Here is a 144,179-nt window from a genome sequence, read left to right on the forward strand (position 1 = left end):
ATAAAATCTTAAAAGGGGCATAGAAATTCCTGAATCCCATTTGGTCACGAGTAATCACCTTCTTTGGATGCTTTCATGTACATTAATAAATCTGTATGACTTTCCTCCTGTTAATCAGTCTATTGTCAGTTCATTTTAACAAACCTTCAGTGAGCAAAGGGAAAATTTCCTGCATACCTTCACCCCATTTTTTCAAATTTGGTTCACTTCCTTTAATAAGCATCAGGTAGCCAGGGAGATATGGTATATTCTCTTCCTCTCCATTCCTGCTTCCTTTGTCTTCTTGATCTATGCCTTATATATCAAAGTCAAAATGAACTGGTTCCTTTCTCTTTGCTATAATCAACCGCTGTGCTGGAAAGTATCTCCTTAATTCTTTTGTACTCATCATATCCTCTGATTCAAAACTGAGTAGGGAGCAGAATTTACTAAAAGTATATAAAGAGTCACACTGCAGAATAATAGAAAAAAATAACTTGAAAACAAATACTAGAGCTAACTCAAAACATTGGAATTTTTAAGAACAACAAACCCAGTCCCTTTAATAAAGTGAAAGATGCGAAGCAAAAAATGGAAAGAAGGAAGTCTTTTCTACATTAAAAGGACATGAAAGCAGAATATTCTAATATAATGTGTGAACTTTGTTTGTATTACCATTTAATCAACCAAATGTCATAAAGAAAATCTTGAGGCAACTAGGGACATTTTTAAGATGCTAGGCAAGTACTATGGACAGGCCCCAGGACATTTAATATTTAGGAATGAATAGCTGCAAATGACAAAATGATATCAAGGAATTGCTATTAATTTTAACTCACAATGATTTATATTGGGTAATATGAAAAAATCTTTTCTAAACAAACTGAACAATGAAGCATCATTAAAGTCTTGAATCTTCAGATAAAGAGATGGTAATGCAAACTGCTTTCCTTCTGTTCATCAATTGGAGCAAAACAGCATCCTACACAGGTACAGTGCTTCTCAATATTCACAACTTGACTCCTACAGAACACTTTATGTGTCCTCTTGGCTTCCATTAACAACCACAAAATTGTCCTATGAAGCTTTTAATTTCCACATACCTCAAACCATACTCAATTGCTATTAATTTTGGTAGGTATAAAAATGGCATTAAATTATGTTGTTTAAAAAGTTCATATTTTTATAGACACATTTTAAAGTACATAGAAGTAAATTTCAGGATTTCTGAACATTGTTTTTAAATATTTAGAAAAGAAAGAAAAAGAGATTAAGCAAGTGTGGCACAATCTTGGTAACTATCAAATTTTGATGGATATGGGGACTTCATTGTGCTATGTTCCCTCTTTTTGTGCATGTCTAAATTTTTCATTTCATATTATTTTAAAATTAAAAATAAAAAGTACATATTCCTGTTTTAGGACTCTTGATAAATCCCGAGTCTTAGAAAATTGTATTAGAGTCTTCTCCATTCAAGAATTGGCCCATTATATTTTGGATAGACTTGTGTATGTATATATGTATATGTATACACATTTTATGCCTTGTCATACTAAATACAATATTAGCTTCTAAATAGCAGGAATGTATGCAAAGCAGATCCTTGACAGATAAAGTTCTCAAACTCTGAAGAGTAAAACCTGAGACATTTGCTGAAAAATGCTGAATCCTAAGTCAACTATCCTCTTCCAATTCTGATTCAGTAATTAGTAATCTATGTTGTAATAAGGACCATCTTCCCTGCTCCATGATTCTAAGTCAAGTGATCTGGGAACCACACTTTAAGGAAAAACTGCTTCACTTGTATATAGCACACTTTTTTAAAATTTTTTTTGCTTATACTTAGCATAGGCTCAAAAATTTTTTTCTTTTAAATCTGTTTTAATTCTAAGGGATGGGTACACTTGCATTGACAAAGACCTAAAATAGAAAATGACTCATGAGGGATGGGTAACTGTATTAACAAAAACAATACACAGGAGGAAAGAAAATGGGGGGGTGCTTAGAAAATTGAAGAGACTGTATCAGATGCTTCCTGATAGATCAGTTACAAATGTAAAAGATATCAGCTAAAACTCCTACTAAGAAAAGGCCGAATGTTAGAATGAGCTGGTACTTCACAAGGGGCTGTTTAGCTAAGTTCAGAGTGATCCCTGCTCAGTGCAGCTGAAAACAAAGCTTCAGTCTTTAATCCAAAGAAAGCAACCCTGATCAAGAAAACAACAACACATACTGAGGGCAGTTAAAGAAAAAGGAGGAGTGGTAACTTTGAGTGGACTAATTAATATCTCTCTAGCTTTAAAGTCATTCATAGATTTAGGGTTTACTGTCAATAATCTCTGAGGAAATATTTAAAATAAGACAAATAGCAAGAACTGGACAGTGTGACATGTCCTTATTTTGAAAGAATTAAAAGGGTGAACTCTGAAAACTACAGACTTGATCTTGAGCTTTTTCAAGATTTTAGCACAGATTATTAAACATATTGCCAGCATTTAGTGAGGAAGAGATGAAGATTTTGAGTATTTAGGTGTACCAAGGACGATAATGCCAAGTTGCAAGTTTTCATTGACAGATCAGGAGATGATGAAAGAAGTTATTACTAATGATTTTGGCAAGGTGTTTGACAAACTAATGATTTTCTTATGAATAAGATATTTTAGGGGATGGGGCTGTAGCTTAGTGGCAGAGAGCCTGTCTTGCACGTGTGAGGCACTGGGTTAGATCCTCAGCACCACACAAAAAATAAACAAATAAAATAAAGGTATGCTGTCTACCTACAACTACAAAAAAAATTTTTTTAAAGATATTTTAAAAGTATTTCTTTGAGGTCAATTCAGAGTTAGTTGACTAATTTTTCTCAGACATGATTAATCAATGAAGCCTTTGCAGCTTTTTTGGTGATTTACATTCATGTAACAAATACTTATCGGCCAAGCATGGTGGTACCTGCCTTAATTGCAGTGACTTCGGAGGCTGAGACTGGAAGATTACAAGTTTGGGGCCAGCCTCAGGAAATTACCAGAACCCTCAGTAACTTAGTTAGTCTCCATTTAAAAATAAGAGGTAAATATGGCTGGCAATGTAGCTCAGTAGTAAAACACCCCTGGCTCAATCCCCAGTACCCCAAAACCCAAATACTTATTGAACACTTTACTGCTTATCAGGAATTGCCTTAGATAGTGGATATCCAACAGTGAATAAATCAAATTCTGCTCTCAAGGGAATAAGTAAAAGTAAAAGGAGACAGATAATATACAAGTAAGCAAATGTGTTCTATATCAGGTTGTGGTGAAACAAAGAAAAAGTGGAAGGTAAAAAACAGTAACAGGAATGTTTCCTCTAAAGGCTGGTCAGAGAAGCTGATAGGATCTGGGGATAACTGAGCAGAAACCTGAAGGGAGTGATGGAATGAGTTGTGTAATTCTCAAGGGGAAGAATATTAAGATAGCAGGAACCCAAGCATAAGGGCCTGAGATGTAAACCCGCTTGGCCAAGAGGATGCATAAGACACAGAATCATGGTTCCCCAAAGATGTTCATGCCCATATTAGTCCATTCTGCATTACTATAACAAAATACTTGATGCTGAGTAACATTATAAAGTAAATAAGTTTATTTTTCTCATAGTTCTGGAATTTCAAGATTCCACATATAAGGATGGCCTGCTTGCTTGCAGAGTCTAGAAGCAGTGCAGGCCACTACATAGCAAGAAACATGGAGAACACATGTATGTACATATCCTATTCTCTCTCTCCCTCTTCTTATAAAGTCACCAGTATTCAACCATGGGGCTTCACTCCAATAACTTCATCCTCATCTCTACCCAAAGGCCCCATCTATAAACACTACATCTGAACTAAGTTTACACCCTCTTTCCATCTCACTATGGGGATTAATTGAGTGAGGGGACATACTTCAAGCCATATTCAAACATTAGTAATGTCCTAATTCTTGGAACCCATGATTACAATCCAGAACCCATTATTATATCACATGGCAAAAGAACTTTGCAGATGGAATTAATGTTTCAGAATTTTAATTTTAGATAATCCAGATGGATCCCATCTAATCACAAGAACTTAAAAGCAGAGAACAGTCTCTGGATACAGCAGAAAAGTTCAGTGTCAGGAGAAATTAGATATTCCAAATATGAGAAGGATACCGCACAGTTACTGGCTCTGATACACAATGTCCTATAGGAAAGGACCAGAGAGAATCCTCTAATAGGTTAAGAGTATCCCCTAGACACTCTGACAGCCAGCAAGGAAACAGGATTCTCAGTTGTACCAACTCAAGACACTGGATTCTTCCAACAACCAGAGAAAACAGCTGAGCCAATCCCGATATTGTTTTAAGCTGCTAAGTGTGTGGCAATCTATGATCATTTGTTATGCCAGCAACAGCAAACTAATAAAGACCATAAAGATATGAGAGGAATGTGGTAGGAGCTGAGGTGAGAGAGGTAGGAGCATGAGTTGGAAAAAGAGAGCAAATGAGGAAGCAGCTACCATAGGGTCTTGTAGACCATGTAAAGCCTTTGTCTTTACAATGGGTGAAAATGGGGAGTCAACAGGGCTTTGGAGCAGAGGCAAGACAGGATCAGACTTATAGAAGAATAGTTATGAACTACCCTGTATAGAATCCAGCTAAACAGATGCTGGATATAGGTCAAGCAATAGCTAGAGAAACCATAATGAAGATGGGAATGATCAGCTTCAGATTATATTAGGTTGCACTATATAAGATTGCTATTAAAGAGAGTCAAAAGAGTTGAAAACCAAAAGACTAGTCAAGAGATTTGTTCATGGATGGTTTATGGGGTGGTGGGGAAAGAGAGGAGTCACTATTGACTCAAATCTCTAGCCTAAGCCATAGGTAAGAGTCATACTGAGAAGGCAAATAGTGAAGGAGGAGCAAGTTTAGTGGAAGTTGTGGGACAGGGACAAACATGGACTCATCTGGGAACATATAAATATGAAATACCTATCATACAGCCAATAGGAGATGTTCACTAAACTGCTAGGTGCAGTGTGGAGTTCAGAGGATTGTCTGAAGCTGAAACTATTCATGCAGGAGTGCTTTCTCATAGACGGTTTTCAAAGCCATGAGGTAGCATGTGTGGTGGCATACACCTATAATCCCAGCTACTCGGGAAGCTAAGGCAGAAGGATAGCAAGTTTGAGGCCAGCCTGCACACCTTAGCTAGACCCTAGCTCAAAATAAAAAATAAAAAGGCCTGGGGTATAATTCTGTGGTAGAGTTGCCCCTGGGTTCAATCTCTAGTACACCACCCTCCACACATAAAACAAAGCCATGAAATGATTGATTCAAACGTGGAAGAAATGAATATAAAGAGAGAAGATTGGTAACTCTTGGTTTACCTCTTTTTGGAAGTCTTTCCTAGACGATAATTTATTTCTGACTTGTAAATACAAATATATGGAGAATCCCACAAACCAAAACATTTTTAAAACATTTAGCTATGTATCTACTGCCTTAAAAGCAATAAAATTGAATAAAAACCATACCATTACTGACAACAACATAAAGAGTCATCACTTGATTTTAGTTCTTCCAAATTAAACAGATTATATAGTTGAAAAAGCTCAATGAAATTAACAGAAGCTCCACACTCATATTAAACGACAAATGACTCGTATTCCCAAATTGCTGTCACTCTAAGATGATTTGTCTTAGAATTGTGATCCTTTTTATATAACATTTATGCTGAACATCTGGTAAGAAATATTATTCTTTCATTAAAGTTCCCTAGCACCATGAGGATTCAGTGCAGTTAAAAACAAAAGCAAAACAAAATAGCAAATTACCAACCCAACAACTTTGTTCCATTTTCTTCCAAACATGATGTCACCATCGTGTTTCAGTTGTGGCTAAGGATATAGGTCATAGTTAGTAACTTTTCTCCTGAAAAAAAGAAAAAAAAATAAAGATTTTTGAGCACTTCAGATTAATATATATATATATATATATATATATATATATATATATATATATATAAACACTGGAGGCGGGGAGGAGCTCTCTGTTATAAATTCTCTGCCTTTTAATTATCCCCAGGAATAAAGTGTCTCTAACACACACACACACACACACTTTTTTAAAAAGTTAATAAAAACCTTTCTGCAAGGAAAAGAAAAACCTGACCTACCTCAATCATCTTCTAAATCACTCCTATAAGCACCATTATAAAATATTTTGCCAACCATATCACAAACAATTATTAATGTACTAAGTTCAGTCCATGTTTTAAACTACAACTAACTAGATCAGGGTGTGGTAGGATGATGCTCTTTAGAGTGTCATCTTATTGGATCATCTGCTGACAAAGCAGATTTTTAAAGCTTACCCATAATCACTCTAATTAGGCCATCAAGTGTCAGGACTTGCTGTGTAAATTTGATTAATTCTAGCCATCTCTGTGGTGCAAATGATGTTGCCTGCATTAAAGGAATGACTCTGCCTTGGAAGCGATTTTCTTACGTTTATGGCCTCTCCTGGCCTCTCCTCCTCTACCTGTTGCATTGAAAAAGTTGTGAGGAAGGTTTGCAAGGATGCCCTCATAAGTCTATAAAACTTCCTTTCAGTTGGGAGCCCAGTCATATCCACTTACTTACACACTGTTGCTTTTATATCTTTATGTGGTCCATAATTTGTAATAATCTTTAAGACAGATTGTTCCTATGTGTCTTAATCCATTTGTACTGCTTCGACACAATACCAAAAACTGGGTAATTTATAAATAACAGAAATTTATTTCTTACAATTCTGGAGGCTGTGAAGTTCAAGATTAAGGCCAGCGGGATTGTGTCTAGTGAAGGTTGTTCTCTTCCTCCAATCTGGCACTTTACTGCTGCATCCTCTGGAGGGGAAAAATGTTGTACTCACACTTAGAGGAAAATAAAAGGACAAAGGAGACAAACTCCCTCTGTCAAGGCCTTTTTTAATACTAATGCCATTCACAAAGGAGGAGCTCTCCTGTCCTAATGACCTCTAAAGGGCCCACCTCTTAATACTATCACATCAGCAACACTTGAATTTTAGAGGGGACACATTCAAATCATAGCACCATGTATCTATCTTCAAATAGATACCAACATATCTGCTTTTGATCATAATGGATGCACTGTCCTTAATGCTTTAACACCAATAATTGATATGGTTGTTTGATATAGTTCTATAGAAGATAGTCTGAAAACAGGCATCCAATCCTCCCTCTCCCATTCCCCACCTATCCTTACTACCACATGACTGACTGAAAAGAGCAAAGAAAAATAAAATGAGGGAATTTCTTTTTTTTTTTCCTGCTACCTCTTTTTATTTTGAGACAGGGTCTCATTAAGTTGTTTAGGCTGGCCTTGAACTTGTAAATCCTCCTGCCTCAGCCTCCCAAGTCACTGGAATTACAGATGTGTGCTACCATGCTAGGTAGAGTTTATTTTCTTAATGAAAACATGACTTTAAGGAAATACTATGGAATAAATGTTGTTGTGATAGTTGATTTTATGTGTAAACTTGCAAAGCTATAGTGCCCAGTTGTTTGATCAAATACTAGTCTAATGTGTTGGTGTGAAAGATATTTTTGTAGATGTGATTAACATTTATCATCAGTTGACTTTAAGTAAAGAATATTGCCCTCAATGATGTGACTGGACCTCTATCAGTTAAAAGCCTTAAAAGCAGAGAAGATGGAATTCTACCTCTAGACCATAACATAGATATCCTACCTATAGATTTCTGGCTCGGACTATAATTTCAACTCTTGTTTGAGTTTTCAGCCTGCTGTCCTTATGGATTTTAGATTTACCAACTCCCCCCATCACACACGCCAGTTACTTAAAATAAATCCCTCCCGTCTCTCTGTGTGGATATGGGGAGGGGAGAGAGAAAGAAAGGAAGGAAGGAAGAGAGGGAAGGAGGGAGAATACTGTCAAAGGAATCCAACAACTCTGGTATCTCTCCCTGCCAAGCAGTGAAATTTTACATCAGGGGCTTCCAATATAAAGCTCTAACTAAGTCTAGAGTGTCTAGCACATGTAAGTTTTATCTTAACCTAGTTCATACAAAAACTTAACTTTACAAATAAAGAACTGAGAAATTTGCTCCAACTATTCTTTTCTGAAAAAGAGAGGCCATGTTCAGGGTCTGGTTGGGGCAAAAAGGAGAATTTCAAAGTGAACGTAACTCCCAAATAGAAGGTTGGTACGTCCAGTTTGCATCACTTCATTCATAAAGAGTTTGTTCTGTGACTTTCAGAAATTAGCTTTCTGAAATAATGTAATAGAGAAAGTAATGAAGATTACACATTTTCTTTATGCTTATCATTGCCAGCTTATGGATATTTAAGAAGTTAAAAAAATAGAAGTAGTTTAATTCAGGTAAATGGCTAAGTTCTGGAAAGTTTTCAAGAAATTTTGCTACCATTTGGAGGTTGAATATATCTCAAACGTTCTTGTGTTAAAGGCTTGGTCTTGGTGGCATTATTGGAAAGTGGTAGAACCTTTAGGAGGTGGGATCTAGAAGAAAGTCTTTAGTTCACTGGGGGCATGCCCTTGAAGCGGATTGTGGGATCTTGATCTCTTCTTTCTCTTTTGCTTCCTAGCCATGAAGTAAGCAGCACCTCATGGTAGACCCTGCTCTACCACCTGTTCCTCACCACTGCCATCTAGCACATCTAACAGAAGACTAAAGTAATGGGTACACCTGATCTTGGACTGAAATCTTCAAATCTGTTAGCCAAAATAATCCTTTTCTCTTTATAAGTTAATTATTTCAGATATTTCATTATAGTGAGGGATAGCTGACTGTTTTAGTCAGCTTTTTTGCTGCTGTGAGAGGAATTGGTATCGAGAAGTAGGGTCATTGCTAAGCCTAAGCTGACCATGTGATTCAGAAGATTTTTCAGCATTTTGGAATTGTTGGGAAGAATTTTGAGATGCTTTAGATTGTTATACACAGAGCTTAACAGCCGATTCTGGTGGGAGCTCTGTGGACAGTGAAGACAGGACTCAAGAGGGTTCAGAAAAGGAGGAAACTATTGGAATTTGGAGTACAGGCCATTTGTTACGTTCTGGCTGAGAAGTTGTTTGCATTTTGCCAGTGTCCTGAGACTTTCTGTGAAGCTGATATTAAAAGCAATGGACTTCTTAATCTGGCAGAAGAAATGTCTAGCCATCATAGCATTCAGGAGGTTGCATAGATATTGGCTGGTGGCTTTTGGCCAAATTTATTGTGATATTCAAGAGCAGAAAGCAGAGCAGAACTATTTGAAAAAAATGAAAACTTGAAAGGCTGGAATAAAACTGGGCTAAGGAAGTTGTAGTTAAAGACATTACTGCCACTAAAGAAATGCTAAAGACTTTACCCAGAGACAATAAAAAAAATGGCTTGAGGGCATCTCAGGAGCTGGTAAGACCACACCCATCTCAAGCTCAAGGGAGTAAAGATGAAAATTCTCTTTGAGAAGAGACCAGTGGGATACCCTTCTTGTCCAAAGGGGCCTAGGGAGTTTTTTCAATATGCTCAGCCACCCAAACACTCAGAGGCTGCTTCAGCAAGGGTCCCTGGAGGCTGGGCTACTGCTTGAGATGGCAGCCCATCTTGGCATCAACCACGTGATGCTGGTTCTGCAGGAATGCAGGATGCTGGAGTTAGAGGTTCATGGAGCTTTCCACCAAGGCTTCAAAGGAAGACCTGGGAGGCCAGGCAAAGTGCAGCAGGTTAGGAGTCCTTACAGGCACCCCCTGTGAAGCCAAAAATGTGGAGATGTGAGAAGGAAGTCAAAGCAGCAGTGGAGACCCCCAAGATTAAGAAATGCCAGTAACATGGCACATAGTCCCAGAAAAGCTGCAGGAATCGAGCTGAGACAAGCCAACAGAAATACCACTTGGATGTTGATGGCCACAGCCCAGTTGGGATGCTGGCATGGCATTTTGCCAGAAGGGAGTGGTTGAGAGGTGAAGCCAACGAGCCATTGAGATGATGATGGTTATGTTAAGCTGTGTATTCAATTGTATATAGACCTTTACTGTCCAGCAATAGGGTGGCTTTTGCTGCCTCAGGCGTGCCCGCTACTTTGGAGTTCCCGTGGAGTCCGAGAGTTGGGGCTGAGCAGGGTGGAGAGCTGAGAGAGTTCTGGGGAGTGTGTGTGGAATGCTGGGGGAGTTCGGGCAATAAAGTTTCCTGTTTGAACATACAAGTGCTTTGTGGCGGCTCAGTGATTTGTGCCCAGCCAGACTGCAGCACTTGGACTACAACCAACAAGGCTACAGGGGTGGAGCTACAAATGCCCTTTGAGAGAATGTTAAGATGTCAGTGCCCAGATTCTGGATGTGGAGTTACAGGACTTGTTTGCCCAGTTGGATTTTGGTCTTGCTTTAGTCCTATCCCTTCTCTCTATGCCCCTAATTTTGTGAATGGAAACATTTACTCTGTACCATTATATATATATTTTAAAAAGACCTTTTTTTTCTTTTAGTTGTAGATGGACACAATATCTGCCGCAGTCTGGCTAGGCACAAATTACGATCCACTGAAGCAGGAACAAACTTTATTTCTGAACTCCACCATCACACTCCACACACGCTCCCGGGAACTCCCCCGAACGAATGCCACGTGGCTCCTCCAGGAACCAGCAACCGGAAATATCCCCCCTCCGGCACTTCCCCAACCAATGGGAACTCTCCGGGAATCCCCGCAAGAGCTCAAGCGGAACTCAACGGGAACTCCGCCAGAACTCCAAAGTCATCATCTTAATGGCTTGCTAGTGTCACCTCTCAACCACTACTTTTGGCAAAAATGCCATGCGTCATCCCGACTCGGCTGTGGCCCTCAACAAATATCTGTGTTTTATTTATTTTTGTATGTGGTGCTGAGGATCGAACCTAGTGCCTCATGCATGGGAGGCAGGCGCTCATCCATTGAGCCCCAGCCCCAGCCCCATTCTGTACCATTATATATTGAATACTTGTAAGTTGCTTCTACTTTTATAGGAGCTCACAATATGAGATTACCTTGAGCTTCAGAGAAGACTTTGGACTTGAACTTTGAACAATCTCCAAACTGTTGACTATGGATACTCTTAGAAATGGAAAAACTGTTTGAATTGTGATGTGGTTGTGAGCTCTTGGGGGCCAGAGGCGGAATATTATGGTTTGGATGTGAGGTATCCCCCAAAAACTCACATGTGAGACAATGCAAGAAGGTTCAGAGGAGAAACAATTGAGTTGTATGAGTCTTAACCCAATCAGTGATTTAATTCCCTGATAGGGATTAACAATGGTCACTGAAATGGTAGGACATGGCTGGAGGAGGTGGAATTTGAGGTGTGGCTTTGGGTATATATTTATAACAGGCAAATGGAGTCTCTCTTTCTCTGCTTGCTTATCTCATGTGAGCTGTTTCCCTCTACCACACAGTCCACCATGATGTTCAGCCTCACTTCAAGCCCCAAGAAATGGAGCTGGCCTTCTATGGACTAAGACCTCTGCTGAAACTGTGGACCCTCAAATAAACTCTTCCTCCTCTACAATTGTGCTGGTCAGGTCCTTTAGTCACAGCAATGAAAAAGCTTACTAAAACAGCTGACTGATGCAAAATATATTGAAGTGTTTTTAGAATTAAAAGTCTTAGATTCCACTTGCTTGACTTCCAATGACCCCCAATGGCTATACCTTTTCCCCTGATGTTACATACAGTAACAGAACCTTCTATGTCCATTATAAAAGTGACCAGTGGGATACCCTTCTTGTCCAAAGGGGCCTAGGGAGTTTTTTCAATATGCTCAGCCACCCAAACACTCAGAGGCTGCTTCAGCAAGGGTCCCTGGAGGTTGGGCTACTGCTTGAGATGGCAGCCCATCTTGGCATCAACCATGTGATGCTGGTTCTGCAGGAATGCAGGATGCTGGAGTTAGAGTGTTTTTTTTGTATTTTTTTTTTTTTTGGCTTGGTCTTTAAAGTGACAGTTTTGTATTCAGATTCTGTGTATTGAGAATATGATACTTGAGACTTTTTATTTGCAATGCTGAACTTCTCTGAGTTCAAAGGAACAACAGATTTTAAAGTTATACAGTTATTTACTGAAAATAAAATTTTGAAAGTTATTTACAGATGTTGTTGATTATGACTCTGTTCTCTGCAAAACAATCACAGGATGTATGTGATGATAAAGCCTCAGCTCTACCATGGTGGCTCATTTGCAAAAGAAACCACATAGACAGAAGCAAACTATACCTATTAACATAAAACAGTAGTGAACACTTAAAGTTAGCTATTAAAGAGAAACATACCAAAATGTAATTAATTATATTAGCTATTTCTGTCTTAGTCCAGGTTTCTATAACAGAAAACCATAGACTGAGTGGTTTAAAAAATAGAAATGTCTTTCTCACCAGGCATATTTGCACATGCCTGTAATCCTAGCAGCTCAGGAGACTGAGGCAGGAGGATCATAAATTAAAAGCCAGCCTCAGTAAGCAACTCAGTAAGACCCTGTCTCTAAATAAAATAAAAAATAGGGCTGGGGATGGCTCAGTGGTTCAGTGTCCCTGAGTTCAATCTCTGGCATCCCCACCAAAAAAAATAAATAAATTATTTTCTTTCTCACAATTCTGGAGACTGACTTGGAAGTTCAAGATCAAGGTGCCAACAGTTCCCAGTATCTGGTACAGGTATGCTTCCTGGTTTGGAGTCTGCTTCTTGGGTCCTCTGGCAAAGAGCAGAGAAACTGAGCATCTCTCTTGTGTATCTTCTTATAACGGCACTAATTCTATTCATGAGGCTCTACTTTCCTGATCTAATCATTTCCCAAAGACCCCCATCTATATTGAGGATTTTAGTTTTCATGAATTTAGAAGGGACACAAATATTACACCATAGCAGCTCCTCCCTTTCATTCCCTAAAGTAGAGAGTTTGTCTTGCTAGATTTTTATGCTTTTGGCTGAGGAGAAAGATCTGAAGCACACAGATAGGATCAAAGAAGAATTGGGGAAATTCTAAAAGACAGCTACTATTTGGGAGACAAGTGGATGAGAGTGAAAAGAAAGTGTTTGTTATATAATGTTTAGTATGTACCATTATCTGTTTCACAGTGTTCAGCTATGAAAATGTTTTAGAAGTTATTTTGAAGTGAAGCCCAGTAGCACACACCTGTGATCCCAGCTATTAGAGAGGCGGAGACCAATCTGGGCAGTTTAAAACCCTAGGTTCAATTCCCAGTACCAGTCAGAGAAAAAAAAAAAATCTGTATCAGTAAAATAACCTCAATCTGATGAACATGAATTTAAAATGAAAACACCCTCACATCTTCTAGAATAGTCCAAGACATAATTTTAATTGAGAAGTAGGTAACCCTAGCTCTAGAACACTATAAATTTTTTTAAACGAATGAAGTTATTGTACTGATTTGGGGGGTTGTGTATTTATTATTGTTTAAAAAAAAGCTTGAATTGCTAATAAACTATAATCACCAACATCAGCAATAAAAATTTTTAAATATTCATAAAACTGGACTAAACACATGCTCCCAAGCCTAGTGGGCAGTAAAAAACCTGGTCAATATATAAATTTAACAATCAGTTCTTGAGTAACATACATTTATAGCCCTCTTTCAATTTTTTTAAAAGTACTTTTCTGACCCTATTGATATAAAGTGCTTTCACAAAACTAATACCTCGGTGTGATGCCAATTCAATATGAAAAGATGGGGAGATATTCTATCCTTTCTTCACAAAGTTAATGCTCCTTTTTTCCATATTTCCTTTTGTTCAAAAATTAAGCTTTGTTATGTGGCAAGTCCTTGAGTAGAAATGTTTCAGAAATAGAAAGCCTGGACTCAAGGCTTCATTCAGCCAACATCCTTGGAACCTCTATTTTGGACAAAACGCTGATCAGGGCAAGATAGGGACACAATTGTCAACAGGAGGCAGTCCCTGAGCCGAGAGACAGGGCTCTGCCATGGAAGAGTCGGAATAGGAGTTCTAACTACCTCAAATATAGCAGAGGAGCTGCACAGTTAATGCTCCTGAAATTACTTCAGCAAGAAAGATGGGGACCAGTCCATAAACGTGAAGTTGCCATTCCTGTGTTCGGAAAAGCCCTGGGTCCTGAGAACAGAATCTAAAACTGTCACGGGAGAACGCAGAGTAGAAACGAGTAACCAGAGCGGGAAGCAGCATCCCGAGAACCAAGGGATGTGACCCGCACGACCCCCGAAGGCACCTCGGCAGGTATGGAGGCCAGACCGGGGTCCGTTCGGTCCTCGGCGCGGTCTCTGTACACATGTTCAGAAGGGAAGTCCGCGGCGCGGTGAGAATCGCCACCCACACCCAGGTTCTGTGCCCAGCTCCAGGCAGGGTCACAGACCCGCCAAGACCAGCGCGGCACGGTCCAGGACTCGGGGGGCGGGCCCTTACTGAAGCCCCGCCCCTTGCTCCTCCCCCTAGGCGCGCGAGTTGGTCCCGCGCGGCGCCAACCCTTTCCCGGGTCATCGCCCCTCCCCTCTTCCGGGCCTCTAGACCCCCGCGCGCCGCCTCGGGACCGCGCTCGCTCGTGCGCGCGCTCGCCCGCCTGCCCGCCCGCTCGCTAGCCAGCCGGTCCCCTCAGCGCGCGCTCGGCGGCCCGACGACGCGGGAGCCGCACGCGCCGGACGAGGCTCGCAGCGCTCCCTGTCGCCCAGCGCTGGCCGCTGAGCCGGCGCCCTCGGTTTCCGGCCCGGACACGGTCACGGCCGCTAAATCTGCAGCCCCAGAGAAGCGGCGCCGCGGCGGTGAGGAGACCCAAACTGGGGGAGGCGGTGATGGCGGGGCTGAGGGCAACGGGAGAGGGTGGTCCGAGCGCTCCTGCGGCCACGTCGAAGGCTCGCTGGCGGGCGGGGAACGGGGGGAAGGGGAAGGGTGCGGGTTCGAACCCGGGTGCACGGTCTCCGGCTCGGCTCTGGGAAGGGCTGGGGTCCGCGGGGAAGGCTCGCGGGGGTTTCCGCGGGACCCCGGCGGGCCCCAGAGCGAGGAGACGCCGCCTCGAGGCTCGTGCCACGTTTCCACCGCGCGTTACCTTCCGCCTTAGGGTGGGCGACTGCCCTGCGCCTTCCCACCCTCTGCCAGCCTCTTTCGCGTCGGTGGCGTTTCCGCGGCCCGGGGCCCGGCTTGCTGTCGGAGGGTCGCTCCTCAAGGAAGCCGGGTCTTCGAACCCAGGGCCCCGGGTGCTGGCCGCCAACCGGAGACAGCCCGCCCTAGCGAGGATGCTGTGGGGAGGCCAGGAATTGGGGCCCGGGGGCCGTCCCCCTGAACTTGGGGGGAAAACCAGGATTGCAGAAGTCCGACCGGCTTGCAGGTCGTCCTCAAGAGCGGGTGGAGATGTTTGGTGGCTCTCGGCCCAGCCCTCTTAAGTACCCAGCGGGAGTGCTTAGCAGCTGGTTCTGATGGCTTCAGAAAGTCCAACTCTTGTCCCTTGAAGTTTTCCCCCCGCCTCATGGTCGGGATCCCGCCTAGTGACGCCGCCGAGGCCGGTCACGGACTCCGCACCCCCGAGGCCAGCCTTCCGCTCCCTCAACCTTGGGGACGTCTATCTAGAGAAATTTGTTTCTGGAAACGGATGCGATTAGCTCTTCGTTACAAGGGAGGGGAAACTACAAACTTATGAACTCCTCGAAGGCCGGGCTTGGTTTTCCTTTGGTTTTATCCACGCAGCCAGGAGCTGAGGAGACTGGAACAAAAGTAGAACTTGAGGAGCAGCCGCGGCGGTGACGACGTCCCAGGATGACGTCACCGTCCGATATTTAAAATGGGAGCTCTTTGCTCTGACTGTGGTTGGAAGGGTTGTAGCCACTTACTAGAAATGTCTATGGTCTTACTGGCCCTTCTTGCTTCTGTTTGTTCTCTCTCTGACTTTATAACTCTCCCGCTTTTACTCTTTGGGAATCCTAGAATACTGCTGGGGGTGGGTTAGCTTTTTAGCTATTCCAGTCACCATTGCTTCAAACAGAAAAATAAATAAAGTCCATATGACTCATCTTGTGTTACAACCAAAAGCAGCCGCTAAGTGGTTCTTTCCTTTCCTTCTTCCTTTTTATTTTTTATATGAAACTAAGCAAACAAGAGTAATCACCAAATTCTGATATGTATCACATAGTTGGCAAGTTTAATGAATGAGGACAATGATTTAAGGAATTCAGTCCATTTCTTTAGTGTGGTTCCTTGTTTTCTTTGGTGGGATAGAAGTTACTATAGTTCCTTCAGCAAGTTTCTTCCCAAACGGTGTATTAAATTGCAGTAGGTTTCTTTTCCATCATAAAGTGGCAGAGTATAAATGTAGCTTTTTAAAGTGGAAATGGCTTACATTTTTCAGGAGGGAGTTGGATAGCAGTTGCAGTCCACTGAAGTAGTTATGTAAGTAGCTGTGCCCAGGTCCTGGTACCTAGCAATTGAAGCTGAATTGACATTCTAGGGCCCTAGGGAAAAAATTCAGGTGTGTTCCAGGATCAGAAAGCACATAACTGCCACCACACTTCTCAAACTATATAGAATTTACTTCACAGTAAGTTCCCATGTTTGAATTTATACATAGAGCAAAAGAATCCCATTATGAAGAGAGACTTAAAAGAGCAGGTTGAGAAAAGGAAGAAAGCTAACAGAATCAGCTTTGTTTTTTAAATGTGTAGGAACAAACTCTTTGCTAAGTTAGTTGGGTTTTATACTAAACATAGCAGAGTCTCCCAAAAAGGTGGTGTTGCTTAGTAAATGCAGCATCCAAATAACTCTAAGATACTTACAGCAGCCAAAGGAATGAGCTCATCCAGTAAACAGAATATATATTAAACAATCCCAAGACAAGATTTTTGTCTTTATGGATTAATCAGTGATAAATCACATCTGCCATTTTAAAAGAGTCTTTTCTTCAAAATGCAGCTACATCTCTAATTATTTCTTTTAGCTCTTCTATGAGCAACCCTGAATTTCTACTCTTTTAAATACGTTTTGTTGGAGCCACTATTTTTTGTCTTATATTTTAAAGAACTTTATTCCTGAAAGAGTACTTACAGAAAGTCAATGCTGAAATTTTTATGTATAACAGTTTTATTGAGATATAATTTACATACCATACAACTTACCCACTTAAAATACATAGTTCAGGGGTTTTTGTATATTCACAGTTGTATAACCATTATCATACCCAGTTTTGGAATATTCTTATCACCCTAAGTAACTTTAAACTTATTAGCATCACTCCTGTTCCCCTTCTGTCCTGCCCCTAGACCACTGTCTATAGATTTGCCTATTTTGGACATTTCATATGAGTGGAATCATATGATATGTGATCTTCTGTGACTGGCTTATTTCTCTTAGAATAATGTTTTCAAGGTTCATCCATGTTATAGAATGTATTGGCACTTAATTCCTTTTTACTGCTAAATAATATTCTTCTGCATGTATATACATAATTTATACATTCATTAGTTGGTGAACACTTGGGTTGTTTCTACTTTTTGGCTTTTATGAATAATGCTTCTGTAGATATTTTGTACAAGTTTTTGTATACACATGTGTTTTCATTTCTCCTGGGCATATAGCTAAGAAGTGGAATTACTGGATAATATGATAACTATTTATAACAGTTTTAGGAACTATAAACTTCTAAAATATCTCTTCAATACTTAATTTTAAAATGGACTTTCTTGCATGTTTTAAAGCTGAAATAATTACTGACATGTTTAGTGAAATCTGTATAATAATATCATTTTTTATTGTGGTTCTCTTTAATATCTGATATCATTTCAGTCAACCGGAACAATTTGGTGTGCTCTTTTTACTTCTTCGCAAAGCTAAGTGATACAGTTCTGAAATAGTATTTTATAATAAGCTCTCTATTGTATAAACATAAATCAGTGATTGTTCCCTACTTCAGATATGAGCCAATGAAATACAGCATTAAATTGGAAGGAGGAAGAAAAGCTGAAGGAGGATTTTTTGCAGAGCTTTATCTTCCAGTTTTTATATTTTGTTTTATTTGAAAAAAATCTATTTTATCTTTGCAGGGAAAAATGAAGAATGAAATTGCTGCCGTTGTCTTCTTTTTCACAAAGCTAGTTCGAAAACATGATAAGTTGAAAAAAGAGGCAGTTGAGAGATTTGCTGAGAAATTGACTCTAATACTTCAAGAAAAATATAAAAATCACTGGTATCCAGAAAAACCATCAAAAGGACAGGCTTACAGGTAAATGATTACATTGGACAGTTGGATTGAACTAGAGGCAAATCAACTCCTGAAAAGGTGCAAGGCCAGAGGATTGAAGGATGTGCCAAACATCCCTATAAGGATTTTATCTGCAAAATATAGACAATTTCCGAGGTGTCAGTTTAAAATTTAAGTATTTGTTGATGGACTCCTACTGCCTAGACTTGGGCGGCCAATGCTGTAGGCTCTTAGGATTTAGTCTCTTGTGCTTATAGAATGGTTCATGACTGAGTACATTTCTCTATGTATCATAGGTACTTGGGGTTTTTCACAGTTCTAGAGGACTCCTAATCATTCATAATTAAGCATGGTAAGAGTTGAGTCTTCTTATATCCAAAAGTAAATTATATGCTATACAGTTTGGGGGGATTAAACCCAGGGACATTTTGCCACAGAACTACATCCTGGCCCTTTTTATTTTTTTATATTGAGACACAGGATCTCATTAAGTTGCCCAGGCTGACCTTGAACTTACCATCTTCCTGCCTCAGCCTCCCAAGTAGTTTGGGCATACACCACCATGCTTGGCTGCTATGCATAGTTCTTTTTGGTAGAAGCCAGGGTAACAATATTGTAGATGAAATAACTCACCTATGATCCATGGCTAATAATCCTTGAGTTCTAGGATTTAAACTCAAGTCTAACTCACCAGATTCTCATGAGCTTTCTGCCTACCACTTGGCACTGAGAAGGAAGAAAATTCTTCTTTGAGCTATCTTTTATACTCTGGTTGATAAGTTACATTTGAAGTTTGAATTAAAGAAGAGCAGGCGTCTACAGAATGTGTCCTGGCATGTTCACTACCTAATATTTATGTGACCGCTTAGAACTGGGTCTGAGAATCTCTTCCTAAACTTAGCTGTCAAACCTTTCCCCATTTGTACATGTGGCCATATAAAATAAAAGTGGAACAGTTGTGACTACTGTAACACAACAAATTCTTTTATTTGAGCCTATTGCTATCCCTAAAGTTTATTCTGCAAATCAGTCTTCTGTGTTTTTATGTAAAAAGTTCTTTTCTTACTGAGCTTTTGCAAGTATAGGACTAGTCAGGGAATCTAGGAGGGGGTGAAAATATAATTCCTTTATTTCTCATTTGCTGAAAGACAAGAGCTAGTGTCCTATTGACAAGGGAATAAAGATTAGAATATTTCCTCTTTCACATATATCCAAAGAGGTTTCTTAGTAAATTAAAAAATGTAGTGGATTGTTGGATTGAAGTAGAAATGTGGATGTTAACATAGGCTTGGTCATTTTGGGGGGTTCCTTTTTTTCTGCACATGTACTTTTCTTTCTTCTTCCCCTATACTCCCTATGATGGAAATTGAATCCAGGGTACTTAACCTTTGACCTGCATCCTTAACCCCTTTTATTTTTAGACAGTGTCTTGCTAAATTGCTGAGACTGGCCTGGATCCTGTGATCCTCCTGCCTCAGCATCCCCCAGTAGCTGGAATTGCAGGCATGCATCACCACATCTGACTTTTTCACATCTACATTTCTGATAGAACAGCTTTTGAGTTTTTATACCAACCTAATTGATGAAGGCTTTTGGAAGTGCCAAGACACTGTATTATTACAGCAAAAACAACAACAACAACAAAAAGTGACACTGTCAAGTAAAGGTCAAACATTGTATGATTTCATTTCCACTAATTCTGAAAACTAGAGAAAAAAAATTAATTGAACAGGATTAAATTGGCAAATGATCAGAAGTATCATTGGCTCATTTTAAAACTCAGTGAAGTCTTTGAGATAGAATATCATTTGACTTCATGGTGATTTGTTAATGTTATAGATATGAAAATATAGCATTAACCAGAGTTATTAAAATCTCTTCAATTTATAGAGTAGGTTGAAGCATTCTTTTTCTTCCAAATGTTTATACATTAAATATGTTTTCTCTGTAATATATACTAATAAGATACTTACCAAGGGCAATTTGACATTAAGAACTGTAAAAATGTTCATGCCTTTTAAGCATTAAGTCTAAGAATCTATTCTGGAAGCATAATTAGAAATGCAGACAAATATGTATGAATATGGATGTTTCTTACACTTTGTAATTGGAAAAAACTAAACTGACAACATTGAGTGGTAGACTATTTTTATGCAACTTTTAAAATCTTGTTTTTCAAGAGTAGTTAAAGGAGAAGTAGTCACAGTGTGTAAACAAGTATCATAAAAATATATAAGGTACTTTCCAGGTGTAGTGGCATGTGCCTGTAAATCAGGCTTCTCAGGAGGCTAAGGAAAGAGGATTCTTAGTTCAAGGGCAGCCTGGACAACTTAGGAAGACTGTGTCTCAAGGGCAGGGGATATAGCTCAGTGGTAGAACACCTGCATGTGTGAGATACTGGGTTTAATATCCAGTAACAACTACACTCACACACACTTGTGTACATTTGTTGAAGAAAAATCCTGCTTAAGCATCTATATTTATGATTTTTAGGCTTAGAGCCTGTATCACCTTCATTATGGGTAACATCTATTTCCTTATCCTTAACTGCCTTTTTTTTTTTTTTTTTTAAAGAGAGAGAGAGAGAGAGAATACCACATTTATTTTTTAGTTTTCGGTGGACACAGCATCCCCGCTTGTATGTGGTGCTGAGGATCGAACCCGGGCCGCACGCATGCCAGGCGAACACGCTAACGCTTGAGCCACATCCCCAGCCCTCCTTAACTGCTTTTGAATTAACCTTACACAACATTAGAATCTGTCTATAAAGGATTAAGCACCTTCTTACATTCTATTGTTAATGATATTAAGATAAGTACAGACAATCAGAATAGATACCCATATAATTGTATTTTTTGTTATTGTTTTGCAGCACTGGAGCTTGAAACTAGGGCCTTACACATGCTAGGCAAGCATTCTAACGCTGAGTTACGTCCCCAATGCTGGGTATTGTCAGATAACATGAATTTTGGTGTCTGGTTCCTGGATTTGAAATCTAGATCTATTGCTACTAGTTGTATGATGTTGGAAAGTTACTAAAACTCTCTGCCTCCTGTTTCCATATAAGGTTGAAAATAATATTTAACTCATGCGATAATTGTGAGAATTAAGAATTAATATAATCAGTGCATTTAAGAAATTGCCCATTGAATAGTAAACATTCAGACAGTTATTATTAGCTATTACTAATGAGAACTTTTTCATTTTTTGTATCTTGTGACACAATTACTAATTGTTTTTGTGCCATCATATTTATAGTTTAAGGTTTGAGGGAGAGGGTAAATGATTTATCACCCAGTAAATATGGGCTAACACTCAAGTTCTCTTGATTGTAGATGTATTTATTGTTTCTTAGATAAATAAATATTGTTTCTTAGATAAAACCATAACAGGCTTTAGTTGTCACTTATTTTCTTTTTAAAAGAGAAGTTATATGAAATAAACCAATAACATTTTAGTATCATTTTAATCATAAGTATGTAATATGAATGATTCTATGTCCTTGATTAATTCTATATTTTTAGAACAGCTACAGGTAAGGCAAAAGGTCCTCTCAACATTATTATCTGAGATAAAAAAAACAGGTTCGTGACACATTAAAATGTCACAAGAATTTTCAAATATCATTTGAAACACTGGTTGTGGTATTTTGTTAGTTATAGATTTTGTTGTCTTGGTGCTGCCTCCTAGCTTATGAAAATTTTGTTATCTAGGAACTTGACACACAAAAATTTTGCCTTCAGAGTTCTCAGTAATTCCATGCAGCTTTCATACTCCATGCACATGAACTGTACGTGTGCAGTCAAATAGTCTCTGGGTAAACTGAGGTAGAGCCAGTTCTAGTGATTACTCTGGGCTCATATAGGTGCCTTTTCAGCAGTCTGGGGAGTCTAAATGTACCTCATAGTTTGTAGTTCACATATATTATCTATTTAGGGTAAAATATGCTCCTTTGTTCTCCATCAGGGATTTTGTTGTTATTATTATGTACTTTGGCAAATGCTGATTGGTATGATTATGATTAAGATTTAGCTAAACCCTAAACCATTAATATAACTTCACTTTATTGTAGATGCATTCGTGTCAATAAGTTTCAGAGAGTTGATCCTGATGTTCTAAAAGCCTGTGAGAACAGCTGCATCTTATACAGTGACCTGGGTTTGCCAAAGGAGCTCACTCTCTGGGTGGATCCATGTGAGGTGTGCTGTCGGTGAGTTCTAAACTTTGACAACTAAACTGATTTTACCAAATTCTCTCATGAGTGGCCTGCCTACATAGATTTATGATTATAAACTGGTGGTTTGGTCTTCTCAAATATTTATTTTATGAAATACTTTGCATGTGGTAATGGGGATTGAACCCAGGGGTGTTCTACCTGTGTGACATCCCTAGATATTATTTTCTTTTTCTTTCTTTTTCAGTTTTATTTTAGACAGGATCTTGCTAAGGTGCCCTGGCTGTCTTTCATGGCGGTATACTTTCCCTTCAATTTAGGAAAGAAGCTAATTCCACATAATACTGGATAATAACTTTTGGTTGGTCTCTGTTTTTATTTCCCTTCCCTATTTTGGTTTGCAGGTAACTGAGGGATATTTTCAAGGTTTTGTTTTCATAATGGAACTTAACTTATCTCACAGAATTGTAAGAGATGAGTGCTAGGTATGAAATCTGTTTGAACTCTATTCAAAAAAAATTATGGACTAGATGCTTTTAGTTGTGGGATTTTAAAAAATAAAAGCAACATTCACCTTTTAGGTAGTTCATAGTGTAATAAGGAAGAAGAAAGGGTAAGCCCTGACACCATAGTCTGATCTGTGCTGTGTTGGATCTACGTAGCCAAGTACAGTAGCACATGCTACATCACTACTACTCTGGAGGCTGAGGAAGAAGAATCACAAGTTTGAGGGTAGCCTGGACAACTTAATGAGACCCTGTCTTAAAATAAAAGGGGTAGACTACAAGTCCCTGGGTTTAATCTCCAGTACTATAAAACAAATAAACAAAAAAAGTAGAAATTATACATAAGTGCAGTGATAGGTGACACCAAGGAGAAATGTAGAGGCTGTGCTGGGGGCGGGGGGTCAGAAAAGATGAAACTCAAGCTGACAGGGAAATGATGATTTGAGGTTGACTAGATGACAGAGCAGAAATGCTATTCCTCTGGGAGGAACCAGAGGCATGGAATCCCCACAAGAATTTTCCTATGACCAAACCTGAAGGGTTTTTCTCTTTGGTTTTGAGGTACAATTCTATTGGCCTCTGTATTAATTGTAGTAGAGCTTCCTTTGGTTATAAACCTAATTATGCTTCTTGGCTTCAGCAGTGAGCGGGGGAGTAAAGATACGTAGTGCTAAAAATACATGGTTATTCTTCCACTAAATTTTATCAGGAACACCTGGAAATTACTACTTGATTGGCCAGCAGTTGATATAAACTTATTGCTTTGGGAAACCTCATGGAGGAAGTAGAGATTTATAGAGATTTAGATTCTCCAGCACTTCTTTTCAGGTAGAAAAAAGGAAGGGTAAGCCATCACAAGTTTAGGTCTGAGAATGTTAAGATTCTGGGACAAATTAAGGATAGATCATCTTAGGCTGGTGTATGACTTTGGAGACTATGGTCACTGGACTCCTGCAGAAGACTTCAGTTTACAAGAAAAACTGTCATATTGAATTGCTTACTTTCTTGTTTACCATAGTTAACTCTTATTTAACACATAGTTCTAAGTTAGTTGTATAGTTTCTCTGCCCATTAAAAAATATTAATAGCATTTGAAAGAAAATTATTCATGGTAGTCCAAAAACTATAAAAAAAATGTTATCTAGTCTTGACAGAGATAAGAGTTAAAAAACTAAAAAGTTGAGCACAAATATATTATCACATAGTTAAATAGTATGATTCTAAATCATTAGGGAAAATTTTTATATCTAAGGATGTTTAAGAAGTTGGGTAATTGTATGAATATTTTGGACATATTTACTTTGAATGCTTAAAATAAGTCTTGGAACCTGAGGATAAAAGCTTTAGTTATATGGACATTTTACTTCAGTGGATATTTGCCTTATTGACAATACCAGATGATGAAAAACACTACGTATTCATCTTGTTATTTTAAAAAGTCTTCATATTCATTAATCTTCTAATAATTTATACATAATTAAAATTTGCCCCAAAATGGTTATGATGTTTTTTCTTCCCACTGCTAATAGAATTCACCTCCAGTATGTAATATACTTAATCAGAGATACCAGAACACTAAATGCTTTTTTGGGGGTGGGGTACCGAAGATTGAACTCAGGGGCACTTGACCACTGAGCTACATCCCCAGATCTATTTTGTATTTTATTTAGAGACAGGTTCTCACTGAATTCTTTAGTGCCTCACTTTTGCTGAGGCTGGCTTTGAACTCGCCATTCTCTTGCTTCAGCCTCTGGGAGATGCTGGGATTACAGGCATGTGCTAACTAACTCATTGGTATACTAGAAACTGAGATTATAAAAAAGAATTGGTGCACTCAGAACATTCTTCATAGTCCTCAGTTATTCTGTCAGGATGAAAAGGTGAATGAGTACAAAGAATACTATATGGTTAGAAAGGTTATCATTTATTGAAATATTTGAGGAGACAGCATAGATAACAGATTTTTTTAGGATGAGAAAAATCTGAGAATAGCTGGCAGCTTTATTACCTATTCAAAATATTGTATAACTTTTTACACGATATGTGCAGTCTCTTTTTTTCTGATAAAGAACGTTAGATAACTATTGATTTGTTTCATATTGACTAAATTAACCTGTTTTAGCAGTGCATCATTGGAAACTAGAAAGTTTAGAGGTTGTCCAGTACTAATTCTCCTAAGGAATTAACTGGACATTCTAATGTTACAGTAATACAGCCAGCAGCTATCCTTATTGTGAATGAGGCCCTCATACCAAAATACTACAGAGGGAAAGATACAGAACCTAATTTGGTGTCAAAGAAATCTGAATTTATAAAGCTGATTCTTCAGTTGTTATGGCTACCTTTTTCCTACAAAGGATTTTTCACAGATTTCTTGCTTTTCTCTTTCACTTGAAATTTGAGTTCATTAATGGACAAAACAAGATATACTTAACCATTGTTAATATTACTGTTATTAACATGAATTAAGCTTTGATTATGTCAAAATTGAGCCTTTAAAACATGGAGAAGACATAGTGGTGAGTTTCTGTTGTTAAACACTCATGTTAAATAAACTTGGAAATAATATATAATACATGTATTCTGTTTTGTAAGGAACTTACCCAATTGCTTAGGCTTTTTATAAGAAGAACTTCTAGTCGAAGATATCTGAGTTTATCCAGCCAACTCCAGCTTCCTCATTCAGCATATAGGAAAGTTAGGCCTGAAGAAATTAAGTAACTTGTCTCTGAGGGTCATGGAGCTAGTTGGTGGCAGAGCCAGAACAAAAAACTAGTCCAGTGTTCTTTGTACCAACCTATAACCACTCCATTTGTGAGATAAGCAAGAAAAGAAAAAGAAGAGGAAAGAAGTGTTGTACATTACATTTAGGTAGCACTGATATCTTTATTCAACCTATAGAAATGGAACATAGCACGCTTATTTAAAGGAATAGCCATGATTAAAAAATAATTTGAAACAAGCGTTATCTTGTAATTAAATAACAGCAGTAAAACCTTATTTTTCTATTAAAGTCTATCAAGTTTGACATTTCCACTTTTTTCAAGCCTTGAATCACTTTGTGTTTCTAACTTCAAAGTATGTATTAATGTGAACTATTCAAAAAATAATTTTTTTGTCTAACACTGATTAGAAATTGTTTCACAGTATTTACATTGTATAGTCTATTTGAATAGATTCGTGGGTTTTTCCTTTGTCCTTTTTGAGTAAAATTTATGCATTTTTCTCTCATTGCAGAATTTTTCTTTTTAAAAGTAATCAACACCCAACACTTCATATTTTGATAATTAGTTTTCCTATAGCAGGCTTTCAAAAATGTTTGGAAGGATAAAAAGGCATATGTAATTTATTTGTTGTTGTTTTTTTTAAATTAAGAACTGAGTAGTTCTTGAAATATATGAGTAAGCAGTATAATTCAAGCAAAACCCCTTTATTTTCCCAAAGAAGAATTTTTTTCTTCAATATCGATAATTGTCTGAAATCTAATTTTTGTCAGTGTGAACATAGAAACATAGGCCCCTTTTAAGTATAACCATGGTAAAAATAAATGTTTAGTTGATTTGTGACTTAAATTACTAGGATATATTTTACAGTGGTCATTCAGAAGTAAATCGGAAAATTTTACTTTACAAGCAATTTCATTGATGTATACAAAAATGTAGTCAAAACAATGAATCTTTTTGTGATGTTTTAAACATTGTTAAATCAGTAGAGAAAGAAAGAAAATGGAATCACTCCAGAAGTAGAAAATTATGGTATTCTTGCTGGCATGTAGCTGGGTTAGGTTATTAAATATGTCACATTCAGTTCTGGGATGGTTCCTTTCTTTGTTTCCTTGGAATAATTGCATATCCAGATCAATATGATTGTTTTTATGGACGTTTTCTTGCTTTGTTGATGTGATTTAAAGTTTGTTAATTTTTTATATACTATTAGGTATGGAGAGAAAAACAATGCATTCATTGTTGCAAGCTTTGAAAATGAGGATGAGAACAAGGATGAGATCTCCAAGAAAGTTACCAGGGCCCTTGATAAAGTTACATCTGATTATCACTCAGGATCCTCCTCTTCAGATGAAGACACAAGTAAGGAAGTAGAAGTGAAACCCAATTCTGTGACTGCAGCCCCGAGCCCTGTGTACCAGGTAATAGTCTCATATTGAAGACATTAGTAGGAATTGCTTGTGTTCTGCAGGTACTCCTGCCTGTGTTGCCCATGGTTTCTGACTTTATATTCTGTCTTTATATTCAGTTATTTGCCTTTCCCATATACAGGGAACCTGGTTCTCTAGGTTCTCTAGATGTAAATTGGCATTCTGCATCACTTTTTCCAAAGTCTACTTGACTACTCAATGACTAGGGTAAATATATTTTAGAATATGTGCCCTCCCCCCCCCAAAAAAATAGAAAAGTTTAAATATACCTGATATTTTATTCAAAAATTGCCACTCATTTTTTGTACTCTTGAACATTTCCAATTTTATCTTTGGGTTTATCTTTATTATTGTTCTTCCTATTTCCATTATTAAAGAGAAATTTCACTAAATTATATTTTGGTTAATTTTTTACTTAAGCCAAAACAAAGTTTCCCTCATGGCTTTAATAGTTAAAGAATCATATGATACATGATTCATTTAGAGACTCTTTCACTTACTTATATCTATATTAAAGAATATTTTTGTACTTTAAAAAAAGTTTGGCCAACAGTATTCTTCAATAGAAGAAAGTTTTTAAAAGTAGAAAAATATGGAGATCTTTTGAATTGAGCTTTATTTTGTACATGTACTTATATCTAATTTTAAGTATATTTTAATGTGCCTGTTTTTATTAATTTGCCTCAGACATCATTTATTATACCATGTTATGAATTAGAGTTGGACTAAAATGAAAATTTAGATCTAATGAGTAAGAATAAGAATAAGGGTATGGGAGTTTTGAGTATGAGAAACAAAACTTCTAAATTTAGCATATAGTTATATAATGAACAATTTTTCAGTGAAAGTTATTTTTGATTTCTTTCTTTTTGGAGGGAGATGTTGCTGAATTATCCTTCCTAGGTTTGAGAGGAAGATTAGTTGTGAAGGTTATCATACTTAGTGATATGTGTATATGTCAACAGGGACACACCTGCTTTATAAAACTTCAGTATAAAAGAGTAAAATAATCAGGTGTCCACCCTCCCTCTTCAGGGGCCAGTCCTGTACCTTTCCATAGAGACATTCATCACCAGGGTTTTTTGTTGTTTTGTTTTGGTATACTTCCATAGACATTTCCTATATAGATAAGTAAATATATCTGCATTTCAGGATCATTTTTAAACCTTTGCCTTAAATATTTTGGACATTATTTTTCTCTGTATCATGCATTATGTACTGTAAATTACCTTTATTAAATTTCCTGTAATGCATTCAGATGTGTAGCAATTTTATTACTCAAGCAAGAATTTAAGTCTCAAAGTGAATTGATTGCTGGTTATTCTTTATAAGTAAATAGATTCTTAATTTTTAGGATTTCTTTTAAAATTAAAATGCATTTAGTTTCCTCCATCATGAAAGAACAATAGGACAATAGAAAGGCATGGAAGTCAAGCTTTTACATGCTTCTTCAGAAAAACATTTCTCCTTGGACAAAACATGTCCTAGCAGAGAAACATTCCAATTACAAGCCTTTGTGTAGAAAGCCAGGGCAAGTAGGCCACCGTAATCATTTCTTTCTGTTCCCTTCTTCATCCTGAATCTGGGATTGCCAAAAGCTTTAAAGGGGTTTATCAAATAAGGACAAAAAAAATGCCTAGCTTGTGGTCTTTGTACTGGAATGTTTTTGAAAGGTATTCCTTGAGTCAGCTCCCCACAGATCAAGAAGTGAAGATTATGTCAGTTCTGCCCAAATTGATCCTAGAGACTTGGCTTTTAGTATTTGTCAATATTAATCAAAATCCTTAAAACTTTTTTCTAGAAAGTGACAAATGATTCAAAATTTTAAAACAGAATCAAATTGGGAAACTCTCACTACTAATACAAAGCTATTACCACATTCATTGAGACTCTGTGATAATGGTTTAAAGAAACACATCCTTATCAATGGAACAGAATAGAAAGTTAAGAATAAACCCATATATGTACAATTGGTCTCCCCTATAGCATAAATATAAAAGTAATAAAGCAATTCATTTGAGAAAAGTCTTCAGGGACTGGTACTGAAACAATTGTGTTAAAAAAATTGATATGCTGCCCAGGCCATACACACCAAAAATTACAGATGGAACATAAACTTAAACATAAAAGCTAAATCTTTGATGCTTTTAGAAGAAAACATAAGGAAGTGCCTTCATTATCTTGATAGAGGCAAATATTTCTTCAGGAATCACAGAAAACACTAACAAAAAGAAAAAAAATCAGACTTCATAAATTGAAAATCTTGGGACTGAAGCATGGCTCAGAGGCGGAGCACTTGCATAGCACTTGTGATGCACTGAGTTTGATTCTTAGCACCATATAACAAAATAAAGGCATTTTGTCCATCTACAACTATAAAAAACAAAAAATTTTAAAAAATCTTTTCACTCATCAAAAGAAACTACTAAGAACTGGACACAGTGGCACATACCTGTAATTCTAGCAACTGAAGAGATAGGCAGCAAGTTCTAGACCGGCCTCAGCAACCTAGCAAGACCCTGTGTCAAAATGAAAAGAGCTGAGGAATGCCTTTAGGTTCAATCCCCAGTACTGAAAACACAAAAAAGAATTAAGAAAATGAATGGTCAAACCATACACTGAGACAAAATTGTGTGTGTGTGTGTGTGTTTACGTATGTATATATGTATATACATACATATAAGCTCAGTGGTAATGTGACCCTGGTTCAGTATTGCCAAAAGGAAAAAAAATAAGAGGAAGTTGTGGATATACACTGTACCAAAGAAGGTATATAAATGGCCAATAAGCACATAAAAATGTGCTTGACCTTATTTGTCATCAGGAAAATGCAAAGAAAAACCACAATGAAACATTACTTCTTCCAAATTAAAAAGTCTGACACCAAATATTGGCAAAGATGTAAAGCAACTAGAATTCATAAATTGCTGATGGAAGTATAAAATGATGCAACCACTTTTAAAAAATTATCTTTTGAAGGTAAATATACATCTGCCTTATTAAGCCAACAATTCTGCTCCTAAGTATTTTACCAAGAAAAATGAAAACATGTTTATAAAACCAAGTACAAAAAAAAAAAGGAATAGTATGTGTGTTTTAAAATGTATAGATACGTTCATAGGTACATGCATAGAATCTCCCTTAGGTATATTTAAAAAATTGATTAGTGTCAGTTGCTCCTGAGGAGGGTAATTAGGTAGCTTAGTTCTATAAAGAACAGGGACTTCCCACTCTCCACCATTTTGTATCTTTTTTTTTTAATATTTATTTTTTAGTTATAGGTGGACCCGATGTCTTTATTTTGCTTTTTGTGGTACTGAGGATCGAACCCAGTGCCTCACGCATGCTAGGCGAATGCTCTACCTCTGAGCCACAACCCTAGCCCTATCTTTTTTATCGTTATATTCTATCATGAATATAATGCTATACAGAATATAAATATTTTTTAAAATGTATACTTGGTCAGATTAGAGATCAAGAGAAATCTGAAATTCACAAGGTGCAGCTTTTTTTGGGGGGGGGGTGGTATTGGGAATTTAACCCAGGTGAGCTACATCGCCAGTGTTTTCTGTTTTTTATTTGAGAGAGGATCTTGCTAAGTTGTTTAGTTTAGAGCCTTGCTAAAGTTGCTGAGGCTGGCCTGGAACTTAGAATTCTCCTGCCTGTCTCTCAAGTTGCTAAAATTACAGAAATATGCCACTGCTTCTGGTATAGCATGCAGCATTTTGAGCAGAGGTGTTCCAAAACTTCTGATAGAAACATTTTGAATAATGTGAAGTTGATGTCTATCTGACTTATGGGCCAATTTAAGACTTTTGTTCCCAAACACTAAACTGGCTACAACAGAATGATCTGGAGAGTTTTGTCAAAATACTTATCCTCTAATCCTAAGATTTTATTATTGTTCAGTAGATAAAGGCTAAAATATGAATGTTTTGTGTTTAGAAGCTCCCTAAATAACTACTTACTTAGCTAGCTGTGGAAGCTGCAGATCTAAAACATTGTATGTTCATATAAGGTTCGATTTGTTCCATGTTTTGATCTTTTCTGATTGAAGTTGTCTTAAATGTGTTTTATTTATTTCTTCATTTGGGAAAACTGATCACCTATCATGGATGAGGATTTAAACATATTTAGACTTAACCATATACTACTTAGATCTACTTTTGGGGTTATAGATGAGTGATTTTTGTCTTTAATGAGATATATGGAAAATCATGTAGTTTTTTTGTTGAACTCATGACTAATTTTTCCTTTGAATTAACTCAATATTTTCTCTTTACAGATTTCAGAACTGATATTCCCACCTCTCCCAGTGTGGCACCCTTTGCCCAGGAAAAAACCAGGAATGTACCGAGGGAATGGCCATCAGAGTCACTATCCTCCTCCTGTTCCATTTGGTTATCCAAATCAGGGAAGGAAAAATAAACCATATCGCCCAATTCCAGTGACATGGGTACCTCCTCCTGGAATGCATTGTGACCGGAATCACTGGATTAATCCTCATATGTTAGCACCTCATTAGCTCCTTTTGATTCTGTGAGTGTCATGTTGAGAGTAAGATAGAATATATCTTACTACACATTAAAAGTTCAAAGTTCATACTCAGTAGTGAAGTTAGATGGGCCAAAACCATCAAACTTATTTTTATAGAGAAGTTATTGAGAATAATCTTTCTTAAAAAATATATATATGCACTTTAGATATATTGATATAGTTTGAGAAACTTTATTAAAGTTAGTCAAGTGCCTGAGTTTTTAATATTGGACTTGAGTATTTATATATTGTGCATCAACTCTGTTGTATACAGAACACTGTAGGAGTGGACGATTTGTTCTAGCACCTTTAAGCATTTACTTTATGGAGAGTATGTAAGTTATTTATATACAAGGAAATCTATTTTATGTCATTCTTTAGAAAAATTGCGTGAAATCATGTAGTTGCAAATAAAAAGTAGTTTGAGGCATGATAATGTGTGTTTTTGTTCTGTGCCTTAAAAAACAAAGGAAAAAGCAGAAGGAACATTTTACCTCAATGTATTTTAACTAAATATTTAGCAAAAAAAGAGAAACAATAAGAATTTCAAGTTTTCCTTTAAAAAGTCAACTTTAATTTATTAATCATACCCTCCCATAGGTCACATGCCAAAATCGACATATAAAAAGCCTAAAATTTGTTAGTGGTAACTAATTGAAAATAAATAAAATACCTTTTAACTATCACAGTCACTATACATATGATTTTTCTAACCAAGAATTCGACCTGTGGTAATTTTGATATGACATTTGACTTACATGCCTTATACCTTTACATAAAGCAGAAATGTTCTTTTGGACACTTTAATGTTTAAGTCTTTACTAGAGGTCTAAAATAAAGTCAAATATTACAGTACTTCAGATTCTTCAGTAGTCCTTCTATTTATACCACTGTAATCCCATCAGTCTTGTAAGTGTACTTGAACTACAAAAAGAAAAAAAGAGACACATCTATTAAGAGTTTGGATATTTTTTTCCAAAAGTAAGTTTTTAAAAACTAAGATCAGCGATACTTTTCCCATCACCCTCATCTTTAAATTTTTAGTATTAAATTAGTTGACTTAATTATGAAAGCCACGCATTGGATGGCCTTAGCAATTCCAAAAATTCCTGTTGTCATTTTTTTAAATTTGTTTAAGTATAGAATACAGAAAAGGACAAAAATCGTAAAGGTGTAGCTGAATTTTGTGAAAATATGAAATCAGTTTTGACGGAATTTAACTTTATGAGGAAACATTTTCAAACTGTAGAGACTTTTCTAGTCTTAATTTTGTTCTCTGTTAAGCAATAAGCATCTTATATTTCTAAACCATAATATCTACTTTTTTTCCCCTGAAATTTTTTCCTAGTAATTGGCATCACAGAGTTTTAAAATAAAAAACAAGTTTAGCTGTCATTTATCTCACTGTTTTCTTTTAGGTCCTACAGAGTTTTAGGGTGATAATGAGAGATTTTGGTAGACAATTATTGGAAAGTTTCAAGTATTTTTATTACAAGATTTGGCCAGTATAATTTATTTTATTAGTCTGCTTACGTTGTAGGTATAAGTTCCTTGGGAAAATTGGAAGCATAATGGCCAGTATAGGAATGAAAGGGTTTTTTTTTGTTTTGTTTTGACACACACTTCATAAACCATACTATTTCTTCCACATCAGTACAAACTTTAAATTGCTTCATTGGTGCAGACAACTAAATGACAACCTCTTAAGAGAAAATGCTAATTCCGAGTTTGACTTCATCTTAGGTTACTACCTGTTGAACATTTTGCCTTTTATTATCTGTCTATCCTTCACCTTATTCTAAAATTTTATTAAAATCAAAATAATATAGAAAACCTTCATCAATATAACTTTTCCAGTCTGTTATTAATGAAAGAAATCATCACTTTCTCAGCTTTTGGATCTTAATTCTAGTAAACCTGGGGTATAAAAGTTTACCAGACATCCTCCTTACCACCACCACCCCTGTTTTTTATTTGCAGTACTAGGGATTGAAGCACTCTACCACTGTGCTTCATCCCATCTCAGACTGACCTGGATTCTGATACACTCCTGCCTCAGCCCCCCATCTGAGTAGATGGGATTACAAGTATGTGCCATTGCACAGTCTCCCCATCTCTTTTTAAATTATACAGAATAGTGTACCAAAACCCTTTTTAATGGAAATTAGGACTTGGAGTTCATGTTTCTAACCCCTTCACACAATTCCAGGACTGCTCTAAATGAAGACATGGCTGCATAATTACAGCTTTAAAATATTTTCAGGCTATTTCAAGCAGGAGTGGTTGTGACTGAATGCTAAAGATAATTTGTTTTAATTCCCCGTTTTATATTTGTAGGCATAACTTCAAAACTCTTAAATTTTAAAGGTTAAAATTGGACATGGATGTTTGAAAAGTACAAATTCTTTTGGTAAGTTCTAGTGCCTTAATACTAAAGTATTTATTGCTTTTTTTAGCATAATATTTATCTTACCTTTTCAGTAAAATATGATTTATAAGCTAAAAGAAAGCATTTATGTTGAATTCTACTAGGCCATCATGTTTTGATAATTTCTTACTTGATTAAAAAACACACGGACCCCATACATTTTACCTGGCAGAGTAGCCATTCTATTCATTTTACCAATAGTAAACTGTAAACTTGTTTTTATTACTATGTGCCAAAATTTTGTTCAATCCTCATAATAACTACCATTATTTTCCTGGTTCAGCTAAGGCCTCCTAGAAAAGTTAAAAATGCCAAAGATGATAGAAAGCTAAGTAACAATTCCTGATTTAGAAACAAGCTGGGTTTTTTAAAAAAGCCAGTGCTCCTGCCTTGGCATCATATTGTTTATTATCTACAAAATTTATCAACTCTTGAAACTTGTGGGACTGTTTAATATCAGATCAATATTTCATCCAGAGGAATGAGAAGTTATACTCCATTTGTGTACAATGTCAAAATGCATTCTACTATCATGCACAACTAGTTAGAACAAATTTAAAAATAAGGTTCATCATATTTGGGAAAAAAAAGAAAAAAGGACTAATACAAAGGCTATATTGAATGAGAGTATGAGACACAAAAGTGTCCATATTACTAATAACAGATCCTTATTACAAAACACTCTGGTATTTCTGGAAAGGGACTAATAACTTGATAACAATTTTATTAACTTAAAACCATAAATCAAATTGCAGTATAGCCCAGTGGACAAGAATTGAAATAAGAAAGCCAACTCTATAAATGATTCATCAAGGGAACTAGTAATTCCTAGAGATCTAGTAATTTTTGTAATATCCAAATTTATCAATCTTTAACTTATTTTTTTAAGTTATCAAGTATTTTGTGATTTAACATTGTGCAGTTTCATCCTGCTTATATTCCAGTGGGTGAAACAATAACACTGAAGTTCTTAGGGAAACACAATATCTCTACATTACAGATGGCATACATGGTATTGACATTGTTCTGGCAAGTTGTCACACAAGCACAAGGAATAGGAAAGGCTCATGCAATTCCAGTTTAAAATGTGTACACTTTATCAATGCAGAAACCATTACCTTCCCAATTTCATAGCTTTAGGCCATCTTCCAGGATTCTTTCATGTGTAATTTTTAAAATAACATAAGGACCCAAAATGGAAACACAGCTGGACATTGTGGCACATGCCTGTAGTCCTAGCTGCTTGGGAGTCTGAGATGAAAAGATCACTTGAGCTGGAGAGTTTGAGATCAACCTGGGTAACAGCAAGACTCCCATCTCAAAAAAAAAAAAAGGAAACACACTTAACCCTTAGGAAAAAGCATTAGGATTTGTAGCAGATACATCATTGCAATAGAGTGATTTGGGATTTATTTCTAAAGCACACAATCAGCACAAATAAAAGTATTGAATTCCTTTCTTTCTACTCTCAAAAAAGGAATATCTAGCTGGGCATAGTGGCACACACCTGTAATCCCAGTGACTTGGGAGCCTGAGGCAGGAGGATCACAAGTTCAAAGCCAGTTTTAGCAACTTAGCAATACCATAACTTTGTGAAATCCTGTCTCAATTTTTTTTTTTTTTTTTAAAAAAGGGAGGTTGGTGATATGGTTCAGTGGTTAAGCATTTCTGGGTTCAATACCTGATACAAAATAAAAGGACTATCTAGCTACAGAAAGGACTTTCATATGAATTGGAAACATAATCAATTTAGCCATAGCATGGCAAAAAAAAAAAAAAAAATTACCATGTTTTTATGTGTAAAATATAAAAAATTTGTAAAATATAAATCTACAAGCTTAAAGTTATTTCAACCTATGTTAAAGTTTTAATATATTATTTCTGGACATAATTTTAGTGTTCTGGCCAATAAATATATCCTCTTCACTAGAAATTAAATACAAGTTAAAATAGAGTTGGTAATCAGAATAATACCCTTCATTTAAGAATACCCATTGTTGGGGCTAGGGATATAGCTCAATTAGTTGAATGTTTGCCTTGCATGCACAAGGTCCTGGGTTCAATCCCCAGCACCACACACAAAAAAAATAATACACATTGTTTAAACATAATACATTGTGTACATGTATTGGAACACTACATGGTTTCCCACAAGTATGCACACTTCTATGTTTTTATCTATCAGTTACAATTAAATTTAATTGAAAAATAATAATCTCATTGTTGGCGAGCATATGTGAATAAGTATTCTTTTAGTGTTAGTGGAGATTTAAAGGTATATAAACTTTTTGAAGGAAGTATATGCTTTAACCAAGCAACTGTACTTCTAGAAACTTGCCTATGGAAGTACTCAAATAAGAGGGCCGGTAAATATGTTTATTGAAAAAAATTTTGGGATGGCAAAAATAAATAACCACCAAGATAAGAACAATTAAATAAAATATGCACATGTATTCAGAAATACTGTGGAAAATACCATGTAGCCATGGAAAAAGGAGAATATAACAATATATAAGGACTTAGAACAAAATATTGCAAGTGGGACAATGAAAATGCTATGTCTAGAATGATGTCTATATACTATCAGAAGAAAAAATATCAAGTTTACAGTAGTTAATGTCTCAGGCAGGGCAAAGGGGACAAGTGCAGATAATTTTATTTTTCTACTTTACATTTTAATCTTTAGATTCTTATAATGAGCGTTATTACTATGTAACTAGAGAAGACAAAGACATTTTTTGAAATGCTTAATACAAGTTCAGTGCATTTTATTTTTAGAAAATGCAAACACAACATCACTGAGTAGCCTATGGAAATACTTTCACAAAGATACAAAAATTGGCATGCAAGAATGTTTTATGGGGCTGGGGCTGGGGCTAAGAGATAGAGCGCTCGTCTCACCTGTGTGAGGCACTGAGGTCGATCCTCAGCACCACATAAAAATAAATAAATAAAATAAAGGTATTGTGTCCATCTACAACTAAATATATATTTGTGATTAACTTTTTAATCCAATGGTACAACAGTAAACAGTTTCCCTTCATTAGTATTTTGCCTAAAACATACAGTAATGGCATCATCTGACCCTAAAAAATATTTTTAAAAGAATGTTTTATTGCAGCATTTGTGACAATAAAAGATTATAACTCATTCATACTATGTAAGAGAATGAATCAATAAAAGAATGCTTTGTGTCTACTGAAGTGAAAAGATGTCCACGATATTTCATGTGAGAGGTGAAACTAGGTGCAAAAGAGGAGGGTAATAATAGTTATAAATTTATTGTAGAATGAAATGATTAATGTAAAACTGCAGTACAGTAAGTATTAAATGCTGCATGAATTTTATTATGTTTACAGAAGGGGTGAAAATGAGTATGATAAGGCTAGTAATAGAATCCACCTACATTTATCACAGGCTAATGTTACCATTATGGTTCATCTGTGTACATACAAATAAAAAGCATTTTATCTAGTGAATTAAGTACTGCTAAGTGCTTTTCATTTTATGGTAAACCTTTGTATATTAATCTTTACAGATGAGGAAATTAAATATTCAAATAACTTGCCCCTCATGCTCTAACCCAGCATTGGTATTTCAGGACATTGGCTTTTAGAAGCTAGGTAGAGGGTTGTGAATACAGTTCTTTCATTGTTAGTAATGGTTACAACTTAAACTGTTAATAATAGTGAATGATCATTATTTTTGTCATTTAGAAAGCAATAAAATAGATACTATTTTGGTATTTTCTTGGTTTAGACCAGATTTCAATGAAAAGAAAAATTACCCATAAAAATTACAAACCACAAGAGGGCATCAGATATTGTTTTCCAACTTCAAAGCTAATTGTTGGAATAGTAAATTATATCAATATGAAAAACATTAGTGGTGATACTCTGAAGCACTGTGTTTTCAATAGTTTTAGGATGCTGTAGTTATTATATATCATAAATGTTTCTTTATTATTTTTTCTATTAAAAAATACACAGAAGCACAAAGGAAAAAAGTAAAAATTACCTATCATCCCTTCAGAAAATGTAGCTACTATTAATATTTTAAAGAACAAAGGAGCGTTTACTTCTATATGATCTTGCACTGTGTGTTATGCTATGAAAAATATTAATTTTATGGTTATAATTTGAAAATATGGAATATTTTTATATAACTGATTTCTTTCTTAAATTTGAGTTTTCATAGTATTCATATATATGTGCCTTAATTTATTTAGTCAATCTTTACCAGTAGACACTAAGCTATAGATCTCTTTTGAAAAAGTCTTTTCATCAAGTATCTCAGTATATGCCATCTGGGGTGAATGGGGATTATTCCTTTAAGGTCCAGAAATGAATGGACAAGTTGATCTCATAACAACTGCAAAATTTTTTCAATTTACTCATAGAAAATATATGTATAATACATTTATTAGAGTCAAATTAATATGTAAAGCTGTAAAATTCAACAGAAAAAATAGCCAGTGTGATTGTTTGATTAAATTCAATGGGAAGCAAACATTGTTTTGCAGCAATATAAATCATCCATCAAACACTTCTAGAGAAGAGGTAGTAATAAAATATAATGATCAAAAATGAAAGAGTAGCTGAGGATGTAGCTCAGTGCACTTGCCTAGCATGTGCAAGGCCCTGGGTTTGATTCCTGGCACTGCAAAAAAATAAAAAGAAACTACTAAGTGAAACCTATTTCATGTTTCTTTTGTCTGGTTAATTGCAACCTGTAATTCTTTCTGCTAAAGAGTGTAAGAGAGGGGCTGGGGCTATGGCTCAGCAGTGGAGTGCTCACCTAGCACGTGCGAGACCCTGGGTTCGATCCTCAGCCACATAAAAATAAATAAATAAAGTATTGTGTCCAACTACAACTAAAAAATAAATATTAAAAAAAGATGGCAAGAGATTAAGAAAATTTCATTATGATAATCAAATCTTTCTATAAAAATTCTGATAGACTGCATTGCTGAATTTTTGCTTGCTGTGTATAAATGTATTCCTGATGTTTACAATTTTTTTGTATCTTTAAAAATAACTACACCTGTCTAGGCTGGCATATTAGTAAAGCTGCCATTAGGTGAAAAAAGCACAAATATTTAGGACATAAGGTGAATAAAAGGGTGGGGATGTAGCTCAGTAATATAGCACCCCTAGGTTCAATCCCTCTGATAAAAGTGAGTGCCCAGTGATAAGATAGATTGTATTTTAAAATTTGATATTGGTAACTAAAAAAGATTATTTAGCTGAAAATACCATATCTAGAGAAAAACAAACATAAGTTAAAATGCAGGATGTGACAAAGATTTGCCATGCAGGTTTACACTACAGTCCCTCTTCCCTGACACAATCAGGCAATTAAAAAAAAAATGTAGATGGGGATCCATTAGATACAACAAATTCCTTAAATATTTTAAATGTTTAAACACATCAATATAATTTTAGTCACCAATTTTTGTTCTACAGATGCTCCTTATTATCATGTTACATGCTGATGAACCCATCATAAGTTCAAATTATCAAGATTTTGAAAAGGCATTTAATATACTGAACCTACTCAACACCATAGCTTACCAACATAGTATATTATAAAGCATCATTTTGAGACCCCAAGGCTGACTAACAGCTGTGGCTCACTGCCACTGCCCTCCATTGCCAGGGTATCATATTGCATATTGCTAGCCCAGGGGGCAGAAAAACATTTTAATTCAAAATATAGTTTCTGCTGAATACTTATCAATTTTTGTGGGTTTTTGTTTTTTGGGGTTTTGTTTTTTTTTTTGCCTATCACTTTATGATGACACCATCATAAAGGATGCACCATCATAAAGTTCAAAAGTCCTAAGACAGACCACCATAAATCAGTGGCTTGCTGTAAAGAATGTTTTGGGTCTGGGCATATAGCTTAGAAGTACAATGCTTGCCTAGTATGTGTACAAGGCCTAGTACTTCAAGTAAAGGGGGGGTGGGGGGAGGGTCTGTTGTTAGAAGTTTATCTGTTTTTTTCTGTAATCTCCATCCATAACATGGATCCTCACTTGAAGTTTGGTTTCTTTTAGGTAGAGTGAAAATTTAATATACTTTTAAGGCAATATGACAGCACAATCATGTTCCCCCACCCCCAGTGCTGGAACCAAACCTAAGACCTTAAAGCACTCTTACCACTGAGCTATAGACAGCCCCATTCCCAGAATCAGAATTTTATTTTTCCTTAGATATGTTGTCTTCAACATATTTAGCATAGTTGATATGTACTATTTACTTATATTATGTAATTATAACAAGTATAACAATCACAAGCAACTGGTACCAAAACAAAGGTTACTTTCGTTATATACACCCCACTGAGGCCACCACGGATATCAGAAGAGTTGGGTTCCTAACACTTGATGTGTCCAGGGTAGCAATGACCATGTTTCAAATAGGGGACAGTAGGCACCAGTTATGGGGGTCAGCTGACCTACCAAAAGCCTTCTCTCTGGCTGGTTTTGGCAAAGGGAACTGTGAGAGGAATGAAGAAATCTTACACTATTCCATTCTTTCCTATCAGTTTTCATAGGGACTAGTGCCAAGAACTCAAGGTTCCTAGGAAAATAGTAGACTAGAAATCAGGAGACACGGATTCTGTTTCTAACTATGTGACCTTGGGAAATCAAAACTTTTCTGGATCTTGTTTTTTGTTTTTTTTTTCATAAAATGATATTGAACTAGAACAGTATTATATAGTAGTTTTTGTTACTGTATCATTCTTAGTGATTTCAACTTCTCTGTATCTTGTTTGAAAAACAAACCTGCCTCTAAAATGCCATCTTTCATCAAGTAAGCATTTTCTTTCCAAAGCATTTGTTCCTACTCTAGCTTTGTCATCTTGGGAGCAGGAATTTTAATTTTTACATTTGCAAGTCCTTCATGGCAAAATCTGAGAGTCTGCAAGATAATGACCAAGGTAATGAAAGGATGACACAACATGTACATTAACCTCTGCCACAGTACTCTGTTCTCTTAAAAGATTATCTTCACATCCCTATTACGGACCAAAACAAGTAAGATAAAAGCTAAAGCTTCATCTTTAATAAGAATCACCACATATTAATGGCAAACACCAGCCAAGTGCTGTGCTGGGCACATTATCGTATATATATTCATGAACAGCTAGTTACTTATCTTCTCAATGGCTGAGCCAGGATCCACATTTCCTGATCCCTACCTCTTAACACTTATATTTACTGCTTCTAACTGAATCCTTTGTAAGTCACAGGCAAGCATAAACCTTTCCCTTCCAAGTTGATTGCATTTAAAAAACAAAAAAGCCAGGAATAAGGCCAGGTGCAGTGGCACACATGTGTAATCCCAGCAGCTCAGGAGGCTGAGGCAGGAGGATTGAGAGTTCAAAGCCAGCCTCAGCAAAAGGGAGGCATTCAGCAACTCAGCGAGACCCTGTCTCTTAATAAAATACAAAGTAGGTCTGGTGATGTGGCTCAGTGGTCAAGTACCCTGAGTTCAATCCCAGTACTGTAATCCCCACCCCCCAAAAAAGCAAGGAATATGAATTTCTCATTGCAAGCCTTGAAAAACTCCAACTTGTAGCATGACGAAGCCCTTTCTAGCACAGCAAAAACACAACAAACAAGTTAAGATCTAGGTGAAATGCTACACCTATAAGCAGCCCTAATTTCCTTGGAATCCACTGCAGGGTTTTTTAACAGATGAGACAAGATCTTAATGTCTTTTTGGTTGCTTCTGTAAATTGTTCTCAAAGGATCCAAAAGGGATTCTCATGAAATAATTGGGGGTAGTTCTGAATTTTTAAAACAATTTTCTTTTGAGCAAATGGGAATGGAAGAGATAACTTTATTTCTTCATTAACATCTGAGTATTTTAACATTAAAATAGTCTTACTTTAATTCTGCAGAGCCGAATGAATTTTAAACTGTGTCAGCATACCAAATCATCTGTGGTTACTTTGGAGAAGACACTGTATTTTAAATATTGCTTTGGTACCAAAGTAGATGTTGTGTGAACACATAAAATGTCCCCTCCTAGTCAGATTAAAAGACTGGTGAATGTTGGGAGATAGTAGTTTTCAAACAGTTTACTGTTTTTCACTCAGTTTACTGGTTTTAACTATATCACACTCTGTCCTCCCAGAATTGTAGGGTCATTCTTCTGTTCCCTAGAAATGTTCTTATTGTTGACAGTTCTAGGACTATGTGAGAGGAAAGATGTCCTACTTAGCAATATTAGAAGAGCACAGTGCCAGCAGCCAACATTCAACTTGGAATAGCGTATGACAGCTGACCTAACACACGTGACCTAGATGCATCTTCTTTTTAAGTGTAAGAAAATTTATTTTCTTCATTAGTTTAGTACTGATTCCATAAAATTGTTTTAGGTGAAAACTCCTACAGCTTGGAAAAACAACAACAACAACAAAACGATGAATGAATGAGAGACACTGCGATGTGTTGGGGATAATGTGACAGTAACTTAATAAGTACATAGAACAAAGCTGTTAGAATTATCAACAAAGTTTACTGAGAATCTATTATATATTGAATATTTAGGTGTAAAGATGTCTCCACCTTTGAGAAGTCTGACATCTGCTCAGAGAATTGAGAACCTCAGTTTCCTTGAGGGTACAAGGAGGGAGAAGTCAGATTGAATCAGAACAATATGGAGGTAGCTTCTTCGGTAGTGGGATTTAGGGAAGAATTAGGATTGTGTGGTCAAGAAAGGGCAAAACCATAAACAGCAAAGTAGAAATAACAACCTGAGGGGGAAAAAATTAAAACTCCTCCAAGTTAGCAGAATAATCATACAAAAGAAAAATGGGCAAAGGATACCAAACCAGTTCTCCAAAATAGAAATACTGTTCAGACAAAGGAAAAATTGATCAAGTGAACAAATACATAGAATTTTAGACCACAAAATCATTATCTCCTGAGATCAGGAAAGATCAGAAATTTGGGTAGAGTATTGATAAAGATTGGAGATAAGCACTCTCATCCACTAAGACCATAAGTTTCTACCATACTTTAGGAGAGTATTTTTACAATCAAAATACTGTACTTATTACCTCTCCTTTCAGGCATTTATCTTAAGATGTTTTTATATATATGTAAAATGATAGATTTCTTTTTTTTAAAGAGAGAGAAAGAGGGAGAGAGAGTTTTTTTTTAATATTTTTTTTTTAGTTTTCGGCGGACACAACATCTTTATTTGTATGTGGTGCTGAGGATTGAACGCAGCGCCGCGGGCATGCCAGGCAAGCACACTACCGCTTGAGCCATATCCCCAGCCCGACATATTTCTTTCTAAAGAAAAAATAAATAAATAAACACAGGTATGTGCAAGTGTTAGGGCAGAGTAAGTATGAGAGTGGAGTCAGTTATAAAAGTGAAAAGCCAGGATAAGGTTGGGACTCTAGGGACGAAACCCAGGAGCACCCTACCACTGAGCTATGTTTCCACTCCTTTTAATTTTTTTTTTTTTTTTAATTTTGAGGCAGGGCCTCCCTAAGTTGTCCAGGCTGGCTTGAACTTGCAGGCCTCCCTTAGCCTCTCAAATAGCTGTGAGTATAAGTATACACCACTGCACCCAGCAAAGGTTTGGACTTTAAAATAGAAGTTAGGTAGAAAAGCTTTTGAGCAAGAGAGTGCACATAATGTTTCAAGAAAATAAACCTGGAAGCAACAGTTTTAATCAGCTTTCATCTAGGAGAACTTATGTCAAATAGTCATCTATTTGCTTCTATAACCAGGTGGGTTCTAATTTCTAAAGTGGTCCATGGCCACTTCATGTCTTCCTGAAGTCACATGCTTCCAAATTCTCCATAAACAGTAGAAAATGAGTAGGAAAGTTTGTTACTATTTATAAAATAGAAGGAATGAAACAAATCATGCCTTTATACACTTTTATCGAGCACTTACTCTTTGCCAGCAAAATGTACCATGCCCTGAATAGGCCAAGCCTAATGAATTTATGATCCAAATCTTACCAGCATTCTCAAGACCATTCCACTGGAACTTGTCTGTCATGAGTGATTTCATTCTCAAAATAGTTTCTTTTCAGTTCTCTTGTGCCCTGGGTACTCACTTGGGTTCTCATCTCACTCTACACACTCATTCTTGATTATTTAATCCTTCTTATGGATTTAACCTGTGTCTTTAACTTTAAAAACCATAATTTTTCACCTAACACCTTTAAAAAAAAAGAAACAAAAAGCCCAAAAGATAAATGTTGATAAAAATATGGAAATTAATGGAACCCTTGTACACTTTTGGAAATGTAAATTGATGTAGCCATTATGGAAAACAGATCGGATGTTCCTCAAAAAGGTAAAAATAGAACTATCATATGATCCAGAAATCCCACTTCTGGATATTTTTCCAAAAAGAAAATGAAATCAAAATCTCAAAGAGATATTTCCACTCCTTGTTCACTGCAGAATTATTCACAAGAGCAAAGATGTGGAAACAATCAAAATGTTAATACACTGGATAAAGAAAATGTAGTATATGCATACAAAGCAGCATTATTTGGCCTTAAAAAAGAAATGTCCTTCATATGTGACAACATGAATAAACCTGGAGGACATTATTCTAAGAAATCAGTCACAGAAGGACAAATATTATGTAATACCATTTGTATCAATTATATAAAAAAGTCACACATACACACAAATTGTAAAATCATGGTTGCTGAGAGCTGGGGAGAGGGAGAAATCAAGAGTTGTTATTCTACAAGTAAAATATTTCAGTTATATATAAAAGACAATTAAGTTCTAGATAACAGCTGTACAACACTTCCTATAATTAACAATAGTATATTGAACACTTAAAATGTTGTTACTACAGTGACTTCATGTCAAGTGTTACCATAACTGGGATGGGGAGGAGTGGGGCAAAGAAAAAAAAAAAAAAAAAGAGCCAGACTTCACTTTTCTCCTTACCAGGTTCCTTCAATTGTGGTGTACAGATCATTGCATCAATAAAAATGTAGCTTGTCTAATTGTCTGGCATGTTTCGAAAGCATGGTCCCCAACATAGCAAGGTACAGAGGTAGGCTTTTAGGCAGTGATGAGAGTTATAACCTTATCAGTGGATTAATCTGTTTGAAGGATTAATAGTTGGGACTATTGTGTGGTAACTACAAGTAGACTGGGCATGGCTGAAAGCTGCAGGTCACTGGGGGTATCCCTTTGGAGATTAGATCTCATCCCTGGCTACTGGTTCTCTCTCTGCTTCATTTTTTTTTTTTTTTAATGCCATGAGCTGAGCAGCTTTCCTCTTTCACAGCCATTTGCCATGATGTTCTGCCTCAGGCCCTCAATGGGGTTGGCTGACCATGGACTGAAACTCTAAAATCATGAGCCCAAAATAAACTTTCCTATTCTACATTGCTCATCAGGTATTTTGGTCTCAGTGATGAAAAGCTAACATAATGTTAATGGGAAAAATCATATATACATATGCATATATGTATAAATCATATACTCCAGTGTCTCCACCTACATACTCTAATATAAACTCCTCAAACTCAATATGTTCCTTAGCTTAACTTTCACACATTAGAAGAATCATAGCTCTAATTTCTTTGGTTCAAGTCTGTGATTCACCTGCCAACTATCATCTTCCCTAGATTCTAACATTTTACATTTTACATGTTGCAAGGTTATAACAGGACTCTTTCTACTTTAAAATGTACTAATCCTATCTTTCCCACCTCAATTCTCTACTCAATTGCTCCAACCAAAAACCTAATATCCCTTCATCCTTCATGAGCAATCCATTCACGTTAACTTTTTAACATTTAATAAATGTTCAGGAAAAACTCAAAAACAACGTGTCGTGTGTGTGTGTGTGTGTGTACAGAACATTCCCAGAAGGATAAAATACGATTGATCATACTTTTCACAATATATTCATACTTTTGAATTTCTGTTCTGTGAATAGATAACCTATTAATTAAATTTAAAAAACAATTTTGTTATGCCTTTTGAAGGGCAAGTAGTAACAGAAGCTGAAAACATGAGTGGGGAGGATAACTTACATTCCATTCTATACTTTGTGCATTATTACCTTTTTGAAATATTAAAAAACTATAGAAAAATATTTAAATCTATAAAGTTAAACCTATGAATAACTTTAAAAACTTCTTGAAAGCTGTCCTTCCCTGAATAAGTTTCACCATGTCAGCAAGACTCATAAAAAGAAGTTCCTAACCATCCTTTGTCACTTGACAAGCAGATGTGAGGTTTAAAAAGTGTATTATAGTCATCCATACTTGAAATATAAGCAGGATACTCCTAGAGTGAGAAGGAGACAATTTAAGGTCATGATGTAACTTCTGGTGTTGATATTTTTTTTAAAAAATATTTTTTTAGTTGTTGATAGACCTTTATTTTATTTATTTATATGTGGTGCTGAGAATCGAACCCAGTGCCTCACACATGCCAGGCAAGTGCGCTACTGCTGAGCCCCAGCCCTAGCCCTGGTGTTGGTATTTTTATTATATCACTGAAAATTAAACAAACAGAAAACCCTCTGGGTATGTGTTCCACACCAACTTTCACTATTTTTAGTCCCTCTTCATAATTTGTACTCAATTACTGTTGAGTTGAATTGTCCCCACCATCCTAAGTTCCCATATTGAAGTTTTAATCTCCCCAGTAACTGAAAATATGATCTTATTTGAAAATAAATTTGTTTGTTACTGATACAACTTGTTAAGATCAAGTCATTAAGGTGAGTCCTAATCCAACACAACTAGTGTCCTTAAAAGGGGGAAAATTTGGACAACTTTCATAGAAGGAAGACAGTGTGAAAAGAAACAAGCCATCTACAAGCAATAGATCCTTCCCTCACAGTCCCTTGGAAGTTACCAACCCTGCTTGATTTTGGACTTCTAGCCTCCAGAACTGTAAGACACATTCAATTTCTGTATCTAAGCCACAAAGTTTGTGGCAATTTCTTATGGTAGCCCTAGCAAATTAATACAATTACACATAGAAATGACCTGTAAATGAACAGTCATTTCATATAATTTGCCATTTTAAAAGACTTGAAAATAACTGATACAATACTGTTGTTTTTGAAAACTAAAAATCTTCTAAGAAATGGTGTTTTAGGATATCTAAGCAGGTTTCCCTAATTTCTGATACCAAAAAATATTACTCTACAAAAAATTAGGCAACAGTGTTTTTTTCAGACATACTACAAATATAGTCAGATATGTTTGCAAGAAATAAAAATATTTTGCCATTAGTGACTGAGCTTGGAAATCAGTTATCTGAATTTCTTAAATCAGTCAGAGGTTCCCAAAGTTGCAGATATTGAAATAATCTGGCAGAGAAGAGTTATCACTGACTTCTCCCCAGACCTACTCAGTTGTAATATCTAAGGAAGTCTTTAGAACTGTAAGATACTTCTCCAGATTTTGTAGTAATGAATCCTATTTTAGTGACAGCTCCTATTCAATCAGGTCACCCCATTCTATATTTGGGCAAGTTCACCTTTTAAGCCAAGTATAACGTTTTCCCCCTATGTGTATTTACTCACCCTTTTTCCTCATGAAATCGCCTTTTAGAGACCAGGTCAGGCATTTTGCTGACCCTATGACACCTAACTTAATAAATGAATGCCTAAGTGTTCATTTCCTTATTAAATATCCATTCAACATTAACTATGCAATTTGCAAGTCATATGGTCAGGCATTGGGGGCTGAGGTACATAAACCACCTTCAGACTCCTGAGAGGTATATTAAGCATGTGGAACAATTAGAATGCCAAAGACTTTTTGTGCAATAGAAGACTTCATTGGCAATGAAGAGGGCCCAGAAGTTCCCCTGCTTTAGCTATGTGCTCAAGAAGCAGAGGTGTGAATCAGGAAAAATGACTCAAAAGAGTGTTTGAATTTAAAAGTTGCAGGGCAAATATGCAGTGGGCAAGAAAAAAAGAAAAGGATGCTGCCTGGTTGAAGAAGTTGCATGTTCACAGAAATAAACTATAGCCCCTTAGCTATTGAGTACGACTATTACCCAGTTCTATGTGGAGGTATGGAGAAAATAAACCATAGAGAAATATAATGAACTGTGAGAAGCATTTTGTGTCATGTTAAAATGATCTTGTCTTTAATATGATCATGTTTACCTTTTAATACAATCTATCCACTAGGACTGGGAAGAATGGCTGAGGACAAGCCAAGATCATAACAGCTTCTAATACATTGTTTGGAATTGACAAACTCCATAATTTCCTGTATTTTTCTCACCTCTCCCATTCACCATTACAGTCAGAATTTTCATAGCTCAGCAATAACGAAGAAACTGATCAAGAACTTAGTCCTTGGTTTACCTAGACTGAATATTTAATTCTCAGCTTTTCATTAGCTTTAGAGATTCTTCTTTTAATAACCATGATCAAGAACATAATATCTTCTCTTTCTGTGGTTACCTAGGGCGGCAACTCTTTTCCCCCCATAAATAATTAATAAAACTAAAATTTTTAGTAACTTAAAAAATAATTTAAAATTTAAAAATATAATTTAAAAAAATATCTAACAGTAAAGTGCATTTGATTTATACATCAGAAGCTTAGTTTCGAGGACTAGTTTCCTTATCTTTTCATGGCTGTCATGATTGCATCTTAAAAATTCCATTTAATTATGTATGCCTCTGACATACACTATAATGACAAATTACTTCTTATTCAATGTCATCTCAATTTAATCAGCTTTGCTATTTGTTACTTAATGAACCAGAAATATGATCTGGTATAGAGCTACGAGACTTTTAACTATGATCTAAATTAATGGAATTAAATTATACTCAGTAATTTCACTTAGCATATTTTATTATATAATCTTGATTCTTTTAAGTCTCTGTCATTCACATTTCAGCTATCAGGAATAAATACAAAGAATTTTCCTTATTACACTAATTCTACCTCTTTACAATTTTCTAATGTCCTGTGTGGTTTGGTAAATACCCTTGTGATATAGATATTTTTATCTATGTTTTAAACACTGAGAAACTGAAGTAAAGCAACTAGTAATAAGCAATTTTCAAACACTTCTAAGTCCTGTGCTTTTCATTTCTTAATCCCAAAGTAGAAAAATTTCACATTAGTGAAAGCCACTGGCTCTCAAATGGAAGTGATTTGCCTACACTGGGGGCACATTTTGACAATGTTTGGGGGCACTTTTCATTACCGCAATTACAGGAGTAGAAACTAGGGTGCTACTAGCATCTAGTGGGTAGAAGCCTGAGGTGCTGCTAAATATCCTACAATTTACATTACAAATAGTTCCCTACAACAACAAAAAAATTATCTAGCCAAAAATGTTGGTAGTGCTGAGGCTGAGAAAACCTCATATGAACAAAGCCTTCCTGAAGATGTCTTCTTACAGAAGCATTATTAATATTCCATCCTGGGTTGTCCTGAAATCAGTGTTTAAAGTCAATCAGAATAGCTTAATTTAAACTACAATGAGATGTTGCTATGGTCTGAATGTTTTAGTTATCCCTAAAACTCTTATGTTGAAATCTTAATACTCAATGTGATAGTATTAAGAGATAAGGGCTTTGGGAAAAATCAAGTCACAAGGGTTCCACCCTTTTAAATTAACATCCTTACATAAGAGACTTGAACCTTCTGAGGACACAGGAAGTGGTGCCATTTTTGAAGGAGTGAGCCAAGCCCCCACCTGACACTTAATCTATGCATGTCTTCCTTTATGATATTATGTGTCCCAGCCTCCAGAACTACGAGCAGTAAATTTCTGTTCTTCAGTCAGGCAACGCAGCACAAGCCTGTAGTTCCAGCACCAGCTAGACTGTGGCAGGAGTATTACTTGAGCCCACAAGTTTGAGACCAGCTTGGGCTACACAGTGAAATCCCATCTCAAAAATGGAAAAAAAATCATGTTATAAATTACCCAGTCCAAGAGATTTTGTTCAATTATGCATTTAATACATAAATGTGTGCTTATTTTTAATTCAGCTGAAAAACTGAATTTATATTATAAATTCTGAAATGACATAACTTTGGAGGGTCCATCTCAAATATATACCATCATATAAAGACACAGGGGTGAGAAAATAAATATGTATATTTGACACATATTCACTGATATATGGTTGTTACAATCTTTATTCTTCCTGTTTAAAGGATACATGGGGGCCGGGGAAAGGAAACCTCCATGTAGAAAAGTAGGAAAAAAAAAATAACATATTGAAGCTTTAGTACACATTTTGAAAAAGGCATAATAAAGCCACACCACAAGGCAGAGAACTGCTTTCTTGGTTTTATTTCAAAAGTACACAAGGTCACAAAACTATAAGAGCAAGTTCTTGGTTTTTTAAACAAGTTTTGTTCTTACAAATTTCAAAATCTGCACCATTGGATATGTAAGCCAGAAATTTTAAATACAAAATCTGCAACTGATATTACCAATGCTCTATTTTTCAAATGTGAAGTGTCAAAATAGTTCTCAGTAGTACAAGTGTATTTACCATTAAAATTCACAGTTAGGGACAAGAATAAGTGCATCAGTGAATTGTGGTTCTCTTAATACTTGTGTTGTTAAAACAAGCTGGCAGGAAACAGAGCTCACTCTTCTTTGATGGAACCTTTAGAGTCCATGATGAAAACCAAACCCAACTTATAATCGATGTCTTCTTAAATTACAAAATAGGATACGTATTTTGTAAAATTGGATTTTAATTAATAATAGACCAATGTTAATATCCATAAGATAAATGATCAGCCTTCCCTTAAGAGAAATAAACAGAACCACAATTCACAGAATTTATTTATCGTTCTTCCCTGCTTCTTCTATAACAATTATGAAAGGAGTTTGTGCTCAGTTATAGACTATTTTAGTATTGAAGCAGGCAAATAAGTATGAAATCCTATTGCAGAATATGTTGCCTTTATTACTAGAATATCCAAAGGCATTTGAAATATTAAAACTTGCCCAGAACATTTATACTAGTGAACACGGAAATGTTATAAAGATATATATATATACATATATATATATAATATATAATGTCACAAGCCACTGAAAATCTAAAATTGTGCCAACATTTTCTACAAACTACTCCATATGTGACACACCAAAGCATTAACCACAAAAAATATGGACTTTTCCTGTTTACACTAGAATAAGGCATCTGAAAGCCCTAAACACTGTTGAAATGAGAATTAGAAAAAAACTATAAACATTCACATGTAACTTCAAACTTACATGCTGCACACACACAAAAAGAGACTGAGAAGTTATTTTAATAAGCCACATATTACAGAATTTGATAGCCAAGTTCATGCAATGAGTTTTTCTTATATTTAATCAAAATGTTTACTTGCCCCTTTACTTGATCCAAATTTCCAGGACCCATTCTAAAATTTTTAAAATTATCTAACAGAAATCAGATATTCCTTTGTATCTGTAATCTATATGGATTTTTAAGTTTTCAATTAACTTCCCCCTATGATACACTCAGGCTGTGTTTCTACTGTAACAAATCCTTGGCAGACAGCTTAAATATAAAGAAAATTTGCCCACAATAACTGGTGAATATAATCAATGAGACTTTTTTTAGGTGGGGAGGCTTTCTAACACTGGTCAATAATAATAAGAATACCTATAAACTACTCCATATTCAAAACACAGAACCATATTAATCCACAATATCGTTTCTCTTCAAATTATCCAATGTAACTTATTTAAAAGATGGTACTAAAGTCTCTCAGGAATAAAGTGGAATCAAACAGTTTTGCTTTGAAGATGCAGTGTTGTCCTTGACTGATATTACTATGCTCTAGTTGAAATAGTTTAATAATTTTTTTTATTGAACTATTTGATCACATGAATAGTAATTCTAGAATAAATAGTTGATATCTGGTTCAATTAAAATTTAACAGTGAGAATTATTTGGGAAATTACTAGTACTATCTGACCTTTAGATCAAGTGAAATTTACAATAAAAGTAAATAAAGAAAATATTAAGCCTAAAACTGAGCTGGGTCCTCTAAACCTAATCATACCTGAAAGGTTTGTTCAGGTTACACAAGTGATTTTTCACAAGCTTGTTTTTTGGATTACAGTTGCTATGGATCTAAACTAAACTACTTTTTGGAAGAGATTCTGATTTACTTACAGTTAAATCCAATACAGAGTTTAACATAAGGAAAACCTTACACAGGTATACTCTCCATAATAATTTCTACTTTGATTAATAGCATAATTTTCACTATATGAAAATCAGAAATAGGACAGGCCAAAAATCTTTTGTTATTAAAGTCTGTGTTCTGTTTTAGTCTCCTAATATCTTTAAAAAACAAGCCAAACATCTAGCATTCAAAAATAGTTACTGTTTCAAAATCAGAAACACAGTCAAAGAGTATTGGGGATATTAAAGTTTTTAAATTTTTATGAAGAACACAATTATTGAAGTTACTTTGAAAAAGAAAAGAAAGGAAGAGTCAAGATTCAAAGAATGAGGGTAGAAAGGTGTCACAGTGATGTGTTTTCAGAAACAGTACCTTCACCTCTAAGCACCTTTCAGGTAGGTGATAGCTAGCTCATAGGCACCAGATCATAATAGAAATCAAATTACCCAAAAAGGCACAGATGAAGATGTTAACACAAGTATAAAAAGCAACTTTATGTAAGGTTAAAAATCTACTTAAAATGTTTCCAAATATGTAAAACTGTACACTAATCCATTATGCAGACATTCAGCTTAAGTTTACCATTAAAAAGTATACACAACACTCTTCCTAATTGTGAATACATGCCAACATTAATTCATAATGTAGCATTTACCACCACAGCACCCAAAGAGATTAACAGAAACCAACTCCCTACTAAAATCTAGGGAAAAGGCTTTAGAGCTAATGAAATAATTTATTACAGACCTTATATACTATAAAACTGTTGGCTCATTCTACTATATGCACATTCCCTCACAATCTTAAGGGAAATACAATAAATCCACTTTCTTCTACTTAAACATTATTGAACACATTTGGCAGGCAGGAGTACTCCCTTTACTCCATTTTCTTTTCTTTTAAGAATAAATTGCTTTCACAAAACTTAAGACTCAAATTTTTTCAAAGCTCAACTTGATTTGCTGAAACTACACGATGACATGTTTGGCCACACAACAGCAACTGTACATCCTCCAAAGTCTGCAGTACAGAATTGATGGAGGATCTTTATTTGTGTAAAATGTATTGAATTTCTGAGTCTATGATGAAAATACCCTCCAGGAATTGCATTCAAGAAGGTAAGTATATATAATATGCATCCCAAAACAAAAAATACACCAAAACAAACGAAACACCACTTAAAATTTAGTATCAATAATTAGGGAATTTTCATTTATAACTGTCAAATAATAAATGAATTACAACATTATCTTATTAGAAAAACATCACCTAAAGTGGAGAGCCAGTTTTTAGTTGGACAATGTGAAATACATCTGGATCTGGTCACCACATGCAGATGGCCATAGGCCTCAACGCATCAGACCATTCAACACTTAAAATCTGCCCCTACTATTAGACCAATGGTGCCAACTCTATATGTAGCTGAAGCAAATGTTCTAACTGAATCTGTTGATGCTTCTGTTCTTGAGCATACAAGAGAGGTTATGATGGCCCTGTTGCCTATAGCAGTCTATCAATTAAAAACCATTTCCTACCCAAGGCTTATGAATAGCTTAGCAGTAAAACTAGTCATTTCTAAAATACTGTAGTGTTTTCCATTATTGGAGATATTCCAAACATCTTTAGCGTTTTCAAAGAGGCTAGAAAAACAAGTATAAACATACATGAGTATTTTTGCCATGGGTATTTCTTTACTAATTTGGGAGACATTGTTGAGTCATAAATAAATGAGACAAACATCTTTAAAATAATGGTAGAAATTAATTACCACTTTCAGATGATTCAAGTATCAATCTAGTATGCATGTATGTTTACAAATTTCTTCACCTGTGATTTAATATTCAAAGTGCTTATATATTAATACTCAGATACCTTTGAAATCAACCTCTTTTAAAAAATCCACCTTTTCCAGATGATGAATTTGTCTTTACTAACTATATTAACTTTATTGTTTCAATATAAACAAACAAAACTTTGTGAAGCATATTTCTTACAGTTTCTGGTTAACTTTTTTTTTTTTTGAGGCTGGTAACAAAATTTAGACTAGAATAGGTTTTAATATATCAAGAGAAGAAAAGAAACACTGAGAACAAAGAAGAGAGGTAAGAGGCTCTATACTATAGACCCGTCCTTGCTCTGTGCTGGAATCATCACAGGAACCGCTCCCATTCGACTTAGATTAGGGGCAGCTACCTTAGCAGGTGGAAGAGTCGGACTCTGAGGAGTACGTTCAAAGTCTTCGCTTGGTACTTGATTATACTGAGTCTTGGAATATCCTTCCATGTTGGAAGGAGACATGGATCCCAGGGATGAATGATTGCTGCCAATGTAGCTTCTGGCAGTAGATGTTCGGCTTTTTGGAGGAGGCACATCTTCCCTGGAAAGCACAGTCCACAATGCAAGTTAAATAAACAAGTTTTTAAAAATCTACTGTTGTGTAAGATATGAATCATGCGGAAGGGCCTCTATTTAAATACAAATATATAAAATTTGTGTCACACACAGACACATGCACACACAAAAAAACATAACAAGGTATAATGTCATGAACTGTGTATTTGAGCCTAACTGATCCGCTTTATTGATTAAAGAGTGTATAATTTCACAACATGAAATGTGATTTCTACACAAATGTGTATGCTTTTATAAGGCTCTATTTATTAAATCTTGAATAGCTCCATATTCTAGTTTCTATGATGAAGAGGATCTAATTATAGTGATATAATACTTTCTAAAAGTATTAACACCACAGATATAAATTTTATCCCCTAAAAAAAGGAAAGGGAGGGAAAAAACCTTTTGGCTATGAAAGTTGTCTATCTGAAAACCTTGCAGATCTAAATCTGTAAAACCTGGGAATTGAGATTTAAGAATTTTCATATCAACTACCAACAAAGGACATACATCTGAGTAACTTTCAGTGTACTTTAAAAGTATAAGTGCTCAAACCCCACCCCAGACCTACCAAATGCAACTTTAAGGGTGTTAAATTATGTCCTGTATTATTATTTTTTAAGTTCCTATAATCCAATATGTTATCTACTGGTTAGAAAAATAAAATTATACTACCAACAGTTCAACAAACTATCCATATCACTTTATATGATTAGGTCAAACCTCAACTTCTGCTCCATTTCTTAAAACTTCATTCCTGCCATCTTATTGTGAAAAGGCAGGCAAGGTAGTCTTGATATTTTGCAGTAGTTCTCAAAATGGGGTACAAGAAAATCTGGGCAGAGAATAATGAAATATGGTTGGGCCAGTGTATTTGAAATTCAAAGTAAATGCTCTGAAATGTGTTATGGGAGGAGCCAACACTTTCACTCAATTTTCAGAAAGAAATAGCGTGCTGCAGATGCTTAAGAGAACTAATTCTTCAGAGATACAGGTGATATAAATCTGTCAGGCCCCTCTTTTCATTTAATTACCTGATATCATGGTGAACTTCCTTTTCATATTTTTCTTCTCTGCGCTTTTTACGACAGCAAAAGACGATGAGACTAATGAGCACGAGCGCAAGCAAAATTCCTATGATAGCTCCTGCAATTGTTCCAGCTCTATTTGAAGCTAGAATGAGATGTTAATAAGAATACTTAAAAAAATCTATTGATATGGAAAATGGGATATATATTTATACTAATTGATTGATTTTGTTGCATATATTAACTTTTAAGAGACAAATTACTTAGCTATTTGTGATCCAGCAGGAAAAATCTATTAAAAGACTTTTCTTCTGAACTGTATATTTCCAGCATAAAAATGGTAAAACCAGACTAAAATAATATTCAAAATTATCTTTGTTAGCATATAAGAATGTTCTAACTGGGCATACTGGTGCAAACCTGTAATCTCAACTACTTTGGAGGCTGGAGGATCACAAGTTCACGGCCATCCACGAAACTTGGCAAGACTGTCTCGAAATAAAAAAATAAGCTTGGCTGGGAATGTGGCTCTTCTTAACATTATTAAAAAGATGCAGGTTTTATCAATAAAATGTACTTTCCCTCTCCATGGGTAGAAAAGGTAATAACCCAGCCAAAGTGTGTTCTGATCAAAGTTGGCATCCCCATGCCCTCAATACACCCTTGCTGACAACTAAAGAAGAATGTAAAAAAATAACAAAACAGAAAGATACTTACGAGGGACAACATCTAGGCGAAGCAGGCACTGATCAGAGCCCACTCTGTTTTTGACTGTACAGCTGTATGTCCCAGAGTACTCAGAAGTGGCATTTTTTACAGATATAACAGGTGAAGTCATTTCTATGGTAGAGTGGGGGGGGGGGGGAGAAAAAAAAAAACAGTCTTTTTCTTTGCTGTGCTGGGGATGGAACACAGACCTAGGCAAGAGCTCCACCACTGAGCTCCACCCTTACCCACAAGCAAACTCACGTTTACAGTATGTATCACTCTGACCCTTTTAATAAAGTTAAACCCTACCACGTTTGACAGTCCAACTGAAAGGAAGACAGAAAATGCTGGGCGCAAACAAAATGCCCTGAAGCCACATGCACATCTCTAGAATTCAAACAAGCATGCCTGACATTCCTACAGCCAAGGCAAAAGTCTCCACAATCCCTCATCCACAGATCCTCAGCTAAAGCAAGGGTGCTGGTCTACTGTGTAGCAGTGACAATCCCATTTTGGGTCACATCTGATTATTAAAAAAAGAAACAACTTATTCCACAATGGCTCTTTCATTCAGCAGGAAAATATGCAAGATCTATTTTATCGCCCTAGATGGAAGAAAAACATACACATGAAAATCAGAAGGCATCATTCACGCAGTTTGGCCTCTATTTTGAAAAAAAAAAAAAAAAGAGAGGGGTAGAGAGAAAACCTACTGGAGATCAGAGTGGGGTGGAAAGGAAGAAGGTAGAGCATGGTAATCAGTTTGAACTAATAGGTCAATTATAATAAACAGATGAGCAATCAGAATTAGTCCATTTGTAACTTTCTGGTTTACTGTAGCATCAACATGAATCTAGGCAAAACATTCCAGATCCAACTCTTGCTGTTCTTTAGCCACTAAATAATTTATGGTCATGATCATTTACCACCAATTAAAAATAAAATGTACCAATGTAAGTAATTATAATATTCTAAAAAGTAAAATCATTACAGAAATATTTCTTCATTTATGACACTAGGCTGTCATTATAAAGCACTGAATAATTCCCATGGAAAATTTGTTCTGGACAGAAAAGGGAATTAGTATGTAAATACTCATACAAACCCTACTGGATTTAAGTCCAAATCAGTGGCACATGGTACAGTTTGTATCATCAGCAGTACCTGCTAACCACGAAGTGGGCATTCTCTGGGAGTCAGATAATTTTTGCCATTCATATCGCAATGGAAGTGAACCTTCTTTTGGTTCACATTTTAATTTAAAGTCATTTCCAATTTCTTCTGATCCATCAATGAAACATCTTGTACCTGAAGGCTTAACTAAAAGAAAAAAAAAAAAAGAAATTACAACTTTATACGAGAAAGGAAATTATCTTGATAACATGACTTAAAGCACACAGCATGGGGTGTACAACCACTGACTCATTATCAGTTGGTCCTGGGTTCAGAATTGACAAAAGAATGGAAAGATCACAATAGGCTGTCAGCACAGTTTATCCAGCTCTATCAAACACAAAACAGGTAATAACAAGCTCGGGAAAGCAGCCATTGCATGAGGAGGTCGGGCAACATCTCAGGCGCAGCTTGGTGCCCTCCATTCCATGAGGCACATTTGAAAAAAAAGCAAGGATGATGCGGGCTGGGCCACTTGAGACTCTAGAAAGCTCCCGCTCCCCTCCTTACCTACTCTCCGTCGTGCTTGAAATGTAGCCCTCTTGGAGTATGTGCCAAGTCACATCTCTTGGTGCCGTTACCCGACAATCAGGGGATTTATAATCAATAATGCTGATAACAGGGACAATTCACTTAGTGCAGCAGAGACATTTAACAGTCTATCTTTATATTAGCTCAGATCCATTGAGAGAGCAGTGTTATAAAGGTAAATCAGAGGCTGTCATCTGTATCTCTCTAAGTAACTCTTTAAAGTAGCTGCCAACCCATTACCCCAAACCTGGACTAATACCCTGGCATTACATGCCCTCCTGCTGAATTGCATTAAGGCATAATATTTAAATAATAAAATTAACATGTGTTAGTCATGTGAGTTTATCACATTTAGCAAACTTTATTACATCTATAACTTGGTACCTGTGGAAGAAACTGCTTCCACAACCCAGTGTAGATACCAAAATACTACAATACTCAAGTGCTTTATATAAAATAGTATTTGCATATAACCTTCCCCTGCAGACTTAAATCATCCCTAGATTATTTATAATATTAATACAATCTAAATACTACATAAATAGTTATAATATATTGATTAAAGAAAAATGACAAGAAAAAACCCATATGCTTTCAAAATTTTCTTCAAATATTTTCAATCCACAGTTGTACAATCTGAGGCTGTGGAAGATACAAAGGGCCAACTGTATACCTAGTCCAATTCTCTCCAAAGACAGTTCCCTCATGCTGACTGTAGTCAATCTCAATTCAAAACCCTGGTCCCAAGGCATCCCCTAATTCGATTTCTATCCTTATAGATTAGTTCTGCTTCTTCTAGAATCACATGAGTGAAGAATAACATTACAGTATGTACTTTTTTATCTTACATCTTTTGTTCAGCATGTTTCTGTGACTGATCCATGTTGTTGGACGTCAGGAGCCATTCTTTGTTACTGCAGATTAGAGTCAATGAATGGCTATAGCACATGAGCTCTTCCATTTACCTGCTAATGAACATGGTTTCCAGTTAGGGGGTTACTGTTTAAGTCTAATTGGCCAAACTGACCAGGGGCAAGTGTGTCATCTGTCAATATCAGAATGACCAGAGAGGAAGGCACTATGAGGCTCTGTGGAATGCTACTTGGCCAGGGGGGATCCTGTGGATTTTAAGGAGACTCAGGAAAACAGCAGCTCTTGATCAGCTGTTTCTGAGGAGCGATTAGAAGTGGGAACCAAATGTGGAATGGATGCTGTCAATGGGTAGGACCCTTCAGTAATTAGCACCCTAGTGGGGGATGTGTACTGCAAAGGGAGTCTGGGAACAATATTAAAAAAACAATAATTGTCAATATTTTGCTGCTGCTCTATGACCTTGAGATAAACAGTGTTTCTTGTAAATTCTATAGTTGACTTCATAATTTTTCTTCCCAGCCCAATATCTGCTAGGAATGCTTTTTTTCTTTTTCAGTCTAAGTTGGCTTTCGTTCTTAAAGTCCTGGAAGCGTTTTTATTCCTTCATTACTATGAAGAAAGATGAATGGGGTTTATAGTTTTGCACTATTATGAACACCACTGCTTGAACACTCTAATATTGGCATTCCTTTTTCTTGGCAACTGCTTGAGTCATATGGTGAGTGTATGTTTAATTCTATAAAAAAGTGCCAAAATATTTCCCAGAGGCAGACAACAGGATGTCATGGTCCCAAGGCATGGGACCATGCCAGTGGGGTATCTTCAAATAAGGTTGTCAATCATGATCAAAATTTCTTACTACTCTTAGCAAATTTGATTTCTCCCTTTTATGTCCCTTTCACTACTCATACTTTTTAATTAGTAAGAATCCACAGATGTACTTAACTACATTATTGATTTTTCTAAAGTGTTTTTTTTTTTTCCAGACTGATCAGTTACTCTAGAGACTATATCCATTGAACTTTTAAATAAGTTTGGTAAATTATTTTACCCTGTGAATCTTCAATGAAATGAGTCTTATTTGTCTTCATTTCTTTGAACTGTCAATGAATCCTTTATTAGAATATACTAACAGAAAATAAGATATTAAAGCAATGTTTTGCATATCAAACAGCTAGCGGTAATACAGTATTAAAACCCTAATTCAAATCCTTATCTTTTCTGTGGTAAACTTTCCTCTTTGATATACCAACACTTCCAATAATAGGTGGCTATTTAAAGTGGCCATTTAGGATATTCAGTGTCTCTGAGACAGTGAATCAAAAAAAAAAAGATTTTATCAACAGTGGTTTCTGAGCTTTACTTAGGAGTGGCCCAACTCCTTTCTAATGGAGAAGAAAGTCTTCTTTTATGCCAATTCCCAGTCATTACACAACAGGGAGAATTAACTCTTCACACATGATACTCGGTGCTGACATGGAAGAAAGAAAACCACAAAGGCAACACAGTTAATGTCTCGCCCTTTGCGTGTTTCTCTGGTCTAGGCTTCCAGAATACCTGTTCATTGTCCTTGGAACATTTGTCTCCATGATTGTCAGTGTGGCCCTAAGATCACTGTGACCACCAAGTTGCACTTAGCCATAGCATCCCATCAACTTAGTAGTGCTGTGCTCTACACTGGTACTGAATCATCCTCCCATGTTAGTGGCCACCGTAGCCTTCAGGAAATACATTCTAAAGCCCTACATGGGACAAATTACACTTTTATCTTACATCATCCTTCTAAGAATGCCATTTCTGCTTGATTTAAAAATATCCAGACTCCAAGCAAAAGCCATCAATACATACTAAATTCAATGGGCAAAAATTAAGAGAAACAGGATATTTATTCACAGTCATAGTATCCTTAAGATACATATATCTTAGTATCCTTAAGATAGAATCCTCTATCTATCTATCTACATATATTTTATATTTTAATCAGAGAGAAAAATAGCAACTTTATGGTGGAGAAACATATCAGATAAAACCTAAACCAAGAAATTATGATTAACAATAACATATGACATCATGTACCCCTTGACATGACTGGAGGAGATTAAGGAGTCTAAATGCAACATGGATTCTAGATGTCATCTTAGTACAAAAAGGACATTAGTGAAAAACTGTGAAATTCAAATTAGTCTGTATTTTAGTTAATAGTATTGTATCAATGTTAATTTCTGAGTTTGACAATTGCAACATGATTTTGTAAGATATTAAAATTGAGGGAAATTAGATGATGGTTATATTCTCAGAAACTCTCTTGTATTGTCCCAATATCTCTATTAAATAAAAATTATTTCAATTAAAAAGAGTTAGGGAGGTCTGGCCTGTATCAATGGCTTGCAAATCCTCCCCAGAGCGTTTATGGTCAGAGTTGACTGAACCACTATACAAACTGCCCTGCCTGAGTTGATAGCATGGTGTTGTTTATCGTTTACATCTAGGAGACCATCAGTTATGTTTACTATACTCTTAAACAACTCTTCATATAAAAAGGTCTCCATAAAAGACCTTTCCAGAGCTCCAGGGGAAGGCATTAGTGATATAAGACCACAATATCAACCTTTACCTTTGTGATCATTACCCATTTCCGCTTCTTTACCGTATGAATTTTGGGGCTATCTGAAAAAGCAGGGCAGGCTCTGGTAATGCGGTTAAGTTATAGCAACATGCCACCCTTCAGATCCAGTCAACTAAGTCATGATTCACATGGTTCATGGCCACACAGAATACAGGTTCAGTGAATGAACTACCATCACACCCTGTGAATGTCATGGTGGCAATTCCTTCAGAATCAAAGGATTAATAGGCAGAGCCACCACCAGCAAACCAAGTGAGAGCTCCTATGTACTACCACTTAGCTGGGTCACTACAGGGCACTTCATTTGTCCACTGCAGAATTTTCAGGCAAAGCTAACAGCTAAGCTTCCTTCTAGTTCTTACTTTCTAGAGAAAACAATTCTGGTGGTTTCTCCCAGCAGAGGTCATGACTCATCTAAAAACATGCAAGAAAGAGTTATGAGAAGTTCCTCTCTGGATCTGTGACAGCCTCATGAGATCACAGCATTAGTCATTCCTGCTTAAGTTCAGCTGCCACTTCCTTCTCTCTCCTCATATCCCCAACTTACTCCCTCTGGTGATTTGAATTCAAAGGTTACTTGACTATAATAATCCTCCACAAGGCTAACAGGACAGTTAGTGCTTCCCACTTATCCATTCTGAGGAATCAGATGCTGATTCCATAACCAGATATGATCTGCTTGTATATCGTGAACCAATTAAAAGACCATATTCATCTTAATGCTTCCCAGAGAATAGTGGTGAAAGAAGGTGTGGTCAGAGTTATAATCTCAGATATCTCTAGGCCTAGGATAAGAGTTCAGACCACGGCTAAAGAAACATTCACCTGCTTACACGTTTATTTTAAAAACAAAACAAAACAAAAAAAATAAGGTTACTACATTGTACAAAATACAGACCGAGAAAGCTAGGATTTCCAATGTTACCCCGGACCTTCCTTGGGTTTCTTGTTCAGTTCATCTGCTTTCATACCATAGGAAACATTTTAACTAGTGCCATTTAGTATAGAATCCTTTTTACCAAGAACCCCTTAGATGCCCACTCAATGAGGCTGCCAGCAGAAGCCCACCTTACCAACCAAGACAATCCCTGTTCTGATACTCATTCTTAAGAAAAGAGCTGGTGTCAAAAGGAGTTTGGCCCCAAACACAACTATTTACTTCTCTATCCTACCCCTAACCAGATCTTTTTTTTTTTTTTCAATATTTTTTAGTTTTGATGGACCTTTATTTTATTTATTAGTATGTGGTGCCAACAATCAAACCCAGTGCCTCATGTATGCTAGGTAAGCCCTCCACCACTGAACCACAACCCCAGCCCCCCTAACCAGATCTTTAAAACAAAAGAATATGGTAACATTTGACATGGGAAGACACTCCCTGATTTTTTATTTTCTGGGTATGCTAAACAATTCTAGCAGTCACCATTTCTTACAAAAAGTAGATCTCCAAATGACATCCAGAACAAAATTAGAGGTCACAGAACAGGAGGACTGACAGGTTCAGAATAGAGAAATGGACAGCTGTATTTTTCTACATGGTAGCCATCATGCATTTTGTGTAAACAAAATTTTACAAGTTTATTTATGCGCTATAATCTGAAATTTCAGAGTTTCTCAATCTGAAGAGATTAACAATGCTTACACACATTATCACAGAATCTGGAGTCTTGGACAGTTTAGAAAGTAACTTACATTCACCTCCTTACCAAACGAACCTCAAGACATTCTAGCAACTGTCTAACTCCTCCACCTGAAGGATGAAAGACATTGATACAGGGGGTTCAAAAAACTACCTGATGTTTAATGGCCCTGCTCTAATTCAGTACTCCTGCTACCATACTGCATTATTCTCCAATTATTCATCATAGAAACCTCATGTATTCTTTGAATAACAAAGGTAAAAACTTTAAAGCACACAGAAATGACTTTGAACTGAATGAGATCTGAGAGATTTAATAATTAAAACTGTAAGGAAATGTGCAGGTTCTATTTAACTATGAGGACAAGGCAAAAAAACTTTAGATCTCTTAACTCCTGGTTTAGGGTTTGTCTGTTTTCTGTTGCTGCAACAAAATACTTGAGGCTGGATAATTTATAAAGAAAGGAGGTTTATTAAGCACACACATTTCTGAAAGTTCAAGAGTATGGCATCAGTATCTGCTTGGCTTCTACAGAAGGCCTCACGGCAGAAGGAAAATGGGCATCAGAGGAAAAAAGGAATAGGGAAATGAAGATGACCCATTTAACAACTCACTGTCATGAGAACTAATCCACTACCATAGGGACTACCTGGGGAGTCTCCAAGACCTAATTAACTCTTAAAAGATCTACTCACCTCTCACACACTGTTACATTAGGAAATTAAGTCTGTGAGTTTTGATGGGACCAACCATATTCAAAACATAGAAGAGTTCTATCTCCTGGCCACAAGATACTTCCATTGATTGATAGATCGACTGACTGACTGACTTGCAGTACTGAGGATCAAACGCAGGGCCTCACATGTGCTAGGCAAGTAATCTCCCACTGAGCTACATCCCCACCCCTTATTTTTAAACTCTTAAGAATTTCACAAGTGGGACACTTCTGATTTTCCTTATCCTAAACAAAGAAAAAAAAAAATGAGCAAACAAACCAAAAAAACCAATACTGGGATTTCTGTCTTAGGCTCTTTGAGAACTAACATCAGAAGTAGTTCAAATGTTTAAAATTGTTACTCTATGAAACTTAAGCTTTGTCTCACATAAATGCTGTGACTACAATACTATAACCACTGACTCTAAAACTAAGTAACCTGTTAACACAAATAAAGCAACTTACCAAGAACTGTCAGCAGAAATTTCTTATTTGCAACCCCAGGAGCTTTTTTCACTTTGCACTGGTATGTGCCGATATCTGACAACTGTAAGTTTGTTACATTTATTGATGCATCACCAGATTTGAGATCACTACTTGTAAAATGTACTCGTCCTTTCAGATCTTGATAGTAGTTATCATATATTTTGTCTCCAGAATATAAAATAATCTAAAAGAAAACCAAAATAAAAACAGGGGGACAAACACCTGAATCATTAAAGGATCTCTGCATACACTATGACATTGTAGGATCCAAGGACAAAAAAAGAAGAAAAACACTGTATTAAGACAAAACTTAACCACCATCCAAATCACAGAATGAGGAAATGGAAAGAGATCAATGGGATCCTTGAATATAGTCCCATGCTCCCATTTTAAATGGAGGAAAGCAGACTCAACATTACTACATAAATACTCCTATGCAAGAAAGAGATTTAGTGAAACTGCACAAGGGTGCAAATTTGTTCCTTCCTATATACTCTATTTTTCCACTGCCTTGAAGGTTACAGTGCATCAGTTTAGGGTACAAATCAAACACATACCACCTCTTCCCCAAAAGATTTATCATAATTTACCTGTAGAATCTAACAAAAAAAGAAAACTATTTTTAATATTAATAGTTAAAAGTACTTGAGGGCTCTAGACTCTAATATACAAAAATCATAAAATAAGGCTGAGATAAGTGGACCCAGGTTAACAGGACCTGGCAATGAATCTTCTGTGACTAAAAGCAAAGACCATTTCCTATTACATTGCATTTTCAGAGCAATGCACTCTTATAGATTTTAACGGGAATCACCAAAAGCTAGATTTAGAAAGAAAATCTGTGTTAAACTTGGTTTAGAAGCAAACTGTGGTAACCAACTCGAATAATCTCTAAAATTAGTTTAAAACATCTCATAATTTTTCACATTATCACATGGAGGAACTAATGAATTCCTTCTTTTGGTCACGTGAGACTCAAGGGCCAGAGAACAATGAGTGCCAAAACTCAAATAATAATCAAGAAAACAAGTATAACTACCCTGCAAGTAATTTTTTTTTAATCTGAGATGCTGATTATAGGCAGTATAATCAGAATAAAGGCCATTTAAAAATACCTTGTTTATTCTTTAGGAACTTCTTGAATGGAGGAACTTGGATTTTTTTCTGTATTTTTACCTCCCCTACCAAACTGATCCGACCCCTAATCCCTTAAAGATCTTTTATTTATACACCAAGTGTCTGCAACTAGGATGAACTCAAACCAGTTTGCTAAGTAAATATAAAAATCAGGTGAATGGCCCTCAGCTGGCTCATGCTGTAAACACACACCATTACTTTATTTGCTCCATCCTCCTGCCACACCCAGTTGTCAGCAGCAACACTGCGAATCCCACAAATGGACTGCTCTAGCATCCTTTGAATTAAACTACTGGCTTATTTGCTGTGAAAGGCCAAAAAGTTCAATCTATTCTACTTTCAGTAGCTCATTTTGCTACATGCACACTTTAGTAGAAGGGCCTGGCAAACAAGATGTGTCCTCACTGGTAGTTATCTTGTAAACTACCTTAGTATCTTCCCAAGAAGGGGTCACAAAGTGAGGAATTAATATTTATTTACCAGGCAATTTTACATGTCCTCATGTATTAGCCTAAGGAGAGCTAGTGGCTCGCACACACCAACTTCTACCCAGTAACACAGCTAAGATGTAAGCCTGATCTATTTGATGTGGCACAGTACACAACTGACATTTCTGTATCACTTATAAGTCCACAACATGCCTGTGCATACAGTATCTCAAAACAACCTTGAAATGGTAGGTATATCTGTCCCTGTTGCACATATGAAGAAACAGAGGTTTATGTAATATGGGAGGCAGGAAAGGCCAGTGCAATAGATTTTTGAAATAAATGCAGGTGTGACAATAACAGAGACCTAGATTAAAATCTCTACCGTATCGATGGTCACTTATGTGACTCTGCGCAGGTTTCTTCAAATTTCCGGGCCTTTTTCCTCCTTTTCATATGTACAATAATTCTCACTTTAGGGCTGGGGATGTAGCTGCATGGCAGAGCTCATGCACGAGGCCCTGGGTTCAAACCCAGCACAGTGAAAAAAGGGGGGGAAAAACACAACACGACAGGGCATTGTTTTAAGGCTTAAACAATATAAAGTCACAAACTACATAATAATATTTCGGTCCACCAGAAGTGCATATATACAAAGGTGGTATCATCAGATTATTTCACAGCCATCTCAAGTTTCTCGGAATATATTCTAGATGGGCGGCAACGAAGGACTGTCCAGAGCATATCAAACCCTGCCTTGCATGCAGCTCATGCTAACTGCTAACTGAAGTAACTGCACAGGAGTAAGGATGAAAATCTCTCCAGCCCAGTCCTCCAAATTCTCATCTGTAACCATTGTCTACTAGCTTAAATAAACTGAAATACACGTTCAGCTAACATAATATATACCTGAAATTCTTAATAATTCTTAAATTACTAAGCCTCTTCTCCTGCAATCACTCTCTAATCCTTCCACTTTTCTTTTAGTCAGATCTTTCTGTGTTTTAGGTTTGAGGCTAGGTTTTTAACCCAGAAATGGACACACTAAAGGCTGAGCACCCAATTTCACACCCATCTCACAACTCCTGTGGAGAATAAGGCTGTGTCTGTCACTCAGCCATGAAGAGCTGGGTCTTCCTTCCATGAAGACACTCCAGGCTCAGGTGACACTGTGCTTTAGTCTCTGCACACACCTTGATACAAGCTTCCCACGTGTTGTATGCCTCAGACGAAGCCCCGAAGCCCACACTCTCCTGTCTTGCCCACACCATCAGAGCGGTGGTCTGCCTACCCCAGGCACCTCTCACTATGCCCTGCCTCAAAACCAAATCTCTAGAATTTTCACAAGTTCCTCTTCCTCTCTGAAGCCTTCTTAAAGAAATCTAGTGACTGTCCCCTTCTGTAATCTTAGGACACTTATCCATTCCACTCCATTTCAGAAGTCCTCAGTGTCCACCAGTGTGACCCCCTTCCTCATCTGCACTCAGTTTTTTGAGCAGTTAGGGGCTCTCTTCCCAGCTGCTTACACCCCATCTATGTGATAAGCAGTGATGGACACAAGAGACAGAGGCACAGACATCCACTAGCGAATAAGCACGTATCAGACTCACCACTTGATCCACCTTCTGATTATCAGATGGGGAGAGCAGCCATTCAATATCCAGTGGTCCCTGGTCTTCTGGACTAAGGGTAAATTTGCATGGCAAATATGCAGTTTCCCCTTTGGCTTTTTCAATCGTCTGTTCAGGAGTGGTGATACTCAGACTTCTGGTGAAATCTGTATAAAGAAACACACACAGAACTGAGCATCTGTGATGATTCTGACATATGGCCTTGCAGCCACTGAAGGGAGCACAATGATGTGAGGGACACAGGACAGGGTTTGGGTCCAGAAGGATGGAGCTCAAATTCAGAGGTGCCATCATAAAAATGGAATGACACTATTAATATTACCTGACACCATACAATTCCTTGTAAGAGCACTGTGAACTTTGCAGCATTGTGTAAAAATTTAAAAAGTTTTTACTAACAGAGGGTCTCTACACACCAGCAGATGTTTAAAAATGTATTTGGGCAGAGTATCTGAAAGGTCAGTTATGTCATTCAGATTCAAGGCTACATTAATTCATGTTTGCCAAACTGCCGTGAAGCACTGAGAACTCATTGTTCATGAGGCACAAGCTGATAAATTTTGACACATTTTCTGCCTTCTTTAATTCTAAAATTAAACTCGATTACCCAGTTTCTATTAAATGCTTAAATATTTACAAGCAAGAAATTCCAATGAGGACAATTCAAAATGAAAGGAAACACTTGATTTATACACAGTTATGCACTGCATAACTATTTTAGTCAGGTGGGCTGCATATCTGACAGTGGAGCCATAAGATTATAAGGCAGCTGAAAAATTCCCATTACCTAAAGTATTTTTACTGTACCCTTTCTATGTCTAGCTACACAAACACCATTTTGTCATAATTACCTACAGTATTCAGCACAGCACCATGCTATACAGGTTTATAGCCTAGGAACAGTGGGTACAACATATAGCATGGGTCTACAGTGGACTGTACCTTTCAGATTTATGTAAATGCACTCTTCATACAATGACAAAATCAACTAAGAATGCATTCTCTCATAACATACCTCCATCATTAAATGACCCATCACTAAATTTTTTTAATTTGCCAAATAATTAACTTCAATATTATCTTTAAGACATTTTGTACTGTTCACCCCTTACTATTTCCTTCTAGAAAAGCTACAAATCATATTTAAAAAGACATCTTTAAATCCCATAACATATTCTGAAATTTGTATGCTACAGAAATTCCATTTACATCCTAATTAAGAGAAAAATCAATGCTAGATGGCAACATTTGAAAAATATGTAAAATAAGATATCCTAAGCTACAAAAAAAATGACCATAAACGTTTTTCCAGTTAGGTTCATTAAAGAGGTCTTAACCTGCAATTAGGCAAGATCTCACAGTCTCCTCCTTGCTAATATTTATATTATATATATATATATATATATATATATATATATATATATATATATACACACACACACACACACACACACTATATGATAGTTTGTTACATGTGTACTATATTATTATATATAACTATTATATGTAATAGTTTATTATAATACTGGTATATCTTAGATGCATAAAGTGTAGAAATAAACTATAAACAAAATTATTCTAGTTTTTCATCTATAAGAGAAAAATAGCTCAATAAATTCAGTTCTGTTTTACAAAAGAAAAGTAATTCAATTCACATCAATTTGCACTTAAAAATAGGTGTGCTCAATACCTATCTTCAAACAAGATCAAACATTTGAGCAAGCGATATTTGATTTGAAATACAAATTTAGTCTATCCATGAAATCATATAAAACATGTATTTTTTACTCTTTACAATATGAAAGTATGCACAGCACGAACTGTCACATCTGTGGTTCCTTGTTGATAACCTAACATCTTCTTAAGTATAAAATCAAGCACCTAATGTGTACAGAACCCAAAGTTCCACCATTGTCTGTTATTAAGCAGCACTACCACTTGGACCACCTTGTTGTCTGACACCCACATTCATGGCTGGATGATGAGCTGGGAGCGGCCCTAAGGGATAAGCTGATGGTATGTATGGCTCCCTGCCTCTCTTTCCTTCCTGTCTCCCTGCTTCCACCCATAAAAATAAACACATCTGCTGGGCACGGAGGTGCACTCCTATAATCCCAGTGACTTGGGAGGCTAAGGCAGAGGCATTGCTAGTTCGAGGTCAGTGTGGGCAACTTAGTGAAGTCCTAAATAACTTACTGAGACCCTGTCTCAAAATAAAAAGTAAAAAGTGCTGGGGATATAGCGCAGTGTAAAGTGCCTCTGGGCTCAATTTCCAATACCAAAATAAAATAAAATAAAAAGAGTCTGACCTTGCTTTAATCAATAAACAGATTGTGGTCAGAGTGCTGTGTGAACTGAGACTTCAGTTCTCAAGAGCACTTTCTGTGCTCAACCTTCCCTCCTCTGACCCCAGCCACTACGTATCAAACCACCTGGGAAGGAACTGCAGTCTGACCAACAGCTTCCCCCACCCAAATGTAGCCACCCTAGAACACACAGCCCCAGTTCAGTTCACTATCTGCAGGTCCCACGCATGAGCCCAGTACTTCCAATTCCAGCCTAATCTAGCCGAGCATTGTGCAAGATCACGAATACATGACTTTCATGTAAAGCCTCTTAAGATGGGGTTGGCTTGTTATACAGCAAAGATTGATGATACACCATCCAAACCCACTGGTTCAGACCAAATCACTACCAAAAGTCCAAATTACTCCATCTCCTCTTCATACCCACATATCTTATTTAAAATTATGTTACTTTATATTTATGTGTGCAATTGCGAATGTTTCTGAACCAATATTTAAACCTCTGAATTAATCCTTTTTATCACTTCTAATAAACTTAGCTCCATTCCTACCATATTCTCTAGGCATTCATCACTCTCCACCTGACAATGATTTTCTGTCCTTTCTTCTACGAATGCTCACAGTACTTTAAAACATCCGGGTCACCTATTTGGCACTTAGCATATGGTTACTTGGATTCTTCTCCCCTCTCCCACATTTATCAATTTTATGGTGAAGTTGACTTTGATTGCATCCAGGGTTTTGTCACATCTCCTAGATGTTGATGAGCTTATCTTCTTCCCATTATCTTCCTACCTTGTCTTCTTAGGAATTGGTTTGCCATTGAATCATTAGCTCCATTAAGGCTGGGAGAAATCATGGATACATCTACCTATTAACGTGGTTCCCTGCATTCAGTGGAAAATAACTGGTAACTAGATTATATAAGTTTGATAAATTTTAAAAATGTTTTCTAAAAGCATTAATATACCATAAGAAATTCCCGCTACTTCAAGTCCTTTTAATAGCTACTAGAATTTACTGTCTGCATTTGTCTAGTATTAATATGTACCAAGTAAGATAAGAATACCATAAGTACACTCCAGAATAAAAATTCCCTTTCAAAATGAATCAAGACATAGTCCAAAAATATGAAGGAAAAAAACCACATAAGTGAGAATGCCAAATTACTATAAATAACAATTAAAACTTCATGGTCACAATATGTTTTTGGAGTTTTCATTTTATAGAAATAAAATAAAAAATTTAAATGACATCGATTACACATCTAAATGTATAACCATTCAAAGTCTAATTCATGCTCTCAGTATTTAACACTATACAAAGTCATCAGAATAAAATGCAACCTAGTTTGACATTATCTTTCATTCTTTCTTGTTTAACGTAGAGAAAATACTTTTATTTTGTACAACCACCTTAAAAAAATATTATATGTGTGTGTGTGAATTTCCCATTGCCGTAATAAAATGCCTGAGATAAACACTTACAAGGAGGAAAGATTTATTCTTATGGTTTTCCATGGTTGCTTTGGGCCTGTGGTGTGGCAAATCATCATGGTGAGAAACACATGGTAGAGCAAAGTTGCTGACTTCATGGTGGCCAAAAAGAGAGGATGGAGCTAAGGTCACAACATGCCCTTCAAGGGCACGCCCCCAGTGACATAACTTCCTTCCACTAGGCTCTGCCTCCTAATGTTTCTACCACTTCCAAACAGCAACAGAGTCTAGCCAAAAAGCTTTCAATTTGTGAAATTATGGGGAACACTCCAGATCCAAACTATAACAGTATCTGGATACAAATCTGTAAAAATATAGGCTGAATTGATTACAGCAATTAGTTTTGAGAGCTGAGATTTTGAGAAAGGGAAATGTCCATTTCTACTTTTTTGTGAAATTTTATTTATATACAGATGACCCTCCACCTGTGGGTTTTGCATCTACAGATTCAAATATTCTTGGACTGAAAATATATATATTTTAAAATTACATTTGTACTGAATATGTGCAGACTTTTTTCTTATCCTTATCACTGAAACAGTTTAAAAACTATTTACATAGTATTTGCAGTGTATTAGTTATTATAAGTATTCCAGAGATGATTAGAGTCTACCAGAGGACATGCTTCAGTTACATGCAAATACTATGCCATTTATATAAGAAATATGAGCATGTGTGGGTTTGAAAATCTGTGAGGGGTCCATTGGACCAAACCCCCACAGATATCGAGAGATAACTATACTGCTTAAGAAATTGTAAACAGATTTTTAGATGATTTTCAGGGTTTCTTTTTCAATGTTTAAAACATTCTACTGCTCTTGTGTTGAACTAAAAATGAATTGAAATCAATCTCAAGATCATGCAAAACAGTTGGGTTTCCTAGCAACAATGAAAGGTCTCTTCTCACAGACACATAGTTTTTTTTTTCAACAGTCACTAGTTGTATGAGACAAAGGGCAGACACTTGGTCTCATGTAGTGTCCTGAGGCTTCTTTCCAAATACTGCCCAATTTTATTTGTGCAGCAAATTCAGTGATAATTTAATTTGCAAACCACTTGCAGGTTCAAACATGACTTGAAAACTAAATCAATCATCAAATCTTATATTATTATTCAACCTCACATTCAGAATGTGATGAAATATGTAGCACATACATAAGCTATGTGTATTTTAGAGTCCAGTTAATAAGTGGTTCATATTGGAGTATATAAACAAAGTGAACCACATCCCACATTGGCAGTGGTTAAAATAACATCTACTGGTTTTCTACTTGCTTTTTAAAAATCTCAAAATACCAAATCAGTTGGCTCTCTAGAACTACTCTGCTATCTAGTCTGACTTCTATCTGCGCATCAAAGTGACATGAGTCCATCAAACAGTATTTTTAAGCCCTTAAAGTCACCTCCTACTAAGACCTTAGAAGCTTGATTTCTAAACCAAGAATAGAGTATAACCTGAGACAATGAAAGGAACCAGTCCTCTGGAAGGCAGGCAATATTCTGAACAAACGACAAGCCTTGATTTCTTTAACCTGATTTTCCAAGTTTAAGTTACTTGTTAACCTAGATGATTTAAGTGGTCTTTTCCTTCCAGCCTTAAAATCAAAGTAAGCTTGGCAATCTTAAAATTATGGGTTATAATTTTAGGAATAATTATAATTTCAGGAAATTTTGTGGTTGCTTCTTAAAAAAGAGACCTCTTTGTGATATATCTCATGTGAGAATTTTTAAGTGTTTTGAGAAAAGAAGAAAAGGAAAAAAAGAGAAAAGGAACCTATGAAGGAAAACCAACAATCTGACTATGGTAAACACTTTCAATTAGATAATCACCATTTGGCAAAATCATAGTTATAACTGCTTCAAGCAAGATGCTGAAAATTAGTGTGTAAGAGTATCAGAAAAAGGATGTTTTATACAATGTCAAAAAATCTCACAAAATATTCATCAATTACAGAGAGAAAAATAAAAACTTCACAACATGAAATTCACGTAATCACCACCTTAACCAAATGATCAAAGTTACCTTCAGAACAAACGAACATCTTGTGCCTCCTAATTCAAACGTATACTTTCGTGGTAATGCACACCAAACAAAAAATGCATAATCTAGCCATGACGACATGGAAGAATCCTAAGGTGTATGTTACTAAGTGAAAAAAAACCAATGGGAAAATGGTACATTCTGTTCAATTACAACTGTACAACATTCTAGAAAAGGCAAAACTTACATAGTAAAAAGATCACTGGTTGACAGGGGCTAGAGAAGAGAGTGGATGAAAGATGGAGTCAATGATTTTTAGGGCAACAAAATTCTTCTATATGACACTGCAACAGTGGCTACGTGTCATTATGGTTCATCCAAATCTACAAGAACCTGCAATAAGAGTGAACCTTAGCGCAAACTATGGGCCATGGGTGATAATAATGTGTGGATACAGGTTCATCAGTTCTAACAAATGTACCCCTTGAGAGGAAATGTCAATGAGGGAGGCTATGTGTAGAGGGATTATAAGAGAATACCCTATACCGACTACACAATTTTGTAAACCTAAAACTGCTATACAAATTTTATATTAAAAAGACAATGAGAGAATATGCAACCACATTCATAATTGAAGAAATATAAATTCAAACAATGTAATACTTTATTTCTCATATAAAACTCACAGTGTTTAAAAATTTTAATAAGCCAGGCATGATGGCATTAGCCTATAATCTCAGCTACTTGAAAGGCAGAAAAGTTTTCTAGTGAGATCCTATCTCAAAATAATAAAATAAAAAGCCCAGTGGCGGAGTGTTTGGCTCAATGATGATGATGATAATGATGATGAAGAAGAAGAAAAGCAACCTTGGCAACTCTGTTGGACACTGGCAACATGGAAAGTCAATCAGTACAACCCACTATCAACAGAAGGCCTGGGGAATGTTGACACTGTTAGCACAACTTGACAACTGTGGACTGAACTCCCATGATGAAGAGTTCACATGAGTGAGGACATCATTTACCAACACAGTCTTATTTCCTGATATATTCTGAAACAAACAAACAAAAAAAAACAATCTAAATGTCAAATAACAGGCAGGAAACTTAGGGTAAAAATAATCCAGGCTCATCTCCTTGTGATAAAAATCTAGAATAACTATATCAGGGTAGAACTCCTCTCTTCCAGCAAAAATTTGGCTTTTGGCTTAAGACATACAGTCTACTTCCTTCATATTAATGGAAGTAAGACAAAACACTGCCACTTATGATTTACTTCCATTCACCTGACAACAAGATGAATCATCTAATTAAATTATATCTTTCAAACAAACAAACAAACAAAACACACGGCCTTAAATATATAATAATGTGTGATAATAAACACACTAATATAATAAAAATACTTATGGGAGAGAACTGTGTTATGGGCCAAATGCCAGATTCATATATGGAAGCCCCAATCCCCTATATGACTGCATTAAAGATATGGTCTTTCACAGGAGAATTGCATGTTAGAGGTCTGTTTGAAGAATTTAGTGAGACCCTATCTGAAACTAAAAAATTAAAAAGGGTTGGGGTATAGCTCAGTGTTAAAGCATTCCTGGGTTCAATCTTCAGTACCACAAAAAAATTAAAATTAAAAATATATATATATATGGTTTTCAAGTGATTAAGGTTAAAAGAAATTATAATGGTGGAGCTCTGAACTGACCGAACTGGTGGAAAAGGAGGCACCAAAACTCTTTCTCCACCTGGAGAGGACCAAAATGAGAAGGCAGCTGCTTAAAAACAAGAAAGAAACCAAATTTGCTCATATCTTGATCTTAGTCTTCCCAGCCTCCAGTATTATAAAATCAAGTTTTTGATTTTAATTATGTAATTTTTTTATTATAAAAACCAATACCATCCAGTGTATGGTATTTTGTTATGGCAACTTGAATAGCCTAATATACACTACCTTGTGTATTAGTTCCTTGAAAGTGGTATACTGTTCAACAGGACAAAGACTCTCAAGAGGATTTAAACATATTGGAAATTCACAAAACAATGGGGAAATGTACTTATCAATCCATAGTCAAATCAATCCACAGCCAGTAAAGATGACTATGAGGGAATTCCTTAAATAACCCTTACAGGCAAGGAAGAAAAATAATTGATATACATTAAGGTACAGAGCATATGAAAATTTAAATTTACTGCTTATCTCTAAGTAGGCACTATCAAGGAGCCTTACATTTATTACTTCATTTAATCTTTTTTTATTTGTGCTTTTTAAAGATATACATGACAGTAGCATATACTTTGACATATTATACATACATGGAATGTAACTTATACTAGTTAGGATCCCATTTCTTGTGGTTATACATGATATGGAGTTTCACTGTCCGTGTATTGATACATGAACATAGAAAAGTTATGTCTGATTCATTTTACTATCTTTCCTATTCCCATTCCCCATTCCCTTCATTACCCTTTGTCTAATCCAATTAACTTCTGCCCTCTGCCCTCCACACCTTCATTTAGTCTTTACAAAATATATAAAATAGGTATTACAGACAATGACACCAAGGAACTATTCATGTGAAATCTGGGTAAATGTTGAATAACACCAGTTACTTATTCCAGACCCATAAGAAGGAGAAAAGGGGCGTAACAGATAATAAAACGTCACTGGTATAAGAAAAATGAGAAAACAAGGCAAGAAAATTCATAAGCAGGGAAAAAAAACTGATAAGGCAAGAGTGATCTTTGTAGATCCCCTAAGGATCTAGAATGAGCAAAGCGCAACACCACCAACAGTTTTAAAAATGGGCTGGAAGGGGCTGGGTATGTGGCTCAAGCGGTAACGCGCTCGCCTGGCATGGGCGAGGTGCTGGGTTAGATCCCCAGCACCACATAAAAATAAAGATGCTGTGTCCACCGAAAACTGAAAAATAAATATTAAAAAAATTCTCTCTCCCTCTCTCTTCAAAAAAAAAAAAGGGCTGGAAGACCCTTTATGGTGTAAGAAAATGAGGTTAACTTCAGAACTCAACCCACATACCTGACTTGGGGGAAAGGGGCCCAGTGACATCAAGTTTGTTCCCCCAGAAAAACACTGAATCTCCTTTATGCCCAATCTTGGTGATGAGACCTACCACCATCACCTGTGGCAATCAAGCCCTGTGTAAGATCATGGATACAAGAAACATCTGCATTACCAATTGATTTGCATCAACCTGGAAATAAAATTAAAGGAAAGGGGCAGCAACATTCACTTCCTTTTTCACTCTACCAAATATTACATCCTGTTAATTCTGCCTTCTTAACATATTCCAAATCCAACCACTTTTATCCACGTGCAGCCCACTATCACCTCTCCCACAGCCTCAACAGAGCCTGCTATCGGCTTCCCTGTATCCATTGCTTCTCGTTCAAACCTATTCTCCATACTACAAAGTGTTCTTTACAGAGTGCTTTGTTTGTTTGTTTTTTAAGAGATGTCACTGTCATGTCTGAAAACTTCCAGTGGCTCCACACTGCTTCAGGTACTTGACTTCTCCTCCAATGCCCTGTGTGATCTGAAACTCTCCACCCTTGGTTTCTCCCTACTCCCACTCTCAGAGTATGCTACATTTCATTCCCCACTGTGCACATGCACACTTTTAAGATACCTCCTCTGTTCCATCCTATCTTTGAGGATAACTCCTACCACCACAGCCTCAGTTCAGTCTTTTCTCAGAAAGCATCCCTTGTGCCATATGTGACTGAACTAGGTGTTCCATGTACTCCTCAGGCCAATGATAATGCCACCATCACAAATAGAGATCTCCAAAAACTGCTTGACTCTGTCCACCTCTAGTGACCATTTCACATCTGACTTTGAAATCAGAGACCATGATGGTCTTGATCATCATTGTTTTCCTTTAGTACAGAAAAATTTCAAGTACTCAGCTAGAAGTCACCAAATACTTGCTGAATGAAAGTTTTCTTTGTTTTATCATAAGGAAACAAACAAAGGAATGTTTGGAAACATTTTCTATGTTTTTACCTATCTAATCAAGATACTAAATGGGAAATCTGGACAGTGATGGCTTATGTACAAGGATTTTAAAGAGTATATCATGTAGAATTCAAGCAGTGACAGGTGACATCTTTTCACCTGGGTGCAGAAAGGGGCTATGAATTTTGAGATAAGCAACTATATAACCTGTCTCAAGAGCTAAGCAATCAAGAAAGTGTTTATCACAACAGAATAAAACAGCAACCAAACAATTTTGAATGTCTAGAGGTAAGCAGATAACATGTTTGAAATATGTTGAGGGAAGAGAAAGCAAAGCTTAAGTACCTTCATAAAAAAAAAAAAAAAAAAAAAAACAGAAGATACACTATAGAGATGAAAGATGAAATATTCCAAAATGGTGGGGAGGAAATTAACAAGATGAAATGCAACTAAAAGTAGACAAGAATAAGTTAAGTCCCTTCTCTACTAAAGCTGTAACCACAATAGTAAAAATGTCCTGGTCTAGGTCCAGTCCTAGAGGGAATAAATCAGAGAAAGCATTAAGGGAACAAAAATAACTAAGTCTACAGTTGTGGAACACCCATGTTGGTATATGCTCTCTCTTTTAGGTCTGAAAGGTCTATTTTTCCCTTGCTCTGTCTTCTCCAATCAAGAACACCTCCAGCCATTCACTAAAGTACATCTAACCTATCTTCTCCTCTCTGAAGTTTCCCTGGTTCCCAAAAGCAGTGTTAACTGCTTCCTCCTCTGCATTATCAAATTTCTCCATTACAGGTAATTGTTTCATATACCTCTCATGAAGCACATATTTAACAAGGTCTTGGTAATATTGTTAATATTGCCGAGTTCACCTCTCGAGGGGGCATGTCCTAAGCCTCATTCAATGGGCCTGTGGACCACGCAAGTGGATAAAACTTCTAACTAAATTGCAAATGGAGGGAAGGAACTCAGAGCAAAGGGAAGGTGAAGTGAAGGAGCTATTTGAAAGAGGAACGGGGATGGCAGAGAGGACCATCAGACCTTGCAGGGAAAGAAAAGAAATCAGTCATGAAGTATGGCTCAGAAGGAGCTGAACAATCCTGGTCACTGCTGTCTGCTATACATGGAATAGAATACTTACTATTTTTACCGACAGCTATTTTTAACAGGAGAAATGTGTTAAGAAAAACGTTTGCATGAAGTTATTCTAAAAGCACAACTACAGATAAAGAAAATTTGTGTGACTATCTTTCAACTATCTCTAACACAAAATGAAGCACAAAGAAAAAAATTTTCACATTTATGCAAAGTATCTAGTTATCCCAAAAATACTAGCAAAAGGGAAAAAAAACTAGAAATAATAAGAGAACTTTACATTCACATTCCAAAAATCTTGCATATTTTTTTTCAAAAGGATGCTAGAATGACTTCAATGTCAAGTGTTATGTGAAACTTACTTGATATTAAGCTTTTTGAGACATGTCAGAGCATGTCATCAGTGTCACTATTTTAGAGAGGACACATTCAGTAATATTGCTGAGTTCAGATCCCAGAACTCATCAACCTTAATATCAAACCATAATAGTGAAAAGTGATTCACCAGGGAAATTTTAAGAAATAAATTAGAAAAACCAGGAACTATTATTTTTAAGGGACTGATAAGGACAAGGACAATTTTGTGTGCGTTTGACTACAAATACTATAGATGTCTAGGTTGGCAAGTTGCAGACATTCCAAACCTATGCAAAAAGAAGCACAGCAGTACTATGTCCTTTCCCCCTCAACCATCTGTGCCAACTTGCTCCTTACCAAATTTGCTTTGGGATTAGATATTTGTGAAAGTTACCTAAATGGCAAATGCTCCTATTTCTATTAATAAAAAAGAAAGACACTTTAAACATGTTAATATAATTAACTACTCCAACGTGGCCTCTAAATATTTTTAAGGGAGATAAGAAAACAAGGGTAGGTAGAAATTAGGCCCGCTGCTGTCTAGGAGTTTCAGTGGTTTAATTCCCATATGTACAGTACTAATATGTGCTCAGAACTAAGAAAATCAACAAATAAATTACTAACAATGAATGAAATGCCACAAGGATAGTTTTTGCTTTTCTATGTACTTTTTAAAAATGTCAACTCCTGGCTCCCTATCCACCATGAGAATCAAAAATCAAGTGCAACAGGGCCAGGATTGTGGTTCAGTGGTGGAGTGCTTGTCTAGCATGCGTGGGGCACTGGGTTCGATCCTCAGCACCACATAAATGTAAAATAGAGATACTGTGTCCACCTAAAACCAAAAAATAAAAATATTGAAAATAAAAAAAGCAAGTGCACTAGAAATAAGCTGAGATGAAAGTGGGGAAACCATCACCTCAACAACAAATAGTAAAGCATTTTTCAAAATACCTTGTTCACACTTCTTTCCATTCTCATAATGACTCCCTGAAAGATGTACTACTGGTATTATTCCCACTTTAGGGGGTGGAAAAAGAGAGTGAACTAATGGAGCAATATTACAAACTCAGGCAGACGACTCCTCAGCCACATTCATCCTGGGTGTAAGAGTCAATCGGTGAACACCCCACAGAGATTTCATTTCTGAAATCACTATAACACTCAATGAGTACACCATTTGAAACCCCATTCCAATCACCATAGTAGAGGAAGGTCTAGAGTTTACAGTATTTCTCTTCCACACTAGATTTCTAGGTAGCAATTTAGGTAGAGTTGGGTTAATAATTCTTTTCTTCTTTTCTTTTTTCTTAACAGAACTAAATATCAGACTAGAAATCTATTGTCAAATCCATCACAAACAAACAAACAAGCTCTGAATCATTTTGGACAAGTTGCTTCTCTAGGGCTCAAACATAAATTAAGGATGTTAAACTAAACTACATATTTCAGATCTAAATATGTTCTAATTCTAGGCCAATCAGTCAACTAATAAGAAGTCTTTCTGACACTGTCTCTTCCCCTGCCCTCCACACATCTCAATGGCATTAACAGCCCTCTGAGTCCCCTTCCCCCAAAATGAGAACTTTTCTTAAATACTGGCATCCTGAATTATGGGAGCAGTTCAGCCCATCAGAAGTGTGGGTTTGACCGGCTGTGCATGCCTGTAATCCCAACAACTCAGGAGGCTGAGGAAGGAGGATTGAGAGTTCAAAGCCATCCTCAGCAACTGCCAGGCCCTAAGCAACTCAGTGAGACCCTGTCTCTAATTAAATATACAAAAGGGCTGGGGATGGTTGCTCAGTGGTTAAGTACCCCTGGGTTAAATCCCTGGTACCAAAAACAAATAAATAAATGAAACTTAAAAAAAAAAAAAAAAAGAAAGAAAGAAACAGTTTGGATTTCTAAGTCAGATCTGAGTTCAAATTCAAATTAAATGTTTGGCCACCGGCAATTTCTAGCCTCTTTATGACTAGATGTTTTCTTCTGTAAAATGAATACCAACAAAAGGATCACAAGTTCAAGGCCAGCCTGGGCAACTTAAAAGACAAGACACCTTTAATTAAGACTGGAGGGAAGAGGCTGGGGGCATGGCTCAGTGGTAGGGTGCTTGCCTAACATGCTCAGATGCCCTTGGGCTCCACCCCCAGCACTCTAAAACCAAATAAATGAAAAATACTAGAGGGAGAGAAGGACCTAAGGATTGGTACAGTTATGATTAAGTTCACATATTGGGGTTCAAGAAATTAAGGGAATTTATACCTGCAAAGCTCTACTTTCTCTGTGACAAAGGAGGCAAACTATATTAACTTAGAATAAAGAGAGCGAAAACTCCAGTCTCTGGACTTAAGCTTGCCAAAAGTCCTGGAATGGTGTCTTAATTCTGTCTTCTGAGGCACAATCACAACATCTTGGCTATATGTTTGTGTTATAGTACATATTTACCCTGGAACTTCCACAGGGACTGAGGTGGCTTCTGAGAAATATTTAGAATTTCTTAGAAAGCAGGACTGGTGAAAATGTAAACCCTAATGGAAAGCCAGAGAGGGAGTTAAAGTACACAAGCAGACAGATTTTCCACAAGCATCTCCTGAAATGGAGATCCACCCCTTCCCTATTTCCCCGGAGCAGACATAAATCTGAGGGAAGCATTCAACTCTCAATTCCAATCCAAATTATCCTAGTCCTTCATTTCAATCTAAACAGTACATTACCTCTCCCTAGGCCTCTCATACACAGATGCTAATTTCAGAATTCTCTCACAAAAAGAAAAAAGAGAAATGCAAATATGGTGCTTTGCATTATGGGTAAAGCAGACCAGTTGCCATGGTGAATATTTTCATCACCTTCATAGAATATGTACCACTCCATTTTAGGAAATCTTCCTTGGCTTCCTTGCTCATAAAAACCTCAGCTTACTTCTCTTCTTTTTTAATTAACATAAGATAGAAAAAGTGACTTTTTGCGCTCCCCCCGCCCAAGGAAAAATGCATTCAGATGAAATAAGTGTTTTATAAATCACAGAAAATAAGAAACCTCAGAAACAGTAAAATGATTAAATGATGTGTCTCCTTATAAAAAAAGCCTGAAATCAACACAGAAATGATTACTTACAATAAGAAAATCATGCCCACTGGGAGCATATCTAAATTCATTGCTTCAATCTTGCTATAAATTCCTTTTTAACATACCATAGTGAATTCAAATCTCCTCAGCAACCATTAGGAGGGCCATTCTATCCTGTTTATTTTGCACCTCTACAGAAATGCATTTTCCCCGCTATGGTCAAGTTAAAAATACGATTTCTGTGCACAGACTTATTTTTTTTTTCTGCCTTATACTTAAAATGTGAATGTTCCTAATTATTGATAAGGATAGCTGATACAATTTTGTGTGCATGTAACAAATTCTCTCATGATTACAAGAAACTAAGAAATGATAGACTTTAAGCTCACTGCCAACAAGGAAATACTATATGACATGAATAATCATTTTAGAGAACCCTCACTAGAACAATTCCAAAGGCATGTTCCATTGGACAAAGCTGTTCTGATGGCACTGTGCATCCATGCCTTTTCAGGTTAGACATTCTAGGACTAAACAGAAGTAAAGCTCCAAGTTCTAGCCCAATGCTGACCATTAAGGCAGCTGCCCAACACTGTAAAGAGGGCTGGCAAACAATAAAATGAGCGGTTTTAGCCAAGTAAAACACTGATCAGATTTCAAAGATCAGCTCAGTGTTTTTAATTTGACTACATATGGAAATATATATATCTTCTGTATAAATTGGGTTAAACAAATTACATTCAAATTAATTCACCTCTTTCCTATGGTCTTTTAATGTGGCTACTAGAAAATGTTAAATTACATCTGTGGCTTGCATGATACTTATGTAGGACAACGTTGCTTTACACTATTGCCACATCATGTTGGACTTAGGTCTTGGCTTCAGAACCTGGCTTCAGAATGTTCAATAAGAACATTATAATGTGTCGTTCTTGCCCTGAGGTTGTTGAGTGGATTCAAACATGATGTGTGTGAAATCATGTTAAAAAAATAAATAAATAAGGTATGTTAACTGCTGAGCCCAGACTTAACAGTTCATTCTAGAAATATCAGATTTCATATTGTACAACTGACTTAAGTTAGAGTCTTCTCTATTCTTACTGAAGAACTACTCTGGTACAAAGTCAAAAGTACTGTCTGGTCCATTAGAGAAATCCTATTTGAGAATGTTCTGGTATTCAACAGTTCAAGACACTTACTTGTAAAGACTGAGGTGGGTCAGCGATAGTCACACTTTGGATTTAACAAAGACATGGCTCAACAAAGGTGATTCCCTGTATCTGGATGTCCCATGGGATTCCTCGGGAGAACTTTGTCTATGCAGACTGACCATCTTTCTTTGAATAAGCCTGTAAAGCTCACGTAGAAAACATGTCTATACCACAGGATGATACAAAAGTAACCACAACTTCTTGTTTCTTTGAGAAATTCAAACATTTTTATTTCTTAGAAGTAAATGAAGTAAAAATCATTCCCAATCCAATTTGTAAACTACCTTTGAAGGCATCAAAATGATTTAAAGGTTTCCGAAGAAATTTGCCTTTGCTCAGTATGTAAACATGTTGTTCACTTAACTGTTAATCCTTCTTCTCACCAAATACCAAACAACAAACCAAACCACACCACTGATTTCATACCTACCCTAAAAACAGACTGTTGTTATTATCTCCCTCTCTTCTCCTATCTTCACTTTGCCCACAGAGCAGGAAACAGTCTTTTTCTCCTATAAGCACTCTGCCAACTAAACTGCAAAAACTGCTGATTTAAGTTACCTGTAAGACTTTAATTGCCTAACTCCTTATTCTACATCAGAATGGGTGAGGCTGTGAGGTGGAGAAGGGTTTTTAAAAAGACAAATGGAAATTCACAGAAGAGCTAAAATGTTATTCCATTACCATGTTGCCATTGATTACTAACTTAACCACTGAGCCACATCCCCAGCCCTTTTTAAAGTCAGTGTTTTTGTCAGCCTTTTTGCTGCTGTGACTAAATGACCCAACCAGAACAACTGTAGAGGAGGAAAGGTTTATTGAGGGGCTCACAGTTTCAGATGTCTCAATCCACAGGCAGCAGGCTCCATTCCTTGGGGCTCGAGGTAAGGCAGGACATCATAGCGTAAGAGTGTGGCAGAGGGACATGATTCACAATGGCAATTAGGCAGCAGAGAGCAAGATCTCCACTTGCCAGATACAAATACATACCCAAAGCCATGCCCCCAATGCCCCGCCTCCTCCAGCCACACCCCACCTGCCTTCAGTTACCACTAAATTAATCCCATCAGGTGATTAATTCACTGATTTGTTTAAGGCTCTAATAATCCAATCATTATCTTTCTGAACCCTGTCGTATTGTCTCGCACATGAGGTTTTTGGGGATACCTCACATCCAAACCATAACATTCCACCCCTGGTCCCCAAAAGCTCACACTCATCTGACAATGCAAAATACATTTAGTCCATTCCCAAGAGTCTCCACAGTCTCAAAAGTTCCAAGAATTTGCTCAAAATTCAAGTCCAAAGTCTTCTCTGAAATTCAAGGCAATCTCACATTGTGAGCGCCTATGAAATTGAAAGTAATCTACAAGTATACAGTATATAATAGTACAGAGTAAATATTTCCATTCCAAAAAGTAGGGGTATAGAAAGAAGTGATAAGACCAAAGCAAGACTGAAATCCAGCTGGGCAAATAAGTCCTGTAGCTCCACATCCGGCACCTGGCATGGTCATGTTCTGTTAAAGGGGCTTCTGTAGCTCCACCTCTGTTGCCTTGCTGGCTGCAGCCCAAGTGGCCTTTCTATTGGCCTTTCTCTGATCAATTCCTGCACCTTTCCTAGGATGACGTCCCACATTACTACTGGCATTAATCTTGGGGGTCTCCACTGCAGCTTTGGCTTCCTCCTCACACCTCCCTGCTTCACCCTTCTCATGGGCTGCCCGCAGGGACTTCAACCCTGCTGCGCTTTGTCTGGCCTCCCAGGCTTTCCTTTGAAATCTTGGTAGACGCCTCCAAGACCTCCTAACTCCAGCATCCTGTATTCCAGCAAAACCAGCACTATGTGGTTGATGCGAAGGTCTGCCACCATCTTGAAGAGAAGTCAAGCCTCCAGGGACCCTGGCTGCACCAGCCTCTGAGTGTCTAGGTGTCTGAGCACTTTGAAAAAAACTTCCCAGGCCCTCAGTGCAAGATGGATTCCCCACTGGTCACTTCTCAAGAGGATTTTCACTCTTGCTCCCTCCAGCTTGAGAAGGGTGTGATCTTGCTAGCTTCAGAGATCCCCTCAAGCCAATCTTTCTCATTGTCTCCAGGCAAAGTCTTTAGCATTTCTTTAGTGACAGACCAGTCTTTAACAAATGCAACTCTACCTTAGCCCCAGTTTTACTCCCACCTTTAAAGTCTTAAGTTTTCAAATCTTTCTGCTCTGCTTTCTGCTCCTGATTATCACAATAAATTTGGCTAAAAGCTTCCAGCCAATATTCATGCCACTGCCTGAATTCTATGCTGCCTAGATATTTCTTTTGCCAGATTAAGAAGTCCGTTGCTTTTAAAATCGGCCTCACAGAACGTCCCAGGACACAGGTATAATGCAGGCAACCCCTCAGCCAGAACATAACGCGAATGACCTCTAATCCAAATTCCAATAGTCCTCCTGTGAACCCTCTTGAGCCCTTTCTTCAATGTCCACAGTCCAATTGGCATTCTTATCTTCTGAGTGCCCATCAGAATCATCCATTAAGCTCTGCTTACAACAATCTAAAATATTTTCTGCTTTCACTGCTAAGCATCTCAAAACTCCTACCACCAATTCCAAAAAGCTCAAAAAGTTTCTCAGTCCCACGGTCAGGTTAGAAACATCAATGACCCCAACTTGGTACCAATTTCTGTTTCAGTCAGCTTTTATGCTGCTGTGACTAAAGAACCCAACAAGAACAATTGTAGAGGAGGAAAAGTTTTTTTGAGGATTCATGATTTCAGAGGTCTTAGTCCACAGAAGGCTGGCTCCATTCCTCAGGGCTCTAAGTGAAGCAGAACATCATGGTAGAAGAGTGTAATGGAGGGAAATGGCTCACAAGATGATCAGGAAGGGGGGGAGGGGGAGGGGGGAGAGGGAGAGGGAGAGGGAATATATCTCCAGTCTTCAGATACAGACAGGGTCTCACTAACTTACCTAGGGCCTCACTAAATTGCTGATGCTGGCTCTGAACTTGTGATGCCCCTACCTCAGCCTCCTAAGCTGCTGGGGTTACAGGTTGTGTACCACACCAAGCAAAAACAAAACAAAACAAAACTCCATGTTTAAATTCTGAACACTTACAAAGCAATACAAATAACAGAGCCCCCAAGAGACTACCAACCCAAACCATGACCTGGGTGCCAGCTTCTTGAATGGATCTTCCCCATGCCAAGGTGACCTTCTTCCATACCCCTCACATACTGCCATCTGTACTTCCAACCCCACTGGAGAAATCAAGTAGAAAAGGTTAAGAAACCAGAACTCAAAAAGGTTATTCCTCTTTACTTTCTTCTCTTATGTAGCACCACAATCCATAGAAAACAATCTAAATCCAAACCAATCCAACAGTTATTATTCTAGAGTATGAAATTTGTTTACTTAAAAAATACAAGTTAGATGAAAGTCAGATAAAGCCCTAAGGTCATTTTGGTTAGATAATATTTAATTACTTTCTGTATAACTTTAGTAATTACTTTAAAGTTCACATCTACTACTTGCTGGCCACCAAATCAATCCAATCCAAAACACCCAGCCTCTATTATTTTCTTTAATTAAAGAAAGGATCAATTTTCACCCAATAATGACTTATGTATGAAAGAAGAAATGCTGAGAAGGGGAGGGAAGAGAACAGACTGCAAACAGGAGATTAAAATTTGAGACTGGCGTTGAAATGCGCATTCACTCCATTCCTGAACCCCTGACAAAGCCAATGTACACAAAGCTGACTGTGCATGATACAGAGCCCAGCCTTGCCCATCTCTTCCAAGATGTACCTATTCTTGATCTACAAATGTTCTTTCCCCTGTAGATCCTTTCCAAGCCACAAGCATAGATTCCTGTCTAGCACACCTTTTCCCATACATTCAATGAACATCACTGTGCCATATGCTGGAAACAAAATGTAAACAGTCCCTGACCTAATGAAATGTAGCATATGGAGAGAGAAAACAATTACAATAAAGGCATGTTTGATAAGTGCTAGGACATGCTGCTGTAACAGGATATGCCTGGAGCAGGGAAGAGCTCACTTGATCTGAGGCCAATTATGAAAATACTTCAACAAGAGATGGTGGTTTAACCTGGATTACAGGTAGTGGCTGGAAGGATACAAGGGTCTTCAAAATTGGATGGGAGCAGGTGGGAGTATAAGAAGAGTCAAATCTAAGATCTGTTTTTCTACCTGGGCATTTTTTTGTAGCTGAAAAAGCCACTTAATGTGAGTGGGAATAATGTGTAAACAGGTTTAGTTGGAGATGCCTCTGATAAGTCTAAGCAGAGATGCCAGGAAAGTGGTTTGATATTATGGATAAAGCTTGGGAGACAGAAACTAGAAATAGACCGCAGGCTATCCGCACCAAAATGGTGAATGAAACCATAAATTTAGGAGCCTCTGCATTTATAAAGAGACAACGATAAAAGAAGATGAAGAATAGGTCAAAGGGGAAAGTGTGCTGAGAGGGTTTTAGGAGGCTGAAGGCATGAGGCGCCCATTGGAAAACTGCAGTCTACAGCAAAGGGGGTGGAAATTCTATTTCAAAGAATGGAAGAATTAGCAACAAGAAAGGAGATAATGGAGTCAGTAAATGCAGGCAACTCCTTCAAGAAGCCTGGTTAAGAAAGGGGAAGGATGAGCAGTGTTGAAAGGAGAAGGGCTATAAAGAGGAATAAATAAGCTTGCTGAAAGTTGATGAGATGGAAATTTAAGAGAGGAGAGAGAATGACATCACTGAGAAGCTGAAGGGTTCAGGAACTAATCTGAATGAGAAATACAGTGTTCTAGGGGAAAATTATAAGGTGAATAAGATTATAGGTCTAAAAGGAGGAAAGTTAAGAGAGTCCTTATTAGCTAGCTTCCACCTTCTTTCTTGGGGTATGCACTGCCCTCTGGGATTAAGGCCAATGGGTGGTGCCTCACCATCATACTACATGCAAGTGCAAAGTACAGCACATCTTCCACTAACCTGATATGCAGTCAACCTATTGAAATCCAGCTTTTACTCTCACCAGTACAAAAACTGTCCCTCCTGTGGAATCAATAACTTCCTGAATTTCTCAATAGTCGCCAGATAGTAAGACCAGCCTCATTTCTCCATCAGTCTCTAAGACACTGTCACCTTCTGGTTCTCCTATCTTCTTGCTCCTACATTCCTCATTTTGTGTCTATTTCTTAGAGATTGGTGTTTCTCCTGCCTCATTTTCACCTTATCTTCTAGTCCTACCTGCATTTCCAGGTTAGCCTCACACAGGTGAATCATAACAGCAGGGATTTCTCAATTCTGCAACACCAAACATTGCCTCTCTTTTAAGATCCAGTCCTTTGTTTAAATCTTTCTACTGGTTTTATTTATTTTTTTAACTTCCAACATTCTCAGGCACCTCAGATGCTAAGTTCATTGTTCCCTCCCTAAAACCTGCTCCTCTTTTATGTATTCCTCCTGTAGGTCAGTGACATTATCATACACTCAAGTCAAAAATTCAATTGCTTTTCTTCAACTTTTTCTTGCCACTCATTCAAGCAACTACCAAGTTCTACTTCCTCAGACAAGCTTTCCAAATCAAAAGAAAGCCTAACTTTGCTCTGCTGTGTTTCTACAGGGACTGCTTATGTCCATCCAGATCATCCCAGAGGAACTCCTGTGTTAGATCCATTGGTTCTACTTGCTTCCAGAACTGCTGCATTATTACCACTCAAGAGAATAATCTTATTTCTTCATTACCTCCATAGGCTTCTTGGTGCCATAGGGGTATGGGACATAGTGTGACTGATCTATCATTTCCTATGGAGCTCTCAAGCACAATCTTTAGCTCTTTGCCCACATGAAATGAGGTCAGCAGTGACATCACGTGAAACCTGTTAAAATAAAATAAAATCCCAGGCCCCACCCCAGACCTCCTCATAAGAATGACTCAGATGCATATTAAATGTCTGAGCAGTGTTCTTTAGATGCTTTATATACACTGAACTTCTCAACTCTCAAGATACATCATACCTTTCGCATCTTCATGTCTCTGCAAAAAAACTACCATCTACCTGGAAAACCACACCATGTGCAATATGCAATGCCATATACTATTTTAGAGGCACCTAGCATAGGGCCTAGTACATAGTAGACCATAAAGTGCTGGGTGACTGAATCATTTCATAAATCAATTAACAGATGAATTCATTTTGGGAAACTTGGAAAGTCTAAGGTACTCAAGTACCTCAAAAACTGACTATTAGTTGAAAATAGTAGCCCAGAACTCAAAGAAGTAGACTTGGCTGGAAATATTTTCACATAGTTGCAACTACTTGGTGGTTACAGTGATGGACACAGAAGGTCATCCAGGGTTAAGATTGAAATTGAGAAGAGGGTTATGGGCCGAACCATAGGAAAGATGACATTTAAAGGACCTATTATAGAAGGCAATTAAGGGCAGGTTAACAAGGTTGAAAAGAACCAAAATAGGTGTCATGAAGCTCCAAAGAGATAAGTGCATTTGGTACATGGGTTATTATTATCTATGACAACTGGGGAGTGGGGGGCATAAGATACAACAGTAAGGTCAGAGATAAAGCACTGGGGAATAACTATGATGTAGCTAACTTATGCATTATCTCATACTTATTTTTTGTGGTGCTTCCAATCTACTCTCAGCAATTTTCAAAAACATAATATGTTGCAATTAACTATACCAGCATGTTGAACAACAAATCTCTTGAACTTATTCCTCCCATCTCCATGAAATATTTTATCCTTTGACCAAACCTCCCAAACACCTTCTGCAGTATCTCCATTCTTGACACATAGGCAAATGGAGCACATAGAGAGGATAGTGGCCTGGTCACCATCAAATAGCTAACATTTTTTAGCTATTGGTTGAACATTTTTTAGCTCCCACTCATTGGTGCTGTGAAAACCAGCATCACCCTATTACTTTAGCCAAGTCTAATAATGATGCCTTAGGCATGGGCCACAGTTTCCAACACCAGTCTAAGCTCTGGAGAATATCCTAGAGCACTCACAGTGCCTGAAAGTATTCACCTAAGATCATGAAGTTTAAAAGTGAATAAGAAAAGTCTTTAATAATTGGTATCCAATCAACCCAACAACAGGTTCTTAATAAATGACAGGTGGCCAATGGCAGAAATTAGGATTTTAATTAGAGGTAATCAAAGAGAAAAATGGCTGTTTCAGACACATAATAGCATAGTGATAAGAGCACAGACTAGAATGCAAATTTATGCCCTGACAAGTTTAGTTACATAACTATTCCATGCCTCAGTTTCTCTGCTTACACAACAGGAATAATTATAAGAAATACCCTCAAGGGTTATTTAATAGATTGAGTGCATGCACAGTCCTTGGAAAAGAGTTTAGCATTTAATAACTGCTGAATCAAGGGTTTAATACTACTACTGCTACTGCCACTGCTCTACTGTTGCTACTATTCATGACAGTCAGACTTGCTGCCACACAGGCCTTAAAAATGCACCAGAGGGCTGGGGATATGGCTCAAGCGGTAGCGCGCTCGCCTGGCATGCGTGTGGCCTGGGTTCGATCCTCAGCACCACATACAAAGATGTTGTGCCCGCCGAAAACTGAAAAATAAATATTAAAAATTTTTTAAAAAATGCACCAGAGAGTGGCTGGGTTTGTAGCTCAGAGGTAGAGTGCACGTGCCTCCCATGCGTGAAGCCCTGGGTTCGATCCTCAGCACCACATTAAAGAAATAAATAAATAAAAATAAAGATACTAAAAAATAAAAAGGCACCTTTACAAAAAGAAAAAAAAAATGCACCAGGGAGTCTCCTCACCAGCTACAGTATACCACAAAACTCTAAAGAGACAAATCTAGATGAATAGCTATCATATAGCACTGTAACTTTTAATATGCAAGCCTTGTTTTGCTAATATAGGATTCAATAATGTTAACAATGAACTTGAGTTCACAGCAATGCATTTCTACAGTGGTCTGAAATATCTAAAGAAATGCTTGAGCATTTACCAATTACACAGTTTCTGAGTTGTTTCTTAAGTCGCAACACTGGGGGGAAAAGAGTTGTCCTGTTTGGCAGAAGACGTTTATCTTATAATAATATAGGTATTCGCTGTACCCTAATGTACACATACGTCATGAACAGAATGACTACATAGTATTAATAAATCCTCAACTGGGATTGTGCCTACCAAAGTGAAGTATTCTGGGGGAAAAAAAATTAAGTCTAATTACCTGAAGACCCCCCCACCCCACCCCGGGGCGGGGGTGGGAGTATCTCTACACGGTGGTTTATATTCTGCTTGAGATACAGTCTAGGACTTTTTTTTTTTCCTGACAACACAAACCTTATGTTTTCAACTTTAACTTCAGTTTAGGCCTTGACAAAACAAAGGTGGGAAAGTAAACTGGTTATTTGACATTTTTTTTTCCCCCAGGAGATTTCTTTCGAAATTTCAGCCCAGCCTAACTGATATGTATCCAAAAAAAAAAAAAAGTGGAGGTAGTGCTATAGACTCAGATCGAAGATTAGACTTGTTAATAGAATGTTGATCCCATGAGTAATGCTCACAGCTGTGGCATCCAACAATGAAATTAACATTTCAACAGGAAGCTGAGAGCCATCCCAACAGACAAGGCCACCCGATATTGCTGCAGAGCACTTTGAAAGAAAAAAAAATTCTTCCGTAGGCTACATAAAGTATGCCTCTTAGAGTCCCACCTATGGATTTTATTTTATTTTTTAAAGAATCATTCAGTTACAAAAGGCCGCAAGTGCCTGGACTAAGATCAGGTGGTTAAAACAGACTTGTGGAAACAGATCAGTTTTTTCAAGTGTCAAAATATTTACGCTAATGGTCCACGCATATTTTAAATGCCTTTTCTCCTCCCAGAAAAAAAAAAAAAAAAAAAAAAAAAGGTGCAGTCAAAAAATGTACTTGGCGAGTCCTCTAGGAATTACCCCGTACAAGTTGCAATATCTTATCTTTAATATGAACCAACTCATCACAAACTCAAACCAAGGTTATTAGATTTTTCCTTTGCACTTTGCCCAGGACCGCACAAATCGATACCACATTTTTGCAGGCACCTACTTTTGATTTCCCACGGTCTACTCCCAATTTCCCCTCTAGGTAGCAGCCTCTTCTATGAGACCACGAATGTCCAGGCTAGTGTTCGTCCAGCGCCTCTTTCCTAGAGGTAGCTTGGACGACTCGAGGCTTGGAACAGCTCAGTGTCCATTGAATAATGGCGTTCGTAATTCAGCCTCCCGGCTTGGGCTACTCGACACCTGAAACTCGCAGCCCAAGGCTTGGAAATCGGGTAACGCTGGACCAGGGTTAACACCGGAATAGGCAGGAGCAAAGAACGCAAAGCAGTACCCGAGGCAGAGAACGCTCCAGGAGACAGACCAGGCGCGCGCGGTGCGCCGCGCCCACCCCTCACCACCTCGCTCGGTCCTCAGCCCTGCCGTGGCACCTCAGGCACCCCACTCCCCCGGAGCTGTTCCCTTCAGGGCCGTCCCACCCACCCGGCTCGCGCGCTCGGCATTGCAAAATCACTCCGGTGCAATTGTGCCCACCCGCCAATGCCGCAGCGACCCCCAAATCTCGCCCCCTCCCCCACACCCATTGTTCCCGGGTGGCCGCGGGCAGCGAGCGCCCCCGGGCTGGGAGCGTGCTGGAAACCAAACAGCGCCCACTCACCCGCGACTCCGCACAGGAGCACGAAGCGCAGCAGAAGCGCCATGGTGGCTGCCCGGCCGTGGGCGGCGGCTGCAGGTAGGCGGCTCTAGCTCGGGTTCTGGGTCTCTCAGCGCCTCGCGCGCTCCCGACTGGCAGGCGGCGGCGGCACCTCTGCACCCCCGCCTTCCCCCGCCCCCTCTCGGCAGGTGAACTAGCGTCACTTCCGGCAGCAGTCGGAGCTGGGCAGTAAGTGCCTGCAGCACCAACCGCGTGGGGTTGCCATGGCAACCGGGTGCTGCGCGCCGCCGCACGGGGGACACTTCAGGTCCAGTACTCCTCCGACTGCATTGCGGGCCATCGGGAGTCGCCTGGTAGCCTCCTCCCACGCCCCCAAGCGTAATCCGGGGACCCAGCCTTCATCTCAGTTAAATCGGTGCTTGTGCCCTAGGATCGGGCCGGGCTGCTGAAACTGCAGTCACGCCCTCCCTTGGGGCGCGGCGGTGGACAATGGTTGCTTGCCTCTCCCCAGGCCTGTCGGTCCGCCGGCACCCTCGGGGTGGTAAGGGGCGCAAGACTCCAGCCGCCGGTCCCACCTTCCGCGATGCGCTGCGAGAAAGAGAGCTGGGCAGCCCTAAGCCTTAACTGCCTTCTTACTGACTCGGTGGGCTGATGTAAAAGGCGCGAGAAAAGGCTTTTTTTCCTTCTCTAGTAATGACTGAACCTATCAACTGCGGCTACGATTTGGGAAACGCTCAGTTTTTTCCTCATCGCATGTGTAGGATAGATATCCTAGCCCTGAAATTGGCCAACAGGGACATTTAAAAGTGAGACTAAGTGGGGGCAGGTCAAGGCTTTAGGTAGGGTGGGTTGTAGGGGGGTCTGGAGAATTAGGGATCTTCAAAGTCTCCTCAACCCTGCAGTGTCGCTCCCGTCTCCTGGTGTGCTCCACGGACTCGTTCTTGTGCTATTTTGTGGCTTGTTCTTGGTTGCTTTTCCCAGATAACGTTTATTTATAACTGCTGAGAGACGGGGTTGCACAATGGTCCCAAATCAGAAGTGAAGTAGAAAAAAGCTGCAGTGTTGCGCCATGGTTAGAAGAAGCTTGCACTCCTTGTGGGCAAGTTATCCAGAAGTGCCACAGCAGTGAGACCTGGTTCTGTCCCTACAGGCTTCCGTACAGCCCAGTCTCTCCTGCTGGTGACACATAGGTCCACTACAAGCTGCCACTCCATACTGACACTTCAAATTGACACTCTGAAACTAAAATTGCCATCCCTCCCTCCTGACCTCTGCCTTGACAACTCTGCAAAACTGGTTTCTTAAAATCCTTATCTGACCACCTAGGTTGACTGTTGACTCTTTGCATTCATATCTACCTGTGCTCTTGACACAGCATTCCCTAACCATACACCAGAAAGGTTAACCCTTTCTTTGCTCTTATACGATTGTGTAAAGCATAATGTGTAAATTGAGTGCTACAGATACCAGAAATTAAGAATGAAATGGAATAAAAGAATTTGTCATTGCCTGATTTATGACTATCAGGTGATACATAAGTATTCAGTGAATCACAACCACTGAAAATGGTATAACTTCTGAATCTATTGTTATTAAATCCTGACATTGTGGAAAGACAAAAGCATGTTTGGTCTGCATTAATGGCATAGCTTGCTCGTGACAGTTATGTTTTGTTCCCTGGTCCTTTCTCTCTTCCTCTCACCCACTCTCTCCTCCTTCACTTCCTCCTCTTTCTCTTCATCTTCTTCTTCTATTCCTTCTCTTTCTCTTCATCTTTGTCCTCTCCTCCTTCTTCTTCTCCCTCTCCCCTCTCTCTTTGCCTACCAGCCACCTTGCCCTATGCTCCCGATCATTTTATTCTACACCACCAAAAGCTAAAATGATGGGGGCCAAACAACCATGGACTGAAACCTCTAAAACTATGAGTCAAAATAAATCTTTTCTCCCGTGACACACAGGTCCACTACAAGCTGCCACTCCAAACTGACACTTTAAATTGACACCCTGAAACTAAAATTGCCATCTCTCCCTCCTGACCTCTGCCTTGACAACTCTGAAAAACTGTTTAAATCAGGTATTTTGTCATAGTAGTGGAAGGCTGACACACCACATTATACATTATAAATAGAAAAGATCAAGCATTAAAGTTGTTTCTCTCCACAGTTTTCTGAAAACTTTCCTTAATATGCACTGCTCCATAGAAGCACACATTTGTCATAATGTTGCTAACCTTAGGTCTCCAGAAGAAATCAAACCCACTCTTCAGGAGTCATTTCAACCACTTACTAGAATAAATCTTAGAAATTATCCAAAAGAATTTTCATTTTACTTCTCTTCCTGGCACTTTTTCTTGTAATCCTCACATTTTGCCTCCTTCTGTGGTAGGAATTTGCATATCTATTACTCATTTCTCTTACTCTAAATATTTCTAGAAAGCAAGAAAAGGCATATTAGGCATATTATTCATTTCAATTGGAAATTGAAATGGAAGCACAGAGCATCTTAGGTTCTCAAGTGTTTGTTGAATTAAATATTTTCATATATTAAAACATTTTTATATGTTAATATAATATCATGTTTAAGTATTTATGCAATTGCAAATCATTACATTTGATGTATCTTTTGAGAATGTACTTCTTAACAATGTAAATTTTATAAACTTACTGTTTTCTGCCTCTTGCTGAATGCAAAATTTTACAGTTGTATCATTCTGATATAAGTAATCATAAAAGGAACACTTTGTCTTTTAGAGAAGTATTGTTCTTTGAAAAGTTATAAGAAATTGTCTTTAGTTCTTGGATTGTGACTAACATTTCATGTAAATAGTTGCTAAAATTATGCAGTTAGGTGAGACCTATTAATGACACCTTAAAAAGGTTTTGTGCTGTTGTCAGCTTGGAAAATATGTCTTCTGGAAGCTGTAATGAGATTATCTCATTAACCCTGGAACAGTCAAATTATTCACTGTTTTGTGTGCTTAAACCAAGCTAGAAAATAGTGCACAATCATTAAATGAATTATCTTTTCTTAGTAAAGTACCAAGCACTCCACGTTGTACAGCCTCTAAACCAACAGAAAAGTGATTCCTGGTCCATCAAGACAGTAGTAATTAGAGAGACATAAATAACTCTGTGGTTAATAAAACATCCATCCTTATACAAATTTGTCAGCAGTAATGGATCTCTGAACACACCCACACCAGAGGTAATTAAAATTCTATAAGTACATTCAAAGGTTAATTTATACTTAAGAATTAAAGAATTATCACCTGTCCCCAGCCTAGACTATGAAGGCATATTGAGTCAGAAACTTTTTTTTTTGGGGGGGGGTACTGGGAGTGAATCCAGATCCAAGGGTGTTTTACCACTGAACCACACCCCCCCCCCAGTCCTTTTTATTTCTTACTTTGAGACAAATTCTTGCTAACTTGATGAAGGTCTGGCCAACTTGCTGAGGCTGGCCTTGAACTTGTGATCCTCTAGTCTCAGTTCCCCTCCATCCACCCCCAATGCTGAATCACTGAAATTACATGGATGTGTCCCCACTTCTGACTCTAAAGTCAGAATTTTTATATATTTATTGTGTGTGTGTGTGTGTGTGTGTGTGTGTGTGTGTGTGTGTGTAGTGCTGGGAATTGAACCCAGGGCCTTGTGCATGCAAGGCAAGTACTTTACTGATTCAGCTATATCCCCAGACAAGTCAGAAATTTTCTATCACTGTTGATTTTTATGTTTTGGGGAGAAACCATAGTGCTGTTTTAATAAGGAACCAACGTTTCTCACTTTACTAGCATTTACATTACTAAGGACATTGGTAATACCATCCAAAAGCTATGTAAAGTAAAGTACCAAGTACCCCACGTTGTTTAGCCTCTAAACCAACAGAAAGGTGATTCTTGATCCATCAAGAAGGTAGTATTTACCCCTAAGCAATGATTTTGTAAATATATACAATTTTAGTTTTATGCCATGTATATAATGTTTACAAATTAACCTTTAACCAGTGACCCAAAGTCTTTTAGATTCCTGTAATACAGACTGCAAAAATGAATACACAAAGTGATAAATTTATACAGTCCAAAATTGAGCTTTTATTTTATATTATCCAAGAAAAATCTGTTTCTTCTACTTTGTATACAACCAGAGATATAAAAATTGTGCTCTATGTGTGTAGTATGAATTGTGACGCATTCTGCTGTCCTATATAACAAATTAAAATTTTAAAAATGAAAAAAGATAAATCTGTTTCTTCATATTGCTTCCCTGTCTGTCTCTTGTCATTTCATACTAGTTTTCTTCGTCCGATTTCTGGTAATTCATGGATTTCTGTCAAACAGTTAAGATAGTGTATAAAAAAAAAGAAATATGGAAATTCTGGGCTTGTAGGTATTACATTTTCAATGTGGCCTCAGATTAGGTCTTTTGAAGGAGGACCCCATAGTAATTGCTTTAAAAAAAAAAAAACTCCGCTAATTTCCAAGCCTCAAGTATAAACACAGTTATAAACGCAGGGTGGCCAATGTTCTGGAAAGACTGGAAAAGGATGGGAGCATCAATTTAAGTACCCATTTATGAACTTTTATGTAATCCCTATGCATTCTATAGGGTATTCCCCCAACTCACTGGTTTGATGACTCCTTCTCTGAAGACTTTCTTTGTGGCACTGGAGATTGAACGTGCTAGGTAAATACTCTACCATTGAGCTATATTCCTATCCCTTAATCTCTCTATTTTCTCATTTCACAGAATAAACATCCAGTCTAAGTCATAGTGCACAAGGGATAGAGATGAGATCTCGATGTTTAAAACTATTTTTAAATTAACTATGAGTCAGTCTCCTTCTGTTCATCCTTACCTCCATCCCACTCTCAAATATCCTGATACTACCAAATTCTGAATCTCTTAGAATGTTCACTTTGACTACTGCTGGCTTAGAATCCGTTTTCTTGAGTATGTTGTCAGAAAATAATCATCTTTCTGCATTCTAGTCCCAAATTTAGATATTATCTTTTGTCCTGTTTTCTTTGTCCTTCCCCTCAGGTCTTTTGAAAACTCCATTTACTATAGTTTTGTTTTTAGTGTTGAGGATCAAACCTGGAGCCTCATGCCTACAAGGCAAGCACTCAACCACTGAGCCATATCCCCAGCTGTATTTACTGTAATTATAATGAAGTTTTCATGAGAAGTGGAGGTGAATGTGTTAGAATCTTTACCTCTCCACAGAAATTTGCCCTCAAATGCAGTGAAATGTCCCCATGCATATTTAAAATTTAAAAGTCTAAAAAAGAATGAACATCTTCATTCTTCTGACTCTCATATTCCTCTCCTGATTTATATTGTAATTTAACGTGTTTTCTGTCTGCCTTGTGAATAATACATTGTCATGTTTTTCATATAGTCAACATTCAGTTAGATTTTACTATGTGTCTTTTTTCACTGTTTTATTGTCATCTCAAACCACTTCTTGATCTTTTTCCTTCTTTCAGAAGTATGTACTTTCCAAACTTCTTCACAGACAATCTCTTTAAAGTAAAAGATCTGTGTTGCTTATGTTGGTCTAAAAGTATCTGTGTTATCCCTGAATTCTGGAGAAATCTCAATATTCAAGTTCTTGTTGAATGTTGCTTTTCCCATATTCTCTAATTTCATCCTCTGGGATGCCACTTAGGTATATGTTACACCTTCTCATTCTATCTTATTTTCTTTTATTTTGCATGTATTTTATATTCTGAGCTGAATTCTGGGTATGATTGCAGTTTTATCTACTAGTTAACAACCTTGCCCTTCAATTGTACTGAATATTGAATCTATATACTACTTTTTATGGGTTGTATTAGCTTTCATTACTTAAGAAAATACCTGACACAGCCTACTTTAGGGGAAGAGAGAGAGAGAGAGAGAGAGAGAGAGAGAGAGAGAGAGAGAGAGAGAGAGGGAGGGAGATTGAGTTCACAGTTTTGGAGGTTCAAGGTCATTAGTACCTGCTTGATTCTGGGGAGAGCCCTGTGGAACATGGTGTATAGTGGGTGGCAATGGAAAGAGCACATATCTGGGACAGGAAGTTACATCTCAAACAAGAAAGCAAAGAACTCTGGGTGGACTTTAGAACAGGCTTAGACTTTTAATGTGATGGCAAAAGCAGACCTAGCTATGAAATGAAATTACAAAAACATTATGGTAAGAAACTAATGACCGGGGAAGGGATCAGTTCTGTTCCCCTCTCTCAGTCTTTCTCCAAGAAGCCTAATGAACCATGGTTCCCTACATTTTGGATTGTAAATAACTGCCCTGGGAGTCTGACTACTCCCTCTTGAAATGTAACAGATGCCTGTGAAAAGGGCGTTTTCTTCTTATCTATCTGTAAGCATGCTTTATATTAGAAACCCTGCACAAGGCCTTCAGCCGCATAGATTAGGAATGTTTTTTTTTTTAAGAAGAAAAAGCCCCAATGATAGGATGGGTCTCAGATGATGTCAAATAACCTATACATATTGTGAGAAATTATGGATCAGGGCTCAGAATTGGAGTTTTTGTTTTCCTCTGGGCCTGTCGGTATAAAATAAAGTTTGGAGTTCTCTTCCTCTCCAAGTGCTGCTTGCTGTTTCTTGACCTGTTTCCTGCAACACTGGAACAAGTCACTCTCCATAGCTCACTACAGAAGACTGGTATTCCCTTCTAAGAGCAGCACCCTCAGGACCTAAGAACCTCCTACTGGCCCCACTTCTTAAAGGAGTTCATCGCCTTCCAAGAGTGCCACCCTAGGAGTCAATACTTTATAATAATCACATGAATGCCTGGGAGGAACAAGTAGTCCATAGTCAAACCATAGCATGGGTTTTAATTGAAATTATATTTTCATAGATATTTATTCTTATTTTCACATCCATTGATTTCTTATTTTCTGCTCATACTACCAATTTCTCTTCTACTTCTTAAAACACAGCAACTGTACTTTCTATATAATATACTTTTTTTTTTTTTGAGAGAGAGAGAGAGAATTTTTTTAAATATTTTTTTTTTTGGTTCTCGGCGGACACAACATCTTTGTTTGTATGTGGTGCTGAGGATCGAACCCGGGCCGCACGCATGCCAGGCGAGCGCACTACCACTTGAGCCACATCCCCAGCCCAAATATACTTTAATATAAACATATATTGTACATATATTATGTACAATAATTAGATCGTCTGAAATTTTTCAGTGTCTCACTTTGTTTTTTGTTGTTCACACAGATTCTTGTTCCTCTTTTCGTGTGTTTTATGATTCTTTTTATTGTGAGCTCATGTTTATGGAACTTTATCTGTGTGCATTATTTGAAGGTTTGAAATTCTCCTTGAGAGAGGATTTGATTTGGCTTTTGCCAGGATCCTAGGGCACTGCTGACCAAAGTACATTTCTAAGTTTGTATCGGAAATGAGCCTGAGGTAGGGCTTCTACTTATAAAAAATTCTCAAATGAGGTTCTTCACCCTCATTTTTTTAAAAATTTTTTATTGTACTGAGGATTGAACCCAGGACTTCATGCATGCTAGGCAAGTGCTCTACCACTGAGCTACATTCCCCAAACCCACTTTCAGAGATTTTCTACTAAAGTTGGTAGTGAACTTCATAAGGAAAGCTTAAAGAACGCAAGTCATAACGCCTGATGTTGATGACCTGCACACCCATAGGGTATTTGGAGACTAGATGATTTAATGTTTGCATAGCACTCTGGGCATTAGAGATCAAAGATACTTGGTTTACTCAGCACTAAACCTATTTAATTTATACCCAGATTATAAACTTATATATTACAGAAGTGTATAGTCTTGTGTACTTTACATTTCACTGGTCTCTTTTTGGCTGGAGACAGCTTTCTGTCTGATAATAACAATGCTTTACATTTATAGGCAGTAAAACATCTTTCATCCAAGGAGTTCAAAGAACTCAGTAATTATGACTCATTGTTCTTTAAATTATCTCTACAAAACTGGAGGTGGTGTAAGTATTGACCAGACACTTCAGGAGTCAGAGATGGAATTCAGAATAAATCCCCCTTTCTTTGATTATACTGTAACCAATAGCACACATTCCCTCCCTATAAAGGTCTTCAAGGGTTTCAATTACATTTACAAGAAAGATAATAATTCTTAACTCCGAAGAGTGCAGTGCTTACCTGCCTCTCCAAGTTCATCTGCTACAGTAACTACAGCCCCTTTGCAGATGCTGTTCCCTCTGCCTGGATACCTACCACTTATCAAGTGGATATCTTCTAGTGGATGCCTTCGCCTTTCAGTTCATTGTCCCTTCCCAAAGGGGCACTTGGGCAAGTGTACTTCCAATTAATTCAAATTCTAGCATTATTGTTTCTAAAGCATAGATGGATGATGGAACATGGATTGTACAAAGGTCAGTTGCAGATTCTATGGGTGGAACTGGTATTTTAGTTTTAGGGTATTTCCCAGTCAGAACACTTGCCACAATTGCAATTCATATTTGAATGCATTCATTGTTGGATTGTTTAATGAAGGCCTACCTCACTCCCCCAACTGTATACTCCATGAAGACAAGGAGCATATCTGTTTTTCCTTACCATTGTAACCCCACCATTAGTTTAACACTTTGTGCTAAATATGGAATTTACACAGATTTATCACTGAATTAATTTGTATTAGTGAAAATGTTTGTTTGTTTGTTTGTTTTTTTCAGAATTTGAATCCAAATCCTGGAACTTCAACTTGAAATTGACACTCTAAATTATCACTAACATATTTCAATAAAAGAATGTGTAGAATATATGTAGCAACTTACTTTCAAATAAAACCATTCAAACTGGAGTAAGTTGAAACAAATTAGAAAAGTGGTGAAAGCAAGAGAGTTCAGAAAAACTGAGATTGAGGAGAGATACCATAACTAATGGGAAAATTATCTCTGGTCCTTAGAAATAAGAGATTAGACAAGAAAGCTACTAGACTGTTTCTGTAACAGGAGGCCCCACTTGAATCCATGAGGGGGACTCCTCTCTCACATTCCTTTAGCTCCTCTGTAGATTTTTTTTTTTTTTAGCGCACTTGAGGTGAGAAGACTGAATACATCAGAGCCGTCTACTCTCAGGCCTTATTGAATGGTTCACATCTGAGACTCCTGGAGATCTACTGTCAGCAGATACCTTAGTCATACTGTCTGGGTGCTCAAGTGTGACAGAATGGGCAAGAATCCCTTTTCTTCTGAAGTCAGGCTCTTGGGTTTAGTACAAATAACAATCCACCTCCCCACTCCCCTTGGCACAGGGGCCTATCATAATCCTATCTGTAACTTGAGAAGAAAACTTGAGAGGCAGTGTGAAAGATAGATGGGAAGGGGATGGAAAGAAACCAAAGGAAGAAAATCAGTGAAGAAATCATTGCCATGGTCTCAGTGAACGCAGGTGGGTCTGAACTCAAGTCATGGCAACAAATGAGGTCTGAGAGGATTTGGGAGAAGGACTAGAAAGATTTGAGCCCAGGTGGATGTGGGCAGTGAGGACAAGGAGACATCCAGGCTGTCTCAGGTTTCTAGGTTTGGGCAATCCCTGGGTAAGTGTGCTATTAACTAAATGGGGAAGAGCAGAAGAGCAGGTTTAGTGGGTCAAAAGTTAGGTTTTTGGCGCCCGAGGGACATGCAAATGGATCTGCCAGAAAGAGAGAAGACCTGATTTAGGAACCTAGATTACACTCCTTTGAGGAATTAATTTGTATTTTATATCAGTGGTAAACCTTAATACATCTCATAACAAATATAGTTAATTTCCCATGGAAGCCCACAGATGCCCATTCAGCCTATAGTTTTCCTGAAAGAACATGATGAAATGTCATTTGTAAGAATGTTTCTGTGGGGACTTGCATTCACCTGGCCAGTTCAGTACTACAATGGAACATCGTTTCTTGCTCTGATACACAATTGTTAGTTGAGACTTCTTTGCCCAAACTTCTTCTCTTCCCAGTAACAATGGAACATAGATTGTTGAAGGGTAAGTAGCAGGTTCTATAGTGGGGAGTTAGTTCTTTTTGCAGGTTTAGGGAGAAGGGGCTACATTTTCATTTGAAGAAGTGAGAGGGAGAATTGGCAGATGTTTCAGGTATGGAAAAGTGATTTAGCATGTTTGGGGCTGGTGTGATGGAGTGAAAAGTTGGAGTGAAGGACCCTGATTATTGATAGAAGAGTGAGTCATGGATAACAAAGAATGAGACGCCTGGGAGCCACAGATCCTGGGCCACTTTGGTGACCTTAGTAATGGATTTGGGAGGATACCAGTCATGCATCCTGCTAATCAGTAGTGAAAAGAAGGAAGGTGAATAGGAGGGGTACCCAGGAACAGTGGGACTAGGCAGGCAAATGCTGTTCTGTTGACACCAGGTGACTCCCTAGTTAGGATAGCCAGTTCTATGATATGTTGATTTAATGCAGGGTTGCTGGTAGAGAGAACATATACTTCTGATGAATCAGGCTCTAAAGGACTAGAAAGCTTATAAACTTCCGATAAAGGAGGAATTCTATTATTCTGAAAGTAAAAATTCTGTCTAGGTGATCTTAACTGGCCCTACTCTTACAGGTTTAAAAGTCGGTTAAGACCATTATTTGACTCAGTCATCCCACTCCCATGTTTATATCCAAGGGACTTAAAAATCAACATACTACAGTGTCGAAGCTACATCAATGTTTATAGCAGCTCAATTCATAATAGCTAAACTATGGAACCAACCTTCAAGAGATGAATGGATAACAAAATTGTGGTATATATATACAGTGGAATATTACTCAGCCTTGAAGAAGAATGAAATTATGGTATTTGCTGGTAAATGGATGGAACTGGAGAATATTATGCTAAGTGAAATAAGCCAGTCCCAAAGAACCAAAGATGGAATGTTTTCTCTTATATGTGAATATAATTCACAATAAGGGGGAGGGGAAGAATAGAGGTACTTTGGACTAGACAGAGGAGAGTGAAGGGAGGAAAGGGGCTGTAGGGGTAGAAATGATAGTAGAATGAATCAAACATTATTACCCTATGTGCATATATGATTACATGACCTGTGTAACTACATCATGTACAAACAGAAGAATGAGAAGTTATACTCCATTTATATATGATGTGTCAAAATGCATTCTATTGTCATTAGAACAAATAAAAATCGATAAATAAAAAAGTCAGTTAAGAATTTCTTATTCAGAAACACTTGAAGCCAGTGTGCTAATGTATACCTGTAATCCCAGCTATTCAGGGGGCTGAGGCAGTAGGATGGTTTGAGCCTAGGAATATGAGACTAGTTTGAGCAACACAGCAAGACCCCATCTCAAAAAAAAAAAAAAGAAAGAAAAGAAAAGAAAAAGTACTTGAAACGTTGAAGTTCCCTTATCATTAAAAAGCATTTGTGTTGATGTTAAGCATCATGATTTCATTTTAGTATAAAATTTGAAATTTATTGTATTTAAAAATAAGATGGTTGAATTTATTCTTTTTGTGTGTGTGTTTTCCTTTTTCCCCAATGCTATTGTTGAGCAATGATAAAATGGAGGAAGGAATCTCCTAGGAGGTGTCACTAAAGGGAGATGAATTTCTGCTGTGTCAGTGAGTCAGATAAACTTCCCATTTGGCAGGAGATACTGGGTAGGTGTGGCCTTTGGTGCTTTGTAGAAACTTGAGAAAAATGAGGAAATAACATTTAAACATATTTAATATGCGTTGATTAAAAAAAAACTTTGGTGGCTGCAATTTATAGCATCTTAGTTTTTGTGTTATTCAGATGGAGATTAAATGCTCTTTGGCTTAAACAAGTAGAAAGGCACTCAGTGCACATGTTGGATTTTACTAACCCAATAGGAATTTTCCAGACTCTGTTCCATAGATGTGTTAGACCATCTTTTTTGCATTCTTTATTCTAATATCATGCATTTCCTACATGCTGGATTCAGGAGAGAGGTGGACTTCCGGTGAAGAGTGCGATCCTATCTCCTATTGCTGTCAACACGCGGCTGCTGGTTTCCTGACATTCTTTTTGTGTAGATGTTCTATCATGCAGTAAAATTGCTTAATGGACAGGAGAAAAGTCAAATGGACAAACATTGGCAACTCAAATAAAAACTCAAAATGGATAATTAGGCTTAGACTGCAGAACTGCAAAAACCCATCTGCCGGACAACATGCCTATAGTTTCAAGTCCAGCTTCTTGTAACAGTTACTAACACTCCAATTAATCTCAAAGAAAGATGAGAGCCAAGCAAAGGCAGAAAGAAGGAAGGATAAAAAAAAATTTAAAAATAACCAGAATATGTTGTGATCTTCAACAAAATAAGATCAGTTAAATAGTTAGCCTCCATGATATCCCAAGCTAGTTCATTTTTATTCATTCGACACACACACACCAACAAGGCTCCAAGGAACTTCGAGGCATTTTTAAGCACCTACATTGAACATAAAAAATTAAAATATTAGGAAAAGCAATGTTTTTTTTCTCCTTAAGCCACCTCTAGTGTGCTGTGGCTGGGTGAAAGTATGAACCCAAAGTAGGGTCTTATTTCCCATTAGAGGAAAGATCAGTGAAATAAGAACGTGGATATATCCAAAGATGGCTACAGAATTGGGCCCTTTTCGCAGGCAAGCTGACGTTAGCATTGGTAGGTTTGACTATGGATGACCCAGTTGATAGCCAGAATAGATTGTCTATAAGAGAACTAATGGATAGTAGTTTGACTTGGGCTGAATTCCTCCAGAGGTGGACCCTGAAGTACATGTTGAAGTCCAGGTTGGAAGGTGACCTCAGGAAACATGGGCAGGGGAATTGGGAAGTGAGACAACCATGGAATAAAGTCATAGAGGATATGTTTATGAGCAGGCTAACTATTGGGTCAGTCCCATTGGGAGAGCCTGGAAAGACTAATGTGTTAGAGTTGGTCTTGGAGTTCCTTATTTGAGGGGTAAGTAGCTGAGATATTTATTCACCATCTGCCAATAGTTGAAGGCTGTTCCAAGAGGCATTAACTCCCAAGCATTCCTCATCTGTCCCTTAGGAGTTTAGCACTTCAGCCGCTGGAGAAAGCCCTCAGGCAGTCAGCCTTTGGGGCTTACCTGTAGGAACTGTGGGGCCAGCAAATGCTGAATGAATATGGGAAAGGCACCTATAGTATTCACTACATAATTTTTCATTTTTTTGTTGGTTTTTATTTGTGTGTGTGTGTGTGTATTATCAATGATTCAATGATTTAGCGAATCAAAGTTATTGATCTCATTGGAAAAAATAGCAAATGCAGATATGTGTTTGATTTTGCATTCAATTTATTGAGATTTTCACCTGAAGTTCCACAGTCTCTATCTTTAGGAATTCATGCTGGTTTATAGAATATTTTTACCTCTTTTCAGCATGTTGTAAGACAAATACAAAATGGCTGGGACCAGCTAGAGAATTATCAATCTTGGATGGTCTTATGAAAGAAAGTGTTGTGAGATCTGAATGACAGAGTCTGTAGTTATATGGAAACACCGTGATCTTGATAGAGGGATGGATAGCAGTCCTGGAAGAACTCAGTTATATGAAGGAGGAAAAGTCAGGTGTTAATAGGGCATGCAAAACCATCAGAATGTCATTGTAAAGGTATTGTGCCGGAGAGATACCTAGAGACTAAAAAATAATATCTTTCCAAATTAGGAGAACGGTAGACCCTAATTTGATACTGATGTGGCCATCCAACAGTCCTGGAGGAACAGCACAATAGTCTATTTTATTTTGCATTTTGTTTAAGTAGGTATTGCAGTTATGACTCCAACTTCAGTAGGCACAAAAGGATATACAAGTAATTTTTTTCCTTATGCCTGACTGCTAGTCATCTAGAATTCCTTCAGAAGCAGTAACTGCTACCAGTTTCTAGCATGGTGACATGAAAGGCTGCGGGAGTGATAGTCCCTGTACCTAAGAAAATGAACCATTACTAAAACAGTATTCACAATTGCTACTGTGCCTTCATGACCATGGAAGAAAGGCAACATGATAAAACCAGTAAGAACATCCATGATGCTTACTCCAGGTGACAAAGGAGGTTTTTTGGTTGGTTGGTTTTGGTTTCTTTCTTGCATGTTGTGATATGAACATTTTTTCCATTGTGGTGGGTGAGGCTTCACTGTACATTCCTGTGGCTGGGTTACACCTTGAAGAATGTCTGGTGACCCTCTGGTGAGGTCTGTGTGTGTGAAGATCCTGGCTTCTGGTATACACCACAGGCTAGACTGGCAGCAGTCAGGTTCACTGCCTAGAGAGAGCCTTTCTCTTAACTGGGAGCTAGTCAGGGTAGACACCATAAAGACATGGGAATTTTGTGCCTTTTTTTTTTTGAGTGGACCTGTTGCTCCAGAGAAAAATAGTGATGGCAAAGCGTTTGGCCTGCATGAGGCCACCACTGAGTCACCAAAGTTGAGGAATGGGAGAAAGGATCTATGACTTGTGCACCAGAAGTTCCAGTTCTTGGGTACCAGAAATATGCGTGTTTCAGAAAATTAAATAAAATATTCAGTTGTGTAAAATACTACTTCTTGATTAGTTTAAATAAATTGTGGCCACAAACCCCCACAAAGAAGAAGGAGGAATAATTGTCCATGATTCAGCATTTTGATGAACTGCCAGTGCTTTGTGGTTCTTTGTCATCTATTTTAACCATCCTGACTTCCTTTAAGTATTGCCACTAAGTCCCTAAAATCTTCCTGATGACCAGCCAGTTTCGGCCTTTGGTTTGGAGTATGGGTGTGTGTGTGTTTGTATGTGTATGTTTAACAAGTTTGATATCTCTGCTTGGCCTTAGTCACTTAGGGAGAAATGTGCACACAGTAACGACAAGACAGATTATAGACATGTGTTAGTTCAGGTCCTTCAAGAAGTTGGTGTCATGAAAACAACCTAAGTGTCCATCAACTGACGAACCGATAAAGAAAATGTGAGATATATATATATATATATATATATATATACACATACACACACACACACACACACACACACACACATACACACACAATGGAATGCTATTCAGCCATAAAAAGACTGAAGTTCTGTCATTTGTGACAAGAAGGATGGAAATGAAGATCATTATGATAAATGCCATAAGGCAGATATGGAAAGACAAGTACCCCATGATCTCACTCACAGGTGGCATCTAAAAAAAGTTGATCTCAGAATTGAATAGAATGGTGGTTACTGAGGCTGTGGTGGAGAGGGTAGGGAAAAGTTGATCAACAGGTGCAAACTCATAGTTAGATAATAGTAAAAACTTACAGCATGCTGTTGCACAGTGGAGTGACTATAGATAAAAATAATGTACTGCATGTTTCAAAAAGCTAGAAAGAAGGATTTTGAAAGTTTTCACCATGAAGAAATGACTAAGACTTAAGAATATAATGTTTAAACATTATATAATGCACACATATCAAAACATCATGCTACCCATTGATATGTAGAATTTTTATGTTTTCAGGTACTAGTTAAAAATGAATTAAAAGTCAAAAATAAATAACATTTAAATTGAAAAGTAGTGAAAACTAAAAAAAAAAAAAAGTCATTGATGTCAAGATAGTATTCAAAGTATGAGAAATTTCTTGCAGAAAATGCCGGTGAGGAAAAATGGAGAGGGATCAGGGGAGGCTGAAAGCACTTGAGGTCACACATCTGGTTTGAGCCTGGGAAGGAGTGAGGGAGGAAGAAAGCGGCATCTTAGCCTACAGTGCAGTGCTGAGAATGTCTTGGCGTGGCCCAGGAGGGGTCAACCAAGGTCGTCAGGTTAGGAATGGGTCTGCCTTTGTCTTCCCACCACAATTGATCCTTGGCTCAGAGCCGTCCAGGGCGGGAAGCTTAACCTGGGTGTCCAGGCTGCGGTGAATTCAGTTCTGGAATCATCCCACGGCACCTGTGAAAACAGGGCAGTTTTTACAATTTTGAAGATATTTACATTCAGTTTTTGTAGGAGTTTCAAGTGTTTCCAGAAGGTAGCCGAGAGAAAGCAAAGTCTCAGTGAAGAACAGCAACCGAAAACAAGGCACATGTGCACCCAGCACTTACTACACATGCATTAAATAATGGAATGCCTAGAGTAACTGCGAAGTGAGACATTAGGTAGGACTCTTTCAAATGCAAATGAGAGAGACTTAAGGAAAGTTAACATGAGTGAAAAAAAAAAAGAATGTGTAGAATTTATCTACTCCTATGTCTTGGAGCTGGGTTAGACAAAGGCAACTGAAGTGAGATCTATGAGTGCAGAGTGGGACCTTGATTTATTTTAAAATTTGATATTTTTATCATGGTTTTTTTGTATGTATTTTTTATTTTAAGAAATATTATTTTCTTGATTACTGAATTTTGTTTTATCCCCTTGAATTTTGCTCCTGAGGTAAGTGATTCACTTACCTTCATCCTGAGCCAGTTTCAGGCATAGCTGGATCCAGGAATTAAAACAATCACCTCATGTCTCAGCTCTGTAGGCTATTCTCCTCAGTTCAGCTTTACTTCGGGTAGGTATTTTCTATATGGGGACTTAACACTCACAATCTCAGAGAGAGGCCTTTTCTCTTTTAGCAACTTGCTGATCTTGAAAGGACTTTGCTGGAATCTATCTGAAACCTAGGGCATTCTGGAAGAATTTTTGAATTATAGAGTATATTCCAATCCAGGAGGATAGAGAATTTCTGGATTCATTTTCTCTCCCTTATTTTTAGAAGTTCAGTTAAAAATCATATTTATAAATTTCAGCATTCTCAAGGGAAGACAGAAATAGTCTTAACTAAGTTCACATACTACGTGGGTGAAAAGGTAAAATTTTCTTTCATTGAGGAAGCACTTAATGAAATATAAATATTTTTCTCTTTGTGAAATAACAATATCAAGGTATTTCATGAGTTGAAAACAAAGCAAGATATAAAAACATGTCCATCACATATCATGATTTGTGTTAAATATGTCTATGTGTATATGCTTAAATGCATATGATTATTTCTGGAAAGATACAGATAAAGGCTGATGACAGTGGTTGCTTCAAAGAAAGGGAGTTTGGTGGCTGGGAGAAGAAAACTCAATTTTCACTATACATCTTTTTATATCTTTTGAATTTTGTACTATGTTTTGTATTCTTCTGTGTGTTAAGTCAGTTTTCCATCACCATAACAAATACCTGAGTTAATAAATTTCTAAAGGGAAAAGGTTTCTTCTTTTGGTTTACAGTTTTAGAGGCTGCAGTCCTTGATTGACTGGCCCCACTGCTTTCCTGTGTCTAGGCAGGACATCATGGTGGAAGCCTAGGCAGGGCAAAACTGCTCTCCTCATGGCTACGTAATAAAAGAGAAGGGAAGAGGAATGGGCTGAGGTTCCTGTTCTCTTAGAGGACACTCTCCCATGGCCTAAAAACCTCCAACCATGCCTAACTCCCAATAATGTCAAGCTGGGGACCAATCCTATACCACATGGTGCTGTGGGGGAATATTCTAGATCCAAACCGTAACAGCATGCATTATCTATTCAAAATATAAAGAACTAAAAATATTTTTCCAACAAATATGTGATGGATACTCTATAGATGTTAAGTATAAATTAGGTCAGGGACAAATCATGTGACATGGTGATGTCAGTACAATTTCCAGAATCTACAGTGTTTCCAAGATCAATATCAAGAACTGATGGAAGGATATAGAGATGTGCAGGAATTGTTGGACCAAATGACTATACCATTACCTATGGCAGGAGAAGGTGGCATCATGTTGTCAGCTCACCCATAAAATAAAGAGCTGCTGTGTTGTTAATGTGGCTATACTGGCTGCTTCGGATCATTTCTTTTCTGGACTATTTATCTAAGCCATCTGGAAGAAACACTTACTTTTCCTTTTTAGTTTTTCATTTTTAGGATCTCAACCATTGTTATCCAAGACTTTTCAGAATTGTTAGATGAAGTGCCTGATGGGTGTATTTAGTTCAGTGTCTTATTTATGGCTTTAAATCACCATGGGTTATTCTCTAACATCTGTGTTACTAAGTCATAGAACCTTGGACACAGAGAAGAGCCAAGACAACAATCTCTCTTATTCATTTAGAAATGTCAGTGCTGAGGTTAGGGAGGAGGTCAGCTACTATATCCATTATTCAGAGACAAATGATTTTGCTAAAATTATTTGGCAAATTTGGAAAAATATATTTGGTTGGCTCAATTTATAACAACATGAACAAATGTATTAAACAATTTAAAAAAATAATAAGTAATCAGAAGAGGCCTGAAGAATGCAAATTGGGACTGGGGTTGTGGCTCAGAGGTGGAGAGCTCACCTAGCATGTGTGAGGCACTGGGTTCGATCCTCAGCACCACATAAAATAAAAAATAAAGCTATTGTGTCCAACTATAACTAAAAAATGTTAAAAAAAAAAAAAAAAGAATGTAACTTGATGGTAGAGAATTTGCGTAAGGCCCTGGGCTCATTTCCTAGCACTGAAAAAAATAATACTAATAATATTGAAAGAATGCATATAAACCAGAAAAGACTTTACTATTTTCTATAATTTTATTAAAATATAGCAAACATATGGAAAAGAGTACAAATCACAAGTGTGGTAGATAATTTTCACCAAGTGAACTTTCCTAAGTAACTTCATAAAACCAAAGGAAAAAAAATAAAGAAAATGATTGATAAATTTTGCTACATAAACAATTTAAAACATCTGTGTATCAAAAAAATGTCAAATAAAATACAGGGGGAAATGACATACTAGGAAAATATTTGTCATACATGACAAAGTATAATTCTTTAAGATTTACTTTTTTCAAGGAAAAAAATTATAAAGAAAGTTGAACACCCAAGTTAAAAATAGGTAAAGCAACCTAAGAGATCAGATATAAAAAAGAAAACCTTCTCTAGTAATTACAAACATTAACAATACTGAAAACATATAATGCTCCATGACAGAAGATGCTGGGATCAGGCTTTTGTATGCCTTTTTTCATGGGGGTATTAACTAGTTATTTAATATCAATGTGGGGTGGAAAGTGAGAAGGAGCATGGGGTGAGTACATGTAATTTGCAGTAGGTATCATGAAACTGCAACATATATAGACATGTTTTAGCCCAAATTTCTACTTTTAGAAATTTGCTTGAATAAACAATAGTAAACCAGAAATTATTTATATTTTTATTTTTTATTTTTTTGGTACTGAGGATTATACCAGGGTGCTTAGCCATATCACCAGTGCTTTTTTTTTTTAAAAAAATGTTTTTTAATTTGTTTTAATTAGTTATACATGACAGTAGAATGTACTTATGCACTTTGATATATCATACATAGATGTATATAATTTCTCATTTTTCTGAGTGTACCTGTTGTAGAATCCCATTGGTCATATAGTCACATATATACATACAGTAATAATGTCTATTTCATTCTACTATCCTTCCTATCCCCACATTCCCTCTCCTTTCCTCTCTTCACTTACCTCTACCTAATCTAAGGTAACTCTATTCTTCCCTAGTGTTCCCTGCCTTATTGTGAATCAGCATCCGCATATTAGAGAAAACATTCAGCCTTTGGGTTTTTTGGGATTGGCTTATTTCAACTACATCCATTTACTGGCAAACGCCATAATTTCAGTTTTCTTTAAAGCTGAGAAATATTCCATTGAATGTATATACCACATTTGCTTTATCCATTCATCTATTGAAGGACATCTATATTGGTTCCATAGTTTAGCTATTGTGAATTGAGCTGCTATAAATATTGGTGTGGCTGCATTACTGTAATATGCTGATTTTAAGTCCTTTGAGTATAAACCCAAGGAGTGGAATAGCTGAGTCAAATGGTGGTTCCATTACAAGTTTTCTGATGAATCTCCATACTTATTTCCATAGTGGTTGCAACAATTTTCAGTCCCACCAGAAATGTATGAGGGTACCTTTTTCCCCCACATCCTCACCAACATTTATTGTTGCCTGTATTCATTTTTTTTTTAAAGAGAGAGAGAGAGAGAGAATTTTTTTAATATTTTTTTTTTTTTTTAGTTTTCGGCAGACACAACATCTTTGTTTGTATGTGGTGCTGAGGATCGAACCCGGGCCGCACGCATGCCAGGTGAGCGTGCTACCGCTTGAGCCACATCCCAGCCCTGTTGCCTGTATTCTTGATGATGGCCACTCTGACAGGAGTGAGATGAAATCTTTGTGTAGTTTTGATTTGCATTTCTCTAATTGCTAGAGATGTTGAACCCTTTTTCATATATTTGTTGATCAACTGTATTTCTTCTTCTGTGAAGTGTTTGGTCAGTTCCTTAGCCCAATTATTGATTGGGTTTATTTATTTATTTTTGGTGTTAAGTTCTTTTGAGTTCTTTCTAGAGATTAATGCTTTATTGGAGGTGCATGTGGTAAAGATTTTCTCCCAATCTCTAGACTCTCTCCTCACATTATTGATTGTTTCCTTTGCTAAGAGGAAGCTTTTTAATTTGAATCCATTCCATTTATTGATTCTTGATTTTACTTCTTGCACTTTAGGAATCTATTTAAGGAAATCAGATTCTAGGTCTACATGGTGAAGATTTGGGCCTACTTTTCCTTCTATTAGGCAGGCACAGGGTCTTTGTTCTAGTGCCTAAGTCTTTGATTCACTTTGAGTTGATTTTTGTGCAGGGTGAAAGATAGAGATTTAATTTCATTTTGCTACATATGGATTTCCAGTTTTGCAGCACTATTTGTTGAATAGGCTATCTTTTCTCCAGTGTTTTTGGCACCTTTGTCTAGTATGACATTACCATATTTATGTGGGTTTGTCTCTGTGTTCTCTATTCTGTACCATTGGTTTACAAGTTTTGTTACTGTAGCTCTTTAGTATAGTTTAAGGTCTGGTATTGTGATGTTTCCTGCTTCACTTTTCTTGCTAAGGATTGCTTTGGCTATCTCTTATTTTTCCAATTTTTTTTATGATTTCTTTTTCTATTTAGGAAGAATATCATTGGAAATTTAATAGTAATTGCATTAAATCTGTATAATGTTTTTGGTAATATGGCCATTTTGACAATATTAATTCTGCCTATCCAGGAGCATGGGAGATCTTTCTATCTTCTAAGGTTTTCTTCAATTTCTTTCTTTAGTGTTTTGTGGTTTTCATTGTAGAGTTCTTTCACTTCTTTTGTTAGATTGATTCCCAGATTTTTTTTTTTTAGGCTATTGTGAAGGGGGTAGTTTTCCTAATTTCTCTTTTAGTGGATTTGTTGCTGATGTATAGGGATGCATTTGACTTATGGATGTTGATTTTATATCCTGATACTTTGCTGAATTCATTATTAGTTCTAGAAGCTTTCTGGTGGAATTTTTGGATTTTCCAGATATAGAATCATATCATCAGCAAATAGTGATAATTTGAGTTCTTCTTTACCCTTTGTATTCCTTTAATTTCTTTCTTCTAATTGCTCTGGCTAGAGTTTCAAGATGATGTTGAATAGAAGTGGTGAAAGAGGACATTCTTGTCTTGTTCTAGTTTTTAGAGGGAATGCTTTCAATTTTTCTCCATTTAGAATAATGCTGGCCTTGGGTTTGGCATATATAGCTTTTACAATGTTGAGGTATGTTCCTAAGATCCCTAGATTTTCTAGTGCTTTGAACATGAAGGTGTGCAGTATTTTGTCAAATTCTCTTTTGCATCTATTGAATGATCATATGATTCTTGTTTTTAAGTCTATTAATATGATGAATTACATTTATTCATTTCCATATGTTGAACCAACCCTGCATCCCTGGGATGAACCCCACTTGATCGTGGTACACTATCTTTTAAACATGTTTTGTATGAAATTTGCCAGAATTTTATTGAGAATTTTTTGCATCTATGTTCATCAGGAATATTGGTCTGAAGTTTTCTTTCCTTGATGTGTCTTTGTCTGGTTTTGGTATCAGGGTGATATTAATCTCATAGGATGAGTTTGGAAGGGTTCCCTCCTTTTCTATTTCATGGAATACTTTCAGGAGTATTGGTGTTAATTCTTCTTTGAAAGTCTTGTAGAATCCATCTGTCCTGGGCTTTTCTTGGTCGGTAGGCTTTTGCTGGTGTTTTCTATTTCATTACTTGAAATTGATCTGTTTAAATCGTGTATGACCGTATGACCTCCTCATTCAGTTTGGGTAGGTCATATGTCTCTAAATGTCTTTGATATTTTCTATTTTATTGGAGTATAAATTTTCAAAATATTTTCTAATTATCTTCTGTATTTCACATATGTCCATTGTGATAGTTCCTTCTTCGTCTTGTGTTTTAATAATTGGAGTTTTCTCTTCATTATCATGGCCAGGGGTTTATCTATTTTATTTATTTTTTCAAAGACTCAACTTTTCGTTTTGTCAGAAATTATTTATATATTTATTTTTAATTACTTAATTATTTTTTGTGGGGGTACTGGGGATTGTACCCCAGGGGCGCTTAGTCACATCACCAGTACTTTTTATTTTGAGATATGATCTCTCTAAGTTGCTTATGGCTTTCCTTAGTTGTTGAGCATGGCCTCCAACTTGCAATCCTCCTGTGTCAACCTCCTGAATTGCTGGGATAGACATGTGTCACCACACCTTACACAAACATAATATAAAATGGAGTTTGGTTAAACAAAATAGTTTTATATGATATATTCTTCCTCAACCACTAGAATATCCAAAAAGAATATTGAATAATGTGAAGAATTGCAAAGGTTAAGTGAAGACATCAAAATATAAAACTGAATGTTTTTAGAACCCAGTTTGTGAAATAAATAATATACATTTATAGGTGCAGATAAAAAATAGTGTAGGTCTTAAATCATAATGTAAACAGGTTTAATTACAAATGAAGAAATATGGATGATTTTACTTTTCTGTTTGTCCTTATTTTTGTATTTTCCAAGTTTTCTGTAGTGAGTATTAATTAATCTTATAGTCAGAAAATAAATAAATATTACAGATACTAAATATAATCTTAAAGTTTCCTATTGTGTGATTGCATGAAGGCCAAACCGAAGCAATAAAATTTCCTTTTTACATAATCTGTCTGCATATAAAAGAAGTTAAAATACTGATTTTTAAAATTAGAACATTATAATTATACATAGTATTATATACATAGTATTTAGGTTCCTTTTGACATAATTATACGTGCAAGGAATTTAATTTCAATCCTCAGTTCTCCCTCCTTTTCTTTGCTCCTCTCTCCCTCTTTTGTTTCTCCTTATTCTACTGATCTTCCTTTCACTCCTTTATTTATTTTTGATTGGTACTTTCTACATATACTTAAAGGTGAAACTCTCTTTGGTGTGTACACACACACACACACACACACACATGCTTCTGTTAGATTCATTCCATATTTCTTTCACTTTCCCTCCCTCCCTCCTTCCCTCCCTCCCTCTCATTCTCTTCCTTCTATTTCACTGATCTTCCCTACATCTTTGTGCTTTATGGTATCTGTTCCCCTGCCCCAACTGTCTTCTTTCCCTTATTTTGCTCTAACTTCCACATATGAGACCCTTGATTTTCTGAGTCTGGCTTATTTCACTTGGCATAATTTTCTCCATTTCCATCCATTTACCAGCAAATACTATTATTTCATTCTTCTTTTATGGCTGAGTAGAACTCCACTGTGTATTTATATCACATACTCTTGATCTATTATCAGACACCTGGGTTGATTCCAAAATCTGGCTATTTTGAATTGTGCTACTATAAACCCTAAACTGGCTGTATTGATAGTATGCTCATTTTAGATCCTTTGGATGAATACTGAGGAGTAGGATAGCTGGGCTGTATGGTAGTTCCATCTCTAATTTTTTGAGGAATCTCCACACTGCTATCCAGAGTGGTTGTACTAATTTCCAGTCCCACCAACAATGTAAGAGTGTACCTTTCCCCTCATCCTCACCAGAATTTATTATTATTCATGTTCTTGATAATTGCTATTATGACTGGACTGAGATGAAATCTTTGTGTAGTTTTGATTTGTATTTCCCTGATTATTAGAGGTATTGAACATTTTTAGTATATTTGTTGGTCATTTGTATTTTTTCTTTTGAGAAATTTCTGTTTAGTTCTGTTGCCCACTTATTGATTGGGTTATTTATTTATATATTTATTTTTGGCACTGTGTTCTTTATATATTCTGGATATTAATCCTCTGTCAGAGGAGTAGCTGGCGAAGATTTTCTCCCATCTGTAGGCTCCCTCTATACTCTACTAATAGTTTTTTTGGTATGCAGAACCTTTCTAATACGAAGGCATTGCACTTACTGATTCTTGGTTTTATTTCTTGAACTTTGGAGGTCTTGTTGAGGAGGTTGGTATCTGCACATATGTAATGGAATGTTGACCTTATGTTTTCTTCTAGCAAAATATTAATTTTATCTTCTTTGTCTGGAAGTGATAAGAAATTTTATATTCATTTTCTTTTTTTTTTTTTTTTTTTTTGAGAGAGAGAGAATTTTAATATTTATTTTTTAGTTATCGGCGGGCACAGCATCTTTGTTTGTATGTGGTGCTGAGGATCAAACCCGGGCCGCACACATGCCAGGTGAGCGCGCTACCGCTTGAGCCACATCCCCAGCCCCTATATTCATTTTCATAGAGGTAAAATGGCACAAAAGTAAAGAGAGCCATTTTGTTAAAAGCCAGTTCCTAAATGGAGAAGTGGAAAGAAACCACTACCAGGAACCCAGAAGCTTCTGGCAAAGTTTCTGGGTAACTGCTTCCCAAGTTTTTCACCTGAGGTTTGACCAGGGTGGTTCTGGCCAAGGCACAGCTGCAAGTCATGCAGCAGACACTCTGGAAGAAGATGTGGGAGCAAGGAGGGCTCGAGGCCAACTCCTGAATTAGCTGTCCTGGGCCACCTGCTCCCTGAGTTGCTGTTATTGTAAAGGTAGAGCCTGCCTCTTAGAGGTCTTTCTTGAAAATCTGGTGTCTCAGAGAATACCTCTACTTCCCATTTTAAAGGGCTTGGTGCCAGCAACCCTAACAATAGCAACATCTGCTTGGGAGCTCTGGACAAAGGCTTTGAAGACAGTTGAAATACTGACTTTCCTGTGGTCATTCTGCTCTCGGACCTGGGGTCTCACACTGGAGTCAGCCACACACATCACAGAAACAAATATATATGTTTCCAAATATATTCAAGGACATGGGCACCTTTGTCATTCTAATGTGCATGCTGGCCCAGAATGGCTACCTTAAATGGTCCCTCCTAAGGCTAACATTATCCACACCCCAGGGAAATGACTGATTCTCCACACAAATGTCCTTGAAACAAAAGGCCACTGTAACCAAATGTGAGGTGAAGGCAGACCATTGCCAATCTCAGAAATATGCACTGCCTCAGAACGTGGGGAGAGAGCAGGGCAGGAATGCCGGCGTCTAAGAGATGGGACAAGTGGTCAAATCCTTCCTAGTTTAACAAAAGTGCTATTTTCTAGTTAGTGAGGAGTTTCCATTTCTCTGCTGTCTTCATGTTCCCAAGCGTGAGCACCTCTGAAGGTATTCCAGAATCTCGGGGCCCAGCCTGGTGGGCACACCTGTAGTCCCAGCTCTTTGGGACATCGAGGTGGGAGAATCAATTGAGCTCACCAGTTCCACACCTACCTGAGCTATAGCGTGAAACTCTGTCTCAAAAACAAAACAAAGAATCACATAGTATTTGGAACAGTGTCACATGAGGATGGACAGTTCTATTAGTCATAAAGGTGCATATATATGCCTGGACACACTGAAATAGGATCTTTATTTTTTATGTTGGCGACTAGAGGAACACTGAGTGCTAGAATTATGCTTATTTTAATTTTAAAAACTATTGAGTTAGAATTAAATTTCCAAAAAGTTAAAATTCAGCACCTAATAAAGTTGATTTAAAATTGGTATTCTTTCATTCTCATTTGTATTTTTACCTTTAACTTAAAAGTCTTTTAAAAGAAAAATGACATTTTTTGAAAAATCTAGCTCATATTTTAATTTTCATATTTTGATGAAAGTAATCATCAAAATTTTTTGTACTTTGAAAACAATTTTGTTTGATTTTTTAATTCTTGAGATCATTACTGTAAATAGATCACAAATTGTGAGAAAATATTGATTAAAGCAATGACATTTATGCAATGCAATTTACTTCAATGAGGAAGTGAAAAGGATCGATACAAAATCACTTATAAATTCATTATACATCTACTTTATCAGTGATTCAAACACCAACCAGAAAAGGATATTCAGTTATCTCTCTCTCTCTCTCTCTCTCTCTCTCTCTCTCTCTCTCTCTCTCGTGTGTGTGTGTGTGTGTGTGTGTGTGTGTAATTTCAAACAATCTCAGTTTTGTCCTCATTAACCAGAACTTTAACATAAAATTAATTTTAAAAATTTGACTTACCAAAAGTATTCTGTGGCTTTCCCACTTATCTACAATTCCCTTTCTAAAGTGAATACCAGCAAAAAGTGGAAAGGAATTTTAGTGGGGCAAATCTAAATAACAACTTTAGGAGGTATACATGATATGTAAACAACAGGAAGTGGAATCTGCTGCATGTCATTTTTGTTGAAGTATTTTTCTTAGCACTCAGAACCCATCATAGTCTGCAGTTCCACAAATCTGTCAACAACATTCCCAGGAGGGTTTTATGGAAAATACACAAGGTATATTCAGAGTTTTATAAATAACAATGGTAGTGATTAGATAACTAACTCATATTGAGCTCCTGCATTGGCACTACTAAGTTTCACTTACATTGTTTTATTTAATTCTTACAATAGGATAAATAATTATTATCTCCATTTTAGAGAAAGCCCAAGGCAATGCTTCCAGCATTTTCTCTTAATTATTATTAAGAATTACTCAATTATTATAGAAAACAATATATGCTTGCTACAAAGAATTTATATAATACAGAAAGGTGCAAAAAGGAAAATGAAAAAAAAATCAAGAAATTCTTGATTTTTCATATACCTACTATTTTGATTTTTTTTATACCTACTATCATTAAGAAATAACATAGTGGTAACTTTGCTGAAGACATTATTAGAAGGGAGAGAAACAAATGAAAGGCAAAGTTTTCCACAAATCAGTTCATCATATGAATCCTACTCCTAAATACAGCATTACTTCAAATTTATAATAGAAGAAAAGAAAAAAGTAAAACTAAAAGAATTTTTGAAATTTGAAGTCAACATATATTGTCACCATAAGAGACACTAATTCCTAAAAGGTTTCTTCTATGCTAACAATGAATTGATGAAAAATATAAAAGGGTTAAAGTTGTGTTTACTTTTAAATAAAATCATTGCATTTTAGTTGATATCAATTAACATCATTTAGAAAAAGCTTGAAGGCCTTAGAGCTCCCACAGTTGCTCTGGATTTTAATTACATCATTAATATTATGAATACACTGTATAATTTTAATAATTATTTTCTATTTTGTATCAAAATTTCTAGAGTAACTGAGTATCATCTCTTCAACTGCAGAGTCAAGGCTCATCACCAGTTTTTTTCACCGGGGTTTCTCATTTCTGAATGCTTTGTTTTCATGAATGTCTTTATTGGCTCTTTTCCCTTAACAAGTACAATAGTTTTTTTAAATGTATTTTGCACTGCCTAACAATTTTCATCTATGAAAATATGTACTTACTTTTATTCTTGAATAACATCTTGTCTGAATATATTATTCTTGGGTCACAGTGTATATTATTTTTGGGTCACATTCTATTTCCCTTTTTGAGAATTGTTTTAATTATTGGGGTGAAACAAATTACGGGAAATTTTAGCCTCTTAACCCAACAAACCTTTATTATTGTACATAGTTTCTGAGGATCAGGAATCTGGGAGTGGCTTCACATCTTGGCCTTGCTCAGGATCTCTTCAAAGATATTGCCTTCCAGCTGTGGGTGAGGTCTGTAATCATCTCAAGAGCTGGGAAGGGCTGCAGGATCCATTTCCAAGATAGATCATTCATGTTGTTGCTGCTGGGAGGTTAATTCCACCTTGTTGTGGGCAAAAGTCTTCAGTTCCTTGTCATAGTAGCCTTTGCATAGCAAAAGGCTTACCCCAGACTTGAGTGGTCCAAGGGAAAATGAGAGTGCCACAGGACAGAAGCAGCAGTTTCTTTTATAACCTAGTCTTAAGAATGATATACTACGGGGCTGTGGCTCAAGCGGTAGCATACTCGCCTGGCATGCGTGCGGCCCGAGTTCGATCCTCAGCACCACATACAAAGATGTTGTGTCCGCCGAGAACTAAAAAATAAATATTAAAATTCTCTCCCTCTCTTTAAAAAAAAAAAAAGAATGATATACTGGTCAGTCACCTACCCTTGCCAATTATCTTATCTTTCTGCATCACTTTTCTTTGGAGTATGATTAAAATGAAGATGTGTAGCAATAATAATAAAAAAAATGATATACTGTCATTTCTGCAGGATTCCATTGGTCAGAGACTACCTTGTGAAACTATACAAGAATATGAATGCCAGAAAGCATTCATTGAAATCCACTTTGAAGCAGCCTGAGTATTCTCCTTTTGGTAGTAACTTATGTAAAAACAACAACAACAACAAAAAACACCTAAATGCCTGAAAGAAAATATTTTTGAGGTTCATTAGTTTGTCTGTGAGTTGAATATTTTTACCAAATTTTCTTGGAGGTGACATTTCATTATGTAGATTTAGTTTTGGGTTCATCTCAGAGATCTTTCTTACATTATATCTTTGAAGAAAATAAAATTTTCTTGATTTTTTGGATTCTCTTCTTCAAGAACACCAATTGTTCTTAGATCAACTTTCATATATGTTAGCCCTTCTCTAGTAGCTTTGATTTTTGTCTTCTTCATTCTGCTTTCAATATGATTATCTCTTTCAGTGACAGTTTCTAATCTGTGTTTATTATATTCCTTACCATTTACTATCAATTCATTGGTTATATACTTGTGTTGTTTCAGTTGTCATTTTTTATTCCTTTAGGACTGCAATAATTATCTTTTTCTAAAATATCATTCTTTGGTTATTTTATCTGAGACTTCTTGATTTATTCAATTCATGTTTTCATTAAGCCGTTTTAGTGTAAAACATCTTGAGACATTTTCTTTTATTATTTTATTTATAATAGATGGCCCTAAATATCTTCTAGTAGGATTGGATCATAATAACCAAATGGAAAACATGCAATAATATTGAATAACTCTGCGACTTTCAAGTCCCCTAGGTCTGAGACCTCTGAAATAGAAGTGCTTCTTTTTCTCTTCCCTCCTAGCAGGCAATCATGTAGCCTTATCCATTGTGAAATGTCCCCAGGAATCCAGGAAAGTCAACCCTGATGCAGGTTTAGTAAAAAGAAATTACAATTAATCTATAGTTCCTTTTCTTCCTAAAATTATACAGTCATTGATCCTTTTTACAAAAACTCCTAGAGAGTATCCCAATTCTTTCTTTGAAATTTTTTCAAAATTAAATATTGCAAAACCATCAGGAAGGAGGGACTTAGAGTGTCATTTTGATTCCTAAATATCACAGAAATGATTAATTTGGTTTTTGCCTATTTTGAGACCATTCATAAAATTATGAAAAACAAAGTCAACAAGGTTTTCTAAAACATCTGAAACTGTTATTGCCCACTGACTTCTTCATTGGTAATTTCTAGTACATAGTTCTGGAATTGATACATATCATATTTTAAAATACAGATTTACATAAACGAGGACTAGAGCCACTTTTTATACCTACTTTTACTTACTAATATTGGAAATGTTTACATATAAAACTCAGATTGAATTTTATTTTTTTCCAGAGTATCATCTTTTTTTGGGTGGGGGGGGGGGGTGCTGGGGATTGAACCCAGGGCCTTGTGCATGTGAGGCAAGCACTTTACCAACTAAGCTAAATCCCTAGCCCCAAAGTATCATAATTTAGTTACAGTTCTCTACAGAAAATTTTTTCTGTATTTATTTTCTTTAGTGGTACTCAGATTGAACTGAGGAGTGCTCCACCACTGAGCTACTCCCCAGGCCTTCTTTATATTTTGCTTTGAGACAGGGTCTCAATAAATTGCCCAGGCTGGCCTTGATATTGCATTCCTCTTGTCTCAGCCTCCTGAGTTCCTGGGATCATAGGCATGTGCCACTGTGCCCAGCTTATTTCTTTTTATGCACGTGTAAACACTGCTGCAATAAGCATCTTTGTTCATACAGCTATTTGTGTATATGTGTGCATGAGTTAATAGAACAAGTTTCAAGGAAGGATTCATGAAATTATTAATGTAAGTTTGGTGTGACTCACCAGGCACTACTCAGAAAAAAGTACTTCTTTATCTTCTTTTGAGACTGGGAAATTCACATTTTAGTGGGGTTTGGCATATTGGGGCTCCTCCGTAACAATTCATAAAAGTGTCTGAATATTATGTTTCTTTTCACAGATAAGATTGTTTGCTTTTTTTTGTTTTTATTTGTCTGTTTTGGTACTAGTGATTGAACCCAGAGATGCTTAATCACTGAGCCACATCCCCAGACCTTTTAAAAATATTTTATTTAGAGACAGGATCTTGCTGAGTAGCTTAGGGCCTCACTACATTGCTGAGGCTGGCTTTGAACTTACGATCCTCCTTGCCTCAGCCTCCCAAGCTGCTAGGCGTGGGCAACTATGTTTGGCTCTGTTAATTTTTAATTGGTACTTGAAGACCAAAAGTGAACAATGAACTGGAATTATGTAACTAATGAACCAGGTAAAAATTATTACATTTTCTGGATACCAGTAAAGTTCCACGTGGTTCACATATATGTCTGTGCAGAAGACTGTTTTTAAGTGTAGTTCAGTATCTGTCATTGGTGTTTTTCGAGGCTAGTCTAGATTTTAAAGGGAGGTACTGCAATGAAAGACGAAGTGAAAACTGCAAAGCAATTTGTTACGTGGAGCACCGAGAGTGACACAAATGTTTGTCACTATCAATATACCTAATGAATGACAAAGTTGTACTTTGAACTCCAGCTCTCCAACTTCAAATGTCAGGTAGAGGACACGTCATCTGCTTCATCAGACAGGGGCACACCGCTGCATGCTCAACAGGCATCTTCAGCAGACACTGGCATCACAGTTATCGCTTTTCAGATTGAAGTGACCAGTCCCATCTAATAACTGCAGTGAGTTGGAGGCGGAGAGGGACTCACAGGGCTCCAAGAAGGAGACCAAGCTGCTCATGGAAAATGTTCTTCAGTCTCTCCTAGAATGATTTTGAAAGAATACGAGAAAATGGGAGTTCCCAAAGAATAGAAGGAGCAGATCTAGGGCTGTCTTTTCTCATAGTTTTGTCCCAGGCCTGGCTTTCCTGAGTGTAAATATGTCTCTATGTGCAGTTTCTCAGAACACATGAAAACCAAGATATTTATGCTGTACATGACCATGAGGGTATTGATTCATAACAGTTTCTCGGTAAGGTCTTGGAATAAACCTGTACTCAAAGTAAGATAAACAGATCTGTACTTGTTTTCTTTCCTGTCCTGGCTCCAATCCCTTTGAAACTCATGCCAATCTACCGTGGACTGTGCCATACCAGCTTCATGCCAGGCTGGGAATATCCTGGCATCGGGCTATTAAATAAAAATTACAGGAGGACATTGTTTTGGAAAGCGAAAAAAGAAAATAAGCTGAAAATAAAAATGGAGTTAGTTACATTAAAATTGCACATCACCAAGATAAAATTATGCTGTTTATCTGAACTTCCTTGAAATCAGGAGAGATGGGTAACAGCCAAATGACCCGAACAGGCCAGTTTCGATTGGCATAATTTATTTCCCACTGTCTTAATCCTTTACCAAAAAAAGATAACCTAAATTTACCTGATTTTAACCAACTTATTGTTTTTCCATTGTCCTATCTACAGTAACCACTCTGCTATAGTTTGTTTCTGCTTTCTTCAGTCCTTTTCTGTCTAAAAATCAACCTCCTCTGTTCAGCTTCTTAGAACATTTATTCTATTTTATAGCAGCAGTGTCTCCCAATTCTAGAATGAAAAACATAGCCAATTAAGATCTTTAAGTTGTTATAATTTTCTTCTTTAACAAAGCTGAATATTGAAACTATATAATTCTTAGTCTCTGTTCACAGTTGTTCAAGGTTCAGACTGAACTTCTTTCCCATGCTACTTATTCAAGGTATTTCTGTTTCTATTTGCTACATTTAGTTCTGTATGCCTGGTATGATTCTCTCTCTGCCCTCCATATAGTATCTTTTATTTGGTTCTCCCTCCTATAGTGGGAGGGTATTTTTGATTACCAGCTATTGGAGGGAAGTTCCAAGGCAGAGAGCTTTATGAGCACTCTCTCCCACTGTTTAGAAGCAATTTACTTCACGGTTACTTGGGGACATTTCTCAATATCATTAGCTTACCTGGATCCCAGCATCATTATTTATAATTATCAGGTAGCTGGAAGCAAAAAAAAAAAATAAAAATAAAAAAAACACACACACATTTACATATGAATAGTAAATTGTTAACAATGAGAATTTGGAGTCTGATAGCACTAGATTCCAATATAAGACAAACTGTGTGACCTTGAGCAAAACAATTAACTTTTAAAGTTCTCCATTTTCTTGGCTGCAAAATGGCAATTAAATGATATTTTTTTGCACACTTTTTAAACACTTAAAGGGAGAAAATTATTTGTTTTTAAGATATTTGCTATTTGGAGAAATTAGTCCTGGGAATGAACATTTTTATTTGGAGTTGTGAGAAAATTAGGTTCTCTGAAATTTACTGCTGTGTTTGTTGAGTACCAACTGCTTCTGACAAAATTTTATACAATTTTGCTCAGCTGGGTGCGGTGGTACACACCTTTAATTCCAGCAGCTCAGGAGGCTGAGACCAGAGTCTAAGACAGACTCCCTTGCTCCATGTTTTCCTGCCCCTCCCATCCATAGCCAATGTAAGTTCAACGTCAACAACTTACACACATCCTCTCCCCAATTTTTAGTATAAAAATGCTCTTGCCTCTTAGGTCTGGTGGACATATTTCCAATTGCTAATCAGTCTTGCTGCTGGTAATGGTGGAATATGTTTCAGGATCTGGTTCTTTACTTACTAGTATATTTCAATTAACCCTTTTATTTCAGAGAATCCTTGGTCTCAAGATCTTTGGATTAACAAAACCAATGGCAGACTTTTGTTGTAAAATATATGTTTATAAGATAAAATATACCATTTTAACCTCTTGTGTGTGTGTGTGTGTGTGTGTGTGTGTGTGTTTTGAGACTGGGTCTTGCTATGTTGTCCAGGATGATTTTGAAATCCTGGGCTCAAATGGTCCTCCTGCTTCTACAGGGGCACATCATCTTGCTTGGCTTAATGGCAGTTATTTTTAAGGACAGAGGAAATAGGATGGTATTTCCATAGCTGGTAGCAAGCATTGGATTTCTGCTCCAGATCTGTGTCATTTTTCAGACTATTCTACTGAGATTTTAATCCAGCTTCTCTGCATGGACTTTGAGGAGGGGAACCCAGTTTGACAGCTTACCTGGGAGCAGCCAGCACCCAGCAACTCCAGAGTCCTTGGTATATCCTGTCTGGGCCAGAGGGCCTGACCACAGCCTCACAGAGTCTTGCTGCTTTTGAGAAATCAGCCCTAATTTTGGAATCTTGCCTAAATCCTGTTCAGCCTCTGACTCCTTTCAAGCCTTGAATTTCAGGCCCAGGACTCCAGTTAGTATGATACCCACCTGCCAATGCCAGCTCAGTTTCTACCCCACCAGGAATTTGCTATTCAGCAACCCAACCCTGTTTGCTCCAGTCCAACTGACCTAGTAAAGTCATGCTTGGCCTCTGCGCTTATCTGTGAGTCGAAGACAGTGGATTAGGTAAAATTAAAGGTATTTGTAGCTCTAAATTTGTATGCTTAGAAACAGCAAATAATGGTACCAATATAATAGACTAGATAAGATTCTTCTATTAAAACTCCTTCTCACGCTGACTGACTGACAGCATTTGTACCTATTGTGATATACGTACAAATACTAAAAGCATTATGTTTGGTTTGAAAATTCAGCTAATAGTTGGTAAAGGGTTAATAGTATGCTGAAGCAGACCGAGAGTTTGGAAACAAGAATTTAGCCCAAGAGATAATCTGTTAGTCAGTACAGAGATTTTCATATCCTGAATATAATCCTGAGAATATTGAAGATCTTCTAAGGGCCTTTGGACAGACTATTTGTCTTTGCATAAAATGGTTTTGACTTTCACTCCAAGGTAGCTTAAACCCGGGTGAAGGCAAGGAGCTGCTATTTGATAGGGCTATTTGCATTTCAAAGCTAATCAGTACTAAGTAAAAGCTGGTAAAAGAATTGTAAGAGGGTTATTGTGGGTATTTTATTATTGTGTAAACTTGGGGAAACAAGCTGAGAGGCGAAGGGAGCTCACTCAAGTTCCTGCAGATAAGAAAGTGGCTTACATCCCAGGGACAGCACCTGGAGGTCACATGACTCCTAGGCTTCATGAGGAAATAAAAACAAATAGTAGAGAGAAAATCTCATTATTGGGGAGGGGAGGGGAGGGGAGGGGGGATAGTAGAGGATAGGAAAGGCAGCAGAACACAACAGACACTAGTATGGCAATATGTAAATCAATGGATGTGTAACTGATGTGATTCTGCAATCTGTATATGGGGTAAAAATGGGAGCTCATAACCCACTTGAATCAAAGTGTGAAATATGATATATCAAGAACTATGTAATGTTTTGAACAACCAACAATAAAAAATTAAAAAAAATCTCATTATTTTTCATATTTAACACTTAGTACTTCTTGAAGTTTTAGCTTTTATTTCTCATACCCTTTGAAGTAATTAATAATTAATTAATAATTAAAATAGTTCATTTACCACTTCAGATCGCCCTTGATTATAACACTAATATGGTGGTCTTAAACATGGCATGTTAGAATTAACAAAGAAAAAGAAAAATACTGGTGCCAGTTCCTATCCCAGAGAGGTGATACCATTGGTTTGGGAAGTTATCTGGTTATCAGTGTTTTCTATTAGTTCCCAGGAGGTTGTCCTGAGTGGCCGGGCGAGGACCACTATTCTAATTTATATTCTGAGCGTACCCTTCTTCACAAAAAAGACCTCACTGACTCTTCCATTGTCTGCAGTATAGTTCCCAATTTTAACTGCACATATCTATTGGTTAAAAAGAAAATATTTTAGAACACATGACAAAGTTTCTACATGTATACATATAAAATTATAGAGATGTCCTATTTTACTAACATATATATTATGAAAAACATACTGAAAAAATAAAAAAAGTAAACTAAAAAATAAAAAATAAAAAGGTCTATAAAAGCAGAATAATAATAATAATTCTCTTTCTATACCCCTAAGCATCATTTTGGCCATTCCACCTTGGAAACCTCTATCCAGAGGTTAAAATATAAATTCCTTAACATGAAATTAAAGGTTTTCTCTAGATCTATTTTTTTTTTCTGTCTCATTGTTTTATGCCTTGATGCTATTATTGATTTTTGTGTGTGTGTGTGTGTGTGTGTGTGTGTGTGTGTATGTTTGCCTTAATCAGTTATATGTCTATATTGGTCAGTTTTCTGTCACTATAGCAAACCTGACGCAGGCTACCTAGGAAGTAATGAGAGTTTTATTTAGCTCACAGGCTCACAGTTTTTGAGATTCAAGTCTTAAAATGGGCAACCTTTCGGTCTCTGATGAAAATAGTGTATGACAAGTGACAGAATGAGCAGTCGCATCTGGAGCCACGAACAGAGTGAGAAAAGAGGATGGATGGGGTCCCACATTCCCTTTCAAGGGTACTCCCTCAGTAACCTAAGGATCTTCCACTGAGCTCTACCTCCTAAAGGTTCTAGTACCTCTCCTGGTATCACCCTGGGGACCTTTAGGGAACACTACCTATGTTCACACCATAGCAATATCCTACTCTCATGGGTTGCCCTTTGTTTTGTTGTTGTGTATCCAAGATTATATACCCCATTGCCTTAAGTCCATTGTTCTGGAGGATCCTGAGATGGACACTTGCATATAAAAAGTTTATTGAGGAGTGAAGAAATTAGTATTGAAAAGAAGTAATACATTTACAACAAAGTTCTCAGCCCGTTTCACAGAGAGTTCTGGAGCTGGGCAAGAGGATTAGGCCCCATCTTTCCACTCACCATTTATCCACTGAGTAGTTATTAGATGTGGGTTGCCCCTGAGGAAAGTGGCTCTGTTGGGGCAAACCCTCATCAGGCACCATTGGCCAGTTGTTGGGACAATCAGTGCCTCAGTCTGAAGAGGAGTGAATGCTCACTATTGCATTCCTTGCATTTAAGGTGGTGGCAGGACTTGAGGGAAACAACAGAGCTGATGGAGCTGAAGACCCCTGGGAGGTCAGAGAGAAGGTCCACTTGAAAATGAAGTGCCCTCTTACAGTATGAATGGTTAAGAGGATCAGCAACAGAAGACAGATTATGGGGAAATTTCTGTAGACCTTAAATAATATATTTTAGATTGCATCCTGTATGAAGCAGGAAGAACACGTAAGACCTGGCTAAGAAAAGTCTAAGCATGTTACTTCCAAGTTCAGGAGTTCAGGAATTAAAGTCTGAATTCTTCAAAACAGACTTCCATTCTTAAAATTTTCAAGTCTCTCTTCATCCCTTAATCTCCTTGTTTTCCCATTCCTCTGACATCCCCACGTGGTTGCTATACACACTGGCAAATCCCCCAGTTGGAATTCATCTTCCTGTATTCTCAAGGTACTCAGTTTAATCCACAGTTATAACCCTTGCTAGTTTCTTGCTAGTTTGCTTTATACATTTTAAAATTTAACTTATTTATTTATTCTTTTGGCACTGGGGATTGAACCTAGGGGTGCTCTACCACTGAGCTACATCTCCCAGACCATTTTATTTTTTGAGACAGGGTCTCAGTGTTTTGCAGACTATGGTCTGGAACTTGCGATCCTCCTGCTTCTCAGATTCTGAAGTTGCGGGGATTACAGGTGTGTGCCATAACTCCTGACCTGTTTGCTTTTTGGTCATGTTCTTTGAGTAGATGTTGGTTTCAGACACCAGGTATACACATGTAGAGAGCGTTCATAGAGCCGTCTTCATCTTTGTACACCACCCTCTGTGCAGGGCTCATACAGAGGAGTATTTAGTGAAGGTTATTTGAAATAGTGATTTCTAATTATAAACTAGTGAAAATGCCGAAAGTCATTTCCTCCTACAAGTTGACATTAGTACACATTACAAGTAGACCCAACATAAAAAGTTGCTTAATGGATGTTCAAAGTCAGTTATATAAATTCCTCTGGGGAATTAGTTCTACCTGATCACATGTTTTTCACTCAACTAATATTAAGTAATTATGTCAAGTCTTAGAAAGGATTGACAGGGTGAAAAGTTTTATGACAAAAATTTGTTACTTATTTGAGGAAAACTTTTATTATGGAAACGAGAACATTTTTGTAAATGATAATAAATATACCTCTGGCAACTAGACATTATGACTTGCCTGGCTTGATGGTATTAAAGAGAAACAAATTTTTTTTATATAGTTTGCTGTGTTGGACTTTATTCCTCTGTTTGATAAGAGTTATCCACATTTACAAGACAGAAACCTAATACGAAAGTCAGTATTTTTTTATTGCCTAGGTCGTAGCTGGTTTTGAATCTCTACCTGTTCTGTGTTTACATTTGATTGCTAAGTGTACTTTCATTTCAGGGACAGAGAGACATTGAGAAAGCCACTAGATGGAGGCCAAGAAAAAAAATAAGCCTGGCCTATTCACTAATGAATAACCAGCAGGTATGAATGAAGAACACACGCACAATCATCTCCTTCTTTTGAAAAAATGCTTATTAATCACTCCCTGGGTGGCATAGCGTAGGGGACCATGTCACATCTGCCCTTCTAACCCCTTTGTTAAATAAACAACTTCAGGAAACTCAGCCTTCAGAGCTCAACCCCAGAGACTGCTGAGAATGGCACCCTCTCCAGGTGGGGACACAGCAGCCCTGCCTCCATAGAAGGTGACATTCAATAATTGTTTGAAGGAAGGAAGTAAATTAAGGCAGAAGAATTTGACAAAGGCTTTTTTGAAACCAGGATTACTCTAAATGGTTGTTACCCAATTATACTAAATGGAAGGAAGAAGCACGACAGTGCTATATGAGCCATACCAGCCACTTAAAATGTGCCTCCCCAGGCAATCAGAAAGCACAGTTCTACATAAAATCTCTTGAAGACATATTTCCTGATGGAAATACCAGGGATGAATTTATCATTTAATGAAGATAGAAAATCATTTCTGTTTGACAACAACTCAGTGAATATTTCAAAACAGCTAGTACAGAGGATTTTGAATGTTAGAAAAACAAAAGAAATGATGTATAGTGAGATGAGAAATATGCAGAGTACCTTGATCTGGTCATTACACATTGTACATGTGCCCTGAATGTCATTGTATGTACCCTATCCATGTGTACAATTAGTATGCGTCAATTAATAATAAAAGTTCTTTTTTTCTCTCTCTTTTGCACAATGCCCTGGGTTAAGTCCTCAGTACTGAAACAAATATTTTTATAATAATTTTTTTTTTTTTTACAAGAAAATGCTTCTGAGTGTTGGTGCTTCTCTTCATATACTGCCCTCCTCTTTCTATACCCGGGGCCCTCAGGAGCTGTCCTCTAGTGTGAGTAACTGTGCCGCGTTAGTGAGTCATTATTAGCTATTTTTAATACATAGACATGTGAGAGAGCTGTCTGTTACGAAGACTCGCTTGCCAGCAGCCGGGTATGAGAACATTTTTGTAAAGTCCAGGGCTTCAAGCCAGTTTCTGAAGTGAGGCAGAAATGAGGCCTAGACAGAAAAGCCTGTTATGTTTTACAGACTAGAACAGAAAGAGCGCAGATGTAGGGTTTAATTTGAGCAGTAACTTAGCATAGGTGTTGATTTAGGAAGATCTAAAATATATAGAACTAATGGAAAGGTTAATGAGGGGCCTTGGGATGAGTGAATGATGACTTAGATTGCACTTAGACCCTTCTCATTATGGATTTTAATGCCTAGGTGCTGGATAGTGGTAGCTAAAAATAAAATGTGGTGGTATATTTTTAAATAGTAGATTTCTTCCCTCTGCTGGATTTCTAACCTGATTTCACAAACAGAAATCTGATTTTAAAAGTAAAGGAATCTCGTGCTGATTTTATGAGCCTGGATGCACAGAGATTAGAGAATAAGTCTGTTTGCTTATTTATCCTATTTTATTTGTATTTTGGTGCCTTACTCCACAAACAATTTAGACAGAAATGATAGGTAACCTTAGGAAAATACCAAACCTTTGCAAAACTCTCCTACCCTGCTATCTGACATATCTAGGACCTTGATGGGAAACTAGAATGATTCCCAAATCTCAGTGCATATAAATAGATGCTACAGGATTCGGGCATTAAGTCAGTCGGGACTGTCAACCATAGTAAAACCACTCAGGCCCTCACTCATTATTTGTTCAACTGTAGACATAATAAGCTTGGTTATCAGGGTTTATTCAGGTCCTAGGAAACCAGAGCAGCACATAGCTGCACATTTTTTTTTTTTTTTTTTGGCATTAACTGTTATACAAAGGGTTTTCACATCCATTATTCATTGTTCAAGGCAGACACAGCAATAGTACCAAGAAGTGGCATTTGACTGCTTGGCAGCACCATAAGTAGTTGGAAAGAGGAGGCATATAAACCACAAGAACACTCTAGTCTGCAGTCACAGTCAGAGGGACGGGAGAGTGCCACAGACCCCCATTTCCAGAACACATCGCCAGAATTCTTAGACTCCCATGTGAGTCAAGTCTTGTGCAGCACCCCAGTCAACATGTGATTTGTCTCGACAGTTCTTCTCGGGTAGCCTGACAGCCTCTGTTTATGGGTTGACAGGGATGAAATTCTCTAGAGTTCACAAGGAAACCCTGAGGATTGACTTTTTTTTTTTTTTTGTACTGGGGATTGAACTCAGGAACCCTCAACCACTGAGCCATATCACCAGCCCTATTTTGTATCTTTATTTAGAGACAGGGTCTCACTGAGTTTCTTTAGCACCTTGCCATTGCTGAGGCTGGCTTTGAACTCATGATCCTCCTGTCTCAGTCTCCTGAGCCACTGGGATTACAGGCGTGTACCATTGCACCCAGCCTGATGATTGATTTTATGTGTCAATTTAGCTGGGCCATGGTACCCAAATATCTGTACATTATTCTGGATGTTTTAGTGAGGGTCATTTTGGATGAGATTAACATTTAAATCATTGGATTTTGAGTAACCAGATTGCCCCTCTAATGTGGCCTTGTCCAATCAGTTGAAGGTCTAAAGAGAACAAAACTGACCTCTCCTGAGCATGAAAAAAATTTGTGGCAAATGACCTTCATCCTTGAACTGCAACATCTTGCCTGAGTCTTCAGCCTGCTGGTCCACTCTGCAGATTTGAGATTCGGCAGCTTCCATAATCATGTGAGTCAATTTCTTAAAATAAATAAATAAATGTGTGTGTGTGTGTGTGTGTACCCCATGGCTTCTGTTTTTCTGGAAAACCCTGGTTAATACAGAATCCTTTTGCAAATCAGGACATGAAACATTGCATAGCTCTGATTATGTCATTACTAATAATTCTTGATGGAAAATATTCTTTATATCACTATCAATAATAGCAAAACAAAGGTATCCCAGTGGCTCAGGAAGCTGAAACAGGAGGATCACAAGTTCAAAGCCAGCCTCAACAATGGAGAGGTGCTAAGCAACTCAGTGAGACACTGTGTCTAAAATAAAATACAAAATACGGCTGGGGATGTGGCTCGGTGGTTGAGTGCCCCTGAGTTCAATCTCCAGTACCAAAAAACAACAACAACAACAAAAAGCAAAAGCAAAACAAATGGAGATTTGCCTAAATACATATTAATAGTAAATTGAATAAATGAATTATAACAGGTCATATCCCATAAGGTACAATATTGTTATGCCTTCAAAATTGATTATGGTAGAACTATATAAAATGGTGATGGTGACATAAAGAAGTGTCTGAGATAGACTGTTAGTAAAAAAATTGCAAACTGCAATGAAGTATACATAATTTGATCCCATTTATGTGGGAAATAGTTATATGGTGTATAGTCTAATAGGAAAATAGTACAATAAAAATGACTAACTCTGCTCACTGTACTGACAGCTGCCTATGCATGTAAGGAGCTCTGTGTGTATTAATTCATTAAATTTATTCAGTTCAACGAATATTGATTGAATGCTGTGCTAGGTGATAGGTATTCAGAAGTAAATCAGATCAGTGGTTCTCAACCCAAGGTGGTTTTACCCCACAGGGGACATTTGGTTCATAAACATTTTTTGTTGTCATGGTGTGTGTGTACAAAGCATTTACTCCTGACATCTAGTGGGTAGAAGCCAGAGATGGTGCTACATATCCTACTATGCACAGAACAGTAGCTCTCACTCAGACCCAAGAATTTTTAGCCTAAAATGTTAATAGATGTTGAGAAACTCAGATATTGACAAACTCCGAATCAGACAAAATCCCTGCCTCCATAGAACTGGCAAAAATTTACTTGATTCTTATAACAAGTCCATGAAGTTGATGCTATTATTAACCTCATTTAATAGATGAGATACCTGAGAAATGAGAAGGTTAGGTAAAGGCTTATGGATACCTCTGGGAATTGAGGTTGGTGTGTAACTTCACTTTATGTGTATGTATGTGTGTGTGTGTGTGTGTGTATATATATATATATATATATATATATATATATATATATATATTTGAATTTTAAACAACAAACTTTACTTCTATAACGATTATTTTTTAAATTCAAATTTGAGTTATAAAGGATATTAAATGCATTATTACTCCTAATTGCCTGTTTAAAATAATTCAGTATCCCAGACTTACCTTCCCAGTGCTCTGTGATCTATTTCCACCTAGCTTTTCAACTTTCTTTGTTCCTCACATTGTAGTCTCAATTCCAACTGCAGTAGGGCCTTGTCTTTTTTTTAAAAAAAAAAAAACATTTTCTATTTGCGCATCATTCTATTAAGGGCAAAATGAGTAGGATCTCCTACCTAAATTGTGAACTAAAATGAATTTACAAAGAGTTCCTTTTATATTGAACCAAATCTGCTTCTCTGTAATTATCCACTGATCCTGGTTTGCTGCTGTCGATATTTACAGATTAATATGCAGAGCATCTTCATAAGACAATACTTTCAATGTTTAGATATTGATATCTCTAAATATCTAACCATTTAATATTTAAATCTTCTTTGTAAATTTTCTCTCAGTTAAGCCTAATTCTTTAAATTTTTTTTTTCATATTTCTTTGTCTCATTTTATTTTCCTGTATTAAAAAAGGACCCGGATATCATGGTAGGGAAGAGGAGAAGAAGGGACAAAGCTCTCAGTCTACACAGAGATGGGGGTGGGGAAAAGCTGGAGGAGGAGTCTCCCTGGCCTCTGAGAGGAAGGCTGAGGTTGCCTTCTCACTGAGCTTCTCTCCACTTGGGCATCCTAAGAGGGGGATGTGGCAACTTCTCTTCCTTCTGTGGCAGCTGCTCTATTGGTCCTTGGGAATTGCCTCTTTCCCTATGTAGGTAAAAGTGCTGCAGGGCTGAGAGGGCAGATATGGGCTTTCCTGGATTGAGAAATCACAATTTCCAGCAGCAGCTGGGTTCCCTCCTCTATCTAGGGCAGCATTAATTACACTGAATGAGCCCTGGGGGTGGGGAGGAAGGGTCCTAAGGGCACAAACACGTTCAGGCCAGGCATTCTCCAGAGGCAATCAGGAGAATCAGGTCAAAGATCTTGCCTAGCCGGTCAACTTCAGTGTTTCCACAGAAGAGAGCTTTTGTCAAGTATCTGGCAAAGGCATACCTGACGTGCCACACACCTACTGGTGATGTATATGTGGACTGCAGGAGAAATTCAGGAGCATGATACCAGAGTAACAACCACAGGGTTATGTGACATCTAGTAGCTGTAGATTCTGGCTAACCCACAGTCTGCCTGCCTGACAACTGTCCTGCCTCTTGTCACTGGAATGTTCTTAGGCTTTAGGTCTTAGTGAATGATGCAATGAAAGAGATTCAGTTGGAAACTGGCTCATCAGATTCTTGACAGTCTCTGCTGGCAATTCTGGTGGGAGTATCTTGTCCAGATGTGTCCTTAGGTCTTGGTCTACAGACTTAAGCACCAGGGTCACTTTGATCTTCCATTCAGCTCAGGCGATAGCCCAGATGTCCACAGCTGGATAACACTGGTTCTCTAAAAAGCCTCTACCCACCTCAGCAAGACTACCCTAACATCTGTGCTGATGGAGAGTCCTCCTCCAACTCCTCTTCTATCTGGCACTGACATGTTCTTGAGAACTACAAAGTGGCCACTATGGGGATCATGGATCTTGTGTACCATTCCATAAGCTCTGGAACCATTTCATCTGAGGATCATGGGAGACCCTCCTGCCAGGCTAGAAGCGCAGAAGTGTCTGGTTATCTCATCCTGGGAGATGGTTCCTGCCTAGTCATACACCCCAGCTTGTTCTTGGGAAGTTGGACTACAGCCATAGGCTGGAGACAGCCCTCACTTTGAATATTTTGAGTCACTTCCCTCATTGAGTCTTGTTTCAAGATCATTTAGCGTCCCAGTGAACACTTCTTCTAGAATATTCCACTTTGCCAATGTGCTTCCTGGAATGGCACATGCAGTATCTATACCAAAGTTCAGGGCTGAAGTGAGTAACTAGAAAGCAAATCATCTCCACTTCTTATTTTTTTCCTGAACTTTGTTATGTGTACTCTCATTGAATTCCCTTTCTTGGCAATGTATCACCTCATTGTGTTGAATCATCAATATAAAGTATGAAATCATATTCAGTACATTCTGTTGAAGAATGCAAGGATGAGTTTCTCTTGCCTTATGACTTCAGAGCTCCTGCTTCTGTGGTCTTAGGACTCAGGAATTTACATCAGTGTCCCTATCTCCTCCACTCCTGGTTCTCAGGCCTTCAAATCCAGATTGAATTATTCCACCAGTGTTCCTGGTTCTCCATCTTGCAGATGGCATGTCATGGGCCTTCTCAGCCTCCATAGTTGATTTTTGTAGAACTCCAAGTTTGTGAAATCATTGAATTAATTCATTCTTTCTTTCTTTTATAGTAGAATGCATTTTGACATTGTACACAAATGGAGCACAACTTCTCATTCCTCTGGCTATACATGGCGCAGAGTCACTCCAGTAGTAATCATACATGTATATAGGGTAATAATATATGTTTCATTCTACAATCTTTCCCATCCCCAGAGCCTCACCCTTCCCCTGACTCCCCTTTACGCAAACCAAAGTTTCTTCATTCTTCCCTATCCCCCCCCACCAACCCCACTATGGATCAGTATTCACTTATCAGAGAAAACATTCAGCTTTTGGTTTAGGGGGATTGGCTTATTTAACTTAGCCTGATATTCTCTAGTTCCATCCATTTACCTGCAAATGCTATAATTTCATTCTTCTTTAAGAATGAGTAATATTCCATCATACACACACACACACTACATTTTCTTTATCCATTCATCTGTTGAAGGGCATCTAGGTTGGTTCCATGGTTTAGCTATTGTGAACTGAGCTGCTATAAATATTGATGTGGCTGCATCACTATAGTATGGTGATTTTAAGTCCTTTGCGTATAGACAGAGGAGCGGTATAGCTGGGTCAAATGGTGGATCCATTCCAAGTTTTCTGAGGTATCTCCATACTGCTTTCCATTGTGGCTGCACCAATTCGCAGTCCCACCAGCAATGTATGAGTGTACCTTTTCTCCCACATTGGAATCATTGCATTCTACACATGGAAGGTCTAGCTGGAAGGCAGAGTTGTCCTTGGTGATCTGAGCCAGTGTCATGGACCAGGAAGCTACAGAAGAAAGGAGAGTCATAATTTCCCAAGTGAACTGAGAAGTAACTCTACTTCAAGATGGTAAGTCTTGAACCCAGTTGTCTATGTTTATGAAAACCTTATCATAATCATTCACTTTCAATTGAGAAAGGCATCCTCAGTACAATTTTTAAATATTCCAACTTTGCAAGACAAATCTGAGAAAAATCTGACCTCTTGTACTAATATAACTTCTGTTCTCAGTTCCTTTGAACCTGGAAGTCGTTTTTATATTTCTTTTCTCAAGGAAAAAGTCTTGCACAGTGCTATAAATAAACACTCACTAGCAGTGTAAGATTTAGTTTCCTAGAAACTAAAAGTAGAGTTGCTATAAAGTTCAGCTTTGTCTAATTTAGAAATAAATCTCAATGTTCGGGTAACAGTCTTAGCTAGTTCTGTGTTTTCAGCCAGGTTGTTTCCTCCATGCTTACCAGTTGGAGACATTTCTCATGTTCACATTATGTCCACTTCATGTGCCACCACATGAAGCTTCTGGTTACTTTGCTTTCAATTGAGCTTATGTACTCATAGTAGCCATCTAAGTAAATCAGTTCTTCCTGGCCTCTTGATTTCCTGATCTTCCCTTTTATAATGAAGCATCCTGTTCCATTAGACCTTGCAGGATTTATTCCATGTACTCATTGTTCCAGAAACAATTTGTTAATTACATATGATCTGATGGAAAGATGACTAAATTCATGTTGAGTAAGCTCAGTGGTTTTCAGAGTGTCCCCTTCATGTGTACCCAAGAGGCTTGATGTTTGTCTCATCAGCAAAATGAAGAAGATTAGCTGTTCTCAATTCTGGGTGCATATTAGAAGAATCTGAGGAACTTTAAAAATACTACTGCTCGGCCAAATCAGATAAGTTAAATCAGATGCCAGGGAGTGTGAGACATTTTAATTGAGAGCAATCCTGTGTCTGAAAGTATGGTATCCAAAGCAATGTGCGGTAGAAATTGGAGGGTGGGATGACAGGGAAGGTGTGCTGTTCTCTGTGAAGCACAAATCAGTGTAACGTGGGCAGTTTGGGATGATAAGATAGAGAAGTTATGGAGGGAGATCATGCCAAGAGATTTACTTGAACTTTACTTGTCTAATTACCTTTCCCCCCTAAACCTTAATAGAGTTGCTCAACTTCTCTTCTTTTATAAGGACCACCATAACATTAGTTAGGTGTTTTCAGAAATGTATATTGCTATATTTAAATAAATTAAATGGTAATAAACTCATCAGGAAAGAGAATGACTTCAAACATGCTTACAACAGTTTTCTGGTTTAGAGAAACTTATTCACCTGGTAAGATTTCAAAAATTCTTTCTCATTCCTGTTCAATCCAATATTATCATTGTGCGAGGGTTACACTTCTTATCCCAAATTATAATTTCTTATTTCCTATTATTATTTGGCTAAATAAATTGCTTTTCTTTTTTTAAAAAATATTTTTTAGTTATACATTGAAAGAATATCTTTATTTTGTTTATTTATTTTTATGTGGTGCTGAGGATGGAACCCAGAGTCTCTCACATGCAAGGCGAGCGGTCTACCACTGAGCCACAAACCCAGCCCCAATAAATTGCTTTTCTTCACAAACATCCTTCTTATAAATAGAAAGAGGGTGGTTCCTTATACACACATATTTCACCCTTAATCGTGTGCATGATTTCATTTCTCTGTAATTCCCCCTCCTGTTTTTTATCTTCTTTAGCTGGAAAAAAAATTTTCATCATTCATTAAGCTCGTTTTGATTCCTCTCTCCCCTAGCATTTATGGTACTGATTTATTTTAATTTTTATGTATTTGATGGGAATTGAACCCAGGGGTGCTCTACCACTGAGCTATATCCCCAGTCCTTTTTCTTTTTTAATTTTGAGACAGGGTCTCACCAAGTTGCCAAGTCTTGAACTTGTGATTGTTCTGCCTCAGCCTCCTGAGAAGCTGGAATTACAGGTATGTGCGCCACTGTGTTCAGCAATTTATTTTGTTTTTTAAATCAAAATGTTCCAATTTATTTTTATTATTTTGTTTTGTTAATCTTGGTATCTACATGGTAGTTCTACATATAATGATTAGGTTAATAAGATGTACTAACCAAGAAAATAGTAAAAAAATCAAAGATAAAGGGACTTGTATTGCTAGTGATTATGACTTGCTAAAATGTTCAATAAATAGACTTGTATAGCACTGGTGTTAGAAATGCTTGTAAATCAGTTCAAGAGAATTAAAATCCCACAAACATATGTAAGAATATTTATGTGTTTTTAAAAGGTGATAATTTAATTTACTATGAATCAGTTGACTGGTATCTTTAAAAGGCCTTTGTCAAAACCTACATTATTTCCTAATTAAGAAAAAAAAAGCAAATATATATAAGAAATTTAAAACATCAGTGAGGAAAAATAGAAGTAAACTCCTTTGACAGTAAAATTTTATACATGTATGTGCATATTTACATAATATACAAAAGCCAACACTACTTTTAATGGAAACTTTGGAGTGTTTTTGATTAAAGGCAAAGAAACCCCATCATTAATACTAGCATAGTACTCCTAGTTTAGAAATATATAGCCAATGTAATTAGACATCAGAAAGAAGAAATATGAATGGAAACATACTGCCCTAATTTACACCTAATTTAGTCAACAACAGACCACATATAACATGGTGATCCCATTAAATTATATCACCTGTGACATCTAAGCCATCTTAGTTTGTGAGCATATATTCTGTTGTTTAAAGAATGGCAAATCACCTAATGACACGTTTCTCAGAACATATCCATGTCATTAAGTGACTCAAGTTTTAGTCAGCTTTGTGGTCACTCTGACCAAAAGACCTGACAAGAACAACTTAGAGGAGGAAAAATGTATTTTGGCTCACAGAAGTTCAGTCCACGGTTGGCCAACTTCATAACTCTGCGCTTGAGTGAGGCAAAACCCCAAGGTGGAAGGGAGTGGCAGAGAAAAGCCACTCAAGACAGGACAACCAGGAAGCAGTGAGAGAGATCACCAGGGACTAGAAATAAACCCCAAAGGCACACCCCCTGTGACCTACTTCCTGCAACCATACCCTACCTGCCTACAGTTACCATCCAGTTAATCCAGATCAGTGGATTAATCCACTGATTGGGTTACAGCTCTCATAATCTAGTCATTTCAACTCTGAAAATTCTTGGGCTCACACATGAGCTTTGGAGGGAAACCTCATATCTAAGTCCTAACAACTATCATTATTTGCAGGTAACTGATATAACATATTAATAAAAACAGAGAAGTAAAGAAAATGCAAAAAGAAGAGAGAATACATTGAAGTAAAGTTGATAAGAAATGTTCAGAAATTAGATGCAAAATGTTAACTCTCTTGGGGGATTTAACACCAAAGGATCTGAAGCAATACTCTGCCAGCAATGGGCATGATACCCCAAAGGGCATGTTCAAAACAAGTGAAGATGATTGCTTAACTATCTTCTAAGGAGGGCACTTTCTGGAACCAGAGGGCCCTTTGTTTGGCTGAGCATCAAGGCAAGTTTGAGGAAGCAATTTAGAGAGAAGAACTGAATCTTGCAAGAAACTCCTTACTCAAACCCCAGGGATAAGAACAGACAAGTCTAGCAGGGATTTTCCTATGGAGTATATTTTGCAAAACCTGTTTTCCATCTTCTCTTTGAAAACTCTGCTCATGTTTATATGTTCACTAAGATTTTTTGCATGAGAGAATTCTTTAAGAGCATCAAGACAGGCTGGGTTCATGCGTCTTGGTAGTCATAAGGCCTGGGACAAACACAGAGGCAGAGATGTGGACAATGGGCTCCTTTCTTTTAAATTAGGATACATTTGAAATCTGTGTTTCCTTGGGAAAATGTTTGTAATGCTTTTGACAAAGTTTTAGTAACCTATGTAACAGTGTTCTCACAGTTCAGTTAGAAAGTGACAAATCAAGAAATAAAATGGCGAAGAGAATTTAAAAAATAAAACTACATATGGTCAACAAACATTAAAAAAAACTATTAATACCAAAGTAAAGCACACAAATATAGAGAAATACAAATTATCACCTACCAGACTGAAAAGATCTATTTTTCATCTATCCATAAATGATCTCCAAATGAGAGATTAACACACATAGTCTATAAAGATGTACAAGTGTAGGAGAGGAATTGCAGGGGATCATAATAATTTCTACATATTTTTCTATACTTTTAATAAATACAATTCACTTGACAAAGATAAAGAAAGGAAGACTAGGTCCCCATCAGATCTTTTAGGATTCTAATATTTTACTATTCCCTGAAAAATAGTTGATTTTATCATATCACTTCACTCTTGTTCATAATGTTAAACCCTTCTCATTAAAAATGAGGTTAAGAGCTTCCTTCCCTTTTCTTGTGGGAGCTGCATTTTTCCTTGTAGTTTTGGGCATGGAAGAGCTGTATAAAGAGTCAGGGCCTTCTTGTAAGCCCCAGTGCCCAGTAGTGTTCATAGGTAAGAATTTTACTATTTTGACATCTGTCCTGACACAATTTCCCTAGGCAATTCTAGTGAACCAATAACTTAATGGTTTTCTTTTCTTTCTTTCTTTCCTTTCCTTTTTTTTCTTTTCCTTTTCTTTTCTTTTTTTTTTTTTTTTTTTTTTTGTGTGTGTGTGTGTGTGAGAGAGAGATTCTGAGAAGTGATCTAGTAAATCAACAAAAGAAGAGCTGGATGAAAGCTCCTGGGACTGTGAGTGCGCGCACACACACACACACACTCAGGCAGAAGTCCTAACACCAATACTCAGATGCGAGGACAATCAGCTCACAGTACTTGTTAATTTTCTAAGTATTTTACAAGCTGCATTGGTGTTTGTAGGTACTCTCATATTTAAACTCAAGTAATATATCCTTTAAGATACTTCTGCATCTGCCTGTTGAAAAGATGAAATTTCTTAGTAGTATAGAAATTGAGAAAGACTATATGAGTCAGATAGGCCAATTTTACAGCCACATAATTTGATATATGTTAACACATCATTTAACCAACAAAAAAATTTCTAGGTAGTCTAGAAAAAGAAACCATTTGAGTTTGGAATACAGAACAAAATCTTACCTGTGAAATATCTTAGTATTATCTGAATCCTTTGAGGTCCTTTAATGCAGAGTAGAATTTACACTACAAATAGGAACTGCCATAGATGTGTTCTGTCTTGTAGGTGTGCATATTTGCACAGGTGATTATGGAATAAAGGTATGTTTGCTCCAACATGTGCTCCCTTGGATCAGATTTTTAAATAATGTTAACTCTAAACTACCAATGAAGTTTGCCTACTTTCCCGATTTGCAGTTGGGCTAATCATTATTTTAAAATGCAAGTCTAAAGAAAGATATCTAATAAACTACTCAAATTGGTCTAGTAGAGCAAGTAATTTGCTATAATGCCCATTAACTAGGTTCTGGGAGTGGGATTTCTAAAGAAGAAGCTACTGAGGAGATAGAAATTGAGGATGGTAGATTCCTTTTTATGTGCTTTTGACCTCCACTAAGAATGATGCTGATTACTACGCAAGTGTCTGGATATTTTAATATTTTTCTTCAAGTTTGATATTACTCATCTCCATTTCCAGTAGAGGAAGGAAGGGAAAGATTGGAGTGATAAACTGGACAATAAGAGGGTTTTAGTGGGCCATAGTGTCCTTTTGTGCTTCCAATATTTGCTTGCTGTTAGGGAAATCACTATACATGGAAAAGAACTAGGGCAAAGGATTCACTACTCAGCACTTAACCAAGGAGTCACCATTACTAGCATCATTGTGGAGCCAATAAAAGATGCCACAGGGTTAGCTGTGAAAAAGACCAGCTGGACACTTTGACTCAGCTATATCTCACTACTTGTCCACATTCTGAGGGTTATCCCAATGATTTTTAATTTGCCTCTAGACTATCCCAATTTCCATAGTGACTCTTGCTCTCTACAGGCAGCTAAACTTAACTTCATTATGATTTGCCAAAGGTTAACCAAAAAAATGTAACAGCCAAGAATTAAGAAAATGATATAAAATGAAAGGGGGAAAAATTACTTGTTTTAAATGGTGGGCTAACCAGGGAGCAATCTGGCTCCAGAGTAGAATGAAATGGATAAAAACTAGGAACACAATTGGATGGTACAGAAAAAACATGAGCAGTTGAAACAGACCAATGAAAATGTGGTTCTTGAGAGTGAGAAACATATTAAATGTCTTTTATTCTAGGGACCTTTCAAAAGACAGAATTCCTATTCTCAAGGAGTGACTGACTCTCAGTTTCTAGACTCTGTCTTTCACACAGTGTCAGAAGAAGGATGAATTAAAAGTTGATCAAATTGCTGTAATTCCCTACACGACAGTAGTAAAGTTAGATCCTGCTGACTAAAGCAAAACACAAAAGCTCACTTCCAGAGAACTGTGATCTTCTCATAAAACAGCTGGCATTGCCTGAAAGGGAGGTATTGTTGGTAGGTAAGCCAATGTCCTGGGGGC

General features: G+C 37.2%; 2 protein-coding genes across 3 annotated transcripts; one reads left to right on the forward strand and one right to left on the reverse strand.

The window, feature by feature from the left end:
• Positions 1-14,578: 14,578 nt before the first annotated feature.
• Btg3 (BTG anti-proliferation factor 3) lies at positions 14,579-31,993 on the forward strand. Its single transcript, XM_027929145.3, has 5 exons — positions 14,579-14,766; positions 18,031-18,209; positions 22,261-22,398; positions 26,805-27,012; positions 31,307-31,993. The coding sequence occupies exons 2-5, from the start codon at positions 18,037-18,039 to the stop codon at positions 31,544-31,546; spliced, it is 759 nt and encodes a 252-aa protein (XP_027784946.2). The 5' UTR covers positions 14,579-14,766; positions 18,031-18,036; the 3' UTR covers positions 31,547-31,993.
• A 164-nt stretch (positions 31,994-32,157) lies between these two features.
• Cxadr (CXADR Ig-like cell adhesion molecule) lies at positions 32,158-92,898 on the reverse strand. Of its 2 annotated transcripts, XM_071615120.1 has the most exons (8): positions 92,738-92,898; positions 67,510-67,676; positions 64,314-64,518; positions 57,455-57,610; positions 56,300-56,422; positions 55,589-55,727; positions 54,354-54,537; positions 32,158-32,481 (listed from the first exon to the last, which is right to left on the reverse strand). In XM_071615120.1, exons 1-8 carry the CDS (start codon positions 92,778-92,780, stop codon positions 32,440-32,442), a joined length of 1,059 nt encoding a protein of 352 aa, XP_071471221.1. In that variant the 5' UTR covers positions 92,781-92,898; the 3' UTR covers positions 32,158-32,439. The 2 variants fall into 2 exon arrangements, with proteins under 2 accessions (XP_071471221.1, XP_027785068.1); XM_027929267.2 differs by lacking the exon at positions 32,158-32,481 and having other exon boundaries at positions 50,319-54,537.
• Positions 92,899-144,179: the final 51,281 nt, after the last annotated feature.

Source organism: Marmota flaviventris, chromosome 8 (genome assembly GCF_047511675.1).
Source record: "Marmota flaviventris isolate mMarFla1 chromosome 8, mMarFla1.hap1, whole genome shotgun sequence".
NCBI lineage: Eukaryota > Metazoa > Chordata > Mammalia > Rodentia > Sciuridae > Marmota > Marmota flaviventris.

What these genes read in the sequence shown, in the direction of transcription:
- Btg3 (XM_027929145.3), top strand. Translation starts at nt 18,037, where the DNA reads ATGAAGAATGAAATTGCTGCCGTTGTCTTCTTTTTCACAAAGCTAGTT. An exon ending in CCATGTGAGGTGTGCTGTCG is followed by an intron (nt 22,399 to 26,804) that starts GTGAGTTCTAAA and finishes ATATACTATTAG; the next exon opens with GTATGGAGAGAAAAACAATG. An exon ending in CCCCGAGCCCTGTGTACCAG is followed by an intron (nt 27,013 to 31,306) that starts GTAATAGTCTCA and finishes TTCTCTTTACAG; the next exon opens with ATTTCAGAACTGATATTCCC.
- Cxadr (XM_027929267.2), bottom strand. Translation starts at nt 92,780, where the DNA reads ATGGCGCTTCTGCTGCGCTTCGTGCTCCTGTGCGGAGTCGCGG. An exon ending in ATTTCTGCTGACAGTTCTTG is followed by an intron (nt 57,611 to 64,313) that starts GTAAGTTGCTTT and finishes TTTTTCTTTTAG; the next exon opens with TTAAGCCTTCAGGTACAAGA. An exon ending in TCGCCTAGATGTTGTCCCTC is followed by an intron (nt 55,728 to 56,299) that starts GTAAGTATCTTT and finishes ATCTCATTCTAG; the next exon opens with CTTCAAATAGAGCTGGAACA.